General features: G+C 38.4%; 8 protein-coding genes across 11 annotated transcripts; 4 read left to right on the top strand and 4 right to left on the bottom strand.

Moving 5' to 3' along the window:
• Nucleotides 1–10,039: 10,039 nt before the first annotated feature.
• drd2l (dopamine receptor D2 like) lies at nucleotides 10,040–22,012 on the top strand. Its single transcript, XM_072393239.1, has 7 exons — nucleotides 10,040–10,452; nucleotides 11,517–11,626; nucleotides 15,327–15,463; nucleotides 17,517–17,731; nucleotides 18,192–18,275; nucleotides 18,530–18,884; nucleotides 20,954–22,012. Exons 1-7 carry the CDS (start codon nucleotides 10,081–10,083, stop codon nucleotides 21,148–21,150), a joined length of 1,470 nt encoding a protein of 489 aa, XP_072249340.1. The 5' UTR covers nucleotides 10,040–10,080; the 3' UTR covers nucleotides 21,151–22,012.
• Nucleotides 22,013–39,015: 17,003 nt separating this feature from the next.
• On the top strand, nucleotides 39,016–43,394 carry ethe1 (ETHE1 persulfide dioxygenase). 2 transcript variants are annotated; one of them, XM_072393797.1, is made up of 7 exons: nucleotides 39,016–39,507; nucleotides 40,232–40,376; nucleotides 41,055–41,203; nucleotides 41,319–41,448; nucleotides 41,712–41,801; nucleotides 42,186–42,302; nucleotides 42,458–43,394. In XM_072393797.1, the coding sequence occupies exons 1-7, from the start codon at nucleotides 39,295–39,297 to the stop codon at nucleotides 42,502–42,504; spliced, it is 891 nt and encodes a 296-aa protein (XP_072249898.1). In that variant the 5' UTR covers nucleotides 39,016–39,294; the 3' UTR covers nucleotides 42,505–43,394. The 2 variants fall into 2 exon arrangements, with proteins under 2 accessions (XP_072249898.1, XP_072249899.1); XM_072393798.1 differs by lacking the exon at nucleotides 39,016–39,507 and adding an exon at nucleotides 40,088–40,151.
• A 2,399-nt stretch (nucleotides 43,395–45,793) lies between these two features.
• phldb3 (pleckstrin homology-like domain, family B, member 3) lies at nucleotides 45,794–74,430 on the top strand. 3 transcript variants are annotated; one of them, XM_072393793.1, is made up of 15 exons: nucleotides 45,794–45,885; nucleotides 55,831–55,986; nucleotides 56,196–56,306; nucleotides 56,676–56,813; nucleotides 57,262–57,390; nucleotides 60,102–60,287; nucleotides 63,947–64,057; nucleotides 67,354–67,455; nucleotides 68,125–68,212; nucleotides 68,736–68,901; nucleotides 70,867–70,948; nucleotides 71,239–71,383; nucleotides 72,098–72,325; nucleotides 72,635–72,720; nucleotides 73,603–74,430. In XM_072393793.1, exons 2-15 carry the CDS (start codon nucleotides 55,840–55,842, stop codon nucleotides 73,735–73,737), a joined length of 1,854 nt encoding a protein of 617 aa, XP_072249894.1. In that variant the 5' UTR covers nucleotides 45,794–45,885; nucleotides 55,831–55,839; the 3' UTR covers nucleotides 73,738–74,430. The 3 variants fall into 3 exon arrangements, with proteins under 3 accessions (XP_072249894.1, XP_072249895.1, XP_072249896.1); XM_072393794.1 differs by having other exon boundaries at nucleotides 71,239–71,394; nucleotides 72,115–72,325; XM_072393795.1 differs by lacking the exon at nucleotides 67,354–67,455.
• A 1,919-nt stretch (nucleotides 74,431–76,349) lies between these two features.
• On the top strand, nucleotides 76,350–82,873 carry LOC140316099 (myelin-associated glycoprotein-like). Its single transcript, XM_072393799.1, has 10 exons — nucleotides 76,350–76,429; nucleotides 76,645–77,013; nucleotides 77,107–77,403; nucleotides 78,771–79,028; nucleotides 79,114–79,374; nucleotides 80,298–80,564; nucleotides 80,668–80,964; nucleotides 81,052–81,142; nucleotides 82,089–82,158; nucleotides 82,451–82,873. Exons 1-10 carry the CDS (start codon nucleotides 76,384–76,386, stop codon nucleotides 82,766–82,768), a joined length of 2,274 nt encoding a protein of 757 aa, XP_072249900.1. The 5' UTR covers nucleotides 76,350–76,383; the 3' UTR covers nucleotides 82,769–82,873.
• A 201-nt stretch (nucleotides 82,874–83,074) lies between these two features.
• Nucleotides 83,075–92,712, bottom strand: LOC140316090 (B-cell receptor CD22). The gene is made up of 17 exons (XM_072393784.1): nucleotides 92,622–92,712; nucleotides 91,805–92,024; nucleotides 91,310–91,729; nucleotides 90,593–90,904; nucleotides 89,799–90,056; nucleotides 89,265–89,540; nucleotides 88,855–89,139; nucleotides 88,148–88,426; nucleotides 87,142–87,417; nucleotides 86,710–86,961; nucleotides 86,507–86,588; nucleotides 86,361–86,424; nucleotides 86,126–86,265; nucleotides 85,876–85,933; nucleotides 84,113–84,207; nucleotides 83,967–84,024; nucleotides 83,075–83,768 (listed from the first exon to the last, which is right to left on the bottom strand). Exons 2-17 carry the CDS (start codon nucleotides 91,857–91,859, stop codon nucleotides 83,541–83,543), a joined length of 3,138 nt encoding a protein of 1,045 aa, XP_072249885.1. The 5' UTR covers nucleotides 91,860–92,024; nucleotides 92,622–92,712; the 3' UTR covers nucleotides 83,075–83,540.
• A 380-nt stretch (nucleotides 92,713–93,092) lies between these two features.
• On the bottom strand, nucleotides 93,093–94,232 carry irgq2 (immunity-related GTPase family, q2). The gene has a single exon (XM_072393238.1). It carries the CDS (start codon nucleotides 94,230–94,232, stop codon nucleotides 93,093–93,095), a length of 1,140 nt encoding a protein of 379 aa, XP_072249339.1.
• Nucleotides 94,233–107,642: 13,410 nt separating this feature from the next.
• Nucleotides 107,643–110,548, bottom strand: LOC140316085 (uncharacterized). Its single transcript, XM_072393777.1, has 3 exons — nucleotides 110,349–110,548; nucleotides 109,630–109,693; nucleotides 107,643–109,008 (listed from the first exon to the last, which is right to left on the bottom strand). The coding sequence occupies exons 1-3, from the start codon at nucleotides 110,510–110,512 to the stop codon at nucleotides 108,499–108,501; spliced, it is 738 nt and encodes a 245-aa protein (XP_072249878.1). The 5' UTR covers nucleotides 110,513–110,548; the 3' UTR covers nucleotides 107,643–108,498.
• Nucleotides 110,549–114,845: 4,297 nt separating this feature from the next.
• LOC140315828 (uncharacterized) lies at nucleotides 114,846–130,814 on the bottom strand. Its single transcript, XM_072393402.1, has 14 exons — nucleotides 130,733–130,814; nucleotides 129,296–129,706; nucleotides 128,192–128,509; nucleotides 127,827–128,084; nucleotides 124,589–124,757; nucleotides 121,662–121,744; nucleotides 120,504–120,914; nucleotides 118,687–119,004; nucleotides 118,254–118,553; nucleotides 117,732–118,031; nucleotides 116,858–117,142; nucleotides 116,594–116,708; nucleotides 116,423–116,492; nucleotides 114,846–115,346 (listed from the first exon to the last, which is right to left on the bottom strand). The coding sequence occupies exons 1-14, from the start codon at nucleotides 130,791–130,793 to the stop codon at nucleotides 114,960–114,962; spliced, it is 3,486 nt and encodes a 1,161-aa protein (XP_072249503.1). The 5' UTR covers nucleotides 130,794–130,814; the 3' UTR covers nucleotides 114,846–114,959.
• Nucleotides 130,815–139,917: the final 9,103 nt, after the last annotated feature.

Raw genomic sequence — 139,917 nt, 5'->3', positions numbered from 1 at the left:
AACAGTAAATTAATTTATGAAATTTCAAAACCAAGTGGACAGACTGAGCCACCATCTGTTTAATGTCTCACCCCAACCTCAGATAAGCCGAAGATCATAGCTGGATGGACTTTGTGGAAAGGACAAGTCCTAATCATGCAGCTGTCATTCATGTTTTGTTTGGAATTTCAGTCGGTAACAGTACATATTTATTTCATAAATGAATATTTTGTGTTCTTATTTTTCAGGGTAACTACAAACACCACCTACTTGTGATTTAATGTTTAACTAAAATACAGTTTTACCGCCATTCCCTGGATTTGTTGATAAGAGTCGCTTCTTGGCTTTGACGTCTCTGCTATTGACACACCAGATTAATTTGAGCACATTTCATTACTTTTATGGTCATGGTGACTGACTACAGGTTTAACTGGGTGTTTGAAGATGGATCTCGGTCAGGAAAACATTCATCAGATGGTGAACACTTGGGAAAGAGAAATTGATCTGAATATCCAGAAAGCATTTGCCTTGCTGATTGCCAAAAGTTAAATCTATACCTTTGAAATAGTTTGACTACATAAATCCTACCCTGTTGTCATGACAACTGTGTGTCTGGAGATGAAGACTATGGGATGCACTTGCATGCTCAATAAAAGAACAGACAGCTGAGTTGACAGTGGAGTTATTTTTTTCTAATTATATTTTTCTTCAAAGCAATTTGAAAGTGTTTGTCAAAGGGTTTTGTGTTTACTGTGCTGACAACATAGTTCCTATGAAAGCCCCCCCTTGTGTGATATTCAAAACTTTGTGTGTCGAATTTTTGTATTTGGTTTCTCATGTCATGAGCATGAATACATTTATGGGTATAGAAGGAAAACAAAGCGAGGGACATTTCAAAAGGAATGTTCTTTTGGTTACTTTTTAAAGAGTTGAACATACAAAATGTAAAAAGAACTGATAAGATTTTATGTGGTTCTGTTTTAATCTAAACAAAAAAGGCGAGGTTAAATGCTATGAAAATAACGATAATATTATTAAATGTGAAAATTTGCTGCTTCACTTCTCAAAAATGTTGGTAATTGGTAAAAAAGGTATGAGTTTTTTGCATTAAATCTAAAAGTTCAGAGGCCTATTATGATATTTGCAGAGGTCTATCCTGTCTATCAGAATGAGGTCTAGCACCGTCAGTTTTATTTCACATTGCTAAAATTAATGTGTTGCACTGCAGCTTTGATATATCATTAAAAATCATATTGGTTTACCATTTTAAGCCAATACCTGCCTCAGAGAGAACTTAAAGGACTACTGAAACGATATTAAACAAAGCTGCAGCAGCCAGCTGCCTGTTTAGAGTTGAGTGATTTAGTAGAGCTATAAACTGAAGGCTTCCCAATACAAACAGCAGTTCAGTTAGAACTGAAGTGTTTAATGTGTCAAATTTCCTCCAAATCAAATGAAGTGGGCTGGACTTGGAAATGAACCTCCCGGGCTGAAATAAGTCCCACTCCACTCTGTTAACTCTGTAAACATCAGCTTTAGACTCGACCTGCTCATTACTTTAACTTAGCTGTAGGCTGTACATCTCTCAGGAAGTTACTGCTCCCAGTTGTTTGCAGTCTGTGTGCGAATTAAATTTAATAAAAACAACGCAGGCTTAGGTCTCCTTATTTCACCTTTCAACAGCAAACATGCAAACACATATTCAACAAAATTGAAATGACTTAAAATATAAACCGAACCACATTTGGCTCCGCCCCCTACTATTTACTTCAACCAACTGTGTGCCTGCAACTCCAGCATTTCGTCCTATTTTTTTTAAAAGAAACACTAACAACCTGAACTCACAGCATCGGTTCCTCTTTTCGCTCCTCTTCGTCCCTCTCCTCCGTCTGTCTGCAAGCTGTCTCTACCCTCTGTCACACTCCCGTCGCGCTGACCCACCTGCGACACAGCTGAGGGTGAGGAAGGGGGGCATCATTATCAGTAAGAGGCGCGCGATCACTGTTTTTACGGACTGACCGGGGTCAATGTGAGAGGGTCAGCCGTAACCACAGACGGGATGCTGCATCATTTCAGCCAGCTTTTCGCTCGGTGTTCGTGAGAGGAGAGCGGACCTGAATGTGAGCTGGAGAAGGCGGTAAGTTACGCTTTGAAGAGCCATTGAAATAATTACTTTTACTGTATATATGTTAGAAAAAAAAATGGTGAACTTAATAAATAAGACTGACAGCATGTATTGCTTTAGTTAAGGAAGTCGTTGCTCTCTTTTGTTCTTAATATTTCAGTTAAGTCCATCTATCTATCTATCTATCTATCTATCTATCTATCTATCCTATATGATAAATATTTATATATATCTATAAATGTATGTATGTAAGAGGAATGCACATAACAATGTTATATATGTATGTATGTAAGAGGAATGCACGTAACAATGTTATATATATATAAATATATATATATATTTATTTATGTGTATGTATGTATGTATGTATGTAAGAGGAATGCACGTAACATTCTTATGCTGTCAGGCCTTGTGAAAATGAAACCTGAAATGAAATTACTCTTTTTTTTCTCTTCTATTTATGTGGCTCTCATATTGTGGCTCTCACCCTCAGGTGGCGAACATGCTCCAAAGTGCTGGTATGTTGACTAAGGTGATTCTCTTAATAATATGGTTCAGGTAAAGGCCACCGTACTGTTTGAATCATAGTGCAATTCCCTGAACAGACTGAAAGGTCTGATTTAAGAGGGTAATTGTTTTTGACTGTGGGGCATATGGTTAGGTTTGTTAATGGCAGGTAAACTTGTTGTATTGACACCCCAAGTGTACCATCTGCGTACCATCTGTGCCTTGTGACAAATCATTATTCTTTTTCTCTCTTATTTGAATTCACAGGGAGCTTTACTGTTATCAGTATGTTATCGTTCCACACTTTTTTTGTCTCCTGCTGCTGAAGTGGGATTTTTGTGTTTGGTCCATTTTTAAATCTGGGCTCAGCAGGCATACATGACATGGAAGTAACTCCCAAATACTGTAACTGTGTCTCATTTGGAATGAAATATGGAGTAGATGCTAAATCACTCCCTGAATAATAGATGGCTATGGCTGGTGTGGAGCATTGCCTCAGGGTTGAGACCCCCTGGTGTGACTCAGTTTTAAAAGGATTTCTCGCTTTCTTGTTGATCAATTTATTGAAATTTACGTTCAGAAGTGAGGTCTTTTAAGAAAGTATTCATTACCTGTTGTTGAGCTGATTTTGTCCTCTGCACACCTGTCTTGAACCTTTATTGAGTGACTTAGAGTGCATTACCAAGGGGATGTGCATTATGTATTCATAGCAGTGTAAGGAAAATAAGGCATAATTAATGCAGTTTTACTGATTGACTGCTGTTACTTCATACTTAAAGGAGAAATGAGCGTTCCTGCAAGAGGATATCTGCTGTCTTTCCTTGCTTGATTAATTCCTCACATAAGCAGAAATACCCCCAGCATCTTATGACTCAGTGCAACGTCTTGTAATTTCACTTGTTTTCAATTGCACAAGAAGTCCTGGGAATAGTTGACAGTCAAAGTGCGGTTTTGACAATCAGTATTTTTGACCCTGATCTCAGCAGAGAGCTGATTATGCTGCAGCTGAACATCCACATCGTTCCCGCTGGCTGAGACTTATTCCTGCCTCTCAGTGAAAGAAATGAAAGATTTATTGCAGGGCAGCTTTTTGCCTTAGCTGAGAGGGAGAAATGAAGGAGTGTATTTTTGAAAACTTCTCTCTCTTCTTTTATCTGTCGTACGTTTTCTTTTGTTCCTGTAGGGTTGGGGGCAGACTAGGGCGAGAATGTAATAGACCTGTCGAGTGCGTCTGGAGAGGAGCAGAGCAACAGAGGAGGAGAAACGGGATTTCACAGGAGGATAGGGTGATAAGAGAACAGGCTGGTGGATGCTGCTAAAGGCAGAGTTGAATTGAAAAGGGCAGCAGACAGCACAGGGATGAAGAAGCGAGGAGTCAGTCCAAAAGAACTATAATTACTTAGCCCAGAAAGGAATTAAAGTCTTGACAATAGTGGAGGAAATATGGCATCATTAGGTTTCAGAAAAAAAAAACAAGATATCAAGATCAAACCCAGAGCTTAGTTTTTGCAGATAGTATGAGTCTGAAAAGGACATTGTGCAAGGGACTATTTTAATTTACTGGTGTTTTTCACATCCATACAGATCACTACTTTCTTTTATGTCCAGAAGAGCACAAAATCAATCAATCAATCAATCTTTATTTATGTCACTTTTTAACAAAACTTCTAACTCAGGATGCTTTACAAAGTAAAAGTTCAATTCTGTGAACTGCAGTGGTAAACATTAAATGGTCACATAACAAGAGCATGATTGATGATTGAAGAATCACGCATTTGTGTAAGTGCTGCAGAAGAAAAGAAAAAAAAAGCTTTAAGAGAAAAGTAAATCTAGATGAGTAGTTTAGGCACCTCAAGAGATTCAAGTTCCCTGCTAACTTTTATGAAGGTCCTAAATAATAATGAGCTATAGCTTGTTCAAGATCACCCTGAGCAAAGGCCAGGAAATGTAAATATCAAAAACTATCATATCACCTTCAAAATTCAGCAGACTTGTAGTCATCCTCTAATACAATAATGGATGCCCATACAAAGCAGGAGAAGTTTAAAAGAAGATAGGAATGTGTTTTCAGATAACTATGATGTTACTTTGTGATTGAAGTAAGCAATGACCATCAACAGGAATGGTGGTCAAGCTAAGCTAAATTTCTTAGAGTGAACTGCCTGCCTAACTGAAAGTAGTGTTGTACTGTGCAGCTACACCGGTACCAGTATGACCTTCCTGTAAGAGTCATCAGAGGGAAATATTTTATGTCTTCACCTCAAAATTCTGTTTCAGAAGTTTACAGATGAACATCTTAACTAACCATTTTGGAAAGAAGTAATCACAGGATAGAGAAGGAAATGTAAGTATTTTGCTTTAATGAGCAAAGGTATGTTTGGAGAAAAAGAATACAGAACTTCATGTAAAGAGCGCAGATATGAAGAGAGAATGGCTTTTACAGCAAAATGATAATCGTTAAGACATTTCACAATCCAGAATGGAGCGCATCAAGGTGCAAGCGGAATGTATAGTTTTGAAAAGTGTAATCTTTCACTCGGTTAGCTAGTTGTAGTAATATCATTTATGGTCAGGTGCCGCTGTTTAATTTCATCACAAAATGTTATTTTGTTACAGTTACAGATGTCAAGGTTGAAGAGTGTGAGAATAAGTTGTGGAGACAAAAAAAAGGGAAATTAAAGCTTCAGTTTCCAGCAAAGCATATACTGTAAAACCTCCTAAAATCTGGTGTCAGAAACTCAGATGAAAATTGTAGCCATGATCTCAGAGAATCTGGCTGCTATACTTGTGCATTCATGCTTAGATTGAGTAAAGAATTATGTACCTTTGCTTTGGTGACAATGAGTTGATGTCAGCAAGATTCACTGCACTCAGTTCTGAAAGGAATTAAACTGATGAAAAAAACAAAAAGATTTACAAAAAACAGCCTATTGTGTTATAATATGGCAGGAAATAGAGCAAGAGCTAAACTTATCCGGAACACTGTCACATACTCATAATCTTCACATCATAATTCTTGAAATGCTGTTTGTTCTGCCTTTTTAGTACTTTTCAATTGAAGTCAGATGTTTGAATGGCAATAAATATTGAGTGTAGAAATTTAAAGTTGTTTTTTAAGTTCCTGATTGTGGCTATGCAAAGGATTGAAACTGGTTTGAGTTGCTGATATAATCAAAGATAACTTTCAATATAATTGTAGATTATTAACCTAAAAAATCTGTTAAGAAGCATGAGAATGCTTTCATTGCTCACATCTTGTATTTTCCTCATGCTTAGACATCAAAATGGGTTATTTCCAGAGTTATGTAAAACACTCTATTTAAGACCATGTAGGCTACACAAATATTTTCTTAAAATGGAATGTTTTGTCTTTGCTGTCAGAAAATAAATAGAAATTTAGGTCAACCAACTCTTTAAAAGATAATGAAAGATTTAACTGCCTATCCTCTCTTTAACCATGTTTTAAATCCTTTAGCTGTTTGATTTCTGGCAAGGTTCCATTGTTTATTCGGAAGCGAATGTAGTGATGTGGCATATGATATGGGAGTCTGCAGAGAGTGAAAATGACTTTCTCCGAAAATAGACCGTCGAAAATAGCGGAAATTTGTGTGTAGTTTAATGAACTGAGAGTACCATAAAGGCAGAAATGTGCCAGATGTAGAAAGCCCTGGGTATGTATGGATCTCTTTCATTGTGAAACTACACAGTTATGCACAAACCTAATCTTCTGTTAAGTACAAGTATATTTTAAGAATTGACTATAAGAGAGTGGAAATCACTACGATACCGATCAAGCTCTGTGACAGTGTTTCTTGTTAAATTATGTCAGCCCATTTTTTGTTTGTTTGTTTCCATTTCATATGAGGTGTAAACTGGTCCAAACACACGTGTAGGCATGTGTGCGGAATGCGTGAAGTGTGTACATTTTCACTCAACATTCCTTTTTAATTAGCAGTCTGTGTGACAGAAAAAGTGTTTTTATGTGTATACATCATTTATGCATCCAGGTCCAGGTGTGTACTTTGGAGTGCAAAGGTGAGCCACTTCTGAAATGGTCCACATCAGGTGGGGTCAGAAGTGTGTTGGTTGCCATTGGAGCACAACGTAAATGGGTCGTGTCAAAAGAGAATTACAGATGTTACGTTTACGATTGAAAACTAGCTCATGTACATTCTGACAAAATGATTGAGAGGCATACAAAAAGTAACTTAAAAGGAGTTATCCATTTTAAACGGCCTCTGTACAAGGGCACAGCTCATTTCATATGTTGCATCATGTCTTGTTTGCCGTGGAAACACGACTTTGTCTTCGAAATTGTAATGGATGATTTGCTTCTTCAGAACATAGAAACTGATTTTCCTGAAAATCCATTCTCAGTTGCACTTTTCATCACAATCTTTCAAGCTCGACATTGGACCATACATCATTCCACAAAGTGAAGATCAAACAAGCAAAGTGACAATAGGTATATTACATTTTTGTTTGAAACAAAATTCTAAAAGATCACAGTCGTGAAATTAAAAAGCCAGATTTGACAGATGAAAGCAGAGAAGATGCTGACTGCATGTGAAAGTGAGTATAATTCACAGAGAGGAGCTTGGCTTGACTTGTTCTGTTAAGTAGATTTGCCATTTTCTCTTTCTAATGTATCTGTTCACTCCTCACTTATCACCTCAGATCTTGGGACTAAGGTCATGGTTTTGACAGCGACACAGTTCAGACACAGCTCCAGTCGGAGCTGCAATGCGGCACTTTAAACCTTGATCTTAGTCACTGGCATCTAAATGTGTTGCCTCTCTCGGTAGCAAACAAAACAAAACACAGCTGGTGGTCCAATGTTGTTCTACTTCTTCAGCTTTTGAGCTTTTTAGTATTTGTCTTGCATTTGGCTCCACTTGTGATGCAAGAAAATATACCTTTGTTCACACAACAGTGAGGAGATTGTTTGTTAATCTGATTTTTGTTGTGATCATATCATTAGTAATAGAGTATTAAGTTGTAAATAGATGTTTGAGTTTCAGATAGAGCTGCTCTAGTTTGAGCCAGTATTGTTTGAAGACCCCATCTTCTCCTTTGATTATTACTGACTGCCACAGCTTTACTGAAGCATCGCACTGTTACCAGCTAATAGCCTTTTCCTGGTCAGGTCGACTGTCTTTGAGACATTGCACTCTTTGATGTCTTTGGACTCATTTATGGAGGAAATTGAAGTGAATTTTCAGGATTTAGTTTAAGTCAACGAATGTGACAGGAGGAAAGTTTTCATTATAAATATCTTTACTTTTCTTCTACATAGAGGATTATATCTTTGGTATTTGTAGGTGAGCACAAATTTTATCCAATGAACTTTGGTTGAAAGTGTTTTCAGTTCCATCTAATCATTGTTTCAGTAATCTGTTCACCTGTTAGCAGTGTTGTTTGGTTTTCAAGATGCATGTTGAGCTTTAGAGAATGACCACAGTGATTAAATGATAACTTAAGATATAGACGAGTGCAATGAAAATTCCCAAAACATTTCAAGTAACGTTTGAGCTTTGATTTTTATTTATTTTTTTCTTGTTGCATATCCAATGTGACACATTTTCTTTTATAATTTGAGTTATCAGCAATTGGCACTATGTAACTAATCTGTTCTGCCCACAAATACTTCATTAAAGGCTGAAACGGACAGGTGAATACCATCCCTGCCATGCTCTCTTATGCTGCTGCCCCCCTGTAATAATCATGCTGCTCTCTTCCATAATAATAATAATAATAATGTCTGTACAGATTCCCACATCAAGTCCACCTCTGAGCCAATTGACTATCTAACCGTATTAAATCAGAACAAGAGCCACCAACAATGATATCCTCTTCAAGTGCTATAGCCACTTGTACAAGGTCAACTGGTGGGAGAGCATGTTGATTTGTTAAGCTAAAGTCATATTGGAATGTGTAGATTATCATTGCAATTCACTGGTCAGCATCAGAAAAAACAGGGTAGATGTGTTTCAGCGTTGTAAGCTGTAAGACTATATGAGGCACTGGATTAATCCATGACCTTTGGAGATTTCATGTAGAGTTGCTGTAGGTTAGTGGTCTGTTTCAACTTCTTGTTGGTGATAAATATTTCATGCTGCTTTTAGCATGCGGATATATGTCATGATCTTTGAGTGTATCAGAGGATAGATGGATAGATAGATTCAGGGGTACCATGCAGAGCTAGTGGAGTTGAATACTTCACAAAAACCTACGTTTTCTCCACCAAAGTGTTGGTCTTTTAAGCCTAACTTTGCATTAAAGGTTAATTTTAAGAACTTTATGGCTAATAAAGTGGGAATGATGTCCTCCACACTATTTGAGCAACAGGCTAGCTGACTAATCCTCTGTTCTTTAGAGGTGTTTTCCAGTTGAAACCTACACTGAAACAGCTTCAGGTACCTTGTTATTTGTGGTTCCACAGCTGTTGGAACTTACATATTTTTTGATTACAGAGCTCACAAATTTAAGGAAAAGTTATGATTAGTCAATTCAAATGTCACGTCTATTAGATAAATAAAGTACAAAATAAAACAAAAAAACTGCAAATACAATCGAAGGAAATAGAAAAGCTCCCAAAAAACAAAACTCCCCCTTTTAGACAGAGTTGAAAACGTTTGTGTAGCTTTAAAAATCAAAATTTCGAATTTGTCAAAAAACACAAACTTTTGCTCATTGTTTGCAAGATAATTCTAAAGCACATTCTGCACGCATTACAATAGCAGGGCTCTATATTAACAGAGAGTGGTTTCTGAACAGGCTTCATACCTTTGGCATATTATGAAATTAGAAATGTATCAGTGGAGGCCAGAACTGTTGGCGTAACTATGGCTTGGTGGTCTGTGGTTTTGTGCACAGCTTCCCCAATCCACATTCAAAAGGAGTGAGTAAATTCCAAGCAACTATTAGAAACATAATAGAGGGAATTAATCTCTGCATGAAACCAACCTTATCGGGATGTGTCTGTTTTAATTAATTTTAGCTTTACCAGCTAAATTGCCTTTTTTTCTGTTCAAAATGTGTGATGAGGTTTTCCCTCCATGAAATTGAGTTTCTTTCCTCCAGTTAATCTTACTTGGCACCAGTGGCCAAAAAGAGCCCATATCTTAGAAATAATTAATCTCTGTTCAGTCTGTTCAGACAAAATTAGGTGACCTAAAATGTGAACCAGTTGCACAAGTGTGGTATTGTTGGTATCCATGTCCTCTGGATGACTTCCTGTCAAGTTGTCTCTCAGAGATTAGGGAAAAAAGCTTTAGCTCTGGTTGGACAATAACCTTTTTTTTCATTGCCCTCCATTATCAGAGGAAGAGGCCAGCCTTTGTTGGATCTATTGAGAAAGGCTGACTTGTGTGTACACTGGTTCATATGGGGCCTCTTGGTAATTATTTTTCTCTTCCTCTCTTTGTGTCATAAATTTTCAGCCTGACCATGGTCACTGGAGCGAGAACATGACTTTCTTAAATGAGTCGGACGAGACCTCCTCTCCCTCCTTCCTTCTCTCCTCCCTTAAGAAAAATTTCTCTGCTTTCATCACCCATGACCCCTCATATTCCCTCATATCCATCCCCACCTCCTCCTCCTCCCTTCTGACACCCTCCAACTGCACCAGCGCTGCATCTACCTCCTCTCCTCCGTACAACTTCTACGCCGTGCTTTTAGTCCTCCTGATTTTCTGCGTTGTTTTCGGCAACGTGCTGGTCTGTGTGGCGGTTTCTCGGGAGCGTGCTTTGCAGACCACCACCAACTACCTCATAGTCTCCCTGGCTGTCTCCGACCTGCTGCTGGCAACACTGGTCATGCCCTGGGGCGTCTACCTGGAGGTGTGTGTTATGGTGTTTTGAGGCATCAGGATTGTGACTATTTTATGTTCATAAGCAGATGCCAAGGGATTAAAAGTTTATGACACTATCCACTGCAGTGGATGCAAAACAAACCCAAGAACATTTGGGAATTGCAGACACATTAAGTTTAGTGGTTGAATAATAAACAGAAAGGTAAGTGAGTTGATTCTTGATAGTAAAGTTAAAAAAAAAAAAAAAAGCTCAAGTCACCAGTTTCAGCTTATCAAATAAACACTTTCCTTTTTTTTTTTTTTTTTGACTGAGCTGTTTGTCTAAAACAAGCAAGACTGAATTAATTATATACATTGTTAATCAGTTATGTAGAAACTTATTCAGCACAAGAATTCAAAATGAAAATGATTATTCCAGATCAAATATTCTTCAGAATTTTTAGTGAGAAAACACCAGAAGTTTACTTTTCATAATTCAGAGAGTTTCATGGTTTCAAAGATCAAGGTAGCTTTCCATCGGCTTATGTTGTCTGACTGGAAGCACAAAACCAAAAGATAAATAGTTCAGAGTCTCTTATGACAAAAGAAACAAGCAAATCTTCAGCTTTGGGAAGATGGGACAGATGATTTTGTGCCAATTAATAGTGACTGTTTAATAACTGCTAAAGCAAAACTAAATGACTTACTCGGTTGAATAAATACATTAAAAATAATCAGATCAATCATGAGATGACGTACAATTATGGAAAATGTCTCCATGACACTGAGCAATTAATTTTAGTCTGAAAAACACATTTTGCATTCTTGATTTGTTGTGTAAACCACTATCTTTTGATACTTAAAATCCCTTCTGCGTAATGTCAAAAGAAAATCACGATGGTCTCCTTTTAACAAAAAGCCAAACTGTATACTAAGATTACTTTTCTTAATAAAGAACATTTGTACTTGCCTTGGTTGTATTGATCCATTTGCACCAGAGTTTGAATATAAATTGGCCAAACTGCACAAAAGGAGCAAAAATTTAAGATTTAATGAGACGTTAGAAAGGAAGTGTGTGCGCCATAACATCAGATTGTGTTTGTTTTGTTGAAGGTGGTCGGAGAGTGGCGCTTCAGTCTGATCCACTGTGACATCCTGCTCACCCTGGACGTCATGATGTGCACCGCCAGCATCCTTAATCTCTGTGCTATCAGCATTGACAGGTGGATTTACTCTTTACTCTCACTGTGTCATTGTGATTGCTGGAGTTTTATCTCTTTTTATTGTGTGTCTCCTTTTATTAATTAAACTTCAACCTACACCTTTAATCCTTTTTATTCCAGTTTTTGCCATTTATCATTCTCCCCAGAATGGCCTTTCAGCAAGTTTCATAACAATTTCACTGTTTTCAAAGACCAAATAAAAAGGATGACAGTAAATCGATATGTGATTCTTCACTCTCTACCCTAGCCTTAAGCTTGATAGATGTAGGTTGGGATAAATTAGAGATTTGCAAAGTAAAAGGTGGGCTTTCTCGGGGCAAGTACAACATGTTTTGGAAGACACTCATTAAAGAGAAGCAAAACATTATTAAACTGATTACAACATCAAAGCAGCTCAGGTAGTGTAGCCTACACGTGATTTTTAATAGCTGATAATTGGATACAATGGCTCAATTGATGAGTGCAGGTACATTGCTCGGCATAAAGCTCTATTGTGGCACATGCCTCCCATCAATCAGACTCCATTTTTTTATTCATAATCCTTGCTGTATGTATAAGATATGCAATACAATGTAAGCTTACAAACTGAAGATCTCTAGATATTATATCCATCTTTCTGTCCACATGCTGACCTGGTTCCTCTGTCTCCTCTCTATCCTAAAAAAATCTAACAGAATTCAAAGTCTAAAATGAGGTATGACTAGATCAATATCTATTTATATTACTATTCTGATTAAATGTAACCTTGTTGTAGGAAATGCTGTCAGGTAGCACTACTCTGACCACTTTCACCTGAACTTGTATGTCCATCTAAAAACAAACATTTCCAAAGAGTGTTTGTTTTAATGCTTCAATTTACTGTCTATTTTGTACTTTACGTATATGATACAGCCCACATATATAAATATAAGAAAATACATTTTAGAAACTGATAGGAATAATAAAGTACATAAGTGAGATTGGCAGAATTAAAGCAGCAAAGGAAGTTAGACAAGGGAGAGCTGGAGAGACGGCTGTAGCTCAGGAGGAAGAGCAGTCGCCCACCAATCGGACCCTAACCCAACTCTGGCTTCCCCGGGCTACATGTCGAAGCGTCCTTGGGCAAGACACTGAACCCCACGTTGCCTCCTGATGTATCCATCAGGGTATGAATGTGTGTATGAATGATTAGAAAGCACGTAGTTATGTGTATGTTAAGACGTGCTGTATGAGTGTGTGTGAATGTTGCATGTAGTGTTAGAAGCGCTTTGAGTGGTCAGTTAGACTAGAAAAGCGCTATACAAGTACAGTCCATTTACCATTTACAACATTAACCATCCATCACCATTATCTCTGAGTTCAGTTGTTGCTGTTGACTTCAGTCATTGTGTAATGTTATCATGCTTCAATTTAAAGTGCTCTAACACAAACTGCATCTGAGTTTTGTCTCTCTATTACACTCCTATATGTTTCAATATGCACAGCGTGCACCGACACACTTTAAATTATATTTTGAGTAAAGAACTCCCTTGGAATGTACTGTGTGTCCATACCAACAAGTCCTCCAATCAAAACAACCAAATACATAATTGTGCATACCTTGAAATGCAACCTATAGCAGCGCTCCGTAAAGTACCAACCATACAAGCAGCAGGAGGGGAAATGCTTTTTATGTGCAGCTCTCTCAAATATGATCACTGTTTCTTTTTCTCTTCTGACTTATGTTCACTTAATAACACAACCATTTTGTCACGTCCTGGTTAGGTTGCGGCAGTTACACTAATTAGTTAAGGTTAGAAATGAACACTACTTGGTCTTGGTTATAAATTATTATTATAAAAATATCATGGTTAGGGATAAAATACATTCTTTTACATAATTTTTACAACTCACATGGAATTCCTCTCACAATCGCTAAAGGCTGCTTATTATTCTAATGTAAAGGTCCTCTTGGAATTATGCTCGAATTGAGAAGGCAAGTAAGGGCAAAAAATTGTCCAAGTTATTTCTCAAACTCAAAAAAAAAACTAAAGGAAAGGACTTCCAGTAAAAAAGACTTTTAAGCTGTATCCATGATCCAGCTGTCACTGAGCTGTAAGATGGGAGCCCCATTTACTGTTGTCATTATTTTTTTTTTACCAGCAGCACAAAAAGGTTTCTATATGTCCTTGCTGTGCTTTATGGTCATTAGTGTTAACTTATTATTTTTTTGGAGAACAAGGAACAAGGAGACCATGTTTGAACATTTTGTCCTCCCCCTCATTGCCCTCCTCGTGGTGTCCAGAGGGAGGTGACCAGACACCCAGGGGGAAGGTCTTCTGCAGCTGTGTCCTAATTCCTCTAAAAAAGAGACACATTGAGGCCGTTTTAGTTTAGAACAATGCAATTTGGTCCAATGACCTATGACTGAGTTGTTATCGATTTGTTGAGGCTATAGATTGAGCAGTTCGAAGAGAAAAACAACACATTGGTCAGATTGGTGAAAATAAAAAGGCCTCATTGTCCATAGAAGATAGAGTGCTAGATGATTTCAAGATAATTTTTATGGTAGGTAAAACCCTTTAAAAACACCTGACCAAGTCAAGAACAGGAAAATGGCATATCGTTATTCAAGTCTACCAGGAGTTCACTTCACAAGGATTCATCACAAGGTTCAAATCTCAATATTCTTTAGAATAGAAAGGCCAGCTCAGAAGAATAGAAAATAAGCCTTGAAACCATCATCTGTTTAGACCAGACAAGTGTAAAACACACAGAGAAGGCAGTATGATGACATAAGCATGCACAGCCAGTGTTAATTGATCATGTGATGTTAGAGAGAGGCCAAGTAAATTCTGCGTTGTAAATAGATCTAATGTTTACTCAGATTCAACTGAATCCAGCAAATATCATTGTGGCCCTGAGAGTAAAAATGGTCAATAACCTCAAACAATCCAGCAGTTCAATAAATGCATGAAGTAGAACACTCTGCAAGGACTAAAGCAACTGCAAACAGCTGCAGAAGAAGACCTGGTAAATCCCTACAAAAAATAAATCAATTTTTTGGTGAAGTCAGAGGGTTCCAGAAGATTCTCAACAAAGTAATTTAAATGTCAATATAGTCCATGTCCTTTACATGTGGTGAAGTACCTATAGGAATTATCAAGATACATGTTTTAATTGTAGAGCAAAGAAAGGTCTGCATCTGTTGTGCTCAATATCTCCATCATTCCTGTGTGACTCCTTCACAACTCACACATATACTGTTTATACTGAGATGCTTTAGGCTCGACATCTCTCGATTGTATTCAGCTGATATGACAACTGAAATGACAAAGACATCTGTGCAGTAGTACGCACTGAAGACAGATTCTCCTTCAGCAAATCTATGGGGTTTTTTTTGTCCATGACTTTCTGCCTAACTTCAGGATTTCAGCAGCTCACTTGAGACTACTCATACCTGCATTTACGGCAGACAAATGCAAGTGATTTTGACAGTTGTGTCGTTGTGACTGTGAAACAAGGAGTGGCAGCTTTTATCTGTTTGAGAAGAAACTGGGAATTTGTGTCAAACTTATTCTAAAATATGTGAGAACATTGCTGTGGGATAAACAACCGAAGATGCATTCAGTTATGTTTACTCTGTATGGGCACGTGTGTTCAGATATGTGGACTATAAGAGTGAGAGGCTTGCTAAGGTTACATCTGTGTTTTATATATCTGTGCTTATGTGTTATTGCAGATACACAGCGGTGGCCATGCCTTTGCTTTACAACACCAGATACAGCTCCAGGAGAAGGGTGGCAGTGATGATTGCTGTGGTGTGGTTCCTCTCCTTTGCCATCTCTTGCCCTTTATTGTTTGGACTGAACAATACTGGTAACCACACAATTTGATGCTTCCTCTTATGTTACAGCTATTAGTCAAGGTGTTGTTTGCTCGATCCAGAAGTGCATAGTTTATAAAGTAGCACACTGAAATTCAGTCATTCCCATTCTTGGAAAGTAGGTGAAACCTAAAGCTTGAATTTACACTGAAGGGTTGTCCAATGCCTACAATGTCACACAGTGTTGAAATCATCTCATGTCCTTTAAGGAAATGTACTGTGGTTGTGCCATACACTACTGAGGCATGACTGACTGCTCTACTTTCTTGTGATAAAAATGTCCTGTCCAAGTCCAACTCCTGAGGACAGTTTGCAGCTGGTGCAGAGATTTAGTTTGCTTTGGCAAGTCAACAGCAAGTTAAAAGGCTTTGAGTCGATTCTGTGTTTCTTTAATCGGATTACATTCAGAGTGAATAAAGGATAAAAAAAACATTCAGTATGTGCTGTCATAACATTTGTCTGCCCCAGTATGGATTCCAACAAAAATATGGAGATTATGGTTATTCCAGCCAGTTTTGACATCACATGACAGTAATTAGATTCGTAGGTGCTATCCTAATAACAACTAAACAGATTCTGCTTTAAAAAATCTACTTGTGAATGTCAGAAGATGTGACATAAGAACTAAATTACTATGAATACATTTCAAACTAAACTTATGCAACATCTACAAGCTGCCTTACTTGTATGTACAGCTGGAAGCACCAGTCCGACTTGATACACTTATTCCAGTTGCAGGTGTCGGCCGATGTTATGCTCGTATAGATGGCTTGTGTTTCACCTTCATTAAGGAGTTCTTTTGTAGAGCCAACATCTATAGTAGATGTCACTATGAGAAAAATATCTAAAGCCTCAGCGTTATGGGCTGTTTGATCCTACATGAGATACATAATCTGTTCTACACTCGTGCATGTTCTGGATAAGCGTGTGGACTGGAATTGGAAGATTTGGACTCTTGTGACTTATTAAAACCGCGTTAGTGAATTGATTTTTTTTTTTTTTTTCAACCTGACAGTTTCTTTTCCAGTCCTCACTTATATTTAAGTTTGATAGGGAATGAGTCCACAGACAGACAGATCATCTTACACAGTTTCTTATGCGCTTTCTTGAGCCTCTGTAATACTTGTGAGCATCTATCTTAGAATTTGATGATTAACCTTTGATGGAATTGTAAACAAATTTCGGCATGCAGTTAATCTGATGAGATGCCGAGCCTTAAGTAAGACTTAAAAAATGCGATCTTATCAAAGAAGTAGCACATTATGTCTTTCGAAACAACTGAACGCAGCTAATCCTCGATGAGGTTGTTACTTCACAGCAGGAGTGCTGGTAGCTCAGCAGCCAACCTCTGATTTAATTGAGGCATCTGAGATGTGGAACTGAAGCTTCGAAAGTACTCGCACTCAATTCAAAGGGAACTACTTGAGAATAAGGACGAAACAAAACGTAATGTGACGGCTTACATAATAGCTTCAGCTATCGCTCCAAACACAGCAGGACACTGAATCGTGTAAGTCAGACTGTGAAATATTTTTTCCCCAGTTTTGGGTTACTCATAGCTCACAGTTTGTAAGATTTTATACATACACATACGGATAGCCATCGTGATCTCTGGACAGACAAAACCAATAAAAAATACCACCACATTCTTGTAAGACGTGAATGAGAGAGATTTATTTTTTTTTTGAGTCTATATGTTTTTCTTTTTTAGGCACAGTAAGTTATTTATTTTTTGCTTATAGTTTTTGCTTATAGTTAACTTATTATATTTTGGACCCAGTTTTTCTTGCTGCTTCGGAGTTTTGAAAAAAAAACGTGAATAATGCAAAAAACAAGTATTGTATCGTATCTTATATATTAGTGTCTGACTTCACATTTTTACACATTGTCATTAGATTGGCAACAATCTTCTCATCTATGTCATATCAGTACAATAAAAAAAAAAGCTATTCCTCAAAATGTAAATCAATAATTTCAATTAATCCAAGACAAATCTCTAGCTACACTAATTTTGTGGTATTTTCCTTTCTGTGTTCCTTTCATCAGCAAGTCGGGAAGGAACTACATGCAGCTTTGCAGACCCAGCCTTCGTTGTGTACTCGTCTGTGGCCTCCTTCTATGTTCCTTTCATCGTAACATTACTGGTGTACGCCCAGATCTGTGTGGTATTGCGCAAGCGGGGCAGACGAACCGCCCCACCACGCAGACACGGCCTGCTTACACAGAGTGGGACTGAGATTGGAGAGGGTCGACACCGAAAGGTACAGTTCATGGGTACATTTTATTGGTGAAATTTCTCAGAACACCATCAAGCTAAATTTGATCATTCTCTTGAAGCCTTCCCAATTGCTTATTTTACTTTCGATTGATCTGAAACTGTCACTGAGCGCCCAAAAAACCCCCCAAAAAACTGAAGGATTATTTGAGTCCATTTTGTTGCATGTATAATATCTTATCAATACATTGCTGACTCTAGATATCCCAGATTAGTCCTTTTTGGCACATATTGTGGTAGATATGTAGTAAGAAACTTAACCAAAATGTCAGTGATCTTTATGTTTTGTGCTTGGGCTGCAATTAGATAATTAAAAAATAATAATAATTAATAAAATAATGAATAAATAAATGTTAGACATTGTCATTTTTTTATCCATAAATAAATATTATTATTGAGCATTGCAATACGTCCTTTTTAGTGTGAGCTGCTTCCATCCTTTTCAGAATAAGTGTACACAACCGGAAGATGTGAAGTTGTGTACCTTGATCCTGAGACCAGCCACTGCAGGCCCTCAACGCAAGAAAGTGGTGAGTATTATGACCAAAGTAATTGCTCAATATGCATAAACTCCCTCTTCACTGTCACTTTTATATATTTCTTATGCAGCCTCCTGGCTATTCTGCCATTCTTGGCGTGCAACTTATTATCATCCGCCTTTCTATATTCATGAACACCCCGCTGTTCTTCTTTCATCTTTGTGTTTTCTAAGCATCCAAACCTTTGTTTGTCCCCAAAAGCTTGCCTCCCTCACCATGCTCCTTCCTCCCTCTCTGTGCATCAGACTCTGGTGAAGGAGGCGGTGGTTCACCCCCTTGAAGTGGAGCCAGGTCAGTTCCTGCCACAGACTGAGCAGAGCCTGGCTCCTCCCCCTGCTCCCCAGACCTCGTCCCACTCAGGACGGGCCCGGATCTCCCTGTCCATCTCAGTCGGACCTGCCCCTGTTCTTCCCTCCACTGTGACACGATCAGCTCTGACACCCCGTCCTCCAACACTCGAGGACGGCATGAGGAGTCGTGAGGGATGGAGGGAGCGCAGCGGAGGCAGAGAGAAATGGGGCACAACCAAGGAGAGGGTGAGAGGGAGGCTGTCTCAGCAGAAGGAGCGGAAGGCAACGCAGATGCTCGCAATTGTGCTCGGTGAGCAGGGGAAAGTGTAGGCTAATTAATGAGATGTTCACATTGGGATTATGTACACATGTGTACACGCGTGTAGCCTGTCTCACTCTTTCGAGGTGTATGGACAAAGCTGCTTCTGTGTATGTATACAAATCAACTAGCGTACACAAATATCAATGCATACTAAAATAAGCTCAAAGCAAGAGTTTCGCACTTTGAAAACATTTTTATTTGCTTTCTGCAAATGTGCTGAAGGAAAAGACGTTTACCACCATCATCATCACTGTCCCCCAAAGTTAGTGGATGATTACTCTTGCTGTTAATCTTGTTTGCTGTTTTGGTTTTAAACCTTCCACAGGCCTGTTCTTCATTCCAGAAGGCTTTTGCTGCCATTGTTGAATCTTGACACCCACACAAGCACTTTTGTTTTTGCAATTGTTAATTACATTTAGCTAAAACATCATTAACAGAACAACGTTAACTCTTCAAATTCAACAAGGCTCTGGGAACATTCCTTCAACTGCTAGTCCATGACAGCATCACACATTTGCTGCAGATTTATGGCCAGTACTGTCATGTTTCACCATGTCCCAAAGGTGAAATATTGGACTGGGATCAGGTTACGAAGAAGGCACAAGAGTGTGGTAAACTCACAGTCTTGATCAAGGAGCCAGTCAGAGATCATTGGCTTTGAGACATTAGCTTTATTCTTCTGAAAGTAGCCATTAGAAGATGGACATATATGGTCACAGAGCTAGGAATGGTCAGGAACAGCACTCAGGTTGGCTGTGATGTTTCCTTGTGTTTTCTTGATTTTTTTTGATAATTTACAACGTGTGCAAAGTTTTAAAGTCTGAGGTCATACAAAGTTATACAGTCTGTGAGTTTTTCAGTGTGTTTCAGACATAAGATGGCAAAATATGTGGGAGTAATGTTCATTATCACAAATACACAACACAGCAACAAATAAGTGTTATTGTAACACTGTAACAGTGTTAGGTTTTCCCAGAGAGTGCAGTCACTTTCCCTCTGTGCGTGTCATAATCCAAGATAAAGTATTCTTTGCTGTGGGAGACCCTCTGGCTGTGCACGCTCATGCACATTGGCCTCTTCACTTCATTCTTAAACTAAAATGATTTTCACAATCAACTTTGCATTACATTTTTTTCCAAGATATAGAAAAGGGCTTTGGGGTAGGGTGAAGTATATAGAAAGGAATTACAATCTACTGTCCTTTCTGATATATAAAGGAAAGACAAAGGTGTAAGATATTGCAGTTGCAGGCTGTTCACACTCACCCTCGTATTTATCCACACAAATCACACTTGGTATGACTGCATGAAAAAATTAGTTAGAAACGCTTTGAATATTGTGACTGCAAGGATTTGTGGGACAGAGAGCATCTTTTCAGGAGGATGCTCCAGTGTCTCTGTTTAAGGAGATAATAAAGAAAGCATTGGAGCTCTTTTTCTTAGTATTTAGATAATTCAAACAACTCTTATCATGGCTGCTTCACTAGCAAAAGAAGATGATTTGACTGATCCTAAGTATCCAGTGATTTTCAGCATGCAAACCTGTTAAAGTAGATTCCAAGAATAAAGTATTGAATTTGTTAGTGAGCATAATATAGGCTGTTTAAATGGTGGTGGTTTAGTATTAAGTGCTGCAAAGTAGAAAGATTCTCCAATTCATTACAACACTACTCAAATAACTGTTTATACATGACAGAATAATAATAAATATAACAGTAATAGAATTCTCATACATCTAAATGTTTCTGCAAAAATCTGTATTTATCAGAGTAGGCGATGTTTTTTCCAACCCTTTAATGTCCAATGTAGTTGAGACAATGCATACCGTGGCTTCTCAGCAGTGGCCCCCAGAGTGGCCTTCTGTTGCTATAGCCCATCTACTTCAAGGTTTGACATGCTGTGCACTCATACTTAATCCTCTGTTCAGATTAAGTGGTTATTTGAGTAATTGTAGCCTTTTTTATCAGCTGAAACCACTCTGGCTACTCAGAACCCATAAACAAGCCACTTTCAGCCAGAGAACGGCGGCTCATGGCTGTTTCTCTTCTCTTTTCCAAGGTGTCTTCATTATCTGCTGGCTGCCTTTTTTCCTGACCCACGTACTAAAGGCGCACTGCAGGAGCTGCTGCATCTCGCCTACACTGTACAGTGCTGTCACCTGGCTGGGATACCTCAATAGTGCTGTCAACCCTGTCATCTACACCACTTTCAACATTGAATTTCGCAAAGCTTTCATCAAGATCCTCCACTGCTAGGCCAGCCAACCAAGAGTCATCAGCTGTCAAAAGGAATAAATAAGTAAAGACCTGACACTGGGATCTGAGTTGTGAACACGTATAGGAGAGAGTAAATAACTCTTAGCCAGTTTGATACACAGTAAAAGGGACTTTACCAATAAACTATCTGGACAACTTATAGGTAAAAGATGTTCTGGCTTTTACCCATTTTATGATAAAAAAAATTAAACTAGCAGTCAGACAAGATTGAACAAAAACAACGTAATATACAGAAAGAATGACAACAGGCACAAAATAAGAATATGTGACAAGTAGAAGGCAGCTACAAGAAAAGCAAACAAGCTGGATGTATATATATATATATATATATATATATATATAAAAAAGAGAAGACGTGCATTGTGTTTTGTAAATATATCTTGCAAAGCAAATATGTGAGAACAGGGGCTCTGAGCCATCGGGGACTCACATATGTGCGATTCACTGAGACAGGACTGTTTTTCCAGTTGGCTGAAACACTTCACTTGTGTCAGACTTTTGCATCATCTTGTAATGGTGACAAACCATCTTGTTATCTGCTTGCATGCGCATCTATCTTGTCGGACAGAAACAGAATCCAAGAAAAGACAGAAAAAAAACTTTAACGTCAATGTCCAACACCATTTTCCTTTTTTTTTTTCGACAGGCTGCTAAATTTCTGCCAAGCTAGGATTATTGCTTTGAGCATTGATGTAAAGTGTACTGTTGTAAATAAGAATTTTGGTGATTTAGAGCATGGATTGTACACAGAAATTAAAAAAATCTTCTTTTACTGCTTATTTTGTTACTAAATAATCCGAAAGGGACATTGTTTAACCCAGGATCCACAGTATCCATTATATTCTTAACTTAATTGATATACATATAGTAAGTTAGAACAAAATAAAGAAACATCTGCCAAATATAAAGACAGTTCAGCGAGAGCAGCAACCAAACACAAGCAAGTTGCAAGTCTTTTATTTATAGGGTTTCCAATCCCATTTTACACACTGTGTCAGAGGTATTTAAATAAACTGCTGTGTGCTGCCTGTGTAAAATTACGCTGGGATTGCTCACATTTGAGTTGAGGATTTTCAGACAGAGTTCCACAGGCACAGAAAGGATTGTGGTTGAAACATTTTATTTAACTTTTTCCATCCTTCATATCAGCATGGTGCAAAATCTCACCATGGGTGTTTTACTCTTTCACTAATACTCAGAATCCTAGATCATGTGCATGTGTGTGTTTTAACCATTTTTTCTCCAATGATTTTGGTAAGTCCAATATTTAAATGATTCCTTCGGACCAGCCCATCTGAAATGATTTCCTTCAACATCATACCAAAATACACATACAGCCTGTCTACACTGATACCATATAGATTTAATTTAGTCACATTAATCTTTTTGCTATTATTTTACTGTAATGACTTTCGATATCACTCAACAATTTCCATTAATTTTTTTTTTTTTTTTTTTTGGGGAGGAACTGTGCTGATGTGAGCGTCATTATTAGAGAGAGTGCACAAGGTTCTCCGTGGACAACTATCTACTTATTAATTTGTTGTGACTGTGTAAATTTGTTGACTGGCTTGATTTGCAGGACACGTGTGCAACAGAGTTTTTGATACTCGGATACTAATTAATTAATATTCAATCAGAGACCTATTTGGAGCAACAGTGAAGGCCAGCAAAAAAAGTGTGGTTGCTGTTGAATGGCCTTCATCACCAGTTTTAGTGAAAAATGCTAAAAGCAAAACTGCTGTTTGAAAGTATTCTGAGTACAAAACAGACAATCTTGAAAAGTCTAAGATAAAGTAGTGGCGATGTGGTTGAACAGCAAACATGGCAAAGTATCTAAAACCAACAATCCAGCCTTTAGGAGGAATTTCAAAAGATCAGTAAAGCTCCTGTTTTAACTACACTGAAGAATTGAAAAAAATATCAAAAATGGCATCAAGTGTCTCTCGTATTTAGTATATCTGCATTAGGTTTTATATTCTACAATTGTGACAACCCTAAATAGCAGAATTTCTCATTCTGTAGAAGATCGCTGCTCATATATAAAACACAGCCCTCTTAGAAGACAATCAGTATAACCGCTGACTATTCATTCACACAGTTATCCATATGTGTGTCCATAAATGGGTAGAAACGGGAACCTTACAGGGCTCAACGTGACTATGATGTAACATGACTCATATTAGGCTGTGCATGTATGTGGCTTTTTGATGGAAATCCATCTAATTATATTCAGTCAATTAAGCTTTAATCCTGTTGTCTTTTGTGATAATGCAAGTTTTCATTAAGTGCCACGTAAAGTTGATGCATGTTGTTTTTCAAGTGAAACACTGGATGTATAAACAGTTTTTATGTATATAGTATGGATTAATCAAATAGAACACAGATGTGATATTGGGACTGCAGCTGTTTTTCACAGAGATGTGGCAGCAGGAACATATTTCAGACCCTAATGCCTCTACACAACTCTCAGACGTGATGGGCAGACAGACTGCAGACAGAGCAGCTAAAGTAAATGAGGAGAGATTGCAGTGCTTGTTAAAAACACATGGCACAATCCATGACATGTTACTGAGAAGGAACATTTCTGCATCCATGATATTTAAGCGTTTGTGTGAGTTTCCATCTTTGTTGTCTACCAAGAGTTCACCTTTGTTACCTGCTACGCTACAGGTGAAGTCATCAATTTAGTTGTTGACAGCTGCAAACAATCCAATGCAATCGTGACCATTTCTGGAAATATTTTCTCTTTCTGCTACAATTTGTCTTTTTATTCATACATTGCTTATCATTTCCTTACTTACATACTTAAATATAAATTTTTAATAAAAAAATATTTAACAGGGATGAATTAAGTATTATTCAATTCAATATATCAACTGTTGGCTACAATCAAATCAAGAGTGAAAATCAATGTCCCCCTAATTGAAAGTTGAGAAAACTTTATTGATCCTTAAATATTTAGTCATCAGGTTAAAAAAAAAATCAAAATTGTTCAAATTTTATGGTTTTAGGTCAGATATTTTCTCTGCAATTGTCTGTGGTTGTTTCGCATTCTGCCCATGGTCATTTCCCAATGTTGTGATTTTGTGCCGTACACCAGTTTTCCCTTTGCCTCTTTATGCTAATGTTTCTCTTTGGTTACCCCACTCCTTCCATATAGTTTCTCACAGCCAGGATGTAAATGTTAAACTGTTTTAACACATATACAGTGCCCTTTTAACCTTACCTAGACTCTACAAAGTGCTTTTCCTGTGTTTCTAATTCACTCATTAACACATGCAGACAGCCTCTTTTTTATTACATATGTATATACTGTATATGTGTTTGTGTATGTATATACGCACCCTATATATAGTATGCAGCTTTTTATGCGCTTTTTCCCTACAGTAACATACCGATAGACATATCAAGGGCAATGTGTGGGGTTGAGTATTTTGCCCAAGGACACTTTGATATGTGGACTCACTGACTTGCCAACCTTCAAGATGAAAACTGACTCTAAAATTCTCAGTCCCAGTCCATCTGTTTCAAAGGGGGGGGCCTATGATGAAAAAGTTGCGTTTGGTCCTGAGGTCAGTTTTTTTTTCTTTTTTGAAAGAAGGTGTCGGAAAGTATGAAAATGATACTTCTCTTTTTGATAAAAAAAAAAACAAAACAAAATAAAACCTGCATAAGACTGGAAATGTATGTATTGGCCTATCCAAAATCCCTAAATTCAGACCAGTATTACTGTTGTAAAATAAGGAAAATAGCTCAATATTTGTATTCTTTAAGATCTATGATGACCTCTATAGATGGGCAAAGGTAATCTCATGATTGCATCAGGACAGATTTATGCACAGTTTACAGGTGATTTTTTTTTGTCACAGCAGAACATTGTTACCTTGAAGACAAGAAGGAATTACCTTGAAAATTTGACCGAAAACAAGTCCTTCCCCCTCATCCCTCTTTCCCTACTATGAGAACATAGAGATAGTACCTGCAAATATAACAAAAAGTTATTTTTCTATAACCCAGTATTTTATGTCTTTTGCTGGGTGAACTAGTCATTTCATAAAGATGTATTTGTTCTGTTTGTGACGTAAAAAAAATGTCACAAATGTGCCTTTATTTTTTTAAATTATTTGTTAATTGATTAATTAATTAATTTTAATTTTAATTAATAAATCAATTAAGGTGTGACATGCTGTAGTTGAGAGATACTGACCAGCTGTGTCTGTCCACTTGAGATGCTCCGATGTCTCTTCTTCAATGATGATCTCTGAAATGCAACCTACAGTAGCTCTGCGGTCACATGACAGAATGAAAAAAAATACTCTTGAGAAAACTGAACACAAAAAGACTCAGACAAACAGTTATTGTATGACTGTCTCGATTCATAATGGGAGCATGATCATCGGATACTTATCTAAATTATACGAGATCTGATTCTGTTTACATGAGTCTGTGCTGCGCCTAATGTTCCTATGTGCTTGTGAGTGGGAGTGACTCTTTGGTGTGGTGTACATTACCCTCTGTTGTTAAACTCTGACCCAGGCTCACAATAATCCCCATGCATATTTCATAGACTCCCAGTGACAGCGAGGGCACATATCCGTTACTGACCTGGCTGCTGCTACCTCCACTGCTGTGACCGGGGGAGAACGATTACGAAAAGTGGACTGGAAAGAGCAGGAGCTAAGGGGTTGATGAGTGTGATACAAAGACAGAATTAAGTGGTAACTGAGAGGAGGAGGAGGAGAGCAGCAGAGGTGACAAACTGCTGAAACCTGTGCTAGCTCAAGATGATGGATTCATAGCATCGGAACAGATATATTTGGGTTTAACATATTCAACAGCAAGCGAGCCCTGTCAGAGTCTTGTCACTGAAGGTGCACCAGTGATCTATTTATTTTCCTCTCAGGATGCTTTAACAAGTGCAAGAAGACACAAGTGGATGAATAATCTTATGCATACAAATGAAGCAGCAAAGTTATTTGGCTGATTTTTAAGGTGAGTACACGAATAACATTTTACGTATAACATTTTGTTTTATTGTAAATAGTCCTAACAGGGCACGACACAGATCATGTTTGATGGTTTTCAAGTAAATTTTTGGATGCTTTTTGTTCTAAGTTCAATACAGTCGCCATTTTTATTTCCTTTGCAGGATTTGTCGTTTCCATGTCCATGTCGCACCTCTCAGCACAGCCAAGCACATCTACTGAGCTTGTTGCAGTCCACGGGCCACACAGTATCACTCATCCATGTAAATATACGCCACCTTCCATAACTGCTCTTTGTGAGTTTAAAAGTATGGATTTGCAGGCCCAAACAAATACCTCAAGCTCATCTCACGCACAGCTACCAGTGGATACCTCAAACAAATCCCTTGAACAAAGGTCATCAACATCTTTTCAGAGTCCAGCCAAACATCAAATATTGAGCATATCATCTCTGGTCCCTTCTACAGTCCTCACACTGATACCTTTCTGTAAACCCACACCTACTGGAAACTTGTATCCAGAATTTCCATCTTCTTCTGATATAACATCAGAGCCTCCTGGAACAGTATCTTCTCACTCTGCATCCCCAGAGACCCAAGATCAGACAACTGTGCCTTCACCACTTTCTTGTAGTGGTAATCCTACAGAACTTCAGCAGAGAAAGCCATCAGATGAATACCCAGTGGAGGAGAGATCAGTAGGTCTAATGTTACCCAAGGAGCTCCATAATGAAGAGCCAGGTATGGTAATAATTAAAGGTGGTACTTTGATGTAGAGTTTTGATAAGGTTCCTCAAAGCCATTCCTTTTATTTAAACCAACACAGACCCAAGCGATTTGAAAGCACCCAGTTAACCCAAATCTTTACCAATCTTTCAGGGTAGTCTATACATGGCTAAAGGTTTTCAAATGTCGAACCAATGATACATAGGAAACCTTGGCCCCAAATGGCTGCTATCACAGTTTAACCTCTTACTGATCAAATCGATTGAGACATGGACTCTGTGCCTGTAGAGTCAGTTATCCCACACCATTACAGGAAAAGTGTGTTTACAGTGAATGAAGAACTTTCTTTTTGAAACTAAGTGCCACCATACCATCTCCCCGCTATTGAATATATCCCCCTTTTTTCCACTAAAACATTCCTGACCCAGTGAGATGTGTATTCAGCTAGATATCTGAAGGTATACTCTGGTATCTGACACAAAGGTGCCAGTTGTAGTCTAAAAGTTATGAATGTGGTCTCTGTGAATCAGTGTTGTTTGTCCAACACATCCCACAGATGCTTGATTGGATGTAAATCTTGAGAATTTAAAGAGCAAGTGAACGCCTCAAAGTTGTTGTGTTCTTCAGACTTTCCCTTTGCCTGTCTTATTGTGTGACAGAGAGCATTATTCTGTTGAAAAAGGGCAACTGCCATCAGGGAACCTAATTTCCATCAAGTGGTCAACCTGGTCAGCAACAATGTTTAGGGAGATGGCACATGTCTAAAGTAACATCCACATATTAAGGAGGACCCAAAGTTTCCTTGCAGGACATCGCTGAAAGCATCACATTGCCTCTCCTAGCTTGCCTTTTCCCCACAGTGAATCCTGGTACGATTCCCTCCCTCGCTAAGAGATGTGCACAGACCCACCCTTCCAAATGGCGTACAAGGAGTCATGATTCATCAGATCAAGCCACCTTCTTCCATTACTCCTTGATCTAATTTTGATGTTCATAATCCCCATTCATGGTGCTTTTGGTGGTGAACAAATATCAGCATCTGCACCTTGACCGCTCTGTGGTTATGCAGCACCATGTATAAAAACTATAATGCAGTGTTTGCAATGTAAAATTTCTATCAGAACTTTTAGCAATTTATTCAATTTGAGCTACAGTAGCTCTTCTATTCTATTGGACAAGCTTCCCCTTCGCACATGCATTGGTGAGCCTGTCTGCTGCAGATAGGAGCCACAAAGGCTGCAGTTGTGGAGCTACTGACCCAGCCACCCATCCATCAAAATTAGTCCTCTGTCAAGTTACTTAAATTATTTTGTCTCCCCCTTATTTCCTGTTCAAATGCATCATCTTCAAATAAATGTTTCATTCTTAGTATTATACCATAGCATTGCAAACTGACAAGCTGTTAAATGATATAAATTATTGGTATGCTCAGCAGGGAAGATGTACAGATGTGAGTGCAATGCTTGGTAGCATAGCTCTCCAGCTAAGCTGAGCAACCGTTTCCAACCCTTCAAAGCTTGTGAGTTTTCAATATTGCCAAATAACATATTGAGCTCTCATCAGAGTTTAATAATGCAATATTATGAACACAGGCAGCAAACAATTAGTTTCTTTGTGAATATATAGTATTCTACTGGCAGTTGAGTGCAGTCAGTTCCTGTTTGTGTTGTGGCAGTTGCTCTGGTCATTTGTGCGTGATAGTGCATGTGAATCAGTGCCAAGCAGTGTCAAAGTCAAACTTTTCTAATTATTTTCTGTGCTGCATGTTTTAACAACTCCGGCCTGTTTTACATATGACTCACAACAAGATTGTGCCAAAAAGAGGGATCAGTGGCCTACCAGCTGTTTGTGATTGAAGATGATTAGAATGTAAGCATTAGAAAATTAAACTACCATTGAAGTATTTTTCTATCAATTTGATGTTTGATCTGAGCTTTAAGGCTGTTTACTTTATGCTCTCTCATACCATAATAACATGTAAGTGAATTAAATTAAGGGAGCTATATGTTGCCTCCCTATTTTGACCTAAGCCTGTGAAAAAGGGGCAGGATATGTATCCTTTAATAATGCCAATAAGAAGTTGGCCATGTCAGACATCACACCTTTAAATAATAAGACAAGCACAGGTGTGTTAATGAGTTCTGCTTTTGCACAAGTTCCACAGAAAAATAAGATGCACAATTGAAGAAGTAGAATACAACCCGAGCTAATACACCCAAGCTTATCCTCGCCTGTATTGACTAAAGGCAGCTTTATTAAAGATCTCCTCTCATCAGCCTTACAATGTGACAGACCATAGTCCTTGGATGATTCCCTGCAGCCTAAATGTTAGAAATTGAATATGATCTTGAGCATAGGATGTCATGAGATTATTTTCCTTTGATTATTAGTGTCAAAAAGACCTGGTCTCTCACAACAGAGGCAGAACATCCTGTTCCCCTGATCTTTTGAAGCAATGACATACCAAGCTTTTGTCATTTTTTTCTGCTATGCTTGTGTAAATTTTTTTCATCTGTATTTCCAGAAACTAACGGTGGTGTGGTGGTTAGCACTGTCACTTCACACTTCACTGTCACTTTGTTTGCATGTTCTTTTTGCGTGTGCGCATGAATTCACTCCAGGTAGACTGACTCTCTCCCACAGTCAAAAAAAACATGCATCTTAGGCTAACTGGTGATTCTAAATTGACAATAAGAGTGGGTTTTGGGTTGGTTGTTTCTGCGTTGACCCTGTGATGGACTGGCAACCTGATGCCCAGTGGCACCCCCCCACCACAACCCTGAATTAGATAGGGCAGGTATGGAAGATGAATGGATGGACTAACCTAATTATTACACACTTTATAAGATAGGTTCCACAATGCACCACTCTCTAACTTCTAGATATGTGTGTGATTCTTCATCGATGCTGTTTTATTAGAAAGCAGTATGATGCATTCTTTGTATAACATAATTACCATCCAAGAAATACATCTCTAAATCCAACCCAGCTCTCCCTCTATCTTGGACAAAGCGATGCCAGCTCTGAGATTGCATAGATGCAATAGCATTTGTTACAGTTTCTTTAAGTATATCTTTAGAACACAGTTTCGAGGCAACTGCATACAGTGTCAATAATGATATCTTGATGTGGAATAGTTCTGATATGTATCCTTTTTTATTGACGTTGGACCTCAAAGTGACCCCTGTCTGTTGGCTATGACATCATTTGAAGATCATGGATGTGACAGATAGAATTTTTCTCATCACATCAAATAGATGTAATAAACAGAAATCAGCTAATGCTGAAAAGATTTCATCACTCTGCAGGGGTGCCTCATTTGTCATTGAAAACTGTATATATTGACAATGCCATATTCGAGTAGGCTGTTCAATCTATGAAATTATTATTCATCAGGCATTAGCTTAAGTCATTTGTTTCATTTAACTGAAAATTGGCCTAAAACCATTGAGTAAACTCGAGTACCATGTACCATACTAAGCAGTTCCCTGCCTTATTTTCTCTTTAAATTATTCTCTAATCAGTTTATCAGGATTTGGGACGGAAAGATTAAAAAATTATTTTGATTCATTGTCAGCCCGTTGCATCTCAACTTCATGTAAATAGAGGAGGATACTCATCTTATCCTCCATTTACAGTTGAGGAAAAGCTTTTTTAATCAGAGTTCATGACTAACTCACCTTTACTCCTCTCAAAACATGACAGTCAGACTCAGGTTTTCATCAGCAGCTGATGAGGCGTTCCACATTACACTGGCATTCATCTGCCTCAGGTACCCATCGCTCAAGCAAAAGATTGACTTCAAAATGTTTTACCCTTAAGGCATTTCATGCCACTCAAGCTTTGCCTCTCAGAAAGGATCAACCCTGTATTCAGTCCACAAAGGCTTTTTGATTATCAGTCCTTAAACACTGCTGGCCAAAGGCAGCTTAACTCTAAAGAGCACACTGGCACGCTCGTTCACTTTTTATAACTTTTTTTTGTCTTCTCTTCTTCTTAATTTTTGTTATGAATAAAATATGTACTGTGAATGAATGTAAGTGTGCTTTAAAATGTTATGCGTATCTTATAAACAATTTTCTAGCATTTACTTACCTTAACCCATCATAAACAAGTTATGTTTCATCTGTTTTGCTGGTGTAAGTGTAGTGCTAGTTTTGAAGTTTTGCATCTGGATCTTGTGACACAAACATTTTGTATGTTCAGATCTCTTTATATAAATGTGTATAATACTGTAGAGAGATGTAAAGACCATTGACATAAGTTACCTTTAACTTTTTTTATTTTACACAGTTACACAGATCGTTTTTCAAATGAAACATTTATAACTGCTTTATTCAATTGCTATTTATGAAGCTTAGAGTTGGCCATAATAAGAATAAGAATTATATAAAAACATGTTTTACGACATGAATTGGACAAAATACCGGTGCATGTGCACAAAATACATTTAATTCAGAAGTCTGAATTAATTTGATCTCTGGTTTTGATTCACATGCACAAAATAATAATCTCCCAGAATGACAAAGTTCTTCCTCTTGTTTTTTCATTTGTTGATTTCCATGCTTGAGTTAATTTGTGGCCCCAAGAGAGAAAACGTTCCATCACTTTGGTCAAATAATGTGCATGATGTGTGCTGCAAGTCTCATAGCAACTGATTTTTTCATTTTTGTTTTCAGTGACACACAGTACAATTTTATTTTAATCTGTGTCACTTTAAAATGTATTTTGTGTCTCAGCACATTTGTGTCCTTTGCAGATGCTTAAGGACTCATTACTTTGTGAGCTACAAAATAAGGAAATCTCTAAAATTTGATGGATGTTGTAAAATGATATATTATAAAAAGACAGGCTGTTTTCTTAACTCTAACTAAATAGTTTTCAATGCTTAGTACTGAACTAAAAAGGTGGTTATCCAAAACTAAACAAACAGCAAACTGAAACAGATGTGAAGTTGAAAATTAAATATTTTAAAGCTCTAAACTGAACAATAGACAAATCCCAGTCTGTTTTCTAAATTCTAAATGATATATTGAAAAATAAAGTCAAAATACAGTCCCAAAAAATTGCACCGCAGCAATGTTTTTTTTCCAGCTTATCTGATGCCAACCCTGCCCTCTCTGCAAATTTTTCTGTCCCCCTTCTTCACCCATTTTGTCTTACTGATGGAGCTAAATCAGCTGATGTTGTGTGAAAGTGTCACATACACTTTAAAGTATTCACCAGGAGATGCTCACACTCTCACCTACAACCAGCTCAGAATCAACAATTAACCTAATCTAACATGCGTTATTTATCACATAGTGATAACTCATGCAGGCTGAGGGTGTCACAAAGTCCGAGGAGATTGGTTTGGAGGACCCAAATGTAGAAAAGAGCAGTCCAGATTCAGCAAATAAATAATCAAAATATTAATTGAAAAAACTAACAAAAAGCAAGGCTGATCTGGGAAAACCAAGAAACTACACTTACAATACAAAAGACTAAATGAATAAAATAACAATATAATGGGGGAAAAAATTAGCAACAGAGAATTGAAGAAGACCACGTAATGGCAGTAACTCAAAGGATCTGACAAGGTTAAAACAAAACCAAATAGCTTAAATACAGGGACGACTGATCAGAAAAGCGAGTGCAGCTGTGACTGATTAACAGGTGAGAGTGGAAGGAAGCTTGAGACAGATTCAGACTGAGACAACTGAGGAAAACTATGGGTAATGACGAGACCTAAACACAGTAAAAAAAAAAAAAAAAAGTACCAACTGGCACAAAACGGAGTAAACCAAAGAACTAAGATCTAAATAAACCATAGAAAAGACTTGAAAACTAAAGAACAGGAAAAAAACAGATCACCATCTTCCACACAGGAAGGCCAGCAGGCAGGTTCAAACTCACAACTTCAGTTTTTCAGGCGACAGTGCTAACCACTGCTCAACTGTTCCGCCCAAGTATGAGAGACAGTATGATGAAACACGTATGCAATGGCAACAATAACAGTGTTTGGGTCATAATATCTGATGGGTCACAGACTCTGTGTTACATTAGAAGACTGTTTTGTTGATTTTATTCTCTGTAATACAGTTCTCTTGCAAAAGCAAATTAACCACAACAAGAGGACAAAAACAAGAGAAAAACTGAACCAAAACATAGGAACAAATTGTACCTTCTGAACACACAATAGCATCTTGTGTGTTGATTATAGCAAAATGTCAGAGTTTCTGGAAACCAGTTGTCACCTTAATGTTTCTGTGCTAAGGCCATGTGTAATGTTGACATCTCTCTGTCCGTGTCTCTTCTGTCTTTGTTGCTTTGAAAGGCTGATTTTTAAACAATCATTTTCTAACATCAGCCAAGCAGCTTTGGTGCCTAAAACCTACTCCATTAAAAAAAGAAAAAGGCGAATAAAAACACCAGTTTTGTCCTGTGACAAATTCTTTGCAGGAGCTTCAAGAAATTTAATTTTAGTGTGTTTGTTTCATTTTTCATGTATGGATGGGTGGATTTTTGCCAGTTATGAATAGAAAGGAAAGGACAGAAAGAGCTGGCACATCCTAATCCTGGACCTGGAGTCGGGTTATCTTGAACCTTAAGTCTTAACGCACTGTTAAATGATCTGTTTGTTTGTCTGTAGGTGCAGAGAGTCAAGCTTGTACATCTCGTGAGCTGCTTGCAATAGTGGGAATCCTAGTCATTATCAAACTGGTCATCACCTCTGCTCTTTTGGGTATGTGGCATCATCTACTCTATCTAATGTTGATGTCATTATTTTGCCATAATAACATGAGCAATAGCATAACATAGCAATAATAACAACATGTTACAAGTTACATTTGTAACATGAATTCTGCAGATAAGATTAAAGGTGTTTTTCAAACTGCATACACTAATACGCACTTGCAAACTAATTAGTATATAGATGAACTAGCTGCAAATTAGAAGGCATGTATTAGAGAAAACTGCTTTAGAGTAATAATTTGAAATCAAACCCAATCATATAATTTAACCTTAGTCATTTCTGTTGCACATTGGGAAGCATGCATATTTAATTGTTGGGTCTGTGTTATCAGGATGGAATTCAAATTATATGAAAAGACACACATGTAGCTTTTTCTTGAAATTAGATCTTTTTCACAAGCGAGCAAAGAAATGGAATTTTTTATATTCTGCTGTTAATGTTATTTCGACAAAGTTATTTGCCAAGAATCCAGTTTAACAAGCTGTGATGATTCTGTACATAACAAAATTAATTCTGGATTTTGTTTTAATATTTTTGGTCTGCTAAAGGTGACTTAGAGCATCATTGTTTTTCTTTTCTCTTCAATTTAGTTAAGTTCCTGGTATTCCCTTCTGAGTCAGGTGAATCAGCCCCTCTCTGTGATGTGGAAGGGAGCTGCAGTAAACCAAGTCAGTGGCCTTTTCTGTCTAAGAATCCAGTGAACCAGACCGGAAACATCACTGCAGGTAATGAATGTGAAAATCACTCAATGCTTAATGGGTGCAGAGCTTTGGGAATTTTAATACTGATTCCAAGTCTCTGCTTATCTCTCTTACTGTAATGACATTTCCATCAAGTGTCTGAAAGTTATAGCTCTAAGTTTCAAAGCTTTGTCACTGAAGAGGTTTTACTGGAATATTACCAGAATCATTCATCATAACTAAGTGTTGTGAGTCCCATAACGTTGTGGACAGGATTGCTTATGTGAATCTGTATTTTCTGTCTTTGGTTCTTGCATGCTTCCTTTCTAAATTGTTATATCAAATCCAGATTGCCCAGTTCTGGTCAGTGATGGCCGCCGTATTGTTGGAGGGACCTTGGCAGAAGAGAACAAATGGGGCTGGCAAGTCAGCATGCACTGGAGGGGGAATCATGTCTGCGGGGGTGCAATCATCTCTCCTCACTGGGTTATCACAGCAGCGCACTGCTTTGTTGAGTAAGAGGTGGAAATATGGGATGACAGTAAAGGATAAAGGGTTAACGGATCAGGCTGAGAAAATGATGTAGTTCAGTCAGCCATCTCTTATCAGCGTCTCCATATATGATTGTGATTTTATGTTCAAATGAAGAATAGGACACAGCATTTTTTTTTTAAACAAGGTGAAGCAATAGTGTTTGAGCATGACAGATGGGGCTCTCTGAGCCCGCTGAATGTTTAATTAGGATTCTAAACACTTGCTGCAGACATTTTGAGCTCAGCCTCAAGTGAAAAGCTATTTATTAACCTACCTTTGTACAGCTGAAATAAAACTAAATTATTGTTAATCAGAAAATGAGAACAATATCAAATGAGTCTGAGCGGGATATATGCAAATTGTAATAATACTCAATTACATACAGTAAAACAGTACTAGACATATTTAAAAAGTAGTATCATGCATTATATTAGAGATCATTTTAGTTTATTACTGCCTATCTGCAATTCTCATGTGCTAATCTGGATTATAGACATTAAAACATATAGTCTAAATCATACAGTCTTCAGTGCAGGAAAAAAACATTGTAGCAGGGGACTTAAAATAAAATATAATTTGATATAGTTTGATTAGCAAGTCCACCCTACTGCCAGAACTGAACTAAAACCACCATTTTATGTCACATTCCCACAGGAACAAAATGCTTCAAGTGGCCGACTGGCTGGTGGTGGTGGGCACAGCAAGCATTGCACACAACTCCCCGGGGAAGCGCTACAGAGCCCTGCAGATCCTCTACCACCCGCAGTTCAATAACCACAATAATGACTATGATGTGGGGCTGCTGCGCACCATCGCTGACATGGACATGACCGGTATGAAAGAGTTGGCTCCATCTGTTGACAGAGCTGAGAAGAACACATCATGTACATTTTATTTTCAACTGAACAAATAACATGATTTATGGCTAGTAATAAGGAGCTAATATAAGGTATAAGACACAAAACAATTTCACAGATTAGTTCTAAACACACTATAATGACAGAGATCAAAGGTGACAGTGTGAGCTTTCATATCCCTCACCCATTGCGTTAATCTTTATCACTTTACTGCGTTGTTTGTACGTGCAAGTTTAGATTTCAGTGTGATTGTTGTGCTCAATTTATAGATGGAGTGCGTCCGGTTTGTTTACCCAGAGCAATTGAATCTTTTCCTCCTGGAGCAGCCTGTTGGATCACAGGGTGGGGATTCACTCATGAAGGAGGTAACCACAACAGGTTTTAACATTACCTATCTGGTAATCAAATGTGATTCCAATCTGAAAATTATAATCAATAGTTTTCCAGGATGGAAACAAGAGCAGGAAAAGGAAACACTGGCATAAATGTTCAAACATTATACAGTGTCCTCAGTGCATGAGAAATTTGGGTTTAAAAACATGATAGCATGAAAACTTAACTTTATACTGTATGTTGTGGATGAGAGAAAATGAAAAGACAATGTCATCTTTGTAAAAACTGTCAGGATTCATGATGGAGCTGGAGGTGGAGGACCCAAATGCTGAACTATTGCAGGTGAAGACAGGCAGGTAGTCTCGGAGACTTTATTAAAAAGAAACCAAAGAAACTGCCAAGGCAGGAATAAACCTCAAACAGAGCTAAAGAGGGACGAACTGGGTAACTTACTGACCAATAAAGATATCACTGACTATATCAACAACAAACAACAGTTATCTGACAACAGACTGAGGTACAAGAGAGCTATAAATGCTGGGAGGGTTGATGAGTAGAGTTACAACAGGTGAGACCAGGGGAAAAGACAGAGGCAACTGAGGACATCTGGGGGTAAAGACAAGAATTTAACACTGAGGAATGCAAAGTAAAACAGAACACAAGGAATTAAGCTGTAAAAAAATACCAACTAAGAAGACAGAGACTAAGTCAAGCTACTAAGAAAAAACTAAACCAAAGCAAAGACTAAGAAACCCACAGACAGAAAACCAATACACTAAAACCCATGAAAACCACGTCATTAAGAGTTTCTAAAACCCACACGAACTGTATTCTTTAAAATGAACTAAATTAATTTTATTTTGCTTCTTAACATTCCTTTTCTCTTTTATGTTTCCAGGCTTCGTGTCAGATCAGCTAAGACAGGCTCAGGTGAAGGTAATAGCTCAATCTATCTGCTCCAGCATGAGTGTCTATGGCGGCTTCATAACTCCTCGGATGATCTGTGCTGGCAGCATATCTGGGGGGGTGGACTCCTGCCAGGTATACACCCAGTGACATAAATGTCTCCTGTAAACCCAACAAGGAAGAATGATGTTCAACTTTACACTCGATCTCCAGGTCGGACTTGTGGTACTGGCTATGAAGTATTTACCCATTTTGTTCTATAATGCTTGGTTGTGTTTAAAGGGAGACAGTGGTGGACCACTGGTGTGTGAGACACCTAATGGGGACTGGAGGCTGGCAGGGTTAGTGAGTTGGGGCGAGGGCTGTGCACGGCCCAATAAGCCAGGCGTCTACAGCAGAGTAACTCACCTGCTCAAATGGGTTGAAGGACACACAGAGGTACAGTTAAAGCCACTCAGTATCAGCCATGTTATTTTCTATACCCAATAGTCTTTGTCCCTCTTGATTACAGTTGAGTTTTATCAAAACTTGTGGTTTAGTTATTGCAGCAGTTATTTTTGCAGGTGTTTGCTTCAATAAAGGGATTCATAAGGGAAAACCTTAATGGATCACTTCATTATTCTTAAAGATGTACAAGAAAATACTTTCTATGGGATGAAGTTTAAAACCTACCCATGGTTGTGGAAACCTGTGTGTTGAATCATATTTAAGTGAGCTCATGAAATAGATGCCTCAGTTAAAAAGTAATGGGGATGCAAATCAATACAAGCACATTCACTTTGTGCTTGATGAGAGCATTTAATACCATGTGCAGACACAGAGCTTCATTTTTACACCACACTTTTCATTATCATATTTGCATTATACATTTAGGTGTAGATCAATTCAGTTTGTGCAAATGTATGAAAATATTTTCCATGTTGATATCAGGTTGCTCATTTTTGTCACAGGGTAAACCAGGGGAAATGGAGGAGACTGCGGCAGTTGTGGCTGACACCTCACATGCAGCTGACTCCACCCTCAGATAACGAAAAATAAATATTGATACGTATCTGTCTTGTCAATGTTGTTGTTATCGGAGAGCAAAATTAGGCTAGGCTGATATATCTGATTATATTACTTCATAGTGGATTCAGTACTGACAAGACTATGCAACAGAGGGCGCAGACACCATAAAAGTGTTCTTTAATGATTGACTACAATTTCTACTTTATAATATCCATTTCTTGTCCAATAAAACAACAAGCAAAATAAGTTTTTTAAAAAAAGTTAACTAAATCAATGGTAATGGCCACACTCTTGCATGTAGTGTGTCCTGATAGCCCATGTTGTATTATGCTGAGTCACAAACCTTAACTGGTTTACTGAAAGCACTCATACATCAGATTTAGCGATTCTCAAGACAACTACATGATAAAGACTAAAGGTTGGGCAAATAAAAGAGCAGTTTTGTATAATAGCTATGAAATTATTTCACTCATTATGATGCAAAAAGGCTTTCAGTAGGATTATTGCTTTGATTCCTATTCAGGTTATGTGGCTACAAACACCAAACTATAAACTTAAATCAAAATAATAAACAAGGCTGACACAGCTTGACAAAAATGCAAGAAATGGAATTTTGTTTAAAAACTATTAGATGAGATAGAATAAATACAACCAAACTACCATGAAATGTGCAAATAAGTCACAATGATATAAAAACATAAAGCTCAAACTACGTTCTATCTTAGTTTCCTAACTTTTTGTTTAAACTTGATCATTCAGAAAAAAATGGCTAAAAGTTCACGAGCAGGAAATGGAGTATTTTGGAGAAGAGTCATCGAGATATAAAAGTCATAGGTAAGTCTGAAAAAGATCACTCAGAATGTTTCTTGTTAATTCAAAACAAACATGTTTTATTTTCCGTGTATTTATGCTCAGTGATTTTACGCAACAGAATAAGGTTAAGTTTGGGTGGTATGAACGTATGCGTGAGCAACAGTCACGTAGACAACAGCTGTTGTGTCTGCTTGCTCAGTGAGCGTGCGCGGGAGGAAGCGCGCGACCGCAGACAATTGTGAACCTCAGACTCGTTTGTGAAAGACGTTGACCGAGTCATACAGACAACCCCGAATTTTGTTGCTTTGTTACCTAAAACACGGGTCATAGGGATAGTTATAACCGCAGTAAAAGTTTCTTGGGTAATATAATTCACAGAGGGTGGCAGCTGAGCTTCCAAAAGAAAGTCAGCGCTGAGCTATTTTATAAGGAATTTAAGTTTATCTGCTGTAATCCGCACGTAACGACGAGTGCATACCGTTACGATACGCAGCCGTGGAGGCGTAGTTTCAGCAGCTATAGATCACCGAGACATTACTCGCCATGATGTGCTCGGTAATAAGCGGGTTGAATCCGGTCCAGCGGCTTGTGGCTCTAACGCTTCGTGTCAGTTCAAAAACAGAGGGTTTGAGTTACGCTGCAGCCCAGAGCAGGCGCTTCAGCCCCGGCCTAGATCTTAACGTTGACCCGCTGCGAGTTCAAAGCAGGTCGTACTGCACCAAGATGGCAATGACCCCAGGACTCCTCTTCAGACAGGTAGGTCCATGTAATTTTTACTGCTTTATTCCTTAAATTGTCACGATGTTAAGGCAACTGTGTTTAGAAATGCTGTGTCTCTTTGCTTACAGGAATTTACGTTATGAGGAAGTGGCGGAATTAGCCACTAGCTTACTGTACAATGTTTTGTTTGTTTACATTTACATTACATCAGTTATCAGGTTACTCTGTAGGGTTTCGTGAACATTCAAACTAACCACATTCATAACTTTACTCAGTCTCTTCGGGGTTTTTGTAGAAGCTTTGGAAGCTTGATGACTGAGACAATTGTAATTGTTATTTCTTCATGCTGACATTGCGGTGGACACATGTTTTTGTATGTGAAATGGCTGTGTAACAGTTTAAAACAGTTATTTTATCTATATCAACATACATTTTCTGGACTTTTTAATTGTTCCTCTGCCCGTGGGGCCTGTGTGATGCGTTCAAAAGCTACATTACAAGTCAGTGCATAGTTTTTTTTCCAGCAAGATTTCTCTTTAGGTAGGTGCTAAACACTAAAATAATGCTAATCCTGGAAACTTAAGGTGAAAAGCACACATTCTGCCTACATCCTAATCTGTCTTTGTTTATTTCTGTTACACACATATAAGCAAGCATGGGCTATCTAAGGACAAGGTGAAGTACGTGACCCACCTACCTGTTGTTAACGGTTAGTATTTATTGCAGAGTCACTCCTCACTCACTTGTATATCCTGTTAAGCTGTTCGAGTTGGAGAGCTGCACCTACACCTACCTGCTAGCAGACACAGACACCAAGGAGGCGGTCATCATTGACCCTGTGCTAGAGACCCTTGACAGGGACCTGAAGCTCATCAAGGAACTGGGACTCAAACTAACTATGGCAGGTACCTATGTTTTTGTGGCAGGGCTAAAAGATGCGGTTTTTGTCCAGAAGTTCAGACAATGTTAGGAAGTCTGTGTCATCTGTCCCGTGACTTTGAATATATTTACATCACCGTATTAATGGTTGTTTCACTTAATAGAAACCCCCCACACTGCAACAATTGCTGTTTGGAAAAGTTGCCAGATCTTGTCAAAGCAAGTTTATAGTCCTGGAATAAAATCTCATGTATATTATGTTTGCCACAATGAAGCTGACTTTGTTTCAAGACTGTTGATCTACATGAGAAATGATTGTGCCGTGCAGACACAGGTAGTGTTATGAAGATGCCAGATTAATTAGGGCTGTGGGTTATGACTAAAGATAAATATGAAAGCACAAATGTACTTCTTTTCCTGCATTGAAAATATATTTTCTTGCTCTTTCTAAGCAGAAACAAAAGGCACATGTGAAATATTTAAACTGGTGTTGACTGCAGTAATCTTGGTACCACAATAGCTCATAACAAGATGGCAAACTTCATGCATCTAAAACAAATATCCTCAAGTAGAAAAGCTTGAGTTTCACAATAAAACAGTATAATTGTGTTGTTAGGATGTGATTCCCCTTAAACCCATACATAAGCGAACAGAATAACTTGCCACTCTGTACTGATTCGTGCTGTATTTCCTTTTTCTGACAGTAAACACCCACTGCCATGCGGACCACATAACAAGCACAGGGCTGATGAAGAAAAGACTGCCTGGATTGAAGAGTGCCATCTCCAAATTCAGTGGTGCCTCTGCAGATGTCCTCTTGTCAGAGGGGGATAAGATCTCCTTTGGAAGACATGTAAGAAGACAATCTTTTTCATTCCATGAAGTTGGATGATTAAAAAAAAAGATTAAAAAAAAACCCAAAATGTTTATAATTTCTTGGAGTGACAGTTGTGTTTTATGTTCTGTAGTCTTTGGTAGTGAGAGAAACACCAGGACACACCGATGGGTGTTCAACACTGGTGTCAGGGGATCAGAGCATGGCTTTCACTGGGGACGCTCTGCTCATTAGAGGCTGTGGCAGGACAGACTTCCAGCAGGGTAGGCAAATATTTCTCCTTTGTCCTTGTGTTTTTTGTGAAAAAGTGAAAGCCTTTTTTAATGTAATACTGTTGAATGAACACAAGGGGTCACTGTTGTTTTTTTAAAAGAGCTCTATGATGTGTCTGCTGTATTTTCTGCAAGACTTATTTCTTTTCACCTTTACAATGATTTATTAGTGAACAGTATTTGAATCCATTAATTTTGACATTGGTGTCAAATTTTGTTTTGCAATAATTTTCTACACTTTGTCTCTTCTTCAGGTTGTGCTACAAGGCTATACGAGTCAGTCCATCAGAAGATCTTCACACTGCCTGACGAGTGCCTCGTCTATCCAGCACATGACTACTTAGGTTGACTGAAAACCCACACACCTAAATTAGAAAGATTATGTTTTATCCCATAGTCATGGATGTGACAACTGTTGAAACATATTTAGGCTTCAGTATTAGAATTGTAAAATGTATAGCCACTATAGATATTATACATATATTTAGTGTTGTATATACAAACAAATGAACAATGAAAAAAGCCCTAACAAATAGTCAGATTTGAAGTCCTTCACTAGAAAATACCTATTAGTATTCTAACATATCAAGTTTTTTTACTCTGTATCACTTGTGTGTCAACACCATGTGATTTCTCAGTATGTTTTATTTGATCAGTTAAGTTCTTGGAAAAATCCATCCCACAAAGTCTAGATGTCACACTGGCCTATGTGTGTTTGTCTTTATCAGGTCAGACGGTTTCAACGGTTGGTGAGGAGCGCAGGTTTAACCATCGCTTGACAAAGAGCAAGGAGGAGTTTGTGGAGATCATGAACAACCTGAACCTCCCCAAGCCAACGAAAATTGGTATCAGAACAATTATTTATACCTGTCCAGCTACCACCCATCTGTTAACCAACATAATATAAATTGCCAATGCCGATAAAATGTCATGGTTGTGACACTTCACAGATTTATAAACCATGTGTTCTGAAAACAGATTTTATCTCCTTCTTTTTCAGATATTTCAGTACCTGCTAATCTGGCTTGTGGGCTACATGGAGTTTGATTGCAGAGTGAAAGTGAGCATTCTATCAAAATCAATTATATGATGGCAAAATCATTCACATTCATGGCTGTTTTAGCAAGATTAACCAAAGCTGCTTCCTGTAAAGTGCTTTATTGTGCTTTGTAAATGTTGAAATGAATATTTGAATAGCTATTTTTTTATTTTATTTGGTGTTCAGCTACTGAGGTCATTGTAGTTGTAATTAATGTAAAAATGCAATGATGTTAACTTGAAATATAGAAAATGAGTAATATTAGTTTTGTATATAAGAAAAATCACTACAAATATATATATTTGTGATGTGAAACTACAAATGAATATTCTTTACTTTGATTGTGTTATTATGAACTGTAAAATTTAGGAGAAAATTGATGAGAGGGGAAACTTGAATAGGAATGTTCTATTTAAGGTTTGGTTTAGTATTCATGAGGGCTTTACCGGGACAGCTGACTACTTCCACATGGCCTTTTCACTGATTCCGGCCTCCCCCTAGCCAAGAACACACTTACAATCACCACCCACAGTGCTACCGGCCACAGCCTTTTTGCATCGCAGGAAAATATATCTACACAATTTGCATCAATAAATACACATTTCTATCGCAGTATCTGAAAACATGTCATGCTTATGCATCTTTATTGAATTATTGGAATTTGTATCATGTCAGAAATGAAAAGGGCCCAAGTTGAATAACAAACCTGCTTCGAGATCTCTAAATGTCCTGAATGTGCTGCTGTCATCTTGTTTTTAACAGCTCATCGGCCAGCAAAACAGGTTTTTTGGGGAGTGGAGTCTTCTGACTCAGCCAGAGAAACCTGAACATGTGATTGTAAGCTGTTTTGGGGGCTACTATCAAAATAAAACAGTAAAAACAAGCTTCTTAATTGTGCTGCGATTTGAAAGGAGCACTCTGCTGGTGACACCGTTCAGCACATGAAAATAGAAGAATAATGGCTTCTGTTGCTTTAGAAGAAGCGCTTTTGCTACAGCATGTGTAATATTTTACTTACAGTAAAACCTGTCAGTGCTTTTAATTCAAACATAGCAGTTGAAGAACAAATGAAAGTATGACTTTGAGAAGACACTATCTGTAGGTGGGTGTTTCCTGTTCTCATGCAAGTTGATACTTTTAGCCCACACACACACACACACACAAACCATCCACCAGCTGTCTCTGTTTTCTCTCATTGTAGAGGAACAACATCATTTAACAGCCCTTCTTTCCCACCTAATACACTAGCAGGCAGACACCTGTATTGGTTTTCTTCAAAGCAGGAGATGTTTGTGTGTCCGTTTTCACCTCAAATTGAAGATGTGTTCCTTTCCGTTTGAATTGGTCCCATTTTGCTGTTGGGATGCGATGTGCCAGCTGTCCTTTCATCCAGCCTGTGTCACCCATCTGCCAGGCCTCTTTCAATCTCTCTCAGCCCACTTTCTCTATGCCACTGTGAACCTGCTGCACATTCTCTCTCTCACGCCAGCCACATGTCACTGGAAAGAATCTATTACACTATCAGCTCATTCAGAAAGTGCTATAAAGAGGCCAGGCAGGGCGATAAAGTCCTCAGAGTGAGGAGTGCAGATTTTGTGTTAATCCCCCAAAGAAGTAAAGTAAGGCTGCAACCGACGATTAACAAACATCTAATTTGTTTTCTTCAATGATTTATTGATTGTATTTTGTGTGTAGAAATGGCCAGAAAATATTGAAAACTGACCAATAATCCAATTTGTATTCTCTGACACGCAAGATAAACATACCTAACCTATTTTATTCAACTTTTTATTTAGAAAAGTAAAGTTTACTCTAATCTTAAAAAGCAAACAAACAGGAATCTAGGAAATATTCACCCATTCAAAAAGTTTTTGCTTTAGAAAACAAACCAAAAGACATACTAATTAACCAGTCAACCATTCATTTCAGTTATGGAGTTCTGCATCAAGTGTGGGTGCCTGTTAAAGTAAAATCGACTCTTTGTTTTTTTCACACCTGAACTCTGAAGATGAAAATTCTCAAGAATCGGGTCTGGGCACTCTCTGAAATGTTCTTTGCACAAAAAATAACAGGAATGATTCTTTGAGATGCATTGTCACTTAGAAATGTATGGGCTTCTTTGTTTAGTTTACTGGAGGTGTGGTGCTTGGGTAGAACATACAGGACTCAATGCAAAAATAATGTCAAGGTCAGACAGTCTGCTTGTAATTTGATCATTAATTACAATTCTGTTGTTGTTTCTTGAATTTGGCTGAAATTCTTCCCGCTGAAGACCTAAATCTTGAAATTCTTAATCTGGTTTAAAAGTTTAATTGTCCTATTTGTGTAAGTGATCTTTCCTCTTCAGCCTTGTTTATGTGTTCTTCTCCAGTCACTCGGTAGAAACAACATCAACACGCTTGCCAGCTTGCCGTAGTTTATCTGCACAGTTTGCTCAGTTCACACGTGCTCAGTTGGCCTTTACACAGACTTTGCACCAAGAAACCCACAGGGTAAAGTAAGCACAATTTCTGGTTGGGCTGATTCAGATACTTGGGTTTTGACACAGCTCCTCTGGGCAATGTCTAAAATAAGTCCAGGGCTGCAGTGCATATCTGAAAACATTCACTGAGCTCTTTATTGGGAACAGAAGTGCATAACAAAAAACAAACAGCTCTTTTTTTACATTTGCTTTTTCAAAGATTGTACAGAGGAGCTTGATAAAAATGTTTTTGCCCTAAGGCCCTTTAAGAGATTATTCCAGCCATGCTACTCAAGTGTGTTTCAATGACTTTACAAGTTCACCGACCTATCTGTCACTTTAATATCAAACTATTCCCATGGGAGTTTTCCGCCGGTAGTACTGAACAGCCTTAACTTCAGAGAATATTGGCAGTATGCCCGGATGACTCCACAATGAGAATCCCGCTCCAGTTCCCAGAATAGAAATCCCATTTCAGAGCAGGACTTCAACGAAACCCTCTCTGTTGTCCGCACAGCACAGAAACTGACTGTGTGAAGTTGATCAGCTGCAAACTATGGGCGCAAAGTGTCACATGAGTTGTTGGTTTGCACATACAAGCCCTCACGCTGCTGAGAGTCGGTACCCGCCTCCGTCGGAACCCTCCTCCGTGTGATTTCAGCTCGACCTCACCTGTTGACGGCGACACGCAGCAAGAGCTGATCTGTCATTTCTCCCCAAGAAGGATTCAATCGAGCCAGGGCAGAGAAAGTCACTTCTCGGCTTCACACCAAACAGCTGAGGTGGAGGTGCTGTGGCTGTGAGTGCGAAAGTGAAACAGCTTTAAAAGTTCGCTGAAGTGGCCCGTGGTTTTTGTCCGGCTTCGCCTGTTTATTATGAACACAAGGAGCCACATCTCTCGTCGTTTGAGCTGGAACACGTTTTCCAGGTAAGAGGTGGTTTGTTTGCTTTTAAACATGTATTATGTATTTTTGTCACAGGCTCAGCAGACCTTTACACATCACACTTTAACAGTTAGAAAACACGAAGCAGACCGGACATACTATGATCAGACTATGACAATAATCTGTTGTTACTCACCTGAAAAATAAGGAAGCACCCTGTTGCTGATAGAATCTGCTCTTTTGTCTTTGATATTGTGACAAAACGGTAACTGACATACAGCTTCCTGATGTTTGATGATTTTATAGAGCAAGGCTACCTTATTGTAAAACTGATCTGATGATAAATTAGACACGAGCCTTTAATTTGTGCTTCTTAATGTTTCACCCCCCTTTGTCCCGAGGACAGACCTGCATAGCTAAGATTATGTCTTATCTCTTATAACACTCACAGAAAACTTCTCTGGGACAGATTTCTGTTAGTCAAACCTTGTCCCATGACAATAACCTAAGTGTTCATAAATGCCCCTCTTTGTTTACAGAGACCTTCATATCAGGTCTTTTATCCCTCCATCAGCACTCGGTGGGTAAACAGAGTGGGTGGGAGAGCAGGCTGAGGTGGGGTTGATAGAAATTGGGGGATTTGCTGTCTGGGGACTTCTGCCTTTAGCTTTTCCATTTCTCACAGACAGACATACACACCTTGTGTGGACCGCCATTGGACAAATCTGTGTCTGAGCCCTGTGTTCTAGACCGTCATTAATGGATCACTCCTTATTGCATCACAGTTCCCAGAGATATACTCAGGCCAAAGGAATCTCTATTACAGCTGACAACCAGAGGCAGGCTGGGAATTGATAAGATCCCAGAGAGATCATAGCTTCATTTCTGCTTTCGGTATTCCCGTCCATACTTTATAGATAATGTGTAATTCTTGTTTAAGCCCACAGGTAGATGCATGTGCAGCCCAAAGATAGAGAATATTAACATCTCTAACACTTCTCTGTTACATTTAAAGCATTCATGTAGAGTTCCCACTATGCACTTACAGGAAAGCACTGGCTTCGTGTTATTTGTAATGTATTTATAACTGGTCTTTGTTGTAACTGTCCCAGTAAACCATGTGACAGTGATCACGTACACACAAAACCAGGAATCCAGCGAGCAATAATTTGACTTCTAAACCTGTTGTTTTCAGGTTTAAATTAAACTGAGTTTCTAAGAAAGTAGGGCAAAACTATTTCATCATCTGCAATCTATTTTTCTGAATGCCTCCTTAGTCTTAACAACTGGCCAATTAGATAAATCGATGAGAATAAAAAAATAACAGGAGATGAACAGCAAATCTTCAATTTGGACAACAAGGGCCAATCCCTTTCACTCGTTGCCCAACCACAGCTCCATCCCTCCGTTTTCATGCCGTGGGCTAGGGTTCTCCCATTCTGGGAATAAGGGGATAGGCAAGAGTTTCAGAGCTTTAAAACCTTTCAAACCTTTTGTTATGAGGCCTTTCCACACAGCTCATCACATGATTAGCATTCGGTTCAATAAAATTAAATCAAACATAAATAGAAGTCACTAACATTATTGCACGCTATTACTTACTAGCATGTGGTTAATGATAGCAAAAACTGTTGCATGCCATGCTCTTCTACCATTATTGCCAGGTATTGAAGCAATTTTCTTGCATTTCTCCAATATGCTGCAGAAAACTGCCAAAGAATCTTTATAGTCCACACAGCCTGTAGGATATAGTGTAATGCCATCAATTTCCTGTTTCAGTAGTTCAGTGTTGCCTGCCAGGTGGAAATAGTAGTTACTGGATGTAACTCCGCTTCTGTGACGACATGCGAAGGACACATTATAACTGGAAATGGGAAAAGACTCATTGTCGTTTATTAGTGGGTGCTCTCACATTGGAGAAAAAAAAACACATGTACACATTAATTATGGTGTAAATACGGTATATAAAAGACAACAATACTGCATGATTATGTTGTCTTCTGACAAAAGGAATCAGCAACAACTGATGCATACATCTTGAAGAGGTGTCCCATTTTGTACAGTAATTGTTTTAAGTGGCAAGGGGATGCTCAAGGTTAAGGAGTAGGGGTAACACTAAGAAATGGAATTGGGGCCCAGATGTGGGTTGTTTTTCCTATTGATTGCTCTTGATAAGTCTTAAGCTGAGAACTGTATCTGTTCTACCTTTGTGGAAGTTATTTTCAGAGTTTATTTGTGTACTCTTTTCTTGAACTGGTTTCTCATATGTCCCAGGATGCCTTTCAGTATCACTGAGAGAATGCACCTGAAATTGTTGCAGGGAGTTATAAGTATAGCTTTAAGTTTAAGTTGAGGAGTATTGTTGACAGGTGAAGGTGATGATTTGCACCCTTCAGTATGACATGTATTTAGGCTGCATTGCAGTCTGTTCAGTTGGAGCTACATATAGAGCAAAAACCTCAACTTACTTTTAGTGATGTTCAATAAATGTTGTTCAGAAAACTGAAAAATCTGGGCTCAGACATTTTCTTTTTTTTTATTAGAGAAGTTATAATTGTGAAAATTAGAGTTCTTGAGATTTTATTGAAGTAAAATGTTTTTAAAGGACTCGTGCTTGGACAGCCTTTAACATTAGGGAACATCATCATTAGTTTTTAAAAGGAAAAATTGTTATAACCCTTAAAACCTGGCCCCAGTATTGGCACAGGATTAGAATGTTTCAAACAGCGGTTGCATGCTTATTTCTGCTTTTGCAACTCTGGCTTTCTCCTTAACTTTAAGTCAGCCTCTGAAGAAGTGTCTGATATTTGATTCAGTGAGATATTTGCCAGAGTCCGACATTTTCAAGGGATGACTGAAACTGCTGAAAGATTTCATACTCGGAAAGCTTCCATTGAAGTGATGACTAAAGATTTGAAACTAGATAATTTTCCACTGAAATGGAGAGAATTACACCTTGAGTAAACCCTTTTTATTCCATTTTACAGTGCTTCAGTGTGTTTGCTTTCCGTTTATTACTCATTTTCAGTAAGTTTCTTACCTCATTCAGACTGCTGTGAATACTTTTTTTTAGTAGCATCAGTTGTTCTGTCTTATGTATCACCACTCAGGTGTTGGGCAGGATTTGTCACGTTTTTACACAGTCTCACAGTAGCAGCTTGATGATAGTCAGGTCTTCCTCTTGTCACCTGCCTTTCCTGCTCACAATCTTGTACTGTGATGACAGTTTCCTGGTACTGGGCACCGAGCCAGCAGGAGACACTTGCAGCAGGTCCAGAGGTCACTGCAGGGTAGTCCACCATGTTTATTATGTCAGATGACTGTGCACTTTGTCTGAATGTTCATAGACGGTTTAATTTAAATCTGCTGTAAGGAGGCAGAACTACTGTAAGTAAACATTAATGATTGTTCATTGGACATGTATTAGGGGGAACCCTCTTTGTCTTTTTTTCTTTTGAGGGTAGGAGTAGAGCAGATCCAGAGCAAGGAAAATGGTATTTTATGGACTTTGTCTCCATTTTGACAGTTGAAAGCAGAAATATTTCTTCTTCTTTCAGCAAACAGTGTATGCATCAGATAGAGCTGTGATGATGCCGGGTCTGTTATTGAACAGAAATGTTTGAAAGTCAGCAGATTTGGTCTGTTTGATTGAAGTCACATCCTTTAATTGTGGCTCTTAAATATGTGAATAGTACTATTATAGTTATGTGTAATAGCTTGTCTTGGTTTTATGCCTTTTGCACATGAGAGGCAGCCAGTTAGAATAACTAAAGAGGTATTTTGTCATACGGGTCGTTGATGCCCCTGTGGTGTGTGTTATTCCACTCTGCATTAAAGTTCAATGCACCGCACATTCCTGGCAGTTAATATAAAGTCCTCTCACTTTCACATTTTGGACCATGTTTTGGTGCTTTTAATACCAACTTAAACTTATAAAAAAGGATGTTGCATTGGTTTAAATGTTTTTTATCTTCATTTGTGGCAAATAGACAACATCTTGTAATTTCATTCTACAATCTTCTGATGTGTACTGATAAATTGAACGTGTGTCCTGTTATGAAAATCTAGACTGATTTCATAACTGACAAATCATCTGAAAGTAATCTAATATAACAGTCATGGTCAACCGTTTCAAACAGGTCTTAGTTGAAAAACCAGGTGTCCTCTTGTTGAGGCGATATGCAAATTCTGCTTCAAACCAGAGCTAACCCATCCAGTCATATGAAAAAAATAGTATACCTTCTTTCAGTTTGTAGGTTTGAAGAATCAGGAAGAAGTTGGAAAAAAATACAAATCTGGTTCTCACCAGGCTGTAAAATTAGGAAAATACAGCCTCAGATAAACAACATACAGCAAATATTACACAGTGTTAACATTTGTTTGTCAAAAACTGAGCCAAAATGTTTGAGCACTGTGCAACAAAACTACCGTAATTACACCGCAAATACCCCATATCAATTCAAACAAGGTGGTGGAGGGCTTATTTGGGTTGTTTTGCAACCACAGGACCTGGGCACCTTACAGTCATTGAATGAATATATATATATATATATATATATATATATATGCTATTCTAGTGTTAGTTATGAGTCTATCTGTCCAATAGCTAAGGCCTGGCCAAAAATGGGTCATGCAACAGGTCAATGACCACAAGCACTGTAGCAAATTAACAGCAAAATGGTTGAATGAGAAAGGAATCAAGGTGTTGCAATCCAGTCCAGTCGAAGCTCAGACATCAATCTGATTGAAATGCTGTTGTGTGTGTGTGTGCGTGTCCGTGCGCGCATATTTTTTAGAACTGAAAGGGTGGACTTTCTTTTTCATTTGATCACACATCCTGTCTGCTGTGTGCATTTGAAGTTTACAGTAATCCAGAGATAAGTTCCCAGCAGTTCTCAGCCAACTCTCTCTGTTTCAAGTTTTCCTTTTTCAGTCAGTTATTTGAAGGGATCATACACACTTTTATGCTGTAGTTTTAATGCTTTGTTAGAAACTGCTGTCTTTGTGATATTTATTCAAACTGTATCATAACAGTAATTAGTTGTTAAGAAACTGGTTGTACCGGTATCGTTTGGGCTTGACTTACTTTATTTTTCTTGACCTGTAAGCCTCTGTGGATTAATGCGTCATTGTACACTGCCACCCCTCTTTACAGGGCAGTTATGCTCACATGTTCTACTTGTGACATGTTTTCCTATAGCTCTCTCACACTGAATGCTTGGTGACAGGCTGTAATCAGCATTCACACCCACACAGGACATGCCATCGTTTGAGCTCTTTTGTCCTGAACATAGGTGGTGGAATATAGCTGTTGTCAGTGTTGAGTTTATGGTTTTGGGTACACAATGCTTTGCCACTCATCAATGAGGGGTCCAGACAGGGGCAAGGTCATTTCAGAGTGTTGTTGTGAGGTTTTGCTGCAATCTGGGAACTACAGTGTAGAACATTATGCAGTTTACAAGCCACAGAAACATATTAATTAAAGATTGAATATGATTTGTCAAGTTTAACATCACTTGGTCAGAGATATGCTGATAATATACTAAGATGCTGTAAAAACTGTAGCACAGTTGTATGCAGAGTGTGCACACACAAGGAGTTTCATTGATTCAGTGTTGACGTTCAAAAGTTGTTTTTGGGGGGGGTGTAATGATGACATTGACTTCATGACTTGGCTTTAGAGCTTTTGTGACTTGAGTGCGGAGTTAGAAAGAAGTAATCTTGCCGAAACCATGTTACCTGCTGCTTTATCTTTAGTGAAGACTTGTGGCTAAAAGCCATATTAGCTTCTAATAACAAACATGGATGACCTTGGCAGGGGAGTTGACTTGTGTGTAATGTAGGCCTTGGATTCAGGTCATTGGTGTGGGTCATTTGGTGGGGTTTTTTTCCAGGTTGCTTGATAAAATCATAATCGCAAAGATTTTAAACAGTCTGGAGATCCTGATTATTTTACGTGATAACTCATTGATTTGGAGAATTAGTAGCATTTGACGATCTTTAACCCTTTCTGAAACCTTTCTGAAAGTAAAAACAAAACCTGACAAAATTGCTAATGTCCACTAAAACCCTTGTTTCTTAACCTGGAAAAACTATAATCATGAAAATGATGACAAGCCCTGACAGGGAGAAGCATGCAGACACTACAGTTATATTCAGATTTATTGATAATGGGTTAAAAGAGGCTCACATTTGTTGTTCCTCATCAGGCACATTTAATTTCAAGTGGCACACAACACAGCAGCTAATGAAATGTTCCAGATGAAATTCAATTTGTCAGACTGAGTCACCTCTCTCATGCAGCAGGAATATTGACTGACTTGTGTGTATGGATTAGTTGAGATCAAACACAGTCAATAGAAATGGAGATGTCTGAAAGTTCAGTGGAGCCTCACACTGAAAGAATGAGTGATAAGACTTTGCTGATGTAAGCACATGGTGAGATTATCTGACATGAGAAGCATTCCTCTCCTCCCTGCTTGTTGTTTTGTTGACTCTACCAAACTCCCTCACACTGCTCTGACTGTGAACTTCTGTTTGTGAATCCGTTCTTGCTGTTTTTTAAATTGGCACAGATACGGTGTGTTTTAATTCAGTTTGAGAGCTGAGGGTTATGCGTTGAGTTCCTTTAGAGTTGTTCTTACATAATTCACACACAGAGAAATGTGCGCTGGATGCAGAACTACATCTCCGTTCACTTTCTTTCTCCTATTTTATTCTCCAGAGGCGCTCCCCTCCCTGCAATCAAGTCCAATTATTTTCGGCACAAAACTATGTTTTGTTCTTTGATCTGGCTCCAAGGCTGAACTTTACCCTATTTTTTTGCATCTGCTGATTTTTTTATTTTTTTTTTTAGTTCATAATTATTTTACTGTCTTACTCTTTCTTGTGTCATCAGTGCATCATATCAGCATTTGTTTTGCCTGTTGTTTGCTGCATTTGAAGAAACTACTGGTTTAACATGAAGGCATGGACTTCTCCTGAATTCCTCTTGTTCGACTCGGGTGTTGAAAAGGTATCTGACTGGACTTTAGTTGGAGGTCAAACATTCGTACTGATGTTTGAATAATGATGTTGACTCCACATGAAGCTCTCTTTGCCTTGTTTTCAACAGAAGTCAACAGCTTTAAATGAACACTGGAAGGTCAGAGAAAAAAGTGGAAAATACCGGTGATAGGCCAAATTTCAGTCCAGATGTTGAGACAAGATTATCATCAAGAAATCATAAAGTTTCTCTTGAATAATCCTGACAGTGAAACTGGTTTCATGGGGCTTTCAGAGATGTTTTCAATAATGATTCAGAGGGTACTTGAAATAGTACAATACACCACCACATGTTGTAACACAGCGTAGAAATCCAAGACCCAACCTGTGTGATGATAATCTGTGTGAACTTTCAAAACATTGCATTTTCTGTTTCATTCTGTAGCCATCTGGTTTTTTTGTCCAAACTTTGTTTTTTTTCACAGAACAGTCAGGATCTCAGTTCTTACAAAGGACAGTGCTTCCAGAACAGGTTAAAGATCCAGTTCTTATTTAACCATATCGATCTGTTTTTTTAACATGATTGACATACACTTGCAATCAAAAAATGTAAAAATAATATATATATATATATATTATATAATATATAATAATAATTTTTTTGGCAGAACAACTTCACCTTATGAATCCTATTTTTAGTTGCTAGCATAGTTTCTAAGCTGGTAGGGGAGGACGACATGAAGTGTATTCTCTTTCACGTATAGATACCTATATTTAGGTATTCAGGTCCTGCAAGTACTGATATAAAATTTAGAATTATTTTTGCATTGAAGGTATTAATAACAGGCAAAAAACTAAGCTTTGTCTTTAACTTTGTGATGGTTTTGTTCACCTGACAGGCTGTTATATTGCATTCGATGTGCCTTGAAAGTGGGAAATAAATATTGCGTCATCTTCAATATACAAAGGGGGGAAGATTACACGACAGCTTAGAGCCTTGTTGCTTTGCTATTAACAACAAATGCACATCAGCGGTTATATAGTACTTTTTGGGTTTAGTTATGGTCACGGTTATTTTTATTCATAGTTAAACTAATAGAAATTAACTCTTTTTTTCTGATACTGTATTACTTAAAAAGTGATCAGCATACACCTTATAGAAAAGATTAACGGAAAATACATGTCTACAAATATTGCCTTAGTTTTATTAGATAACCTGGGTTATGATCTATATAGTTTTCTGTATCACCTTTCTGTCATTTCAGTAGCTGAAAGTATTTTCTGAGCTTTTGATGTCACTGAGCCATCATCCATCCATTTTTCTCCACTTATTTGAAGTCAGATTGTGGAGGCAACAGGTCCAAAAAGGAAGCACAGGCATCCACGTCCCTTGCGACACTCCAGCTCTTTTGGGGAATCCCCAGGCAATTCCAAACCAAAAGGGGTATATAATCCCTTCAGCAATTTCTGGGTCTGCCCCAGGTTCTCCTCACATTTTTTTTCTTTTGAAATCAGAACAATAAATCCCACACACACTACATTATCACTTACAGTACAGTCTGTATGCACTTGTTGCTCCAGAATATAAATAGAAGGTACAAAAAAAATCCTTCATAAGAAGAAGATAAATAAAAAGAAGTGACGACTGTGTGCATATTTAGATATGATCTACACATTATAAGGTTGTTCATTTGGATTGGATATCTGTGCTGTTTCTATTAACCAATATTTCTGTGAAACTGTTATTTTTTTTCTGGCTTCCATGTAATGGGACCCTTTGTATCAGTATTGAACACTTAATATTCTAACTGGAACCATCCAAAATTGCATACCTTGTGGTCCATTCTTGCACTTTTACCCTTTTGTCCTCAATTAGGTGATAACTGTGTTAGAGACGGGGCTAAAGTACAATTTCAGTACATAAATACATAGAAAAACATTTGTCACAGGTCATAATCTAGAGCTCATTTGTTCAGATTTTACTTCTTATCATAATGATAGACGTGTATGCTCTGGAAACATCATTGTTTTCTTCATCCGTGTGCAGGTCAGAAAAGCTGTACTTTACGCGATTATTACATAGAACAAGACTTTTCACTTCTTGATATGCTCTGCTCCCTCTGTCTGTTCATGCTTTCTCATCCCCTGTCTCCCTGAATGCCAGTGTGCTGGTTGATGTTTGGAAGCCGTTGCTCATATCTCAGCTGTATATTTATCTCTGTTCTTCCACTCAACCTTCAATCCCTGCGGCCTAATAAGGTATGGATATAGAGAAGTAGAGCACAGAGGGCTGGGGAAAATGGTGGGAAAATGTTTCAACAAGAAAAAGTATTTTCCCACAAATTAGTTCTGGTTTGTGTACATCTAAATTTCTACTGGTGTGCCTCTTTTTGTGTGTAGAGAAACCACATAGATGACAGCGAAAGGGCAACATGGAATAAAGACTTCAGGATAATACGCCTGTAGGTGGACGTATTCCCAATTGTTGGGGAACACTTTGATATAGAACTTAGTAAACACTACACATAATGATATTTGCCTTGGTAAATCCACATGAATGTGAGAAACAAAAAGTACAATATAGCAGTACTTCAAAGCATATTCTGACCTGCCATCTTTTGTATATTGTCTTTCTTCTGTTGAACATGAAAGCCTCCAAAACACTGCTGTATCCCATGCCTTTGTCCTCACACTGAGACCCTGAAACACAACCACAAACCACCACCCACATCCTGAATTGTCTCGCGTCTTTTGCTGTTGCTTCCTCTTCAAAGCGAGGTGTTTTCTCCGTCACAAACTTCTGGAAACCTGAGGGGATTTCTGTGCTTTAAAGTGCTTATGTTGTATCTCTCACATGTTGTATCCCTCAGTGAAATGTCACCTGATCTCCCATACGCTTTCAGCCATGCAGCAGATTAAATTACCACAATATTCACTAAAGTCAGCCAGAACCCCCACCCCACCCCACCCCCCAATGCTCCTATTAACTGCCTCCTCTGGTTTAGCCTTTAGAAATGCCCCAGCATAACATGGAAAACTCCAGGAGCCAGTGGCAGCAGGATCTGCGGCAGCCTTGGATCACCAGAGTGGCTGAAGGTCAGAGTCCCACCTCCTCAGGGGCAGAGTCAGACACAGAGAGCAGCAGCACGGAGAGCGAGAAGGTAAAAGAGTGAGACGAAGCCGCTGATGATGGTGATGTCAAAGTTTTTTTTCATGCCAAACAATACTCACTATCGCTTTCATTTCATGAATTCAAGAATTTATTTTCTTGAATGTTGAAACAGTTAATCATCCGTCCTGCACTAAACAAGTTTATTGCTTCTCCTCTTGCAAGTGACAATTTTGTCTGCTTTTTTTCAATATCTGTTAGTCTTGCATCAAAAAGTTGGAGGTGGGCTCACTGAGGGTCCTGTCATCACCCTCAATGCTCCAAAAACGCATAGCAGAGATCAACCAACAAAAAGAGGAACTGAAGATTGAGGTAAGAGCCCTCGGGGGTTGTTGTCCAGTTGGACAAAATGCATATTATTGTCATATAACATTGGGCAATTGATTTAGGATGGTTTTGCTCAAAACGTAGCATTTTGAGACAATAAACTGTAAATTAAACTAGTTTTTTTTTTTCAAGAACAAAATACTAAACATTTGCAGGTTCAGCAAACTACGTCCAAGACAAAGTGTTTAAAGAAACATTTGAATAATTAGACAGTGTTTCTGCTGAAGCCTGTCTGTTTAAAACACCGTGCAGCTTCCTAACACCAGCACAGTCATAGTGAAAGAATGCATCCCTCTGACTTGCTAAGGGTCTGGTTGATATGATTCAGCTTGGTCACATCTTCTGTCCCTTCAGCTGCAGTTGGAGATCGCGTTGCTGCAAGGAGAGCTACAGACAGAGAAAAACCAGCTGCACAGACACACACAGAAGCTGCAGGCTCTGCAGCAAGAGGCCAGACACAGAGAACAGCACAAGCACGCAGACAGACTCAAGGTAAACCTTATTTTTTGCTTTATATTTTTCAGTTTACTAGCAATTTCTTTTGTCATGTCTTCATAATTTCTACCTGCATTTCTTGTTGGAGACCAAACAAACTAATTTGTGTTGACATAACATTTAAAAGGTTTAGTCTAGGGATAAAAAAAAAAAAAAATCATTCCAGAAAATTTTACTTGTAGGTTTCTGTTGAAACGTGTTGGCTCAGCAGTGATCCAATAACATCAACACAAGATCATGGCAATGATAAGTCAGCTCCCATGTAATAATTGTTTGATGTTATACATTTCGGTATGCAGCTGCTTGGAACATAAGTTTGTGGAACTTGTGAAATAGACCTTTGAGTGTGTTGCCAGATTCCTTGTAAATGCTTCTTGTTTTTCTAGAGTGAGGTGATGACTCGTTTCACTTATTCTTATTTGTCTTATTGTGTCTGTAACTGCAGGAGCGAGAGAGTCTGGAGGAGGAGAGGAGCAGGGTGGAGGAGCTGAAGAGGAGGTGTAAGGATAAAGAGAAACTGATTCCCAGTCAGCCAGAAAGTCAGAGAGAACAGCTAACTCTGCAGCTGCGGCAGGTGGGAAGATTTAACATTTTCAGTTTGAATGGGAACAAAACTTCTGACATTGATGAAAGTTTTTAAAATTATTCATGTGGGTTATTTAGATTGGTCAGTTCCTCTTTGTGTTTGTCAAAGCATCCACAAAACTAGCAGAAGTAAGTATATTATCATTAGGTCTTGAACAACTGACTCTCCTCTAGTGAAAACACAAACTTAAAAGAATGTTCACTTCTGCTATGAATTTTGTAGATTGTCCAGAGGGCAGTTCTTTATCAAATTTGCTCTGGATTTCTTGCTTAGGTTATCCTGCCACTTCTGTAGTCACAACTTCTGAAAATGACTGACTGAGACAATGTGTTAATTTACAGTGAGTGAGTTTGCATGCTAATAACAGCTGGCGCTTCCTTTTCTTTTCTCCTGACCTATATGATGCTTCCCTCTCACACGTTTGTATGGTGGATACACCCAGATATGTCATATTTATCTAAAAACAGAAAGTAGCATAATTACGGAGAAGTAGGAAACCTCATCCCATCCCATACTGCGCTTCACCTGTGTAGCACTCCAGAGTATTTTCAATTTTGTCAGTGTATCTCCCGCAGAGAATATCCTGCTGTGAAGTGCATGTGTGAACAGCAGCTGCAGTCAGAGTCCTACCAGTTTGGGTTATCAAAATAGTGAGGTCAACAAGCTGATCCATGATCGGCTGAAGCTGGCTACACTTAACAGGATTGTTTAGTACTTTAGATCCACTTAAGAATTTCATTAGTGTAACTGGATTGAGTCACTTGAGATTATGGCATTCCCCTGTGGTCATTTGACTAGGTTATATGTAGATAATTGAAAGCATGATGAAGTCGAGCAACATTTTATGGAAATCATAGATAAGCAAGAGAAATAAAATGGGATTAAAAAAAAAAACAAGTAGATACTAGAATCTACTTTTTTCTGTTGTTGCAGCCTTTATTTGGATGATCTTAGCATGCAAAATATCTTATAATTTATTGATCATCATTCAGAGCAAGAGCCCTCACACAAAGGACCTGGGAAGGTGTTAAAGCTACAACGGTATACTTCAAATGGTCGTGTAGACAATTTTCAGTGGTGTAGTTCCTTAGAAAAAAACTAATTGCAAATGGGCGGAATAACAGTAATTGGGAGAGAACCAGTTGGACCAGACTTCATCACTACTAAGACCTGCTTATCCACTAAAACATTCAGTGCTAACGTTCAGAGAGGAGAGAGGGAGGGAGCTCCACTGATCTACTGAGAGTCTCTTTTTTTGTTGTTTGCAGTACATTAATTGTGTGTTGGCATAGCCATGGTTGGCTTGATTTCTTATTATGAAGGCTGTGAAGTCAATCATCTCATCTTGTTTTGACTGAATAAATAAAGAGGTAAAAAAGCAGAATCATGCCAAATTTAATCCAGATAAAACATCAATCCACACAATGAGAACAGGTCCCGGAGCATTTTTTCATTCAAGATATGTGGGCAGCTCTCCAAATGAAACATAAAACTGCAAATGATACTCAGTTTGCTGTTTTGACACATAACAGCTGTCGAACTCAAAGGGTGTGTTGAAGTCAGTGCTGGCTCCTGTTTTTTTTTTAAACAATGTGTAATTGTTCAATACCTGCTCAACCTGATGTGTCAATGGTTTGAGTTTTACTCACCCGAAACATTTCTGTTTTCTGTTCTTTCTGTGAATGTGACCCAACAAGATGAGACCAAACCATTTCAAAAGTAGTTGTTAATGACAGGTTTGGTGCAGTCATGCAGCAGGTTGTTACCTACTGTTGTAACATGTCCGATTTGTTTAAAAAGCTTTTAGAATAGGGTTTGGCACAAGTTGCTTTGAAAGAAGCCAAATGTGTGCATGCAAATAGAGGACTGAAGTGTATGCTCTTCAATAGTAAGAGTACAATGATTGTATTTTAATTATAATTATATATTACAATGAGACAGTCTTAATTTGTACTTTCACTTGTACTTTAAAATACTAAAGAGGTCCTAATTATTTTATTTAAGAAATTTTATAGTGAATGATAGAAAGAATCTAAGGTTTAATTTTACATCAATCAGCTAAAACATATTGACGTCTTGATATTGATTAGGTTCCGCTTTCATGGTCAAACAGCCCTAACCTGTCAAAGCATGGCCCACTAGACTTCTGAAGGTGTGCTTTGGTATCTAGCTCAAAGCAGTTAATACCTTGAAGTCTTGTAAGTTGCAAAGTGCAGCCTCCATGGGTCTGAGTTGTTTGTCTCACTGATGCTTAATTGGATTGAGATCTGGAGAATTTGGAGGCCGAGCCAACATCATCCTGAACTCGTTGTGTTCCTCAAACCTCTCTTAAACCATTTGTTTTTCTACAGTGTGGTTAGGCATATTCTACTGATGAAAGAGGCCACTGCCATGTGGGAAATCCGTTTCTATGAAGGGTTGTTGATATGCTTAAATGATGCCTTGTTTTTGAGCTGCTGTTCACCTTTGGTACTTCAGACACACCAGACATGGGTGGCTGAGAGTCATATCAGCGTGTGCTTACACATAGCACAATAGCATTTTATAATCGGAACGATTGACAACATGCTTGTAAGAGTGACTGACTCGTCCATACACAAATGCACCATTTTGGCTCTGTAACCACCTTTTCTGCATGTCAGCTTTCCACCACACACCCACCTTTGTACCTTTTTTCATTGTTGTTGTTTTTATTGCAGGAGAAGGAGGTGATGGAAGCTGCAGTTCGTGCTTTCGAGGACTGGGAATTTCGCGTTTTGGAGCGAGAGAGTGGCATTGATGAGGAGGATGAGAATGAGAGCACAGCGGAAAAAAAGGAGAGAGAGAGTGAGAGAGAGATGGAGGAGGAGATCTCATGTCAGCAGCATGTGGTCAAAACAGCACAGGTAAACAATGTGCCTCAGAAAGAATTCTTCAGAGAATTTCACAGCTGCTCCCTGACGCGTTGCAGGGTTTTCTGTTTATCAGAATGTCATGTGCTCCGTATCTGTGTTTACCCTCGTATAAATTCTCTCTCAGTGTAGGCTGGTGATGTTAGACTTGTGCATAGTGCATATGGACAAAACAACATCAATAGCTATCTCAACACTGCAGTCCAATATAGCAACAAAATCTATATAAACATTTCCACCTTTTCAATTGCATACATACCGTATTAAGTGAAATTATTGAAAGAATTACTATCTATTTGAATGTGAAGATGTAGCTTTGTGCTTCTCTAGATTAAATGTTTTGCTTCAGCATTAATTCTTTGAAAGTTAAAATAAGGAGAGGTAAGACCAGAAAGTGAACTTTAAAGTCACAAAATTGTGCCTCACTTACGATATTTACAGAGTTGCTGGCATTGATCATAACAAGTAATAAATCTCATTTAGACTGTATTTTTGCATTATAGCCAAGTAAAACGTGTTCTTTTTTACTTACTGCCTACAACATATTAAACCCCAGATGAGATGTCTTATTTGAATGCAATTTGGATAGATTTCATCTCATCATTGCAGTACAGTTGATGGTTGTCATTGCTGGTTAAGACTTTCCCCCTGTCCCTCATATGGTGACAGAAGCATGAACTCTTTACCTCAGAGTGTGACCCTGATTCTGTCATGAGTCTATACAAAGAGCTTGATTACATCAGAGGCTACCATGAGTGAAAAGTCTGACCAAGATAGAAGGAAAACATAGTAGGAGAGATTATGGTGAGAAAGATGGGAAGCGAAAACATGTGAGGAGATTTGGAAAGTTTTTTTAAAGGCTTCAGAACTGTGACTAAAAAAATTAATTATGTTATATTTGGAGTATAATAGTCAAACTGCACTTCAGAAATGCTACAATGAAAAAAAAAAATTATTGTGATGATACAGCTCAAAGCCTGATCTTGAGAGCAAAATCAGGATTCCCATTGGCATTTCAAGAGGACTGGAACATGTTAACACTTTTATTTCCCACCCTAGGTCTACTGTGTAAAGCTCAGCCTTTAATGCGTATTGTGTTTGATTTACTGACTCTGATATGAGTTATTAAGAAAAGGAAATCACCAGGTGATGGTTTAAATTCAAATTTTTACAATACAAACTTTGTGCAACATTTTCTGTGTTGTTAAATAAGGTGTCAAGAGGGTGACTGACTTTTTGGCTAGATCACCATGGTAGTTTAGGCTGAACTCATAACCCGCTCTATAGTTCGAGGTTTGGATTCTGTGATTCTTCTCTTGGTGATGTCCCGGACAGCAAAGCCGGACATCAACATTGAATCAATAGTTTATAATATTGCAAATACTGCAAATAATAGACATTTTTAAAGAAATTCAGAGCACTTGACTGATGCTGAATAACAGAAAATCATCAGGCTTTTTTATTTATTCTGTTAAATAGTTTGGCATTATGTGCTCGGTGTTTGATAATCATGATTTTCAGCTAAGGAAATACATTATACATGAAATATTTTAAGCTGTACGTCATGCCACTAAAGCAGCTTTGCAATTCTAGTCTAATCTGTAGTTTGTGAGGTACATTACCATGGAAACCATGCCTACAGTAGATGATGATTTCTTCCTGATTTTTAACAAGATGGTTTTTCACTGTTTATAATGAGCCTAACGCAGATTTGAAAACATTTTTGTGTATATATCAAATGATATTTAATCTATAAAATACATTTAATTGAGATAATTTCCCCAGTTTATGACATACTGTCAGAGTTAAATGCATTTCTTGAGTATCAAGTTAAAATGTTGGGGTTTTTATTTGCAGCTGTCCTGATTTAAGAACTGCTGACATATATTAACTCACAAATTTTCTCTATCAGTCTTCTTCCAGCATTTCTTTCTTGTCCTAATTCCAGCAACTGTGTTGTGCTGTAATGATTTTATATTTTTCCCACATTCCTATTCAAACTGCTTGCTCTTCTTATGGATCAAATATCAGGAGACCAGTATAAAGGAGCATCAAATGACACATAAAATGCACATTTTTATGAGTTCACCTAGAAACTGAACAGAAATGGTAGCTTTACAAAGACGGATGGAAAACTCCCACTTTTATTTCTGATTCAAGTTGTAGGTTTTGTTAAACCTGCTGGCACAAAGAAAGCCTTACTGTGTTTGTGTGAACTTTGTGGTACATCCTTCTGGTCAGGTGCTACTTAATCTGAGCTTTATGCTTACATATGCATTCATGCAGACACTTTCACAATCACAAAGTCTTTCAGCATAACACTAATTTACACTGTGTGTTCCATTCCTAAAGTTATTGTTAGTTTCAAGTGCACTCCAAATATGTCATGCTTCACCTCAAAATACCACACAGATCATTCACCCTGCACTGCATACCACAATCCTTTTCAGCGTCTGTAGCTTTAAATGAAAAGAGCTTCTTCTGCTGATGATCCAACATAGCAGGTGGCATCTTAAAAGAGTTCAATCTGTTGACTGTGAATAAAAGATGATTGTAATAATCAATGCAGTGTTAGACATGAAGGAAACATGGTAGTGCAATACCACTGATGACCAGTAGGCGCTAGCTGCAAAAGTTTATACTTTTTTCCCCCTAAAACTCAATAAGTCATAAGCTAAATTGACAGCTTCTGATCATTGCTCCCCAGAAAATCTTATAATACAATCGATACACTGATTCAAATATATCTATTTTCATCCACTCAGGCTTCAAATATCACTGCAGCGCCACCTTTTTGTCCAAATGTGGTTGCAATGTTTTCATGTATTTCAAGAATTAATTTCATCATCATTTACTCTTCACATGTACTGTTACATTCGTTACATCTCACTTAGACATGAACAAATATTAAAGGAAGCTGAGCATAAACTTTAAATTGTTTAATTTTTTTACTCTTTCAGTGCTTAGAAAATTTGTTAGAATGGATCTTCTATTCAGTGTTAATACTGATACTATTTCAGCATTGGCGCTGCACTGTGGTGTGTAATGTGCTAAACACACCCAAAACGACTGACTAAGAACAGTTAGAAACAAGTCTCTACATGTCTCCTTACAATAGATATCTGCTTTTCTGCTGCAGTGTAGAATCCCATCCAGAGACATAGATGGCGACGATAATGTCGAATTGTTCCTCAATTAGCTTGAGTATGTAGTGGGAGGAGGAGAGAAGAAGATGGGGATTGTGTGACAGGGATGCTAGTTGACTCAGCTGCACTGTGGCCTCGTTGCAATGATAGCTCATCTGTCTCTCTCTTATAGTGTCATATTTTCTGATTTATTATCAGTCCAAACTTTGAGTCCTTCAGCCATATGACTTTTTTTCTGATGCATCTCATAACTTGCAACATGAACATCTGATTTGCATTTAATCTCAGTTTAAATGGTCTGCTTTGCTCGGGGCAGAGCGTTTGCTCACCCCAACACACACAGCATCACATCTGGGATATTTTCGCTATATTACATCACAGCATAATGAAGAGATTAAGAAATCTCATGCCAGCCAGATGAATCAGCAACATCACAAAGCATCTCTTCCCAGGAAAGGAAGCCATGTGGCAGACCACGCTGATGGAAATCATTGTCTGAATTTCTAGGACCAAGTCCAGCAGTTGGAGAGTCAGCTGAGGGAGATGGAGAAAGAGAAGGAGAGGGAGCTGAACGCATTGAGGAAAGAGAGGAGAGAGCTCATCCACACGGCTCAAACGGTATGAAAGATTCAGGATAATGTCAGTTTTACAAATGTATTAATCCTCATTGATTTAATGTGATTAAGAGAATCTGTTGATTATTGACGTACAACAGCAGCGAGTTTGAGTTACATATTCTCAAGATGAAAATTCACTCAGATTTAGTCTCGATGCAAAGGCTGTTTCGCATTAATTGGTGGGATATTTGTGTTGCTGGTCCACAAACTACTGACATACAACAAGTTAGAAGCAACATGAATTCTGGTTTTCACTGAAATTCTGCTGTCATTTGGTTATGGAGTCTATGGGGCAGTTGGTGGTATTTCCTGTCATTTAGAGAATTCCAGCTCAAAAAATGGAGCTCTGTTGGCCTGGAGATTTTATATTGTGAGATAGGAGACAAAGTTTCCGACATTAATGAAAAAAACTAATCCAACAGGAGTGAAAATTATACACATAAATACATAAAGGGCAGGCTAAAGAGAACTCCGATAAACTACATCAGTTGCTTTCAAGCTCTCAACGTTTTGTGAATTCTTCTTTCTTCCCTTTTTTGCAGTAACTTTTATTTAACTTTTATTATTTTTGAAAAGATACAAAGCATGTTTGAGAAAGGTCAAAGCAGTCAGCATGTTTTTGGTGTTTGAACTTTGATTGTTTGAACAATCCCACCAAATGTATTACTGCTACTACTGACATTACTTAATATTGGGCTGCTTTTCTCTTGATTTGTTCATTACTTGGTCTTTGATAAATGGAATTTGACTTGCTAAATGACAGTTCCAATATTTTTAGTTTAGGTGTTCTTAGTCTAACCTTATTAACTATACACTACTCTCATAGAAGTTCAAATTATATCATATTTCAGTTTCCATGAAAAATGAGTGCACCTTTACTTGAATATCCCAGGTTTTGGGGTTATTTTTTTTGTTTTTAGATTTTCATTTCTGAATCAGTCCTTGATAACTCTAACATTCAAGTTCAGTATTGTGCTTATATGTTGGACTGTGTGCCAGAAGAAACCATCTACTGAGTGTCTGTTATGTAAGGAGTAGTGAATGAGTGAACAGGGGTGTGATTTCAGGCATGGCTAAAGATTTTCTAAAAGCAGAGCTGAAGATATCTTCGTGCTTGAGCTGTAAAAGGGTTTAAATTTTTTCAGCTTACTAGTTTGGTTTTACATCCTGCAACTTAACTGGGTTGGTTCACTCTAACTATTCTCTTCAGCTTCATTTTGGACCACAGCAGGCTGCTGTTTTCAGCAAAGACAGTTGTAAAAAATTTCAATTTTCTCCGCCTAAAACGACAGACAGACAAAGTTGGTAACCAACAGTTAAAAACAGAAATGTCAGAAACTAGTGAGAACTTGAATGTAGCAAAGTATTAATATGTCACCATTTGTTATGTGGTAGAAAGACGAGCCAGAATGAATGCAGTGTCTTCTGGATCTGTGAATAGGCAATTCATGCTAAATGTATTCAGGAGATCAACTCGAGAAGTTGAAGTTGCATCAGTTTTGTATTTCCATCTTCAAGTCCATTTCATAAGGGTCAGTTGTGAATTGCTCTTTGTCTGGTTCCTTATGTGGGACAAACATCTTTCGCACGTTCATTGAGACACACAAACCGATCTATGATGGTGAAGCTACTGAGCTACAATCCAATTCTCGTACCCATGCTTGAGAATATATGGACATAGATTATGATGTCAATTGAGAGCTCTGGATTGTGGCTCAGTAATCTCTATGCCATAGTCTGTGAAAAGGGGCCAGCGACACTGGAGTGGGCATCTTACCAGCATGCAGCATTTTTAAACCCACATTACATTGTAGATATTATATGTTACCTTTGACCCTGGAATGCCTTAACGTCATGCAGCTGAAAGTAGTTGAGGTTCAGGATGTCTGAGCTACTGTATGTTGACTGATGCCTTTGTGACCCATTTCTGAATAATCAGCAGCAGATAATGAGTATATTTTTATTTTTCCTGCTACCAAATTAGACTAATGACTGGATATTTTACAGATTTTTCCCTGCATTTGTTCAATCTTTACAACATAAGATGAGATTGTCCTTTTTATATCTATCTCTTATCCTTATATATATTATATATTATACTGTATCTCTGTAGTTTTATAAAACCTCCAATAACTATTACTTGGCTGCATGTGTTAGGAAAGCTTGCACTGTTATGTGCTTATTTTGAATACTCGCCATTCCAAAGTATGCAATTCACTCAGTAACTGAAAAACTGTGCTGTGACATTATCCCATTGGCATTGGTTTGCCTTTCATCAGTTTTGACTGCAACAGTTAAGCAGGAGACAAGATCTGGAAGAGGAAAAAACTAATCAGACATGAGGAGAGAGGGAGTAAGAGTGTGTTAGAGAGTGCAACCTAAGCTGGAGGGAGGGAATGGAGAGAAGGAGGAGTAAGCGATCGGAGGGAGGGTGCTGTGGCTGAGCATGTGTGTTGAAGTGAGTGTGTGTGACTGCGTGAGAGGGAGACGAGGCAAGCTGGGAGAAGTTTCACATCCTTCCAACGAGCGGTAAGCTAAAAGAAGATAAATGATCTGACTGTCTGGGGGCATTAAAACTGGACATTTAGTTTATATTTAGTTAATGAGTGGAGAGATCAGTGGAGAGAAGGCGGAAAGGGAGTGGCGGGATAGCAGAGGCGAAAGGGACAAGACAGTGTCAGAAAACATGACAATGTTTGTATGACTGCGGTATGTCTGCAGGCTGGATGTGGATCACGTCTGATCCACATCTCTCCTGCAGGTTTCTCTTAAATTTGGTTTGTCTGGTTGGCAAATCCTTTTTTTATGTTAGCTATTGTTGAAAAAAATGAACATCAATATAATGGAGGTATTTTAAGACAATTTACTCTTGGATATCTACAAAACTGAGAAAAAAAACACTGTCTGAAAATCAGTGATAACTGCTGAAAGAAACTTCACTGTCCACACTTTTCTTGTCAGCATGTGCTAGTGTGGAGTAGTGAGAGACCAATAGGGGTTAAACATTGGACTTAATGTGGTGACTGAATTGCTCATGTGTTTGTGAGTCAAGCAGAGAGGGAGGGTTCCTGGGAAAGATAGTGTGGCTGTGATAATTTTTTAACTCATTACAATCTGTCTTAGAAGTGTGGACGAGTTTTCATTTTCAGCCAGCTGTGGTATGTCTAACACTGCAGCTTTTTTAGGCTCACTTTTCCCACAGCCATAGTTAACAGTAAACTTTTAGTAGTAGCTCCTTATAGCCAGTGTTCTACACAGATCCGTTACTATATTTCAAGACTGAATCTGGTCCTACAGGTTCTCAAAGAGAAGAAGCCGCTCACTGATTGGTCGAACATCACCGGCTCAGCTCCCTGTATGATGTCATTCTCTCCTTTAACAGTTCACAAGCCTCCACAGGTATGAAGCTAGTCACCATGAATACAGTTTGCTATTTCAGCTGCAGCTAATAATTATAGATGTATTGTTAGCTAATGTGCTTAGATCAGCTGATCAGCCTCAACATTAATACTACTGAATTGTAGTGGATGGGAGTGAATCGTGTTGATCATCTGGTCATAAATCAGTGTTCTGCCAGTGAACTTTAAATTGTGGAATACATGTCGGTATGCTGCCCTGATGGCAATGCCATCCCTTGGTAGAACAATAGACACAAAAAGACAGCTTAAGAAGAGACAACACAACCGTCCACAGTGTTGACCTGTTCTCAACACTCACCAAATCTTAATTTGAACAAGCATTAGCAAGATACGAACAAACCCATAGATCCCCCACTCTGCAGTCCACAAGATGCTCCAAGAGGTCCTGAGCCCATGTCTCAACGGGTTAGGGCTCTTTGGTGGCGCAGTTGGGACTTTGGAAGGTGGTTTTAATGCTGTGATGATTGGTGCGCATTTGAAAATAGTCAGACAGAAACCTTTTTTTTTGTATTTGTATCTTTTTGATTAAAAAGAACAAAACAATGGACTGTATCGTAAAAATACTTAAACATTGTTTAAAGTTGCTTACATTGATTCTGCCTAAATGTTCATTAAACAAACTTAATGTACACTGTTATTTAATTTTTAGGAATCATGCAAAGAAACCGCCAGCTTGCCCAGAAGACGGAGTTCACATCGCAACAACAGACTCAGTGACAGGCCAGTCTCTGTGCAGGGTGAGTTATTATCGGCCCTCTTTTTCTATCTTCCATTATGCTCTTCAGTGCTCAAGCTGAGACTTTTGTGATTTAGGACAGTAAACACGCTCATTGTGCCCTCATGTCCTCATTTTGTTTGTTTAGTTCCCTCCCTTTTAGTCAAATCAAAGGTGTGTCTGTGGAGTTGGAAGGTCGTTATTATGTTGGTAGAGAGCAGGATTTGCCTGCGCTGAGAGGTTGAGTTATAGAAGCACCTGTATACTTAAGCCTAAAATCCCGTCAGTAGTATCTGTTTTTTTTCTTCCAAATATCTGAGTAGCCTGATATACAAGGTCTTGTCAAGTCTTGCAAGGTCTCAGCACTTTCCCTACCTTTCACTTAGTCTCCCCCTGAATGCTGTAACTACAATTCTTGATGTAATATGAGTCAACTTCTTGATGCACAACCACCGCTTGCAAGATTTCTTGCCACATCTTATATTAAACTGTTTGTGCTGATTTGTTGTTCTCACCTGTCTTTCAATGTCTCTTTCCATCCACAGGGCTGGTAAGGATGCTTCCCGACAGCCAGACAACAGAGGCCTACACTTCCCCTGTTAACTCCCATAGACTCAGCAACGGGCACATCGACAGGCAAAGACCTGGGACCAGCAACGGTGGCGGAATCCTCACTCCATGCAACAGTGCAACAAGTTCTCGTGCTGCCAGGTCAGTTTCTTCACTGCCGGTGTCATGAACAGTTCAGTTCAGTTTTATTTATATAGTGCCAAATCACAACAAAATGTCATCTCAAGGCACTTCAATAACACAGTACAATTCAAGCCAATTAAAGTCCAATTCAGTGTAATCATAATCCAATCAAATCCAATTAATTAAATTCAAAATTAGTCCATTTCATACATATAGAGCCAATTCAAAAACTATTTCATAGCTAAGGAAACCAACAGATTGCACTGAAACTTCTCTTCAGTCCAATCTCCCATCCTGAATATGCCTGAGATGACTGTGGAACGAAACGACTCCCTTTTAACAGGAAGAAACCTCTGGCAGAACCAGACACATACAGGAAGGACAGCCATCCCTCTCGAACAGCTGGGGTTCTGGAGGACAGAAAAGAGGGGACAACAAACACTGTAACAACCATTCAAAGGATACGTGTTGAGACAGGGAAACACAAGTTAATGACCACAATAATGCCAAATATACATAATATCGTTTGAGAAATTACCGGGGGGGAAAAAGAGAGAATTTGTGGGACAGCCCAATAATAAATAATTACAGTAGTCCAATCTTAAAGTAACAAATGCATGGTCTAGTTTTTCTGCATCACTCTGAGACAGGATGTTCTTGATTTTGGCAATATTACAAAGGTGAGACAAGGTAGTCCTAGAAATCTGTTTAATATGTGCGTCAAATGATAAATTATGGTCAAAAAGTAACTACACGGTTCCAACACTTTCATAAAAGTGAAAAATAAGTTGAGTTGCTCATCTGTGATGTCACTGGTGAATATGATCTCTTCATGTAACATGTAATCTTCGTAAAAATCACAAGTCTTTGTGTCACCGTACCTCTGTAACTTTTTGTCTATCCATTTGTCTGAGGAGGGAAGAAATATTCAGTTTGATTGTACATAATCTCTGTAAATAGGTACTTGCTTATTAAATGCAAATTAGAATAGACTTTATTTTTTAAAAAGATTTCTGGTTTCTGTTTTTAGTCCATTTGTAGTCTGAGTACAGACTCAGACAATTGACCAATCATGTTTGTGTGCTATGGTTGCATGCAAGTACATAGCCATTTTTATTTTTTTTTTTCAAATGAACTGTATTCAGACAATGACTTGTACCCATAACAGGAAACCTTAGTCAGGATATCCATTATCTAGCTATCCTCTTGCTACTCATCAGCCAACATTCCCAGAGGCTAAGCCATCAGACAATAGCTGATGGGTCCTCAGATTGGGAACTTTTTGAAAAATTGTGGAAGAAAAAAAATCAACTTGTCTATTTATGTTTTACTTACCATAAAAGAGCTTGTAACAGCATTATTTTTATTGTTGAAAATAAAACTACTTAAATAAAAACTAATAATACTTTATGCTTTATACTTGACATTATGCCATAATTATGATTGAAGTTAATTGACCAATTATACCCCAATAACAGTCACTATCAACAACTCAACATGGCTAACGGTAACTGTTTATTTTTATAAAAGTAGCATACACTGATATATATTAATATTAGTAGCATTTGGATGTATATTAATGAGAACGTGAAATGTCATGTACTGTAAAATAGAAGATAAAGTGTGTTCGATTGTAGGCAGAGGTGTAGTGTTTTTTTGTTCAAGTTCACAGTTAAGTAGTGGTTTTTTTCCAAAGTCACAGAAAGTTTACACTTGTGTCAACTACAACTAGCACATCTTGAACTGAATTTATGAATATTCAGTAAATTGATTATGTTTTAACTTGTTTATTTAAGAAACAGTAGGGTAATACTCCTGTCTATCGGTTTCTATTTACACTGTAAAATTAGCTGTAATTTGGTAATTAAAAGCACCTAATAATAAATGCAGCTTATTGTCTCAATATTGCATTCCTCTGTAAATGACCATTGGCATTTTTGTTTGTATTAAAGAATATAAATGTTAATTTTCCTCTTCTCACAGCCCGTGCCTTTTGGATCTTGTAGAGATTGAGAAGAAACTGAGGGAAGCCAAAGCAGAGAGAGAAAGGCTACTCAGAGAAAGGGTGAGTCACCTGCTGTGGGAAATGCTCGCCAACATGTCTAATCATCAGCGACACACCACATTAGACATGGCTGTCTGATCACTGACACCCACTCAGCTCACACATGAATGTCCAGGAAAACACCAGCAGATATATGGGGTTTTCCATGTATGTTTGCAGCATTGATTTTCAGCTGTTTTGGAACGTCATCAACATTGTCTTTTTATTTCCAGTACCCTGAAAACAATGATCACATATTTTTTTATGCCCCAGATAGCTAACAGTTTACTTCAATATATGCATGCACCCAGGAAGAGCAGCGGCGGTTGTTGCTGGAGGAGAGAAGCCACAGAGAGCTGAACTCTGCCAGAGAAGAACCACCAGAACCAGAGAGCCAACAAAGGCCAGAGGCAGAAAAAAATGAGTTACCAAAGACCATCTCCCCTCCAACCTCCCCTGGGCCTGGGGTATGAATGAAATGCCAGCACAAAAGCCCTGAAAACACAATGTATTTATTCCTACATGGAGGAATAAACAGTTGAAAAATCATGAAACTGTTTTGCAGCAGAACCAGAAATGTTTTAATCTGTGTTACTCCTACTATTTAAATCCTTGTTTCTACAATATCTGTAATGCAACTCGTCCTGCAGTGCAGGCCACTAGACCTTTATGTGTAAAATTATTTTTTTAGGGAGTTTTGATATCAACACCTTATTTTATTTCATTAATGTATACACAGTTCATACTTACGTTCTCAGTTCTAACAAGTGGTTTACGTTTACATTATTTAATGAAAAATAATGCCATTATGTAGATTACATTGACAGTATAAAATAAGAAGGTTGCTGATTGCAATATAAATGCACAATAGATACAACAGAGGCTGAGGTTTTCTAACTTTAAGTTCTTCAGAAACATTTCCCATAATGCAGCTCTTTGCCATGTTTTACTAGACTTTCCTTCCCTTGTTAATACCAAATCTGCCCGTCAGTTTTTTCAGCAGTATAATTAACTTTTTTCCAATACCATTATCCCATACAATTCATTTTTATCATACGATCACAGAGAGCCCCTGTTGAGACTCAAAAACAAGTGTATCCATTATAGAATGCCACTAAATGCTAATAGTATTTTCCATGGAAAATTGACTATTCTGAGGCACATTTAAACTCCAGCTGTCTTTCCAGCAGCGTAGCCTGCCCCTCTTCCTCTCTCCGAACTTTGACCTGCGGGCCCACGTGGAGTCTATGGGTCACGGGGTTGCCGGCTGCACAGATCTGCGGCTGACACCTCGACGCTGTGCCGGCTTCCTGACCAAACGAGGGGGGAGGGTGAAGACGTGGAAGAAGAGATGGTTCTTGTTTGACACGGATCACAGACGACTAGCCTACTATACAGGTTGGACTGGCTGGAGGAACTATGTGTGCTATCAGACTATGCATGTTTGTCTGTGTGTTTGCATGAATAAAAGGCCTCTGTGTGTCACACAATTGAAGTTCAGTAAAGGGAGATCATTGTTTGAAGAAACACAAACATTGCATTGGAGCATCCATCCTTTACTTCACATGCTGTATTTGCTATACAACACTATGTGTTGTAGTTTACAGAGAGAAGTGTTTTATTTTCATTTTGAATTGCAGAAGTCTCATAGTGGATCAGATTTGTTGTAAACATATTTTTTTTTTCTTGGCTCTCCCTTTGCTGCAGACTGTGATGAGAGGAAACTAAAAGGAGTCATCTACTTCCAGGCAATAGAAGAAGTTTACTATGACCATTTAAGAACAGCTGCCTCTGTGAGTTCTAATGCTTCATACAAACTGACTTTGCCAATTCTAATTGGTTTATTTGTCTGGCTGAGAGAGGCTTAAATCCACTTTATCGCTGTAAAAAGAGTCTGAAATCTGAAGTCTTGTTTAAATTGTAGCTCAGTTATGAATCCTTCAGATCTCTAAATGTATTTAAATATCTCTCTGCAAACTGTGTTCTCGGGACTAAAATGAATGGCCATCTTTAAATCTATTATGAATCAACAAAAATCTCAGAGGGTCTAACTTCTTTGAGTTCCTCCAAATGGGCTAAAATAGACAGATTATAGGCCTGGCATCTTTAGCCATTAGAAATCAATTATTTGTCCTCTGTAACACAAGAACAATTTAAGTTTACAATTGCACTAAGTGAAGCCTTGTTATTTATATTTTGATTTTATTCAATTTCAATGTAAATCAGCAAAACTATTTCCCTTGAGAGAAAGTGTTTGTAGAGATGTTAGATTCTTCATGTTAATTTCATATTCTAACTCATCATGTCGGTTATATAAATGCAGCCAGTTGTACTCAACTATGCTGTGGTTTGTTTGTAATTTTCTTTTTCTTTTTTTGGGATATCCATTGCAAAAAAGAAAAAAAAAATCAAAAGAATTCTTTCACGCTCTTTCGAGAAGCAGAACAAGCCATTCTTGCTTCAGTTTTAAAGGACAGATATGTGGGAGCTGTGTTTATTAAAGTTCATGTCAACAGACATATTTCATCGTTCTAATTTATGTTTTTAAAAACCCCTGCGTTCAACTCAGATGACTTATAGAGACAAATTAAATCTTACAAACCCATAAGTCTCGTCAAAGAGCTGCTTGTTCCTCATGACTTATCACATTATCACCGTTTGTCTCTTCCCTTCAGTCTCCACGGCCCAGCCTGACATTCTGTGTGAAGACATATGACCGTCTTTTCTTTCTGGTGGCTTCCAATGCAGTGTCCATGCGGATCTGGATGGATGTCATTGTCACTGCAACAGATGAGCACAGCCGTTATTGACCTCTTCCATATGTGACTATGAAAGAGTAAAGCTACTGAGCGTAAAGTGCAGCAAGTGACCCCCCCCCACCCCAACTGTCTGAGGAGCAGGTTTGGTTGGAGATCTGCATCAGGGGCTCATTCTGCACCTGAACTCACGAACTTTTGAATAATGGTGCAGAGGTACAGCGGAACGGGGTCTCAAGCAGGCACGTGCAATTATTGAGGGGGAAGCTGTTTCATACGGCGTGATAGGAGCAGAAGTTCAGCAGCAGCAGACCAGAGAAGGAAACTTTACTCACCAGCCTGCACGGTGGGTGGCCGTTACAAGGAGGTTTTGTCTCTATGAGCAAGACCCCCCCTGCTGGTCATAGTCTAGAATTACAGGACTGATGAACGCTACACAAAAATAACTACAGCAAAAGTGGACACAATAATAGGAACACCTGCACATCTTGATAAATTGCAGTCTAACAGTCCAGCAACAAGTGCACTTTAGTTGGATTGTCAGTGAGGTACGTGGGGTTAAATTACTTTGTATTGTCAGCTGTTCCTATTAATGTGTCCACATCCTGGTTTTGATTTTGAAGATAAGACAGAATGTACATTACATTTTTGAGATTATTTATTGTTTGAAAATTTGTATGGGTTTAATTTGCAAATAAATGAAGATGTACTCTTGTCAGTGCACTATTAAATGTTTATTAATATAAACTTTGCTTTGCTTTTCTCTCCGTTTTATTCTTAAAATTTTATCAGCAAGACATCAAATTATAACTGTAGCAAAAGGTGTTAGAAATAACTGAAATAAAATATGTTAGTTTTATTAAAGTTTTCTAACTAGTTTTCAACAGTTAATCAGTTAGTGATTTTAATATGAGTACAATATTAAGTGAGGCTAGAGTCTCACTGTTAGGTTTGTTGTCCCTGTGACATCGAGGTCTTTTGTCGTGAGCTTCAGTTTCTTCAGTCCAAAGACATTTATGTTTTATTGTTCAAATAAACATCTTCTGATGGCTACTTCCAGCAGGATAATACACCATGTCACAAAGCGCATATCATCCCAAACTGTTTTTTTTTTTAATATGACAATGAGTTCACTGTACTCCACTAGCCTCCACAGTCACCGGATCTCAATCCAATAGAGCACCTTTGGGATGTGGTAGAACGGGAGATTCGCAGATGTGCAGCCGACACATCTGCAGCAACTGTGTGATGCTGTCATGTCAATATGAACCAAAATCTCTGAGGAATGTTTCCAACACCTTGTTGAAAGTATGCCACGAAGAATTAAGCAGTTCTGAAGGCAAAGGGGGTCCAACCTTTTACTAGCAAGGTTACCTAATAAAGTGGCTGGTGAGTGTATATACTACAGCAGAAGGAGACACTTCAAACTCTATCAGTAATTTAAGTGTTTTAATCAACATTACTCACAAAAATAATTTCACAGATCTTTGATCTGTTACACAATTCTGCTTTGGGTTGAATGTGATGTAATTCCCTTTGGAAAACAGCTGACGTGTAGAGAGAGTCTCAAAACCCTGCTGTTTTGCTGAACGCCACTCCCCAGGCACGCATCTTACTGCAGCTGTGCGTGTGGCATCCAGACACAGCACCAGTCTGATATGACTCACTTGTTGGATTAAGAGCACTGACCCTTCAATGCTGGTAAAACTCTCACTTGCTTCTTCATTAAATCATATCAAATATATTCTCAGTAGTAACTTTGGTTTTAAAAATAGGCTTAAGAGTTGTATGTTGAACCCTCAAAGATGTTTTTTTTTTTTTTTTTTGTTACTGCCAGAAAAGAAATACACTCTATGCTGAACATAACGGTTGGCTTTAAGGTAAGACTTAACCCATCAACTAAAATGACTGCTGGAAAACATGATCACAGCTCTGATGTAAAATCTAATTTAGAAATAAGTTGTACTTACTTTACATGGTAAAAATAATGTTATTTTTTATGTCTCAAACTTGGAAATGCCATAAGTTGCCATATATATATGTATTTGAAATACTTGTACTGCAGTGAATTTTCAGGAAATTCATTAGATTTTCATAACTTTCCAGATCTTACTCAAAGTAAATTTCCATTTCTGTTCTTTATGCAAAACCATATTTTTTTCAAAACTAATTTGGGACAAAGGACAAGGATACGTTGGGCTCATTAGAATATCTTAATTACATTATTAAAATGATAAACTCAGCATTCTAATGTATGTTGTTTTACTTCTCACCTTAGGTGTCACTTTTAGCTTTTGAAAGTACAACCTGAACTTTTTAGCATTTAGACTGCAGTTGTAATATTATTATATTTTCGGTTGATGCATTAATGCCAAAATAAGTGTCTGATTTTCCATTTGGTAGTTTGTTGAATTTAGGATGAATAATAATTCCACATAAATAAAACTTTTGCGGTTCTATTTTACTTTTAAAAGCATGTTACTTCAATTCATTTCAGATATTTTAAGCAGTAAACAATCAATATTCACTAAGAGAAAAAGTAACCTATTTCAAATAATTGTGCTTTTACTTTGTATGTCAGATTAAAAAAAAATAGAATATCACATAAGATGTAATAAATGTCATTTTTTTGTTAGAGGAATGTATGTCTTTCTTTGTGTGCAGTACTTCCCTCTACGACCAATAACGTGACAGAAAAGCATGACAGCTGCTGTAAAGGTTTTCTTAATATGCTGTTTACTTCGAGGTAAGCTACCTCACATTCAAATTTGTTTTTAATTATTCCGATGTGCACACAGTTAAGCCACATGTAATGTTGGCTTGCAGTTTTCATTTTAGTTTCTGTGGAGAGTCCATGAAATACATTTTCTCTCCAAGTTTGTTTTTATTACTTTGAATACAATTTGTGACACTGATAGTTGTTGGAATGTTTATTTTGTTGCTGCCATGGTTTCACCACAGGTAGTTTGTGCCAGCAGTGGGCAGCCTTCATGCCTCAGACAGTCGAGGGACTGAGTGGATCCTGCGTGGTCATCCCCTGCAGTTTCAGCCTGCCCTCAGAATGGGAACAACACCTGGATGATTCATGTAAAGCCATATGGAAGAGAGGCAGCTGGAGCCGAATGCAGGTGTTTGATTCCAGCCTCACTGGAGAGAGTGTGAACTTAAACATCATGCAGGGAAACTTGACTGGGGTCCTGCGTGATAAAGACTGCACCACCATCTTCCACAACCTGCCATCAAACCATTATGACAACTATTACTTCAGACTTCAGTGTGACAACTTGCTGAAGTTTAATTTCCAAACAAGTGTCCGGATCTCCACTCAAGGTTTCTTACGTCCTGTTACCTTTGAACATGGGACCCATGTCTTTAAGTATCTTTAACTTGCTTATACGTATTCATTTTTGTTTTACTTTTCAGATTCCCTTCCTCAACCTACTGTTACTCCATCCAGGCTGGAGGTAGCAGAAGGGACTCCAGTGACACTGAACTGCTCAGCTGTTGCTCCCTGTCCTATTCTTCTCCCAGTTTTGACATGGACACCCAGTATAGGTGACATAGAGGAGAACATGGAGGCAAAATCCATGACTTCTGTCATGAACTTCAACGCCTCTTACCTTGACAATGGGCACAAGTTCTCGTGCACCATTCTGTACAACCGACAAGCTGGGAACAGCGACCTTATTTATGAAAAAAGTTTGACTCTCCGTGTTCTCTGTGAGTATGTTTCTGGTGTTTCCATGTAATTTACTTATATTGCGTGTCAGGTAACATGTTGTCTATTTTTATATTTGTTAAAAAATAAAGAATCTCTCAGAAGTGACAAAGCTAGCTGCAGGCTGGCAGTGGAAAGCATATCAGCTCCTCTAAAGCTCTACAATTTCATTCTATTACAAAACTCTGAAGTGTACCCCCACTCACAGTAACCACAGTAACCTGGAAAATAGAAATAAAGAAAAATAAACTGCTTCTATTGAATGGCAGCACAACCACCCAGCTGAAACCCTAATTGAAAGTGTAACAGAAAAAATATTTATGATTTAAAAAATATATAATCTAGAAATAAGAAATATCTCTCAGTTAATATCAAATTGCTTTACTTAATGAATTGTTAACCTCTACATTATCGTTCTAAGGGTAATCAATAAGAAGAATTTAGGTTTGAGGGTACACATTTTAGAATCAGGTAATTGTATTTATTACATAATGCAACCATGCATGAATCAACCTTGACAAAGAAGCAACATGATGAGGCAAAAGCTATTTTGGGATGGGCAAAGGCAGAAGAGAAATTTTTTTCTTAATGGAAATGACTGATGAACAGCAAAGGTCTTTGGAGTGACACTAGAGTTGCTTGCTTTCTCCTCTACATGTAGCTTAACCTGTCAATATGGATGCATTGTGTTGCTTGTTTCTGGGTGAACAGCATTTAAGATGGTTGCTACCTCCAACTTGACTGCAAGACTTCTGTAATTGTTACACATTGTTCAATTCAGAAAGTTCCATAATCACAAAAAGCTCAAAAGATACTAGATAAGCCCCCATTTATGTTGCAAACAAGTTTGTGAGCCAAAATATTAAAAGTAAACTGAACACATAGTTTGGAAAAATAAAAGATGATTAAAATGGAATAAAGGGTGATTGGTAAAGTCCAGGGAATGCAACATGCAACCTGCAATGCAAGCTTGAACTTCCTGAAGAGCCCTTGAAGCAAAATAGTGGTGAAACCCCACCAGCCTCACCAGAAAACACATGTTTAGAATAATCATCTTTTGTTTGCTACTTCAAACATGTAAGCAATGGTTCTTGTGCTCCATGTCAATTAAGTAGCAGGTATGGCATTGACGTGTAACTGAGAAAGGCTCCAGCTTTAATCATAGATGACTTTATGGATATAATTCATTTGGCAGACTTACATAAAAGTTGGCTTCATTTTCAGCCTCAGAGGTTTCTACTTTGTTAATATGTCTGAAGAATGTAAAAATAAGCGTGTTTTCCAGGTCAACATAACAGTGTGTTTCTAAACATTCATGGCACTTACTCCTAATGGCCAAAAATCAGTCTTCTCACATTTTCTCTTTCAGATCCTCCAAACAACACATCAGTCAGTTACTCTGGTCCTGTGAAAGAGGACGGCGTAGTGACTTTGACCTGCAACACTAATGCAAATCCAGCTGTGGACAGCTACACCTGGTACAAAGTCAATGACGAACAAGTGGAAGCAGTGGGATCTAAGAGTACGCTATCAACTACAGTCACAGAAGTCGACAGCCAGTTTTTCTGCAAAGTCAGTAATAAATATGGAGGCCAGAACTCCTCCATTGCTGATATAGATGTACAGTGTAAGTCCAAGTGAAATACAAACACAGATAATACGTGGCCCAGAACATGAACTGTACATGGACTTACATTTGTTTGTATCTCCAGTTTCTCCAAAGGAAACAATTGTAATTACTGACCCCGCTGGTCCAGTCTTGGAAGGAAGCTCAGTTTCTCTGCTCTGTAAGAGCCGTTCAAACCCACCAGTGACCAACTATACCTGGTACAGAGACGGTGAAGTAGATCAGGAGACTGGACCGGTCTTGAGTATTGATGGTGTTGACCTCAGCCACAGTGGTGACTATCAGTGTGCAACAAAAAATGGCCTGGGAGAGGAAATGTCCGCAAAGCTTCAGCTGGACGTTCAGTGTAAGTTAACACAGAAAAGACGCTGATTTACACTGACAACAAAAAACAGAGCAGTAAGTTGTGCTGAATATGGCTTTACTGTATATCCAGCTGGGCAAACTCAAACACGATCTGCAGCCAAGAGTCATTCACAGGCTAACAGTAGTGTCTAGACCAGGGACAGTAAAGCATTGTCATCTTGCATGACAGCCTCAAAATCTTCTCTGTGTTAGTGGCCCATCATGATGGATGTCTGCTGTGCTCATGTATGTGCCAGTGTATTAACTGGTGTGTAGATGTTTTGTTTGGTATGCCCTCATTAAAATATCACTTCAGAATACAAAGGTGCCCTAGTTTAATGAAAGGACAACGACAAATTTCATTTTGATTATGGAGGCATTTGCAGTCAACCCATTGCAACTGAGACATTAACTTTGTCACTGGTAGTATGTAATATTATCATGTTTTTCATTCATGTGTTTTATCTATAGTAACATATCACATGATCTTCATCACTACATGGAATTTCCAAGCAGTTATACTTGTTTAATTCCATTTCAATTCAATTCCAGTTCAGTACAGTTCAGTACAGTTCAGTTCAGTTCAGTTCTGTTGTAAGAGACAAAGTCTGACAGTTCAGTGTTTCAGATGCTGAAAGAGATCTACAATATTTAGTTCCATATTAGTTTTTTGTGTCTGCTTTTGTGCTGCCAAAACCCTGTCAGAAATTAACAAAACGCAAACACATTTCTTTCATTTCAAAGGATACCAAAAAAACACTATAATAACTTTTTAAAAAAGTAATTTTATACCAAGTATATGTGATTCACTACATCCAAAAACAATACTCCAATTGAATCTTTTCTTAAGACATTAAATGTTCACTCGCCACAGTCACATTGATTTTTGTATAATTTAAGATATGGACTAATCATGTTTTCCAGTTCCTCCCAAGAACACCTCAGTGTCAGCTGACCCGTCTGGTTCAGTTCTGGATGGCAGCTCTGTAACTCTGACCTGCTCAAGCATCGCCAATCCAGCAGCAGTTAACTTCACCTGGTTTCGAGCCGCTGGAAGAGTCAAAGAGCTGGTCGGCTCTGAGCGAGACTTCACCTTCAATGCAACCAAACTCTCAGAAGATCAATATTACTGTGAAGCTCTGAATGTCAACGGAGCTGAATACTCAGAACCTGCAGTTGTTGATGTCATATGTAAGATTTTATTTTCAGACTTTATTTATTTATTTATGACAGATGTCTCTATTGTAACACTGTGTTACAAAGTACAAATGACCCATGTCGTTCTGTTACTCAGTTCCTCCAGAGATCCTGTCCTCTTCCCGCTGCGTCAAAATTTTATCCCAATTTCGATGTTCATGCAACAGCCAAGGGAATCCGCTTCCTTCACTGGTTTGGGAAGTGGCTGGGGAACATGTCAATCACTCTGCAGATATCCCGATCCGAGAAATAAGTCTGGGAAGTGGGATTATTAGGAGCATCATCACCCTTTATCGCCTGGACGAAGACGTTCCCTCTCTGGTGTGTCTCAGTAGCAACTCACTGGGCTCTGACAGGCTGGCTTTCAATGTGTCCTCCAGTGAAACTCAGCTAGGTAAATGATTCTGCAGGAAGCTGCATTCATGTTTTTGCTTTTCATCGTTAGTCTCTTGACTGAAAATGGTTTGTGGGGACCTTTCAGGCCTACATGCTTTGTCTCTGCTGATCGGCTCTGCAGTAGGAGCGCTTGGGATGTTGGTGATGTGCGTCCCACTGCTGATATTCTTTTGCAGGTGAGGAACACAGAAACACAGCTCAAAAGCCACCCAACTCCACTGCTAGCAAACACACTGGAAATGGTAGAGAAACATTCTGAGGCTGTCATAAGAGGTTTGACTCAAACATCAGCGACCTAGTTAATGTTCTTCACAATGATTTGTATGAGGAAGAAAGTTTATCTGTCTTCTACTTTGATCAAATTTTGGTATGTGTATTATACATGAATTTCTGACATAACAACTAATACAGAATCCTGTCATGATCTGAAATGCGTACATGTGTGGTGTGGAAGCTTAAACGCATCAGCTTACAGTGTAAGGGCAAAAGTGGTTAAAGTATAGGTAGTCAGATATGAGGTTTATCCACTAATTGAGAGGTTTGAATATCAATCGTAGCACCATGCCTGGAAACACAAGTGTAATGTGTGTGTGGATGGATGAATGAGAATACACTGTAAAATTGTTCTGAGGTTTGCTGAAGTAGAAGAGCGAACAGACATCCAGGGTTGTGTCAGATGACTTTGAATTTTGCATAATGTTTTGGTAAAGTTGCATTTTTATATTCAAGACAACTGAATACAGTTGAATTACTTCAGATTCAAACATTTACAGTATTACACCTCATGCCAAAATATTGCCCTCACCCACATTTTTTTCCACCAAACCTTTTTTCTTCTCTAACATTTTAGTAATTTTGTGTGCTCTGCATAAACGTTAATTTAACACAAATGGACTATATTCTGTATGTGAAATGTGTTTTATTTTAATGCTGATGTTTGTTCACCAAAAGTGCAAGAACAAAAAGTTGCCTATTTTCAAAATGTAATAAAGTAAACCATAAACTGTCAGTTAATGCCATATATGTTCAAACGTAATTTGGTTAAATCTGGTTTAGTCATTTCAATCACAAACAGCCCTTTACAACCATGTAGGTAAACAAAACTTTCTGTGTTGATTTTAGGAAAAGAAAAGGGAGCTTTTCATTTGACAAAGACCTGATGGAGACTTCACAATATATAGTCACCAATGAGGTGAGTTTGCATCATTTCGGGTATATCTTGCACTTATGTGGGAAGTCAGTTACAGGTGTAAAAACTGGAAGTTCTTCCAGTCGAGGTTTCAGTGTGTTGTTGTGGTGACCAGGTTGATATAACTGAACCAAGTGAGAGTAATCATCGATGACAAGGACTTACTGGCGCTGTGGTACAGCTGCATATTTTGTCATGTTTGAAAACTGCCTACTTTCATTTTCTGTTAACAAATATAACCGAAGTTGCCCTCTCTTCGGTCTTACTGAAGCACACTACTCCGGTGTCTTTGTAGACCAACTCTACACCCGTAGGTGTGACTTTCGCCAATAAAACCGTTGTGGGAGAGGAAGAAGGAATCAAGGAAGATCATCTCAACTCTGTCAATGTGGAATTTGCTAATCTCCAGGCTAGATCAGAGAGTGAGCTTGGGGAAGGTGGAATCAGAGGACTGGCCTCCAAGACAGCTGGGTATGCTGAGATCCAGCTGCACTGCAGAGAACGTAATGGAGTAGAAACAGAGGGCGAAGAAAAACTTGCAGACACTTATTTGGGACAAGGGAAAGATGCTGATGCTCTTACAGGACAGATCACCGAGAGGTTGATTGCTTAAATGAAGGTAAACACACTGCAGAAATATAGAATTCTGGACTTCTGTCTCACTTCATTGTAGAACTGTCAGCAGCTGGCAGCACAGAGCAGTAAAACATCTTTAAACCTGCAGCTCTTGACTTGTGTTTCAGATACTGTAATCCCTTTTTAATGTCTTTCCTTTAAACTATGTTTGTTTCACTGCTATAAATACTTCCATGTTTGTAATGGTACTGTTTAATTTTTTTATGCCAAGGTTCGTCTAACACTTCTGGCTCTTTATTAACAGCCTTTGTGATGAAATAAATTAGCAAAGTGAAATTTGATAAAAAAACATTTTATTCATAACTTTGTATGTGCTTTTGCTAAAGTTATTCCTGCAGTTAAGTTGGCAAACAAAGGCTAAAGACAAAGTGGTTTATGACATACGTTGTTTCAATGTGCATTCATCAGAAAAAAAGCCTCATCATGTTCATGGCTTAAAAACCTTAACAGCAGCCTAGGCTTGCTTATAAGCTTTTTGTGTGCAGTCTTTACTCTTTGTTAAATTGAGTTAACCATATTGCAGATGTTATTAGTTTACAATGGACCAGTTTCTCCCCTCCAGCTGAGTGTTGTTACTGCACACAAATAAAAGCAGAGATGCATTAAGATTATATTTTACAAGTGGGAAAAAAAAACAATAACAATACAATAAGTGTGTTAATCCATATTTACTATAATAAACATGATAGTTGTTCATTCTCATATTTTAACAAAATAAGGTGGCTGAGAAATCTGAGAAAGATCTGAAGTTAGATTTTGACCTGAGAGTACTGAGTAGCATCCTCAGAGCTGCTGGAGCCGCTGTTAGCTCTCCGGTGTTCAGACTTCGACTTAAAGTTCACCTGAGTATAACTGACCTCCACTTCATCTTCACTGGTGTCTGAGGTTTCACTGGTGTCATAATCATAAGAATTTGGAACTTTTGCTACATGTACATTGATGATATTCTCGTAGTCCGGCACCCTTTCTTGTTCATTCTGGAGGAAAGTAGAGAGAAGTAACATGGTAAAACTCATCACACTGTTGAATTCATGCACAAAAGAATCCATTTACTTTATAACTTAAAGTTGTCATTAATTTTTTTTTCTTGTTACACAAAATAAATTTTGCACCTGCTGAACAAGGTCACAACTGAGTTTGAAGCATGAGAAGCATGTGGTTTTAAGGTTTCTGACCTTTTTACAGGGATTTGGCTTGCACACTTTAGAGTACACAGCATTCTCCTCTGGTTTCCTGGAAAAACACACCATCATAAAATGAGCCATCTACAGTGATAAACCGTTTTCTCCTTTCCTAATAAATGCAAATCAGGAATTCTCACTTCTGCTTATTTTCAAAGTGCAGAGATGCATAGTTGAGAGAATCATTCTCCATGTGTCCAAACTGCTGTCTTGCTGGGTTTTGTGAAGAGGGAGCCTGAACAGATGTAGACGGAAGACGTCAGTGAATGCATAGTAACTGAATCAGTTCATTCATGGTTTAAAATGAAGGCTTTACGTTGACCATTGATTCACTGTTCCACAATGGAAAAGCTAAATAATTACAGCACTGAGAAACATTTATTGAAAGAACAAACATTGAATACACAGTTACAGCACACATAGGGAAAAGCAACAGCTTGATCAGTCAAAGACTCATCCGTTTGTCTATAATGGGGATCTACAATTAAAGTTTTTAGGACACGGTGGCCATATGCAAATAAGTCGCGCTTATAATCTCTGCATGCAATACATTGTGTACTGATCCTGAAGGCCTGAAATATCTTGATTCTGCTATTAGAGTAATTGACTTGTTTTAGAAACGTTTTAGCACTTTTTCTGCTAAAGATAAAAGGAAAATATAATTGGGGATGTAAGGGAGTTTACAATCTTTTGAAAATCATACGAATCACATTTTTCATTTGAGAGACCATCAAAAATAGTATGGAGTAAAATGTCACAGTGATTAATGAAAGTTTTGTCTATCAATCTTATGAATCATTTTTTCATAGTTCAAGAACTGTAATTTAGACATTTGATACTAATTTAATATCTTAGTTTTAGTTTATCAAATTTTATTCTCACAAATGCTTAAAAATGATAATATTCAAGATGGGATTTTGTACACTATGCATTAGCGAAATCTATAAAAAATATTTTAGATGTTTCATATAGTTGAGCAGTGGCTGTTTTTAAAGAAGTTGTTCCATCAGTAAAGTTGGACAAATAAGAATTAGTGACTCTCTCAGAGTTGCAATTCAGTCAATGTGAGTGTGCACGTGTGGCCAGTAAACATACAGTCAGAGAGTTTAAACTACTTTGTTCTTGGAGTTGTCTGTAATCCCTTTTGCAGAGTTAAAATTTAAGTTAAAACTCATTTGGTGTTACAGTTCAAATCAAACTTCAGTGTCAATCTAAAGTGAGCTTATTTCAAAATGAATATTCAAGCCCAAACATTTTTATGTTCACAGCTTTTGCCATTTCACCAACAGCAAGTGACAATAAACCTTCACTGAACTAATCTGCATGAACATATAGAATCTGATCCATAATGTATATCTCAATCATAATACACCAAAAAAGTCACTAATCCTAGACCTAGCCATTTAACTCACAGGTTCACAAGTTTATTTTCCTTCTTGACCACTGTCTTTCTCTAAAAGGATAATTAAAATGATTGTTTGTATTCTTCAACTGCAAAACAATCTTGTTCCTTACACTTTTTCTAACTTCAGATTCCTCAACCAGAAATTTGTTGAGCTGTTTTAGGGAATTTGTATGAACCTGTTTGAAAAAATAATGCCCAGAAGCACCACAGCAGGCTCCTTTGTCTGCTCACTGCAAACATCTTTCACATAAACATGTTTCCATCTCAGTTTTTTGTAATAAATCAGACATTTTCAAGCCCTTGCTGAACACTGAAAATGTTACTAGTGATTGTTGGGAAGCTAGTGATTTTTTTTTAACCTTTTCAGAACCCTTAATAAAACCACAGATAACATTATACAATAGCCTCTATAGAGTATGTGGTTGGTATGACAGCATTGGTCTAATTTTGACAATTCATTTATGTGTTGTGCAGCTTGCTTTGAGTGGCCTGACTAACCTCTTTTCTCTGGGGCAGATTCACAGTGGAGTAAACACTGTTGATGTTGGATGCAGACCTGTGGAACAACAGTAACGATAAAAAGAAAAAAGTGTTCCATGACACTTTTAAATAAATAACTGGGCAGATTCTCATCTTTCTATTCATAAATGGATTCTTTGTCAAAAGAATGAGAGGCAGCATCCAGCTCCCTGTCCAACAGAGTGTTTATTGTCCTGTGTAAGGACAATGTGTGTGTATGCTGTCTTACGTGGCGTCTGGACGAGGCTGGCAATGTTGGGCATTTGGACGGAACGGCTGACCCGGCAAGAGATCATCTCTACTCCTGAAAGGCTCTGCGAAACCAGTCTCATTCATTGTATTCCTCCTACTGGCTCCACTCCTCCAAGTCTGAATTAGTGTACACACACAAACACAAAAAGATTTTTTTTTCTGTAAATTACTTCAAAGCAGACATAGAAATGCTTGCATAAAAAAGCCATCACCAGAAAACCCTGACGGGGCCATGTATTCATGGTCCCTTGTCGAACTGATTTCCTCCACCTCTGTCTGAAAACAAAAAGATAGGATATCAAAATCTAGTGTAAAATGTTTTTTTTTTCATCAAAAGGAGTTCTTACTCATACTTTACCTGTAAAAAATTAAAATTAGAAGTATGAGGATTAAAATGAGGCAAAACAAGAAGAAGTACTTGACTATCTTCATTATACTGCCTGTGGGTAAAAGAGACAAAATCAGAATCAGTATACAGACGATTGTGTTTCTGACATCCGTTTCTCATCTGAATACGTCATGCAGCACACACACAGACTTGTGCCTTTCAAATTTACTCACTATCAAAGAGCTTGATTGGGTCGGACACATTTTGACCCATCTCATTTATTGCAACGCAGTAGTACTGTCCTGGCTGGTGTGAGTACACTGTGAAGTTCTGTTTCTCTGAGACTTTTTTACCCTCTGTTGTGGTCTTCCAGAAATATTTGGCTGGAGGATACGAGTAACTGCTGCAGGTCAGCATCACAGCAGTCCTCCCGTCAGCCTGCTGTTGCTCTTTTCCTTTTATGATAGTTGTGTGTTTTGGAGCGTCTAAGCATGACGGAGAAATAAGGAACACAGAGCAACACATGCATATATAGATTTATATTGAGTTGATAAAAAGAAAACAATCAAATCAAGAAGCCAATATACTTGATATTTTCTCTTATTTATAAAATGTTGATATAAAAGCAGTTTTACATACTACAACAAGTGCATCATTATACTCACACTTGACTTTAATGTCTACTTGTTCTGATACACCAGTTCCAATCTCGTTTTGGGCCATGCAGCTGTACAGTCCGCTGTGATAGGGACTGGCAGATTTTACTGAGTACCTCTTCTGAGTGGATGTCCTAAGTAGTTCTTTGTTACCGTTAGTCATCTTCATCCAGGTGTATGAGCTCACTGTTGGGTAAGCATGGGCACTGCAGTTCAATGAGAAAGAATCATTTTCTTTCACATCACAAACAGAAGGGGCCTCTACTCTGACGTCTTTGGGGGAAACTGGATTTGGAAATAAAAAGACAGAATTTGTTACTTTATATTATCATAAGATGTTATAAGCATCATAAGAAACATAAGTACTCCTCAACTTTTGCTGTATCATTGAACAGGAGTGAAAAATTGTGATTTAGATAAATGAGGCAATGTAACATCAGAACATAGATGCATTACAAGCAGGAATTTAGCAATTTAGGATTTTACGCTGACAAAAACATATTTATGTATGTGTTCCAAGAGTCACACCTGAGCTTTAAGAATACAGTACAGTACTTAAAACGCTGTAGTAACAAAGTCATCAGTCAATTTCTGCTTCAAAGTTCAAAGAATTTCACATTTAATTTCATTTCACTCATTTTCATTTCACATGAAATGAAAAGATTTACTTGTGAAATCAAGTTTTCTTTTCTCAGCAAAGTTAAATGAAAACTTGGAATGAAAAATTTTGGTTGGTTTTGCTAACAAGTGTTTGGTTTGTCTCTGGTGTGTGGGTGCGTAGAGAAACCTGCAGCTTATTTAAAAAGAAATTGCTTATTAAACAAATGAATTCTTGTTCTCACAGGACTCTACATGGATGGTAAATTAATTGTGCTGTTTTTGGCCCTAAAGGTCACACTGAGATTACAAGAACACTTAAATGAAAAGTTAAACAAGGTAAATAAACACGTAATGGAAAGTTTTAGTTTTGTTGAAAACTTATTGCCAAAAAAACATGGACCACTGACTTACTCACATTCAACCACCAATTTCCTCTCTTCGCTTTGCACACTTCCTTCACTGTTATTAGCGATGCAGCTATAAGAATCTGCGTGGGCTGAAGTTGCATTAAAGGAGAGGCTGAAAATATTATTGTCGTTAGAAGGCAAACTCCATTCTGGAGGACAACAATTTGATGTTTGTCTTTTCAGTGTAAAAGCTGATGTTGGGAAGCTATCAGCAGTACAAGTGATTGTGATGAATTGGCCCTCTCTGACCTTTGGATCCATCGACAGCCTGATATTGGTGGGAGGAACTGTGGAGAGAAAGTGATGAACTTTCAGGAGGATTCATTCATTTTCTAGATTAGTTCAGTTTGTTTCGAGTCATTTTGTTATATCAAACTTTAGGAAACCAAGTATCATCTCCAAAGTTTACTAATTCACATTTACATCTTTAACCTGTGTAGAAGCTAATGTATAAAATATTCTGTGTCCATGAGATCTAGTGCTCTAGTATTTGCCATAAAATAGCTTGTTTTTTATACAGTTGTTAATGTATAGATGAGTCAAGTGAGTTACATGTACAACATATTGGTTCCAAACATTTAGAGCTGTTTGCATGTGAATTTGACAACCAGTGATTCCAGTTTTCCAGCCTCCTCTAACTCTCTGCCATAATGAGAAAAATCATTACCTTCAGCCTTGAATAAAAACACAAAAAAGACTTGTAGCAGTTACTTACACAGAACTTTTATGCACTCTGGCACACTTATATTCCCTGAGCCAACACTGTTAGTTGCGTTGCATATGTAACAGGCTTCATCTTCTCTTTGAACTTGCTCCAAATATAGACCATTTTGCGCTCTTTGTATGGGTGTCCAGTGCGAGGGTTCAGACTGTTTGACGCGGTACCAAGAAAACAATGACGCAGCAGGATGTGCTTTAGTTTCACAGGTAAATCTAAGGTAGCTGCCAACTTTCACTTGGTTATTATGACCATCAATGACGATTGTGCTTCTTGGCCTGTCTGGAAACACAAATGATTTTCAGTTGGTTTAGCTCTCTTTGTATAGTACAGTATCAGTTCTGATTTCTTCTTTTTTTTCTATGATAATCACTGACTTCTGCAACACAAGAAGGCGTGAAACTTACAATGAACCATTAGATTATAAGGTTTTGAGTCTCCAGAACCCACAGAGTTTATGGCTTTGCATGTGTAGACACCACTGTCCTCTGGTGTGATACTGATGAAATCATACTTCGGTGTTTTACTTAAATGTCGTCCATTTTTTTGCCAAGCAAAGCTTGACTCTTGTGGTTTGCTTCTCTTCACTTTACATGCAAGAGAAATGCTGTCTCCTTCTTCAATAATTGGATGTCCTTCTTTATACGGCTTCTGTGTTACCTGTACATCAACTTCAGGTTTATCTGCAGCAAAAAGATATTCTTTATGGTGATTTTTAAAACATTGCACAGAGAGAACAGCTCTGACCAATTGAATATGAAATAAAAGGGTACAACATTCTCATTCAAATAGCCTACTTAACTTTTTTTAACAAATACAGCCGCAGTGGTTTAACAGCAACAACGTATGTGGTTCCATGGTAAGACAAAATGAGGTGATATCTTGGTAGATATAACAGCAGTGATTTCTTACATGATTTAGGTGAAAAAGGAAGTACTCACATAACACACTAACTTCTACCGTTTTAGATTTTTGAATCCCGTATTCATTCTCAGCTTGACAGTAGTATGATCCACTGTCTCTATCCTTAATTGGTATGATTTTCCACTCAGCTCCTGTGTAAGCTTTCTCTTCTCGGTCTGTTTTGAACCAGCTAAAAGTAACATTGGGTTTCCCTTTGGCAGAGCAAGTGAGGCTCAGAGATTCTCCCTCCTCCACAGTTGAAGAGCTCATCTTTGCCAGAACGTCTTTAGGAGCATCTGTGTAAAAAAATAAAAACAAAATAAAAAACCTGCGTAAGTGAAGAAGAATTGTTCACACAAATTAAACATGCAAAACAGAGCCTGGAGTTATTTTTATTCTATGCAAAGAAGCACTAAATATCTCTAAACTCAATAAGCAGATATTCTATTTCATGTGTGAGTTTTGTGCAGATAAACAATCTGCGTGTGTGACAAACATTCCATCATTAAGCATGGAACCCTCCCCACTAATTCTGATTTTAAATGCATTGTGCTGATTTATATCATGTTCATATCATAGTACTTATTTATATACTGCAGCACTTGATAGTTTAGAAAACATAATTGATGTTAGTTTATAAGAAGGCTACTCTTCACAGATTTTGTCATTCAGTTTTCATTTCTGTGTTGAAATACATAATTAAGACACAATGAAATCATTCATTAAAATTTGGTGGAATTTTGACCCCTGAATTAAATTTGGATCAAAGACCGTTCATATCAGTGGATATCATCAACAGCAGACATGACGTATAACAAATTAATTGACTTACATTTTACCGTTAAGCTGATATTCCGGATCAAATATGTATCTGTGTTATCTGGCATTTGGCATGAAAACACAGCACCATCATCCTTCCAGCTGGCCATAAAGGTATACGTGAAGTTTTTAGATGTCTCCATTGTGCTGACTGTATGACTCTGAGGGACACAAGCAGACCAAGGGAGCTGTGTAGAGGACAGTTGCCCCAAAATGCTGATATTTGGGCATGAAGGACATGAATTTAACGTGGAGCACGTGAGCGTCACCAAATCATTCTCCATCACTGCTCGTGGGCTGTTAAAAGTGATTAGACATGGATTTTCTGAAAATGTTAAGAGAAACAAAATGATCAAAAAAGTATTAGTGAATATGATATGAAGTGTACAGTCTAAAGGTTTGTTATTTAATATATGAATTGATCATTTTATATCTGACTGCAGAGTTTTGGCAGAACTGTGCTGGGGTCGTTATTGACTTTGTCTGAAAATATTTTCTGAGATCCTAAAATCTTTTAACTTGGGTAAGAATTTGAACCACTTAGTGATGGAAAATCTGTTAACCCGTGAGATGGATTTTATTTTTTTTGATTTGCTATTGTATGTGCATATTGTAACCACAGCATCAATATCAGATCTGTTTACACAGCACCTCATCTTTTAGTGTGTAACTACCCTTTCCTTTCTGTATTTTCAGAACAATTTTTTTGTTTTCTGATCTTTGTACTCACCCTTAATTGTTAGGTTTGCTGCAGGATTTGTCACCCATGTGTAAGCATTAGATGTTCCTTCAAATCTGAATGAATAGTTTCCACTGTCACTTTTATTCAGGTCACAGATCAAAATACCGCACGGTATCTTTGATTGGAATGAAGCACGATTTCCATTTGTGAGTGAAGAATCAAAACGGTGCGCTCTGTTTTTATAGAGAGGACTGACAGGTCGTTCTGACTCATTTGTGCTGTCAATGATAGTGGCAACAAATCGTTTCTCCTCAGTCCAGTTTGCATCCTTCATCCAAAACGAGAATCCTTCAGCAGGTGTACGAGTACCTACTGACTGTTTACATTTGATTTCTACACAGGACCCTTCCATGGCTGTCAGTGCCTTTTCCTCCAAAACGAAGGGGTTGCTCAAGTCACAAGAATAATCTGTAGGGGTGAGTAATTAAGTGGAAAAGTCAAATAATAAACTTTTATATCATTGTAGAACAAAGAAATACCTACATTTTATTAGGGTCAGAAATATCAACCGGCAGACTGTGTGTCTCCTCATTTTCATGCAGGTATAAAGCCTATTTGTCAAGTGGCTTTCAGTTCAAATCTGCTCCTCGTAGGATTTTTCTTCTTCCTCTTTGTTGTTTTTTTTCTAACATTTATTAGAGCGGCCTGCTTTTTCTTCCTCGTTTTAAGACGGTTGTGACAGGGTTGTGAATATTCTGAAGCCCTGTAAACAAAAGCAAAAGACATTTTATTTTCATCATTTCAACAACCAGCCCTCCTCTGTGTTCAGTCCGTGTAATTATTACGTGTTGATGCAGCAGAGTGCATAACAAAAAAAGTGCTATTTAAATTGGTGACAATTCAGGTTCAATTTCTTTTACAATTTAATACCAGTACAATTTAATACTATATGCACTTAGAATGCCGTGTAGAACAGTGACTATATTTCACACCGTGGACTGTGTAATGGTAAAGTTGAAAAGAGACATTGCACAAGCATTAAATTCAGTAACTCTGAAAGGCTCCTATGTGATATACAATGTATATATCTTAAAATTACTACCAATATTTTGTGGTAATAGGATGATTTATTGCAAATAATAACTTAATCCAAATCACAAATAATTTCAAACATTTACAATTCCACCAAAATAATTTTTCAGAAACCAAAACTCAACGTGTAATATATACATTGTAGCCCTGTGATACTCAAGATGTACATGTACAGGCAGAGGTAACATTTTCAGTTACATAAGGCAATCAAATTCAAATCTATTTTAGACAAAAAAAGATGTCTCTTCTTAAAAAAGCCTTTTCTTACCTCAGAGGACCCACTTAGAGCACTATGTACAGAAAACTCTCTTCTATAAGCTAAAAAAAAAATATAGGAAGTTTGCATAGATGACTCTTAAAGAATTTGCATGCGCCCAGAGAACACTGATCTTTTATAGTTGCAGGTTTTTTTCTTTCAGCTTGCCTGCTGCAGTGTGTATATAGCTGAACTTCCTCTCACTTCCTCTATTTGATGCTTTGTTGATAGTCAACGCTTTTGATCAGAGTATGGGGCGAGACCATTTATAAAGCAACACAGAAGCTTGAAACACTTTTTTACAGAATCATACTCAGACAGTGCTATAAGTATTATGTTTGTAGGACTACTGGTTGAAAGCATACATTATCAAAAAATAAATCGTGCATTATATGGATTTAACATTCAAAAATTAAAAACTGATTTGAAACCACATATTAACAGGAAACATTGCATACACACAAAAGAAAAACAACTTTGTCCTTATTTCCTCTCTGCTAGAGCAGCAGTCACTATCTTCTCGGCATCATCCGCCATTTCATCAATAGCAGCATTCAAGGCTTGCAGCATAGCAGTGAAGGAGCGGCTGGCTGAACGGGCATGTTTAGGCATTGCCATTTCCAGGAACTTTGATGAAACAGTAGCCAAGTCCTTATCTGCTGCTGCCAGCCGTTTTTTTACTTCCACTTTAGTGATCTCAACTGACAACACACAAGTCCGAAGCTCTTTAAGTCTTGTTGGATCCATGTTTCGTTGTCGGGCCAGTCGCTCAACTGAGTCATCATCCAGGCACAGAGATAACTGTGATTTTGTCAGAATTCGAACTGCTATACTTGAGTCCACCATGGATGCCACGAGGGGAACAGGAATAGTTGACACCCCACCAGATAGTGAGGCAGCTGCCCATATAAGTGCTTTGAATGCATCCTTTTTCTGGGTGACCAGGGTTGAGGTGAATGTTGGTAGAGCCAGGAGAAAGGCTTGAGCTCGGATCTCTGGGAGGTCTTTACTCATGTCTACCAAGAGGGCCGGGAAGTCCAACTTCTCCAGTGTGGAAGGTCTGACAAGGTAGACTTTAGGCTGTTTCAAACCCTGTGATTTCAGCACTTCCATACTAGCTTTCTTCTTTTCTTCCAGGCTCTTATCTGTATCTTTTATAGAAGCTAAGAGGAGAAAGTACACAGTTTGTCGCTGTAGTGAAAGAGCCTCCAAGAAAACCTCCACACTGTTGGGTTGGAGTGTCTGTGTAAATGTCATATAGACGGCATTGTAGCGGAGGAACTTAAACTTATTCATGTACCCCTCTGGTTCAAATGAAGATGTGGTAGGGACAGGAGGCAGATCCCAAATGCGAAAATCAGGGTGTTTGGGGTTAGGGTAGCCAGCCACCTCTTCAGGGGCAACAGGAGACGGAGAAGGAGCTGCACCCTCATCGTCAGGTCCGAGGCCCCGGAGGGAGTTCATGAACAAGGTTTTTTCATCCCCACGGTCGCCTACCACAGCTAAGTTGATCCTGCTGATGAGGAGATCTTCCACTGCGTCCCTCACATCTGATAACTTATTGTTCTCCATAGACTCTTTGAGGGTCTCAAGGAGGTTTAGACCTCTGAAGACATCAGCCATTCCTATGGAAAGATGAAGATGGTAATTATATACAAAGATCTGATAACATAGAATTGTCCATAATTATTGTATGAGTTTAAGGAAGACATTTTCAGGGGTATTCTTAAACCTGGTGTACAGTGGTGGAATGGCCGATTGCTCAAGAACTGTACTAAAGTTAATGTATGGGTTTCATTTGGATCTTTTTTTTTCATTACTAATGGATACCTTTTGCAGTACTGAATCCACCAGTGACATATTTAAAATTGTTCCTATCATGTATATTATTCTATGGCAAAATTAGTATTTTCTATTTTATTCATTCTTTGCTGATAACACTGATTACAGGTGTAGTTTTGATCAAGCATCTTGAATGTGAGCTATTACATTGTTGTATTTTCACTCATGCCAACTCACTTAACTGTAAAGTTAGGAAAAATGTATTAACTTTCATCAACTTCATGAGACCTTAAAAAATCCTCAACCTCTGCTTGCAGGTCACCCCCAATATACAAGAGTGATTTTTCAGTGTTAACTCTTTATGATATTAATATTACACAAAGTCATGGTCAGTTGGAATGAAATGACACTTTCATGAAATATTTCATTCTTCCTTCTCTATGCTGACATATAATCTATTTACACCTGGATTGAATGTTTCTATGTAGAAATAGAATAACCTGAAGCAAATAATAGTCCTACTCTAAAAACTGTATCACTTTAGTTTCCATTCAGCCAAACTGCACAAACTCACCTGCGTGTCTAGCAGAAGTAGCCCTCTGGTTAAAATATTTTGCAGTCAAATGCTTGCGCAGCTCTGAAGCATCTGGTGGATCTATTTAAAGAGTTTGTTCAGCTAGTGGAACATTCTAATCCTATCAGCTCAACCTTAATCCAATATCAGATTAAGCACATACAAATACAACCCTACTGTGTGTACATAAACCTACCTGCTTCCACGTGTTTACCCGATTGAATGTAGACACATTAATAAACAACACATTCAGTATATACAACTGGATTTTTAATAAAGCATCTTCTATTGAGCAGATACATTTTTCATAACAGTTTACATTATTTCCAAAAGATTGTCATGCTGTCATGCAAGGTATCATACAGGTATCATGCAAATCCTCTCCAATAAGCAGTAAGTATCCTAAAGATCCTAAAAATGTTTAATTGTCCGTATCCAACATCTTTTTCTAGTATGCAGTTTCTAATTTGTGTCTTACTCACATAATATTATTAAGAGATTGTTACAAAGCTATTGCGTATTGAAATCTAAAGAATGACAAATTTTCCCTTACTGTGCACAATGTTGATGCGAACTGAAATGAGATGAAAATTAGGCCTTAAATAAGTAGTTATCATTGTTTAAACCAACAGCACTGCTTAGCACTAATGGAGTATACTTATGGGTAATGCTGGTTATATAACATCTGTTTATCTATCTGTGTTAACACACAAAACCACAATCAGAACACTTTTTTTAAATTTCCATTTACCATAAAAGCTCTTGTATACATGTTTGGGGGGTTGCAAATGAAGAGGAACAAAGTTACAGAGATATGCACTGCTGCCTGTAAAAACCCTTTGAACAGCCTATAGAGTTTCACTTTCTTATCTTAAGAAGAACCTTCCATGTAAAACATTTGACACCTGCATGGTGTCTCAGATGCTATTTTTGCCTCACAATCACAGTGATTTCTTGTTTATTCGATGGAAAACCTTTGTGAACAATTGCACTCCCCCCACCACCAATAGAAGAGATACAAAGCATTTTTTCTTAATTTCAGAAAGTCATATTTGACTGAAATTACATTGATAACACAATGTCAAAGGTCTACAGTTTCTCTGAAATGTAACAGGTTAAATAGTCATGTGAGTTGGAAACAGTTTGAACTCTTCCTGTCCTCTTAGAATACATTATATACATTCTAAAGAAGTTGCATAAAATGTTATCAACAACCACTGGGCAGCACATAAATAGCCATGTGGTGCTCTTAATCTAATCTTATTCATCTCTCAAATAAAATACACAAAATGCATTCACAATTAAATCAACTGAAAAACAACAACAACAAAAATATATATATATACAAAATTTACATTGTGTGTTGGTATTGTACGTTTTTTGCCACTCATGCACACAAAGTTTGCACGTCATTGTTTGCACTTTTTTATATTTTTGGGTCACATGCACGAGTGACTTCGGGGTCACACCTGAAAGTTATCAACCAACAAAATTAATATTCATTCCCTCATTAAGGAGTAGGTTGGGATGTCTCACGACCAAAGGTGAAGTAGTCGTGGAAACACATTCATAAAAGGGTTTTTTGTGCTGCTGCTCTCTCTCACACACACAAAAGCAAATCTCATAGACCCCACACACTGACAAACACAATCACATACAGTAGTCACAAACTGACGATAGTTCGGCTTTTCTCAAGTGGGGTTGTGTGAAGTATCCATGGTATTTCCGTATTTTACCGCTGCAGGACGCAGCAGGCAGGACACTGGCTGTTTGAAGAAGCAGTGAAAAATGACAGTCGCAGAAATCACTGACAAAATAACTCATATTTTTACATCTAAAACAACTTGAACCTATTTTTTTTCACCGCTTCAGTAAACGCAACGTTTTAGCTTCATTTTTTAAATAATGTAACCCTGTTGCATCCTATCCTCATTTACTTTGTCATTATTCTCAACCTAACAACGGTCAACATTATGTGTATTGCGGCTGTCTATAATATCAACTAAGAATGCCAATTGTATCAGACTTGTTGAATATCTTCCACATTGTTATCACTGTTCTGCCAAGATTTGTGAGATTTACATTTCTACCGTCTTGTAATTGTAAATTACAAAAAAATACAGACAATTTTCAGACGGTGTTCGCCTGAATAATATTCAGAAAGTAAACAACAGTCTGACGCGATAGAGACGTAAAGAAATATCCAATGAATTGCTGGCTTAACAGCTAAAAACGTTTAGGTTTGAGTTGTTTGGCAAACAAATCTCCAAACAGAGAATGTTCAGAACCATAGGCGTCGTCAGACCTCTTTCACTGGGGCGAGTTTCTACCAGCTGGTTGTCAGGGATAATGTAACAATGATACTAACGGGACACAGCACAGCTATCTTTCAGTAATGTGTAATTTCTAACAATGCTCTTTAATCAAAATACAAGCAAGTTGTCTAGTTCAGTACTGTACAGACTTGCGCATCATGTGCATTTGAAAAGTGCACGACGTAGTTGATGCGCAACAGGCGCGCAGCAGAGCAAACGAGCTGTAGATCTGTGGACGGCGCGCTGCGCAGCACGATTTACAAGCAGGAGGAGTGTAGAGACAGTTCACAAGCGGTTTGTGATGGAAGCAGCAAAGTGCCCGGTCAGAGATGTAGATGGTGGATAGAATAACATATCTGGCTCTGGCTGCGCTGCGTGCACACTCCTTAGCTAAACAGCACTGTATTATTTTAGAAAACTGTCACTCTGTGTTATTTTGCTTTTATTGATTGTCTGAATTAAGGGAAATCATAGTTCAGTAATTTATGATTTCGAGGTGTGGCAGAGAAAGACGAGGAGAAGGAGAGATAGAGAGGGAGCAAGTGGAACTGGCAGAGAAAAGCAAAACAGAGGACAGACAGACAAGAAGGATTTGAATTCGGTTTTGTTTGTTTTGAGCATTCTATGCTAAAAATGTTTATCCCTGTTATTACTGTGTGTATTTTTAAATGTTAAATTCTAACCACTGGTGAGATACTTACTCAGAAGAACGTCACACAACTCAAGTTTATAGCTCAACTGGTTTACTCTCGAATCCAAGGTAATCCAAACATAAGCATGTCATGTTTAGATGCTCAAACACAAACACTATGATACACCAAAGCCACATTCATGATATTACTTTCCATATAGAGGATCCCTCAGTGTACAGTGTATCCATGACCATAAAACATCCTAATTTTTAATTTAGTGTTTTTCTCTGAGTAGATTTTTATTAGTTTGTTCTGTAACTTTTAAGGTTTTTTTGTTTAGTTTTGTTTGGAATGTAAGGAATAATGTGGGTTACATGTTTTGCACATTATACAGTAATATCATAGTGGCTGGTTTCTGTTGTTGGGTCTTGAGCCCATTTCTTTCTGAACTCAAATGTAATCTTTTCTGAAGTAATCCAACCCTCTATAAACTGCTGCACAGTGGTCTTTGGAGCATGGCCACAGATACGTTTATGTAGTTTCACAAGTTTCTTGATCAATTGTGGCTGACTTCAGGCTCAGTTCACCATTTACAAATAATAGAAGTCTTGATAGAAGACTTACACAGTGGTATTACATATTAAGCTTATTATCAAACTTAATCTTCTAGCTAATAAACTGCATGATCATTAAATCTCAGCCATGAGGTCTGTCACATTGGAGTACACTGCTACATCCTCACTTTCCCTCTCCTCCAGAACACAGTTTTTTAGCTCCTCTTCCTCTTTGTTTTCTCCATCCTGCCTTTTATTGTCTTTTTTGCCTTTCTTAATTTCAGCATACTCTGCACCTGAACTCTTGCTTTTCTGGCTTGCTTTTGCTGGAATTTCTCTTTTCAATACCAAGAAATCAATATCAGAGTAGTCTACATCTGCTGTTGCAGCTTCGGCTCCTCCAGCTGTCCCTTTGGCCGTGACCTGAGCATATTCCACTGATTGACCATTATTCATCTGTCAGGTGTAACACACAAATTGTACAAGTTAACGACGCTACAACAACAAGTTAAGTTGTACAAGTTAAGTTGAGGATGCTACAACAACTCAAAGCATTAATATTCTGATAATTAGCACAAACAAACTCTTGTGGCTCATTTATGGCTTCTGATTACCACATCTTCTGATTGTGCTGTGTTTACACAGTACAACCACTTTATGTCACTAAAGTTCCACTACAGTGTATAGTGCATTGCCTTGTGCCTTGATAGGTCCTTCTGCAAATTCAATATAAATACCAGTGAATGGATTTGACTCACCATCTCAAGAGTTTCACCCAGATTTCCGGAGGACTTAATTTTTTTCCTGTTGAGAAATGTATTTCATCAGCAATAAATGCTTAATATACAGATTAGATCAACCAGTGATTACACTAACATCACATCTGAACTGACATAAATAGATCTTCCATCTGGTTTTGTATGTAATGCCTTACTAAAGGCATGGTTTTTAGCTTAATACCGTACCTGTAGCACAGGCTCACCAAATAGAAAATAACAAATGAAAACAGTATGCCGACCAAAAAGGAGAGGATCATTCCAAGCAGTGTAGCATCTCTTATTATGTTTATGACCTGATCTGAAGTCAAGAACAAAATGGTTAGGAAAAAATCTTAACAATGGCTCATTTCATGACAACACATTTATTTATTTCATGTCCATATTTTAACAGCTTGTCCAAGGGATGTTGAAAGGGCAGTTACCTTTTTTTTCAACTTTGTTTATGCTGAGGTTCCTTTCTGTTTTCCCATTTTCATTGCTGCTGACACACATAGCTGAAGAGCTGCTCTGGTTTTTTACAGTCAGGATTATGGTGCTTTTGACTGTGTGGTTTGACACAGCAGCATTTAGCAAGTACTCGTTATGGTTTTCCAGCAGTGGCCATTTGATGGTGGGTAAAGGAGACCCCTGACTAATACACACACAGGTCAGGATGTCTGACTGAGCTTCACACTCTGAGTTATTTAGGATCTTAGGCAGCACTGCAAGGAGGTAGAATCATGACATCAAAGACAACATACAATATGGCCAAAGTGATATACAGTTACAGTCCTGGTGATTTTAGCTTTGTTTATGTTAGGACAGTGTTTGGCATTCTACAGAAGCAATCATTAACACAACAAACTTTCTTCCGTGAAAATATTGCTTTAATCTAAAGCTCTGAAAAACTTTGGAAACCTTGGTTTCAGTACATTTTTAACAAATTATGAGGTAAACTTACTCTGCACTCTGATGTCAGCTGTTGCTTTGTGGGTGTAACTCTGGTGTTTAGCCGTACAGACGTACTGTCCTGAGTGCTCTGCTGTCACATTAAAAATGATTAGTCTGGCTGCTCCAGTGCCATTGTTGAAGGTTGTGTTAATGCCAAGTTTGTTCCAGGTGACGACTGATGGAGGCCAGCTCTCAGTATTACAAGTCAGATTCAGAACATGGCCCTCCACAACAGCGCCCTCTCCAGTAATTTCATGGCTCCTCCAATCTTTGAGAGAAAGATTAAGACAAATTATATAAAATAACCCATTTAGACATTAGAATGTATTTTCTCATTCAAAAGAAAAGGGTTGGCCTGTCCAAACGTTTGTAACAGGTCCACCCTTATATAATAGCTTTTGTCTATGTTATACAAAGCGCTTCGCACATCTTTCTCATTCACACTGACACTCCTACAGCCCTTATTATTTAATTTGTTATTGGGCTTTCACTTTTATCTAACATGTATGGTATATTTTAGTCTACCCTACAAAACTGTTACTTATAACACAAGCTGATGCTGGTCTACACACATGATCTTAAAGAATACTCTAAAACAGAGTAATACAGCACAACCTATTAAAGAATACGATCACTTCCGAATTCATGTTCGTTTAACGTGCCTTATCGTGAATCAAACGACGGATATACCGCCTACTTACATAACACAGTTATGTTAACATCTTGTGTGAGGATGCTCAGACATTTTGCTGTACAGAAATACTGTCCAGAGTGTTCAGCTGTCACGTTATGAATGACAAGAGTGGATGATCTATTATCCGGTCCAGTTTCACTGATCAGGGTTCTGTTCTTGCCATGTTTAGTCCACATGATTACAGATGGAAAGAAACAATCTACAGTGCAGGTCAGATTCAGAGCATCGCCCTCTGTGACAGTTGTCTTCCCAGTGATCTCAGGTTTCTTTGCATCTTTTAAAACATATATTTGACAGGTTTGAATTAGTCAGGACAAACTATCAGTTGAAACAAACATCTACATATTTTGTATCCAAAACCACAGTAAGTACTTACATTTCACTGTTATGCTCACTTTCTCTGTAATGTTGTCATTCAAAAGTTTTGCTGTACAGATGTACTGTCCCGAGTGCTCTGCTGTTACATTAAAAATGACAAGTCTGACAGCCCCAGTGCCGTTAATCATGGTTGTGTTGAATCCAAGTTTGTTCCAGGTGACTGCAAATGGAAGGAATCGATCAACAGTGCAAGTCAGACGCAGAGCATCACCCCCTGTGACAGCTGTCTCTCCAGTGATCTCCTGTTTCTCTGCATCTTTTAAAACAAATATGTGACGTACGTGAATCGGTTGGGAAAAAATACGAAATGAGAAAGACATGAGCATTATGTAAACTTACGCTTCACCACTACGTCCACCGTCTCTGTCCGGTTGTTATTCAGATGTATTTCTGTACAGAGAAATAGTTCAGTGTTTTCTGCTGTCAGAATGGCATGTCTGGAGGTTCCAGTGCCATTAACCATGGTTGTATTGAATCCTTCTTTTTTCCAGGACATAAGAGAAAGTGGCCGACTGTCAACAATGCAGGTTAGATCCAGAACATGACCCTTCTTAACAGTTGCCTCTTTGGTGATTCCAAGTCCCTTTGGATCTTAAAGACAAGATTTGAGGCAAATTATTGAAAATCTTTACTAATATACATACATACTCTATCAAATAAAACTGTTTCTAAGTAATCTAAACTCAAAGCATACAATATAAAAACAACAGAGTAAAAGATAAGGTTGTGTACATGAATGTAAATAAATATATAAAATATTAGCACTTTCTGATTACGTTGTACATTTATATGTTGTGTGTAAAGCTTTAATACACTTCAGCTGCCGCAGCAGTGAAATAGAGTAAAGCGCTAGAGAATGACATGTGTTTTACTCACAAGTTACATTCAGAGTCATTGTCTCCACAGTCATAGTTACACCCGCGGGACTGGATGTTGGAGTGGAGTATTGCCCCTGATTCTTTCTGATATTTTCAGTGATGTTCAAGTTGTTCCTTTCTGGCCTTACCCATGTGGGGGTTAACTCAGGATCAGATACCAGATGAGTGGTTGGCTGTTCTTTGATCAGTGGAGGAAGAGTCATTGTGGAGTTTTCACTCTGATCTATGCAGGGTGTAAATATACAGCAGTGAGAAATCTGTAGAAGGCTGATTAAGGTCACTTTAATTTGTTATATATGTTATATGTTAATATGTTATATTTTGATTGTGTCATCATAAGAGAGCATAGCTGGATGTTTTGTACAGATCCTAGTTTTCATATACAGAGGTCACTAAGTGCCTGAATGATTTTATTGTTCCCTTTAAGTTTCAAAAGTTTCAGAGAGGTGCTGATTGGATGTTGTTTGTGTTAATGTTGACTTGTAATGCATTAAACCTAATTGTTCCTTATAGACTGTACATATATGTTATATATGTACACACGTGGATAAAATTGTTGGTACCCCTAAAGAAGGAAAAACCCACAATTCTCACTGAAAGCACTTGAAACCTACAAAAGTAACATTAAATAAAAATTCATTGAAAATTACATGATCAAAATCAGCCATTACTTTTGAAATGTTGATTAACATAATTATTAAAAAAAAAAAAACTAATGGTTTTTGTCCAGCCCTATTTCATTAGTTTTTTTCCTTGAATTCCTTGAATATTGTTGTTTCATCCTGGATAGTGGCTCTGACACTCACAGGTCTCAGGCCTTCCTCCTTCCTCATAGTGTACAAGTGTACAATATAAGGATGCTGGATGCTCCTGAATTGTGAGGAGCTTTCTTGTCTTGATATCAGTGCCTTCCATCCCCTGCTTTGGCCAGATTTTTATGCCATCGGGGTATCTGATGACTGGCAGAGTGTATGCATTGATGGCTCTGACTTTGTTCTAATGGGTCAGCTGACTTCTCAGGACCTGCCTTACAGTTTGTAGGTACTTGGTTGTGGCTGGCTTCCTCATGGCATTTGCCTGTATGATCCCAAGGTGTTTGTAACTGTGCTCAACGTCTGTGATGGTGCCCTCTGGTAGTTCAACCCTTCAGTCGGGATCACCTTGCTTCTCTTTCATATCATTCTAGTTTGAATGACATCCCAGTGTCTTTGCTGTATATCCTAGTGAGGTATATCAGTGAGTAAATGTCTCGCTCAGTCTTGGCGTACGGCTTGACGTCATCCATGCAGAGGAGGTGGCTGATGGCTCCACTTTGGAGCCAGTATTTATAGACACTCTTTGTAATGATGTGGCTTAGGGGGTTCAGGCCTATGCAGAACAGAGCATCTCCTTGGTAGATACTGCACTTGATGTTCACTTGTGGAATTGGCTTAAAGCAGTCCCATTGAGTCTTTGATTAAGGCTGTTAGTGTCCAGTTGATGTTGCAGAGCTCCAAGCATTACAGTATCCATATGTGCAGCAATGAGTCGCAGTTCCCCTCTGTGCCCCGCTCAATACATGAGCCATGTGCCATACACATATATATATGTATACATGACTCATGTATATGTGTGTATATATATATATATATATATATATATATATATTTATGTTTATGATAATGCATTTGGCAGATGCTTTTATCCAAAGCGACTTATATATCAGGCTGTGTTAGAGACGACAGGGATGACAGTACAGAAATCAGTAGTAGCAGGCTTCTACCACAAAAGTAGCAACATGGCAAAGAGAGATGCAACTGACCAAAATGTGATACCATCAAACCAAGAGGCAAACAACCAGAACCATCCTCAAATTTGAATTATTTTTTTGTTAAATAAATATGAAATATAAAACACCAAATTCGGATAAAAAAGAGCCTTTATGAAATGCTGTCTGCAAGTTGACAACATGAGACACAAAAGAATGATTAAATAATGCACAATATCTACACAGCTGTATAGAATTTCTAAATAGTCTCAATTCAGCATAGTCATCACCTCCACTTCCTTCACCTGTGTTCACTTATCCTCAACTGCACTCATTCAACAATCACCCTCCTCTGTATTTAAACTCCCGGTTTCCTTCACTCTTTGCCAGATCCTCACCGTTACTCCCTCTTATGCTCTTCCCAGTTCCTCGTGTCTATTTTTGTCAGTTTAATTTATTCAAGTTTTCACAACATTTTGATTTTGTTTTCCCTTGTTGTAGTTTCATGCATTTCTGGCTTTGCTGCGCCTTCGTTCAAAATAAATAGTTTTGTTTCATTTTTGCCTCCTGGCTCTTGGTCAGTGTCTGCACCTGGGTCGTCCTTCCTTGCCTCTACCATCGACATGTGACAACCAGAAATGACAAGGAAGAGTTGCAAACTAGCTATAACGTAGCCTCAAACTGATGTAAAATAACACAAAGATTTTGCATAAAACATGGTTCGGGGATCATAAAACAACCACAAATAGTTTTTTTCTGTCTTTCAGTTTGGGTGTGTTGCTCCTCAACATGGTGATGGAAGTATTTGACATATCTGTGCCCAGTTACCCATTGTTTCATAATCCTTCCATGTAATATAGTAAACATTCTCAATGTGTGACAAGTTCAAAATTAAGCCAGGATGTTTTAGAACCTGTTTCAGTATGGAGCCATGATGCTATAATGTGTGGTTTAACATCGTCTTCCTGTAATAAATTTTAAAAAAGTCTCTCCCTGAAGAAGACATTTGGATGGCAACGTATGTGGCTCTTTAAACTTAATATACCCTGCAGCATTCATCATGATTTCACAAATGTGCAAGTTACCATGCCTTGTGCACAAATGCACTATCATGACACAACAGATACTGAATTTTAAACTTTAGTCTTCTCTAGTCTTATGGGTGTAGCGTACATGAGTTCCACAGAGAAGGCTGTTAAGTTTTCATTTAACCTCAGTTCATCTTAGAAGATGCAGATGGTTTTGGGTATTCTTTATACATGTGTATGTTTTTTTCTTTCTATGGTAGAGTTTTAAATAGCACAGCATCCTGTTAAGAGTGCAGTGCTGCCAAAGCGCTGAAAGATCAAGGCCTCTCAATGTTCTCATATATCAATTACAAAAGGTTTTTTTTTCTAAATTATTTTCAGCATCTCGGAATCTTTTTATGGTCTTATGTAGTGTAGATGATGAAAGCCCTGAACACTTTCAAAATTCATATTGCCCTGTAGCCTGTCCAGTCTTTTGTTGCCCTGTCTGAACTTTGTTTTATTGCAGCACTGACTACAAGTTTTCAATTTTAGAGCGTTAATTATTCATAATTGAGGTTTTAGGCTTTAGGACAAATGGAAAAAAAGACAATAAACCGAAAAAATATTCAGTTCCAGCAAGAAACATACAATAGGGCTGCACACTACCTGAGTTGGCACTGATGTTCCTCATTTTGAAGAGCAGAGTCAGTAAAATGACAATAAACATTCTGATTCAGTGAATAGGAGATCTGGCCACTCTCTTGTTAGGACACAGTGTTTTTCCTTTGTAAGAGAACAAACATTTGCCAGTTAGTAACTGAAATAAACATATAGGAAGCTTGGTTGATCAAATTGGACCACCACCGCTGTCAGCACAGATGTTAACACAGGATGTTGCAGGCTCACATACTTCATACTGATGTTGACGTATTTGACTGCAGTTCCCAAGAGATCCACTTTGGACCCTTGAGAATCACTCAGCAAAAGAATTACATCTATGAGGGCAATGTTGATTTTTTTTTTTTGCCCAACACTTGTTAGAAAATGTCTTAAACTGGCATTAGCTTAAATAATTTAATTTACAATAGAAATTAAATTTAAAAGAAACTCCAGTGAATGCTGGGTTTTACCTGTTTCTCTTGTACCTGTCTTTACTCTTCTCTCCGGGGATCTTTGCTGTGAAGAACAAACTCTTCCTCTTGTCACTTTTTTGCTTCTTCCGTTTTTGTGTGCTTCTTTTTTTTATTTTAGAGTGCTGCTACTTCTCATACCTAACTGCCTTAATGCCATGCAGATCAAAACTCACGAAAATCATATTATACATGTAAAAAACGGGGTGTCATTTTGTTGTGAGACAAATGTGAGACATTTAAGACAAATGTGAGACATTTAAGACACAAATTATCTACAACGTTAAGCATTGAAAGGAAAATACTATTTGTTGATGGTGTTTCAAGAAAAGGGAAGTTTGTGGTAATTACACACACAAACAAAAACTAGTCATCTTAAGAAACCAGTAGAACTGCCTCCTGTCTTCATGCTGATTTAAACAGGACTACAGAACTTGAGTTGTGAATTTGTTACACATACAACCTTTAGCTCCATTTCCTTTGGTCAGAGTACATTTTACATTCTACAAAAGTATTTTGTGCATAGATGTAACGCTTTTATCTGTAGTGACTGATGATTAGTAATGGTCAAAATCATTGAAAGTACCTGTAAATTGAAACAAAAAGCATCTACATTCCTCGTATTTGAAAATGTTCCCTTTCATGCAGCTCCTTTGAGTATGTTCAGTGAAACAATCTGTAGTTACTTTTCTCAGCAAAGTATTTTTGTACTTCCTCAGAGTACCACATTTTAGTGTTTCTACACTTCCTGTTCTCACTGTCTGCCACAGGACTATTGTTATCATTTAAGAAGTCATATCTTTGTTCTCAAAACACAAGATGCATAGCATTAAGCTTAGAAATGCACATGGCAGAACTTGTAAGATCAAAGTGCAGACTTAACTCAACCAAGAGGCATTGGGAGTTGAACATTTTTACATAACAATAACACCTTTTTTCTCAAATTTGATTTTACATCTAGTGCATGCTGAAGGAAGTATGACGGTCTTACAAAATGACATCATGTGGTCATCCGCACTTAACAGCTTCAAATAAATGTTTTAGGTTTTCTCAGTGTAACATGGTTAGCGTTTCACACGAACATAACTTAAGCAGGAAGAATATTCATCATAATGATACGTTCATTCTCAGTTTATTTAAAAGTAATAATAGCTGCATTCATTTACTAAATTATTCTCTAAAAGTAATGACAAGCATCACTACTGCAAAAAGGTGTTCATTTCACTTGATACATCATACATATGGACTGTAAAATACATAAAAATGCGTTTGCATACAAAAATTAATTGGCAAACAACTGCATTTTGGATTATTAACATGATTATTTGTGTCTTCACTTTTCTGGTGTATATATTGAAAACAACAACAAAAAAAGTTTCTTGATTCTTTACAAGTCATGTGAAGCTGCAGTTCTATTAATACATCAATAAGCCATCAAAATATACATTAATATAGCCATTAAAAACACTTTAAATCCCTAGCTCTACCTATTATATAGGTATATGTGCACACATATATATATATATATGTCTCTCCCTGAAGAAGACATTTGGATGGCAACGTATGTGGCTCTTTAAACTTAATATACCCTGCAGCATTCATCATGATTTATATAAATGATTTATATATATGATTTATATATATATATATATATAATAGGTGTCACCTGATATGTGGTGAAAATGTACTTGCTGATAAATGAACAGAGTTGCAGAGTCACCGACATGACAGGCCTTTATCATTTCAGCTAATCTCAGGTCAATATTACAACGCTGTAGTAAAAAAAAGGCAGGTGTGCCATGTACATATCAAAGGATAATCTCAGAAAAACATAATACATGAGAAACCTATCTTTATAATCTCTATACCTATTTGTCATCTCACCACTTTTCTGTCTAAGCCCATCTGCCGACTGCTTGCCATTCTTCAATTTTGTAAGAGCCAGAAACATTTCATCCATCCATCAATTTTCTATACCCGCTTAATTCGTCAGTCGGGTCGCAGGGGGGGCTGGAGCCTATCCCAGCAGTCATCAAGCAAGAGGCAGGGTACACCCTGGACAGGTCGCCAGTCCATCACAGGGCCACACAGAGACAAACGACCACACACAAGCTCACACTCACTCCTAAGGACAATTTTAGAGTCACCAGTTGACCTAACATGCCTGTTTTTGGATGGTGGGAGGAAGCCGGAGGACCCAGAGAGAACCCACGCATACATGGGGAGAACATACAAACTCCACACAGAAAGGCCCGAGTCAGGAGTTGAACCTGGAACCCTCTCGCTGTGAGACGACAGTGTTAACCACAACTTTGCTCAGACCCATCTTTATTATTTGTAGCTGCAAGCTACATGTTTTTCTATTTATAAAAATCTGCAACACCCAAGCATGCAAAAAAATGTCCTATCTAACCCTAACCTCCCTTTAAAAAAGAACGCTTTGTCAACACTAAATGAAAAAGAATGGACTTTAACTTCATTTGGCGTTACTCATCTACACTCTCATCCAGAATATCCTTCACACTGGAATACCGATGAAAATCCTCACCTACTGCGTCCTCAGCCAGTTTGTTCTCTTTTGCCTCGTCATCCTCATTTATCATGACCTGGTCCGCATCTTCGCCCACTAACATTTCACTGTCCTCTTCACCATCCTTCTGTCTATTCTCTACGTCCTCAGCCAGTTTGTTCTCTTTTGCCTCGTCATCCTCATTTATCATGACTTGGTCCGCATTTTCGCCCACTAACATTTCACTGTCCTCTTCACCATCCTTTTGTCTATTCTCTGTTCCCCCTGTATTAATCTCTGCATACTCAGTCTCTGTGGTCTTCTGTTTCTCCTCTGCTTCTGTAGAATCCCTTTTTTTCAATGCAAAGAAGTCAATGTTGGAGTATTCTATCTCTTCTGGCACCATGTCATCATCAGGTACCAACAGGTCCGCAAACTCAGCTTCGCCTTCTGCTGCTTCTACATCATGAATCCCGTCATTCTCCACCTGTCAGAGATAATGTCAAAATGGCATTTCTGACGTGATAAAAGTGGGGTCGTTGTTGGACAAATTTTGTCAGACATTGGTAAAAAAAAAAAAACAGACAGGCCAATAAAAAAAATTGGATTTTCCTGCTTAAATTTAAAATATCATAATTTAACACACAAAGTGGAGTACCTCAACAGGGGCATGTTAAAGGAATTTCCAATTGAATTTATGTGATAATCAGGATTACTTTCATCAGCCTTGCAGAATAACTGCAATTTCGCTTTTAGTGTTTTTCTGATCTTCCAGCCTGCGGCCAGCTTTAACGTCTCTAAAGTTTGAAAAGCAATTTCACAATAGTAGAAAAGTAGCTGTGATATTATTGGGAGTTTCTTGAACTAACGACATCGGGTTTCATTTCACTTGCATCATGGGAAAATTTCAAATCAATTCAAACTTACACTGGCATAAAGGCTCAATGCAATAAACTAACATGTTCATTGTGATTTGTCAAATACTTTAGCCCCCAGCAAAGTGATAACTATGATGTACTTAATGAAAGAAAAAATAATCAACTATTAACTCAACATTTAACTGATATTAGAAAAGCTTTGTTCATATAACCAGCAGTAATATAACTACCTTTGGGACAGTTTGTGTGGTCACCATCTCCAGGTCTTCAACCAAGTTTCTTGATTTCTTCTTCCTATTTGTGGGGAGGGATAAATACATGAGAATAAGTTTAAATTCAAAACGAAGCGATCAAATAGCAAGCATTAAAGAATGACAACCGTGTTGTTTTACATCATATAATTGACTTCTGATCATTCCTCTGTAATCTTTGAATCAAACAGGTGATTTACAATAGTTGGGCAGCTTAATTTTTTTTTTTTGTGGTCACTCCAGTTGCTCTCCATTGTCATAAGGAGGAAAGTATGAAAGTAACTCTGACTGGAAACTTATTGTTACATGTCAGAATGTAGCATGTATGACTGTGTGTTGGCCATCTTTTAATCAGCTGATATCACAAACTAGCTGTGCAATGATGTCCGAGTTTCTAATCCCTACAGGTTGATAATATATGAAGAGAACATACCATTACTCACAGAAGAAAAGGATCAACAGCTCTGTAGGCAGGGGTGGTCACAATGCTTGGACCGTGTTAATTTGACTCATGAAATACTGTGTGTATGAAAATTAACTGACTAAATCTTAGAAGATGAATGGTAAATAATGTACAGAGTATATTATATTATAAAACAGGACTGACCTCCAACTGTTTAAAGAAAAGAAAAGAAGAGAAAAACAGGAAAAGAGGAGGGGAAAAACTTTCAAACTTCGCAAAAGATTGTAAACTGTACCTGTGGCATTTTATCACCAAACAAGTAACGATTGTTGAAAAAAAAATCCCAATCAGAATCCCAGTTGTAAGCACAATTATTGGCTCTTGAAGGGTCGTTAGAAATTTTTTCAGTTGTTCCAGTAAATCTGGAGGAGGACAAAAAGAGAAAAGCCTTCTGGTCATTTATAGTTATTGTACAGATTAACTGCATTAAACAGAACATTTGATAAAAACATGAAGCACTCGCTTTATGAAGAGGAAATATTAAGTTGGAAACACTTACCGTCTTGCTGTTTTATGCTGACTGTTGCATTTTTCTTTACTTCCCCTTGATCATTTCTGCTGACACACCATACAGTGGTGCTGTTATGGCCTTTCACAGGAACAGTGAGCGTGCTGGTGACTGTGGGGTTCGACACAGTGGTCGTAACAAAGTAATCAGAGTGTCTGTCCAGTAACCAGCTGATGGTGGGTAAAGGAATCCCCTTACTCACACACACACACTTCAGGACCTCTGACTGATGGTCACATGTGGGGTTATCGAAGATCACTGGAGGAACTAAAAACATGGAAGAAGAACATCAAAACAAATTATAACTTTAACTATAATACAGATAAAACATCAGTAAAGTCTACTTGACACATTTATTTCAGCTTGTTTTGTCAGAACTGTGTTCTGCTACTTTGATGTACAGATGTAAAGTCCTGAATGTTCTGCTGAGTCTGACCCAATGATTTTTGTGTTTCTTTTCGATTTTCTTCATTCACTTTCATGTCAGAACCTGAATTAGCCCATTTGAGTACAGATGTAGGATGACTATCAACACTGCAGGTTAGATTCAGAGCATCACCCTCCTTCACAGCTGTATTTCAGGTCTTTCACATCTGAAAATAATGTGAGGGGAATGCACAAGCAGTAATGTATTTGATGTAAACTATTGTCATAATACAGATTAAGTCCTCTGAGATAGTAAGTGATCACTTTAAATGACATTTGAAACTGAATGAATAACTGGTTAAAGTATAGGTGTTATAGTATTATATAAAATATAAAAGGAAACAAGAAAATGTGCCCCAGTTCTTAACCGGTTGAAACATCTGAACTCCATCCAGACATGTGATGGTGAACATGGAGCACCTTCTATTTAGTTAAAATCTCAGAAGAAAATAAATATTTCCAAAACAGGACACTGGAGTTTCATGTTAGTTCAAGTTATGGAACATGAAACAATTTCTCAACTTTTGCAAAATGAAGCGTAATGTGAAATAGGAATGTACAGTAAATATTACTCACAGTTCACTTCCAGAGTTCTGGTCTCCTCTGTTGCTGTGCCACCTGTGAAGCTGACCTTACAGGTGACCTCAGTATTGTGATGTTCAGCTGAGACATTGAAGCTGAACACAGAGCGGTGTCTCTGTGTGACAGCAGTCAGATTCTCAGTCCCAGAATCTGTGATGTTTTCTCTTATTTGAGTGTCACTTGCTTGTGCTCCTCTCCACATCCATCTGAATTCAGGTTTAGATCCAAAGCAGAGATCCGGAGCAGTGCAGTTCAGTGTGGTTTGCTTTCCCTCTATCAGTGGAGGAATCGTCAATGTGGGCTTTTGATTTAGAACTAATGGCAAAATATAAAAAAGAGAATGTGACATTTAGTCAACAAATAGAATTGACTTGGATGTCTTTTTGTTGTGCAGTATTTGCTGTGGCTGTTGATACCTGTTAGAGTAACATTTCCTTTAGATGTGCAGTCATTGTTCTGTTTCCCAGTCACTCGGACTTGATATAATCCGGAGTCTGACAAGGTAAGGTTTATGATCATGATGCTGCAGCTCTTCTTGTTCTGGTCAAACTCCAGCAGCGACACCCGTCCGCTAAAGTTAGACTGCATTTCATTTTTACTGCAGTTGAATACTATTTCATTGCAGTTTTCTGGTGGATTACATTTGTACCAAGCTATACTTTTGAGAGTAGAAGGATTTTCAACAGAACACTTGAAAATAACACAGGCTCCAGCCTGTGCTGTTATGTGTCTTTCAGTCAGAGTGACAGAGCTTCTTGGCTCTGTACAGGCTTTGTTGGTTGAATTTGATGCACCTGAAAAAAAAAAAAAAAAAAAAGAAACAAACAGGACAGCAGATAGATAGATAGTTAGATAGATAGATCATGACAAAATATAACACCTGATCAAGAAAGTATGTCTGCCGGAAAGCGCCACTACTTTACTGCTGTTGTTGGTATCATTAGGAGAAACTGTTAGCAGGTTGATATATGAGGCTAATGTGGTGTTTTACTGCAGACAGCACATACATTCAACAATCTATAGACAACAATTTAGTCTTATTTTTCACTTCTAAACATGTTTTACGTTGATTTGTTGCTTCAAGATGACATGTTCTTTAAATTTGCATTATTATGTATATTCTAAATGCCATTTAATTCATTATTCATGAATATTTCAATAAAGATGACTCCTCTACCTGTTGTAGAACAAAGCAGAGTCATCCAGATCACAGCAAGCATGTTGATTTGATGACATGGAGTGTCGATCTGCTTCCTCACTGGACAAAGTCTTCTTGTGTGACACACATACAGAAGTGCAATAGACACACAGTAGATTCTGTGGATGAAACTGGTTCAGAAACACCTTCACGGTTAACGGCACAGATTTGAATACAGGATGCTGCATGTTCACTGACTCTGTAGTTACATCACTCAAATCTCTGTGCCATCTCAAAATGTCTTGCTATACAAGTTATGAATAACTAGTTTGCATCACTAATCTAAAAAAATTTAAACTAAATGAAAATAAAAAAAAATCATTGCAGTAGTAAAGAATTTTTTTTTTTAATAAATACATTTTCTCACCTTTACAATTTGAATATCCTGCTGTTGTTTCTACTCCCTGACCTCTCTCTGGTGTTTCTGCTCTGATCTGCTCCTCATTATGTAACCCTTCCGTCTTTACACTACAGCAAGTTTCCAGGAAGTGTCTCTACACACTACTGCCCTTTGACTCCTCTCTCAGAATGTTGCACTTAAATCTATATTCTCCTTCAATCACAACCTTTATGTTAAGTTTTTCATATGCAACTTTACCACCGATTAAGTGTGAAAAAAGATATTTTGACCGTTACATGTGAGAAACTTTTTATGACAGCAATTTTTTTTTTACCCCACTGATGAGTCTTAGTTTCAGTTAGTGTGTGGTACTGCTAAATAAAGATAGTTGTTTGTTAAAAATGTGTTTTATTACTTGTGTATGAAAAATTATTTCCAGTTTATAGTGCAAAACCTCTGTAATCTCTGTCATCAGTTTGGTTGCTGAGTAAATTATGCTCTTAACATAGCCTAATATGGAAACAGCATATTCTCTCTAACAACTTCCTGTTCACACTTTGAAGTAGCTATTTAAATTATTTATGAACACTCACTTTGAAGCAATCTTACCATGGATATTGTAACTCAGTAAAATACCCCGTCAAATTGGCAAACTATGATTACTTAAGTACAAGATCTGCAAGAATGGTTGTGAAATGTACTGTTTTTATTACATTTTTTTCTGTACACATGAGCATGTGAGCATTATTTTATGAAAGTCTGCTAAATGCTATCCCATACAGTTTGTCACTCCTAGAAGATTCTTCGGTGCATTCACTGTCAATATATCCATCCATCCATTTTCTATATCTGCTTAATCCAATTCAGGGTCGTGGTGGGGCCAGAACCTGCCCCAGTTGTCATTGAGCGAGTGGCATCGCAGGGCCACACGGAAAAAAAATGAGACACACGACCACGCACGCTCTCTCTCACTCCGAGGGACAATTTAGAAACACCAATTAACCTGACATGCATGTCACACATGCACAAGGAGAAAATTCAAACTCCACACATAAAAGGCCCAAGGATTCAAACCAGGAACCCTCTTGCTGTTTGGGGACAGTGCTAAACACCACACCATCAAAAATCTATATAATTAAGGCTGATGATAAAAAGGCAGAGATTGTTGGAGGCTATTGCTGCCAATGGAAGTTTTGCCACTTATTAAACACAACCGTTCACTTCCTCTTTCTGCAAACACCTGCATCTGCATATTTAATTGAGAATTGAGTCCGGCAAGGTTAGGCCTTTGCTCTGCATTGGGGCTTCAAAAACTAACATCAACTTGTTGTACTAGGTTAGTACCACTTGGAGGCAGTCTCTAAAATATTAGAGCAGCCTAAAGTGTGCGCTATTCTTGCTTGTGTTGATGCAGCTGCTGATTATTTAGATTTAATCTCCTGTGCTTGTGTTTGAGTGCAACAAAATGTAAGAGGGAAAGCAGACTGTTCAGTGCAGCTACTGGCTGTATTTTTCACTCGCTTCTTTGTTCTTTTTCACAATATGTCCTCTATGAGAGTGTCACAGATGTGATATGAACAGGCTACCATGAACCCTGCATTATTACTAAAGCATATTGTATTCAGATTTCTCACTTTTATCATTTACCTAATAAACTAGTTACACCAAACTAGTTTACAAAAAGCTGAATGTGCCAGAAAGTATTTACAGTGGTGTCATAAATAAATCTCAATCAGTTCATAACATCTGATGAGAGGAACTATCATCAGGCAACTGCACAATGCAACAGGCTTCAGATCTCATCCATTAACTCCTTTACAGTGGAGTATACAGCCTCCTCTGCCTCCTCTTCCTTTTCCTCTTCTGGGACACAATGGTGTGTCTCTTCATCCTCCTCTTCTTTGTCCATTAATATTCCATATTCCTCTCCGTCATCATCTTCTCTTTCATCTTTTACTTGTGTCTTAATTTCAGCATATTCTGTTTCTCTGTCCTCTTGCTCTCTTGCTGCCTCTGTGGGACTCTTACTTTTCAAGAGTGAGAAATCAATGTTAGCGTACACAACTTCCTTTGCCTCCAAATTCAGTTCAGGAACTGCTTTCTCTGTTACCACAGCTCCATTCTCAGCTCCCTCTTGGGCATGGGTGTCATGATCTTGTATTATTTGACCATCACATATCTGTCAAGTTTAAAGAAAAAAGATATGAGCCATGCAGCAGCTGCAGCAACCCAACACAAATAACTGCATTCATAAAATATCGGTGGGATATTCATTGACACGACTGCCAACTACTCTTTTGAGTTAGAACTATTGTCTGCTCTGTATGAATTTCTGTTGGTGAGTGTTTGTATGGCTTGAACATGAACTTGTAGCAAGGTTTGCACAATCTCAGTGAAATGATTTCATGCATGAAATGATTGGTGCAGAGAAGAAAATCACTAAAGTAGTGCTGTCATTTGCTGATTTCATCTCATACATCACCACCAGTGACAAATTCAACAGCTGCTTGGCAACAAGAAGCCCTACAATGGCTAATTACAGTAATGCAGGTGAACTAAGCACCCTTCAAAACTTGACTCTCCTCAGCTGGTGCTGCAGTTCTCCCTGCTATTCAAACTCATCCATGTTTACCACCTCCCCGGTGTTGTGTATTTAACTTCTATTAGGTTGAGTTAGGAATATTTTACTATTTACTAATCTATCCTGAATGGGCAATTCAGTTGGATGGCTTTCCTAGTACATTTAATATCTTTGATTTTTTTAAATTTTTTTTTTTTTTTTTTTAGAAATCAGCAGCACTTTTGAGCACAGCAACAACATGTCAGTGATAGAAGGTTATATCTAATTTCCATGTGCGGCATTATGGTTTGTGATGAGAGAGAATTTGTTGTCCTTACAGATTTCTCGCTGTTGTTTAGACTCAATGAGAAACCTCTGCAAGGGCTAATCCTTCTTTGCCATTTCATTATATGATCATTTGCTGATTATGGCAGGTTCCTTGTTTATGACAAAGCTAAGCAGTTAAACCAGATTGACACATCTAATAAATCTAGTGATTTCCAAAATATGCAAAAGTGCAGCAGTGTACAATTACGAAGTAGTAGTGATCAAAAACAATGACTAAACACACATACATTAAACATTTAATCCATGAGACCTGAAGTATAATCTGCAAAGGAGTATCATTAATACTAAAGATATTTAGGCATGAAACAAATTTCTATAAATATGTCAAATAATAGATGAATAACTACCACTGGATCGTCTTGACTGGTCACCATCTCCAGGGTCTCATCCAAAATACCATGGTTCCTCTGTTTTTTTCTGCAGAGAAATTTTTCATATAGCAACAATTTTAAATCTACTATTTGTTTATATATTATATACAACTATTTTTATTTTTTTTTTAAAGAAAAATGGTGCACCTGTAGCATTTCATGGCCAAACAACAAATGATAGTTGTAAGGACTACGCCAACTAAAAAGGCAATGATGATTTCCAACCAGGAAAGGGTTCCTAAAAGATTTTTGGATCGATCACCTACCAGTAGAACCAAAAGAAAAAATTTAAATATCGTAAATGCAACTGCTTTTTTGCCTGAAGACAATGATCACAGTAAGAAATGAGCCAATTAACATGTCAAAGCAGCAGCTAAAAGAAGCGGAAGTTTTCTAGCCAAGAACATGTACCTTCTTTTTCAAGTAAGACTTTCTGGATGATGAGATTTTCTTTTGCTTCCCCATTTTCATTGCTGCTGATACATTCCACAGTAATGTTGTCATGGTGCTTTACATTTAGGGTGACACTGCTGTTGACAGTGTGATATGAAACCGTGGTAATGGCAGAGTACTCCGTGTAATCCTTCAGCAGTGGCCATTTGATGGTGGGTAAAGGAGACCCCTGGCTGATGCACACACAGGTCAGGATCTCTGCCTTAAGCACACATCCTGAAGCCTTTAAGATCTCTGAAAACCCTACGAACACACAACAGTCACAACAAACATGAGATAAATTTGGTGTGAGTATGAATGTAAGTATGAATACATTCAAAATGTCTTCTCCAAGCTTTAAACAAAAAATTATATTATTAGATATTGACACAGATACATGAAAACACATAAATGATTACAGCTTTTTATGTATATATCATAGTTATATAATGAGAAAAAGATATATGATAAAAAACACAATGTAAGAAAAAGTATTAAATAAATGTGCTGAATGCTTTCTTCTGTTAAAACAGGAACTCTGAACTCATACTGCTCCATACAATGATGCGAGTTCCTCCTTTAACAGTCTATTTTTGGCCCACGTCTGCTTAAAAAGAAGAACACGAGCTACAGTTTGGTGCACTGCTTGCCACAGTGTTTCTGAAGTACTGCCATTCAAGCACATAAAAGTATGAAAGCCTAAGCTAAAAAATGTAAACGAGAACTGACAAATACTTTAATGGCATGACAAATATTTGTAAAGTGTTACAATGGGTCTTAAGCGGGATGAAATTTAATGCTCTGGAAAAAGACAATCTTACAGCAGTGAAAGTATCAAGTACAATGTACTTACATATCACTGTTACGTTGATTCCTTCTGTCATGGTGTTGTTCAGATGTTCTGCTGTACAGACATAAAGTCCAGAATCCTCAGCTGTCACATTGGAGATGAAAAAAGAGCCTCTCTCTTCCTGCAGGTAGGTGGCGGTGTTGTTGCGTGTGTCAGTTAAATTAACACCCTCTGGATAAGTTACTGTTTGAAATTTACTCCAGCTAATTTTTGATGGAGGGAAGCTGTCAACACTGCAGGTCAGATTCAGGACATCTCCCTTCTTTACAGTTGTGTTGCCAGTAATCTGAGGTTTTCTTGTATCTGTGGAACACATTTTAAACAAAAGAAATATTTGAACTCAAGTAAAGGATTATTAAAATCACACATTGAGATTTCACAATGTATATTTGAAGGTGTAGAAAGTTTCCCTTGTTATTCAGCATGAACTAAGAGTGCTTATTCAGGCTGTTTTCTGCTGTGAACTTAGACTCAGCAACCTGATTAAACATTGGAAATTTTATGTCTGAGAACAAATGTACTTACATATCACTGTTACGTTGATTCCTTCTGTCATGGTGTTGTTCAGATGTTCTGCTGTACAGACATAAAGTCCAGAATCCTCAGCTGTCACATTGGAGATGAAAAAAGAGCCTCTCTCTTCCTGCAGGTAGGTGGCGGTGTTGTTGCGTGTGTCAGTTAAATTAACACCCTCTGGATAAGTTACTGTTTGAAATTTACTCAAGCTGATTTTTGATGGAGGGAAGCTGTCAACACTGCAGGTAAGATTTAGAACATCTCCCTCCTCCACAGTTCTATTCCCAGTGATTTTAACTTCCCTCATATCTTGAAGAGAAAAAGAACAATCATATGACTGCAAAGCTTCAAAGAAAATTCTGCCAACTCTGCAGAAGTTTCTTAAAGTGGTAAAATTCAATAGAATTAGAAAAATCAATCTTATTGACAGTAAAGCACTCACAGTTCACAATCAGAGTCACAGTCTCCTCTGTAGTTGTGTCACCAGCAAAGTTAATCTTACAGGTGACATTGGTCTTGTGGTGTTCAGCTGAAGGGTTAAAGGTCAAAGATGAGCTGTGTCTGCGTGTGAAAGCAGTCAGATTACTGGTCTCAGCAGTGATATTGTGTGTGATGGCAGAGTCCTTGTCTCCTGCTCCTCTCCACATCCATGTGATTGCAGGTTTAGATCCAGAGCAGAGACCAGGAGCAGTGCAGGTTAATGTGGCCTGCTGTCCCTCTGTCAGTGGAGGAATCATCACAGTGGGTTTCTGATTTAGACCTGATAGAAACACAATGCTTTGGTGAGATCATATGCACAACCTGAAAGTCATAACTCACATTAATTTGGGGTCAAATTATACAATATTCAATTTCATATACCAATGCAGGAATAGATAAACAGTTATCATCAAATAACTAAAAAAAAGCGTACTTCATCATATAATAGATAATAGAGGTAATCTTAAAGTCTCAAAAGAGAAATAAATCTAAGCATGTGTTTAAAACCTCTAAACCAAACATGACTGATTAAAACAATCACAAAGGGAATAAAATTAGGATTCTAAATCATAGGAAAATTAGCATTGTTCTCTGCTTTCAAAGGCTGGAGCGTATCAGTTCAAATGAACTCAGGCAGAAGTCGTTTAAACCAAAGTAAACTGCTTACATATAAAATCACAAACACACACTGCAAATATGAAATATTTCTTTCACCCTTCAGCTTCAGAATAAGGTAGCAGCATTATTAAATTGTACATATAATGGCAGGATACACCTGCCATGGATCAGTTGAGATTAGCAGGGGAGGGAAGACTCACAGTCACAGTGATTCATCAGTGTATCTGTTGATCCAAGCTGTCGACTGTAAAAGTTTGTAAAACTACTAGATGAAAAATTAGATGGGTATTGGTTGTGATTCTCATCACTATCACACAGTCACAAGTTCAGAAACCCAATTATTGAACTAGTCTAAACTTTCCATCGCGAGCTACGCTAATCAAACGAGCCAACTGTGCCAGAAATGTATTTCTCAACGTAAGATATCCCCCAGATTCAAAGTGAATGAAAAGTGAGACCATTAATGCCTGAGAAGTGTACAGGTGAATCTTAGGACTTAGTAAAGGACTTAGTAAAGCTTTGTAATTCTTAACAATGAAAAAAGGTTCAAAAGTGAAATATGTTGCTGCCACACACCTGCTCATGATCAGCCATATTTGTAGGACTGTTTGAGAATAGTCAGGTGTTTAGGGTGTTGCGTACCAAAAGAACTATGAAACTGCATAATATTTTTTTCATAATAGATGAAAACAATAGAGTTCCCTATCTTAGCATTTAGAGATTCGACCACATCCCATCATGGAAGCAACTTCGAAATTTCACACTGGAATATTCTCAAGCAAAAATGACAAAATGACCAGACCCAGGATTTTATCAAGAGCTTCTGTATTTAACGTCTGCCTTAAAGGTCAGCACCAATTATGTCATCCCATTCATCTAAGATCACAAAATATGTTTCAGATCTATATTGTAGTTTTCCATAAGTTTGAGAGATGCAGTTGTTCTTGGAGTGAAAGTGAAACCGTCTGATATTCAAATCGTTTTGCTTCCAAGTCCAGTCATTACCTCTGAGCTGATCCGATCCAGAATCCCACTCCTTGAGATTACTAATAGGGAACTGCCCACAGAGGTCAACAAAGGGTCTCTTTATTGAGACTCTCAAAACAGAAACAGACAATATTGAAGAGCAATGTGGCACATTTTACTTTAGTTTTGTCCTACCTTTAACTGAGAGAGTTGCTTTTGGAGAAAATGTAAATCCATCTGCCGTTCCATGAAGGAGACCATTAACTCTGAGTTGATATACTCCAGAGTCAGACTGCTTGAGATCAGTGATCATGATGCTGCAGTTATTCTGACTCACATCAGGCTCCACAAGTGACACCCGTCCTTTGAACTCAGACTGAACTTTTTTGTTTTTCTTGTTGGTGTGAAAAATTACGTCAGAATCGCCACATCTCCATTTAAAAGGTTCACATTTGTACCAGACTAAATGTTCAGGTTTGAAACCATAACGAGTTGTGAAAGAACACGGTATCACAACACAGAGTCCAGCCTCTGCTGTTATTTTTCTTTCATTGAGAGTGATACAGAATCCATTGGAACATTGTTGTTTTCCCCAGATTTCTGAACCTGTTAAAGAAAAGGAGAGACACGAATAAAAATAAAAGGATTGTTAAGAATAAAAGGTAATATAAACTAAAACTCAACCAATTCAATATAAACGCTTCAGAGATGTATATTTTGAATTTGTCTTAAAAAATTACTCCAACGGGGAGTTTGTTCAACTGGAAAGGGGCTGGAAAATTAGTTTAAAAGGTTCTTGGTACTACTTTGGCAGAGCCGCATTTCTGGAAGAAAGAGCTTTTAAGGGCTGAAAGGGAACAATAAAATCTTTCAAAAAAAGTGGACATTTGCCATTAAGGGCTTTGTACATCATTAGGATTTTAAATTCTATTCTAACTTGCGCAGGGAAGTAGTGCAGAGAAGCTAACATAGGAGAGATGTGATTTTTACTGGCAGCACCAGTCAATATTCTGGCAGCAGAATTTTGTATCTACTGAAGAATTTTAAGGGAGCTGTTTAGGCATCCTGTAAATATGGCATTACAGTGGTCCGGCCTAGATGTGAATAATGTGACAACTTCTGCCTTAAAGGTGCTACTTCATAGCGTTAGACTACACAGCATGTATTCAGAACATCTATCAAACAACAGTAAAAGGTGGCAGACAAGCTTGTATCTGATTTTAAATTCAGGGTGAGAACAAATGCATGTCATCTGAAAATATGAATGGAAAATACAGTCTCAAATATAAACACGTATAGTATGTCTAATTTAAAAAAAACATTTCTAATTAACAAAGAAAATGCATACAGTACCTGAGTAGGCATTGCTGCCTCTTACAGAGAAAAACACAGCAGCCCAGATGAGAACGAGCATCTTGATGTGAAGCTGGGACAAACTTTAGTGCAGCAGATGCAATGAAAAGGGAAAAAAAGAAAAAGATTAATTGGAAAGTCCAAACTTAACATCACACTTACAAAACAGGATGTTGCACATTTACGCAGTCCGCTGTTACATTTCTGAGCACACCTTACATAAATGTGTGAGTGTGCTCACTTTTTGACATATCTGTTGAATCAAAATGAATACAATTCCTTTGCCTGCACAATCTTTACAACTCAACAACACCACCAAGATAATAACTATAATAGAAAAATATCTGTCATATTCCAAGCCTTCTTGATAATTTAATGAACATACCAACAACGACAAATACAAATCTCAACATATCAGCTCACCCCTCTTCATCCACCCAGTCGACAGTGTGGTAAATAAAAGTTTTCAGTTCAAATTAGGATGTTAAACCAAGTTAAATGTTGTTTACCTCTTGTAGCCTGCCCTCCTTCTCTCCTTCACAGATTTACTTGTATGAAGTTTCTCTTCCTCTGCTCTCTTTTCTATTTTTTCCCTCTTTATGCAACTTCAAGGTTTCAGGAAGCTTGTCAGCACACTGCAGAGAAAACTGCCGTTCTGTTGAGACAGACTGAAGTTATGATCCCTAAATATCACACTAGTGTGTTCATTATATGTTCAATTTAGTAACATTACCCTTTGTTGTGTTTTTTTTTTCTTCTAATTGTCCCATGACTGGGACTGGTGCAACTATCTAATGATCCCATACTGACATGTCAGTCTCTGCACTGTTCATGTGATTTTTATGGGATCTTCTTCAATGTGACTGTGAGTTATAGGCCTATCCAGTGTATCCTTTTTTTTTTGTAAATCACAGTGCACATAACATACAATATTTCTCTATTGCTGGTAATGGACAGTGTTGACCTTAGCATGTTTAAAATTCATTAATAGAAACATTAACTAGATGACTCAAAATGGATGAAGTGCTTTAAATTGGTTAAGATTCTAACAGAAACCATTTAGTTTCACCATTTCCTTATTTCCACAGAATGCGGCTTCTTGTGAGCCACTTCTGCATATTTGCTATTTAACGATTTACATGTGCTATGACAGTCTCTAACCCCCCCCATACTGTTGAGACATTTCTTAAATATGTTTCTATAAAGTTGTAATTATTTATAATTATTTGTCTTTAACAGCTATGTTTCAGGCACAAAATCTTCAGTATTATCACATTTGCAAGACTGTTAGTGGTGTGGACAAGGTACTCTGCCTGTGTATTAACAAATGACATAGAAATGACACTTTATTATGTAGTTTCTACTGACCTTGCTACAAATAGACACATGCACATGAGCAACAAAGGAAATAAAACATTCATTATATACAGTGGCAGCAGAACCCTTCTTAACTGAGGTAATACTAACAAATTAGGTCAATATCTAAAACCCAAAAACATTATAAAACCAACCAAAAAAGTGTCTAATATATATATATATATCTAATATCTAAGTAACCCTGGAGAATTCCTCTCGTTGGTGTTGCCTATACATGTGTTATATAACAGCACTTTCGTAAAAATAAATCTCCGCTTTAGCCCTACCCATGTACAACAAGACACATGAATTTGATTCCATGTCAAAGAGGCCACAAAGACACCATCATACACCTATAAAAACTTAAAGTGCCTGTAAAGTAAAACGGTGGCTGGAAATCAAAGTTGTGAACTGCAGTATCTCAGCTGTATTGGCACTGCAGGACAGTTTTAGGCCCAGGGAAGTGCATAACAAAGGTTAATCTTCCTTAAAAACAAGTCAGAGGCACATTGCTTTAACTTTTCTAGAGTTATTTAAAGTTAGGGTTTCTTCTGATTATGCCTATTTCATCAATTAGATCTTTACTTAAATTGCAAAATTACAGAATGGGTTTATGCTTATGTTTGAAATTTCATGTCATGTTTGCCACAGTATAATGTTCTTTTGAGTAAAACTCGTAAAAAAGCAAAGAATGCTGTGAGAGTATTCGGTTTTCTGTCAAGACTACGGGATCCACCCCTTCCTTTGTAACTAAGGAGATCCTACTGTTCAAAACTCACGATCTTTAAATGGGAATCCACAAAATGAAGAACGACGTTACAGTGGAGATATCCGTGTTTTACATGCAGTCTGTTTGCAAAACACAAAGCTAGCTAGCTGTTAGCAGTTGACGAGCTGCTATAGCTGTTAAAGCAGTGGTATTAGTGTAAGACGGTTGTTTTTGTTGAGAACCTTTTCATACAACTGAAGTCCGTTTCACACAGCAGGTTTAGTGAAAACTCTGAGTTTATTAACCTTGAAATGAGGGAAACTCTGAATTCCCAATTTCACAAAGGGAGGTAACTCAAACCAGAGAAAGAGGGGTAACTCTAGCCTGTTTCAGAAAGAGAGGTAACTTAAGCTCTCGGTCAGTTACCGTAGAAACAGACTCTATGAACCTAACCTGGTCTGGACCAGGTTTTTCTCAGTAAACCCCGAGTTTCTCTCTGTCTCCGCCCTCTTTCAGCCACACGCGCCATTTGAATTTCCTCATTCATTCAGTCAGCAGACGAGTTTTGGCGTAGGCTCATTCTTCTACTTCTAGAACTCGATTAGGCACAGTAGGAGGCGACTTTTTTCACGAACATGGCATGTCCTTTTGACAACGATCCAGTGGATGACGGTGCAGCATTACTGCGCAGAGAATTAAATATTCGTCGGGAGATGCTTATTAGACCGCGCATAGATGTTTTAGCATTTCCAGACAGTTATCTTTTTGAGCGGCACCATCAGAATCTGTTGGGACAAAAGAGAAAAAAGACAAATAAATGTTTGTATGAATAGGCGTAAGAATATATCTATAAGCCTGTTACGTTTTATAAATGCACTTGTGTCTTGTGGACTCAGAGGATGAGCTCCCTCCAGGGATTCCCTGAGCCACAGGCCGTCCAATATTCTGGTTTAGTGCCAGCTCCTCTGCCTCCGTTAGAGGTGGTGCTGGGCCACCACCCGTTTTACGGGCATCTGTCTTCTTTCTGTTGGCTGAGTTGAAGTCTGTGTTAGTTTAAATATTTAAATTATTTAACAGAATATGATATAGATGAGAAGACATTTGTGTGTGAAAACAGCATTATGTTGGGATGAAACAACTTCACAGTCAATTAGCCACTTAATATTTACTTTTACAGTGTAAAACATGATCAAAATGAGGTACCTCCATGCCGAGGTTTTACCTGTTTGAACAATATTTTTATATTTCACCTTAAACTGCTGCCAAGTGCGCTTCTCCCCTGTGGGATTACAACTAAATGAAATAAATGAATAGGCTACCATTCAAGCAATTTTCCCCTGTAATATTATTGTGATTGCGAAGGACTACATTTAAACGTACGCATTGACCCGGGCAGCAATGTTCTCCCACGCCGTCTCCCTCTCTTTTGCAGCTGCAGCGGTGTTGCACGTCTTTCTAAAAACGTGATGAAACTCGCCGTATGAGCGCATTAAGATTTCCAATTCGAGGTTGGTGAAAAAACGGTGATTCGTTGAATCGGGGATCCACTGATGCTGGCTTTTTATTGTGGCGCACGCCTTTAACTCAAGGTGAAACTACTCAGAGTTGACTAAACTAATTAAAATCAGCGTACCTGGAACCGGAAACTCAGAGTTTTCTATCTCAGGGTAGATCAACTCAGAGTTTGATTAACCTGCTTTGTGAAACGGACCCCTGGGCCTCTATAGTACTGTTGCTATGATTATTGACAGACAACAATGGTGCCTTCAGTGTGAAGTGACTTCAACTAAGGTCATTTGATGGTGGGTAAAGAAAACCCCTCCCTGACTCAAGTCAGCATCTCTGACTGAGTCCCATATGCAGACCTAATTAAGATCTTTGGAAAAACTATGCAAACGTAAAGCAAAGTCATCATGATAGTTTTCTCTGACATTAGGCAACTTGCCTTTTCTATGCATTATTTCCTCATGTTTGGTCAGACTTGTGATCTGGTGTTTAATTTCCATTTATTTAATGGACAATTTTGTTTGAACCACATTTATTACATTTGAAAAAAGGAAGCAGGGAAATAACAAAAAGTACAAGTTAGATTCGAGCAGGACCTTCCCTCACAGCTGTTATGTCATGATCCGTGTTGTTTTGATATTTGTTTTCCATTTTGTTTCTTCTTTGGGTTCTGTCACTTCCTCACTCGTTTCTTCGTCTCTCCTCAGCATACTCATCAGCTCCACTCCCTTCACCTGTGTTCACTTATCCTCAGCTGCACTCATTCACCAATCACCCTCTTCTGTATTTCTTCTGTATTCTTCACTCTTTGCCAGTTCCTCACCTCACCTGGGTCCTCCTTCCTCGCCACCAACCACATGTGACAGTATTTTTGCTAATTTTCTTTACAAAATGCAAAAAAGCTTAAAAAAAAAAGGTTTAGTCAATTGCTTAAAAAAAAGTTGTAACTTAAAGTGAAATTTAAGACAGCACATCTCCAGTTAGTCCAAAATGCTGCCACTCGCCTCCTAACTGGAACACGTAAGAGGGAGCACATTACTCCCATTTTAGCCTCCCTCCACTTGCTGCCTGTGCATTGTAGAGTCCATTTTAAGATTATTTTATTTGTTTTTAAATCTTTAAATGGGCTCGCCCCGCTGTTTCATCCTTACACTCCTGCCCAGTGCCTTAGGTCAGCTGACCGGCTGCTCCTGGAGGTACCGAGAGCTAAACGGAACAGCCTTTTCCGCTGTCGGTACTATGGAACTATGGAAAGTTAACTTATATGAATACCATTTATCCACAAAAGGAATCAGTTCTCATAACAGAGTGGTAGACTCTCCTTTAGTCCAAATCAATTTTGGGACCAGATACAGCTGGATCGCACAGAGCAGACTTGAATTCTCCGTTTACAGGACATCATTCAGCAGTGTGGACCCTCATTATCATTACACAACACCTGTCAAAGATTATGGAATCACCACTCTTGGAGGATGTTAATTCATTCAGTTGTTTTATATTGTGAAAAAAATCAAAGTAAACAAAGCACAGAAATGACTCAAAACTCTTATTGATAGAAATATTCAAGTCTATATTCAGATTCAGCATATCATATCTAGTGATATCAAGTCAGATTAGCTTGAATAACTCTTTCTGGAAAACTCATGGATATCCTGGTGGCCGATAAAGTTTAAGTATAAGCACTCATATGTCTACTTTGAGTTTAAGAGCTAGGTATTCAAATTGTGTAAATTCACCCAGGTAAATGCTGGTGATGGTTGATGCCCTCCACAGAAGAGTGTGGAAGTGTCTGAGACTGGGGCCAGGAGGAGGGCAAACAATCAGTGGGATTTCAAGAGAAGCCTGCTTACATGAGATATGCCTGGACTGAGCTGCTGTTATGGACCTAAAGCTGCCCATCAGTTCATCCTTCTCCCAGAATTTAATGTTCAGTTGATGAATGGTCAGATCATTTTGTTTTGTTTTTAACATTTTTTTTAACAAATAAAAACATGTATATCTCACAGCAGCTTGTTCTGTTTATCTTTACCTGTTTTCTATTTCAAATATGCGTTTATACATTTAACATCCTGTGATGGGGTGGTTTCTATGAGAGATCTCTTTCATTTAAATGAATTTAAACTATCACCGGTGTGAGAAATACTGCTGATAGACAGCTGACTTATCAGTGCCGATGTTGGCCAATAACATCATACTCTGTTGACGTATCTCTTTTTTTCAGGGACATGTAAGTTCTGTCCTCTTCATTTGGTTTCACCTTTTGTCTTGTGTTCCTTCGAAAAGAGAAAAAAAAATCAGCTCATTATCTGTTGTCTTCAAAAGTTCAGCAATTTAAAGAGCTTTGAAAAAGATGGAGTAGCATACCAGAGGTACCATATGTAGATTAGAAAGCAAACATTTACACCGAGAGACACACCAGCAATGGCCCAGGGAAGAATTCCACTATGTGATCCACAATGTTTCCCAAGATCAACTGTGGAAATGACCAAACTATGGTTAAATATCACATACTACACTTAGTGTGAGCTATACAGAGCTATATAGATTGTGTCACGACAAAAGGTAATGACTGAAGATCAGTATACCATACTTACACCTCACAGTAACGTCTGCATTTTTAATTACAGTCTTGTTCAGGTATTTTGCTGTGCAGACGTAGAGTCCAGAATGTTCTGCTGTCACATTTGGGATTACAAATGTGGCTGATCCAGTGTTGCTGGACAGGGCTGAGCAGGAATTGAGTTTGGTCCACATGAGGAATGATGGAGGGAAACTGTTAACACTGCAGGTCAGATTTAGAGTCACACCCTCCATCACACTCCTGGCCCCTGTGACTTTGACTTCCTTCATATCTACCAGCAGAAAGAATAAATCACAGAACAAAATTTCATAAATTAAACATTTTTACTAGAACACAGTTTAGAGAAACATCAAGCAAATGCTTTAGAAAATTACTCACAGTTAACGTTTAGAGTCACAGTCTTCTCTGTAGTTGCTCCACCTACAAAGTTAATCTTACAGGTGACATTGGTGTTGTGGTGTTCAGCTGAAGGGTTAAAGGTCAGAGATGAGCTGTGTCTGCATTTTAAAGCAGTCAGATTACTGGTCTCAGCACTGATATTTTGTGTAATGGCAGAGTCCTTCTCTCCTGCTCCTCTCCACAACCAGGAGATTTTAGGATGAGACCTAGAGCAGAGACCAGGAGCAGTGCAGGTTAGTGTGGTCTGTTGCCCCTCTGTTAGTGGAGGAATCATCACAGTGGGTTTCTGATTTAGACCTGATAGAAACACAGAGTAGGAACAGTCTGAATATCACCATTATGTTAAATTTATGAATGAAGCGATACACAGCACATTTTACAGTTTGTCCTACCTTTAACTGAGACAGTTGCCCTCGGAGAATATGTAAATCCATCTGTCTTTCCATTCAAGAGACCATTAACTCTGAGCTGAAATGATCCAGAATCAGACTGCATGACATCATTGATCACGATGCTGCAGTTTGTCTGACTCACATCAGGCTCCACAAGTGACACCCGTCCTATGAACCCAGTCTGAACTCTCTTGTTTGTTTCGTCTGAGTCAAATATTATGTCAGAAGTATCACATCTCTCTCTAGAATGTTCACATTTGTACCAGACGATATGTTGAGGTGTGAAGCCATGAGCAGTTGTGAAAGAACATGGTATCACGACACAGAGTCCAGCCTCTGCTGTTATTTCTCGCTCTTTGAGGGTGATACAGTATTCATGTTGACAGTATTGTTTTCCCCAGACTGAGGAACCTGATGGTGAAAGGAGAAACAAAATTATCTTATTTTACTCTTTTTTTTACCTTGATGTTGAATTATTGTTGGCAAAAGGCTACTGCACTGGCAATGTCTGTTTCACAGACGCTGCTTTTTAGTTTTAGTCTGTACAACAGATGTTCAGAATACCAAACGTTTCATGAAAAAAAAAAGTGGTAATTAAAATGAATGATTATTTATCTACATCACTTAAGTGTGTTGAAAGTTTCCATGAAGGATCACAGGGCTTTATGCTACACTTTGCAACTTAAATTACCTTCAACTGAAACAGTTGCCCTCGGAGAATATGTAAATCCATCTGTCTTTCCATTGAAGAGACCATTAACTCTGAGCTGAAATGATCCAGAATCAGACTGCATGACATCATTGATCACGATGCTGCAGTTTGTCTGACTCACATCAGGCTCCACAAGTGACACCCGTCCTATGAACCCAGTCTGAACTCTCTTGTTTGTTTCATCTGAGTCAAATATTATGTCAGAAGTATCACATCTCTCTCTAGAATGTTCACATTTGTACCAGACGATATGTTGAGGTGTGAAGCCATGAGCAGTTGTGAAAGAACATGGTATCACGACACAGAGTCCAGCCTCTGCTGTTATTTCTCGCTCATTGAGGGTGATACAGTATCCATGTTGACAGTATTGTTTTCCCCAGACTGAGGAACCTGATGGTGAAATGAGAAAAACAAAAACACTTATTTTTCGTTTTGTAACCATAATGAATAAATGTGCTAAAAGTCATGTTTTTCTGTATGTTTTATAGAAGCTCCTTTGTAGTTTCAGGCTTCACAACATAATACATACATATATAACATAATATGTATACACATATATGCAGGGGGTAATTTTGAGAAACATTTTATTCAGAAAAATTACCACACAACAGTGCGAAAAACATGAAAACTGTTGATTCTTGTGTAGATAAACCTTACACTTAGGCTACATAACCTTAAGGCGGTAGGCCTATTTTTTAACTTAACCACTGTATTTGCAGAAATATTTTCTAAAATATTGTTAAATTTGCCAAATAAAAATAAATTTAATCCCAATATAAATTCAACAGAAAACATGAGATACCACAATGTACTGTCAAGATGTTTCTTTTTTAAAATTATTATTATTATTAATGATTAATAGGGTAGATTAAGCCACACTCTCGACCCTCTCGCCATTTGGCGAAGCGACTCGGCTCAATGCAGCCCCCAACCATAGTTTCGGGGGACGAGGGATTAGAAAGGGACCCCTCAACCTGGGAGCTCCCATCAGCCAGGAAAATGCTGCTGTCCACCATCCGATCAGCAATGTCAGATTGTTTCATCTTTTGAAAAATTTTTTTCTCTGAATTTGTTGTTGTGGTCCTGTAAAATATGACGATATGCTGCTCTGGATTCTTTAATTTTTTTTTCTCCATTTGAGTTAAGCTTTTGTTTTGGCGCGGACGACGCAGACAGGAAGTTAGACTTGTGAAACGCAAGAAAATCCGGTAGGGTTTCAAAATAAAACGGCTTTCTGCGAGTGCGACGACTCTGAGTTGCTCCCGGTAGATCAAAATCACAACACAATCAAAATGAACACGGACCCTTTGTATTTTGGTTGCTAATAATTACGATGTAATGGTGAAAATACTTTAGGTGGGGGTGAGTGAGAAAATAAAAAAATATCTTAAATCTTAGAAAAAATTAATTAAATACCTGTGTCTGCATTGCTGCCTCTCACAGAGAAAAACACAGTTGCCCAGATGAGAACAAACATCCTGACATAAAGCTGGAAACTGTCCGGATGTCCCCAATACAGGACAAACATTCGTGCAGCAGATTAAGTAAATTGCAGAAATAGAAACAATGGAATATCCCCACTTGACATCACACATGTAACACAGGATATTGCATGTTTTGGTGCTTCACGCCTTCAGTATTAGCACATCTTATCAAGGGGTGTGACAACACTTTTTGACATATCTCCTTTTTTAAAATAATCAAATTGACTTTATTTATCTGATCATAAATATCCATATCTTGTGCTATATTCTATGGCTTATGTCCACTTTTTCAAATTCAGTTAAATACTTTTTCACCTTCGTTGCCTTGTTCGACCTTTTCTTTCACAAACGTTTTTTTAAAAATCTTCTATTCATGTCTTCTCTTTTCTGTGTCTTCTTTTATGAAACATGAACATCTCAAGAAGTCTGTTGTTGCATCACTAAACAATATCACATCTCCTCTGTGACAGATTGAATTCATGATTTTGTAATCACACTATGTTTCTTATTCATTGAATTCCAGAATAATAGAACACAATGTTGTCAGCTTGTTTACATTGATTGTCTGCATCACTTTAGTGCCGTGAAAAACCTCTGCAAAGGGACAGATTTTTTCAAATTTTTTTTCAATCATATTTTCCCTATGTGTGATACACAGTGTAATTATATGCAGATCATTTCAACAGAACACAAAACATACAACATTGCTCCACTGTAGTTACTGGCTAACATCTTCACATATCAAACTGGTGAATTATTTTGTTAAAATGATTTCTTTCAGGGCCGATTAAGTGCTTTGAATACTTTCTAATCTGCCTTCATGAATGCATGAATGAGCAAGGTGACAGAAAGTAAACAAAATCTCCAACAGGTCTGTGTTCTAATAAGATATGGAGCTTTTCTAAGGTTTGTATCTCAAAAACGTTAAATTAACCGTCTTTGACGTGCCTGTGACTTTCACCTTCTTTCATTATGAGACCCTACAAGTAAGTGAGTTTTAGAAAATTAAAATAACATCTCCCTCCTGAGCTGTCACCTTATCGTGGTGGGGGAGTTTGCGTGCCCCAATGAGTCTGGGAGCTATGTTGCCCGGGGCTTTAAGCCCCTGGTAGGGTCACCCAAGGCAAACAGATCCTAGATGAGGGACCAGACAAAGAACAGCTCAAAAGACCCCTTATGATGAACAAAAAATTTGGACCTCGTGATCCCTTGCCCGGATATGGGACACCGGGGCCTCCCCCCGGAGCCAGGCCCGGGGGTGGGGCCCGGCAGCGGGCGCCTGGTGGCCGGGTCTGTGCCCATGGGGCTCGGTCGGGCATAGCCCGAAATGATGACGTGGGTCCCCCTTCCGATGGGCTCACCACCCGTGGGAGGGGCCAAGGGGGTCGGGTGCGATGTGAGCTGGGTAGCGGCCGAAGGCAGAGGCCTTGGCGGTCTGATCCTCGGCTGCTGAAGCTAGCTCTTGGGACGTGGAATGTCACCTCTCTGTTGGGGAAGGAGCCGGAGCTGGTGCGCGAGGCTGAGCGGTTCCGGCTAGATATAGTCGGACTCACCTCGACGCACGGCTTGGGCTCTGGAACCAGTCCTCTTGAGAGGGGTTGGACTCTCTTCCACTCTGGAGTTGCCCGTGGTGAGAGGTGCAGAGCAGGTGTGGGCATACTTATTGCCCCCCGGCTGTGTGCCAGTACATTGGGGTTTACCCCAGTGAACGAGAGGGTAGCCTCCCTCCGCCTTCGGGTGGGGGGACGAGTCCTGACTGTTGTTTGTGCCTATGCGCCAAACAGCAGTTCAGAGTACCCACCCTTTTTGGAGTCTCTGGGGGAGGCACTGGAGAATGCTCCTACCGGAGACTCCCTTGTTCTGCTGGGGGACTTCAATGCTCACGTGGGCAATGACAGTGAGACCTGGAGGGGTGTGATTGGGAGGAACGGCCCCCCCGATCTGAACCAGAGTGGTGTTATGTTGTTGGACTTCTGTGCTGGTCATGGACTGTCCATAACGAACACCATGTTCAGACATAAGGGTGTCCATATGTGCACTTGGCACCAGGACACCCTTGGCCGCAGTTCGATGATCGACTTTGTGGTTGTATCATCGGACTTGCGGCCGTATGTCCTGGACACTCGGGTGAAGAGAGGGGCGGAGCTGTCAACTGATCACCACCTGGTGGTGAGTTGGCTCCGTTGGTGGGGGAGGATGCCGATCAGACCTGGCAGGCCCAAACGTATTGTGAGGGTCTGCTGGGAGCGTTTGTCAGAATCCCCCGTCAGAAGGAGCTTTAACTCCCACCTCCGGCAGAGCTTCAACCATATCCCGGGGGAGGTGGGGGACATTGAGTCCGAATGGGCCATGTTCCGTGACTCCATTGCCGAGGCAGCTGATCGGAGTTGTGGCCGTAAGGTGGTCGGTGCCTGTCGTGGCGGCAACCCTCGAACCTGCTGGTGGACACCAGTGGTGAGGGAAGCCGTCAAGCTGAAGAAGGAGTCCTATCGGGCCTTTTTGGCCAGTGGGACCCTGGAAGCAGCTGATAGGTACCGACAGGCCAGACGGGCTGCGGCTTCGGCGGTTGCTGAGGCAAAAACTCGGGCCTGGGAGGAGTTCGGTGAGACCATGGAGAACGATTTCCGGACGGCCTCGAAGAGATTCTGGTCCACCATCCGGCGTCTCAGGGGGGGGAAGCGGCTCACAGTCAACACTGTTTACAGTGGGGACGGGGCTTTGCTGACCTCAACTAGGGATGTTGTGAGTCGGTGGGGGGAGTACTTCGAGGAACTCCTCAATCCTACCAACACGTGCTCGGAAGAGGCAGAGTCGGAGAGCTCGGAGACGGGGCCTCCCATTTCTGGGGCTGAGGTTGCCGAGGTGGTCAAAAAGCTCCTCGGTGGCAAGGCCCCGGGGGTGGATGAGGTCCGTCCTGAGTTTCTCAAGGCTCTGGATGTTGTAGGGATGTCTTGGCTGACACGCCTCTGCAGCATCGCGTGGACATCGGGGACAGTGCCTCTGGACTGGCAGATTGGGGTGGTGGTCCCCCTCTTTAAAAAGGGGGACCGGAGGGTGTGTTCCAACTATAGGGGTATCACACTCCTCAGCCTCCCTGGTAAGGTCTATTCGGGGGTATTGGAGAGGAGGATCCGTCAGATAATCGAGCCTCGGATTCAGGAGATGCAGTGTGGCTTTCGTCCTGGCCGTGGAACAGTGGACCAGCTCTATACCCTCGGCAGGATCCTGGAGGGTGCATGGGAGTTCGCCCAACCAGTCTACATGTGTTTTGTGGACTTGGAGAAAGCGTTCGACCGTGTCCCTCGTGGAGTCCTGTGGGGGGTGCTCCGGGAATATGGAGTGCCGGACCCCTTGATAGGGTCCGTTCGGTCTCTGTATGACCGGTGCCAGAGTTTGGTCCGCATTGCCGGCAGTAAGTCGGATACGTTTCCGGTGAGAGTTGGACTCCGTCAGGGCTGCCCTTTGTCACCGATTCTGTTCCTAACTTTTATGGACAGAATTTCTAGGCGCAGCCAGGGCGTTGAGGGTGTCCGATTTGGCGACCTCAGAATCGGGTCTCTGCTTTTTGCAGATGATGTGGTTCTGTTAGCGTCGTCAGGCCGTGACCTTCAGCTCTCACTGGAGCGATTCGCAGCCGAGTGTGAAGCGGCTGGGATGAGAATCAGCACCTCCAAATCCGAGACTATGGTTCTCAGCCGGAAAAGGGTGGAATGCTCTCTCCGGGTCGGGAATGAGATCCTTCCCCAAGTGGAGGAGTTCAAGTATCTCGGGGTCTTGTTCACGAGTGAGGGACGAATGGAGCGGGAGATTGACGGGCGGATCGGTGCGGCGTCTGCAGTGTTGCGGGCTCTGCACCGACCCGTCGTTGTGAAGAGGGAGCTGAGCCAGAAGGCGAAGCTCTCTACTTACTGGTCAATCTACGTTCCCATCCTCACCTATGGTCACGAGTTGTGGGTAGTGACCGAAAGAACAAGATCGCGAATACAAGCGGCCGAAATGGGTTTCCTCCGCAGGGTGTCTGGGCTCTCCCTTAGAGATAGGGTGAGAAGCTCAGTCATCCGGGAGGGGCTCGGAGTAGAACCGCTGCTCCTCCGCATTGAGAGGAGTCAGATGAGGTGGCTCGGGCATCTGGTTAGGATGCCCCCTGGGCGCCTCCCTGGGGAGGTGTTCCGGGCACGTCCCACTGGGAGGAGACCCCGGGGAAGACCCAGGACACGCTGGAGAGACTATGTCTCTCGGCTGGCCTGGGAACGCCTCGGGGTCCCCCCGGAAGAGCTGGAGGAAGTGGCCGGGGACAGAGACGTCTGGGTTTCTCTGCTCAAGCTGCTGCCCCCGCGACCCGACCCCCGGATAAGCGGCAGATGATGGATGGATGGAAAACTTAACATAGAAAATAATTAAAGTGATAAACATACAAATTGTTAAATAATGTCCTCAGGAACTAAAAAAGAAAAATTAATCTGCATTAGCATCTGAATTTCATTAAACTTAGAACTAAAGGTCTATGCAAGGTCTACATCAGATAGTCATCTTCATAGTCTTTTCCAGCTTATCTTCTCAGAGGTTATAACAAAAGGAAAGAAAAACTCCTCCAGTGCCAAGACTGATGTTTGTTGAACACAAGCCAAAATGATGAGTGGAAAATGAAACTATCTATAATGTCCACGTGGGGGCAGTGATGTCAACTAAAAAGAGCCAACAACACCAGATTTAAACAAAAATGTTTCCAGCATTTCATCTTTCTGGGGCTTTTAAGCTACTTCTGCATATTTTTGTTATTCTTTTTTTTTCAAACTAATCAAACTCTTTACTCAAACACTGCTCGTCCTCTTCCTGTTAGCCAGGGTGCAATTTATTTTTGATTGGTTTATTTATGCAAAATTACAACCTTTTCTGATAACCAGCACTCAGTCTATATCTTATGAACAATAAAGAGTCTGAAAAATTGATTGGGTAACTAACACCGTCTGATTTTTATTTTTTTAGTATTGGATTCAAAATGCTTGAAAAATGGTAAAAGGTCTGTTTTAACTCCTAACACATGAAGGGGAGACCTCCAGTTATCTTGTGAAAATATTTAATTTGTTATTTAAAAAAAATAATATGATGTCAGAAACAGCAAACAAACCATTATTGCCTAATATTATCTACATCAGTAACTTCATTATCATTGAAGCAAAATACTTTCAGCAGCTTTTAGCAGCCTACAGTTAACAGCACTGACTGTTTACAGATGTACTGTTTGTACTGGAAATACATACTTTTAGACGGAAACACCCGTTAGTCTTACATATTATACATAAACTTATACATTTGTTAATGACAAGGGTTATAATATGTTACAACTTCATAATAACCACACAGTTTACTTTTTTATTACCTCAGTAACACACAGAACACACTGTGACAGTGTGCTTACAGAGTGATGTTTGTCTATCAGCAACATGAGGCAAAAGCTTTTTCAGGAAACTAACTTGAGAACAAAGGTGCAATTGCTTAGGTAGATCATAACCACCGTTATTATTTGTCATATGAGATTGCGGTAGTCTTAGCAACTTACAAGGAACAAAAAATAGTAAACATGTCCAAATTACATTTATAGTCAGAATAAAAAATACATATGAAACAGACCGTACAATCTGCATACTTAAGTTATTCAAAGATAAGATTAGTTCATTTAAAAAATTTAATTGTCACCAGCACATTTATATCACTCTGACAGCACTATAATTATTAAAGGTGTGCCTGTGAGAATGGGGTGCAAGGTGTTGTAAAATCACACATGCTGTAATGACCTTATCTGAACAATAAAGAGTAATGAGATTAAAGCTTTAAGAGTACTATATACTGCAAAAAAAGGAATTAAAAAATTGTAGCTTTACAAAATGACTAACAGTTTCATAAAATACAACACAAGATGAATATATGACTATAAACGAGAATGTATCGCTGAAGCTAGTGAAGAAATATCACAATCTATCATACTCACTGACAACTGCTAGTTCAGGCACTGGCCTATAACATCATACTGATATGTCTGTTCTCCTCAGTGACATGTATGTTCTCTCGTCTTGATTTGGGTTCACCTTTTTTCTTGAAATCCTTTGGAAGAAAGAAAAGAAATGAGGGGTGGAAATGACTCACCAGAGCCTTCAAAACATAAAAAGGGAAATGTAATAACTCACCAAAGGATGACAAAGTAGATTATGAAGAAGACATTGAAAAAAAGAGATACAACAGCGATGCTCATGAGTAGTGTTGTGATTGAAAAATGATGAACTGTAAGGAGAAGAAGTGCAGATTATAACTGAAAAAGCTGTCGAGCAAACTCTTAGTTGTTTGTGTTAACCACTAAAGGCAGGGGGAAGGAAACTGAAGTTCCACAAACTTCTATATATTTTGCACAACTACCATGTTGCTACTAACCACGCCAAGGTGGTCAAAGTGATTTAAAATATCAAAAGTTAATTTCTTGTTGTGTCTTTATCTCCATTAAATCTATCTAAAGACAGTTAGTGCCATCTCAGAGAATGGTAAAACTGTTGAACAGATAGATGGAAAAGTGTTTGAAAGGCTAAGCCAAAATCTAACGAGCATTTGTTTCTTTTATCTTGAACAATAATGTTGCACTTAAAGTAGCAGTACAAGTCAAAAGGTTGGATGCTAATACTCAAACAAGATTCAAACCTTCAGCTTACTATAAGAATATTATAGACTCAACTGTTCATGTCAACCCTCCATCAACCCACCATTACAAGACACACGACCATTCATATATAGGGAAGACGTTTTAGTGCGAAGCAACAAAGATTAGGCGGTTGTTTTCAAACAATGCTTAGTTTTTGGTAATATTTTTTAATGTGTCTTGAGTCAGAATGTGGCAGTTGTGTAGCGTAGGAAGATTGTTTTGATCATTACACTTACCGTCTTGCTGTTTTATGCTGACTGTTGCATTTTTCTTTACTTCCCCTTGATCATTTCTGCTGACACACCGTACAGTGGTGCTGTTATGGCCTTTCACAGGAACAGTGAGTGCGCTGGTGACTGTGGGGTTCGACACAGTGGTCGTAACAAAGTAATCAGAGTGTCTGTCCAGTAACCAGCTGATGGTGGGTAAAGGAATCCCCTTACTCACACACACACACTTCAGGACCTCTGACTGATGGTCACATGTGGGGTTATCGAAGATCACTGGAGGAACTGAAAACATGGAAGAAGAACATCAAAACATATAACATATAACTTTAACTATAATACAGATAAAACATCAGTAAAGTCTACTTGACACATTTATTTCAGCTTGTTTTGTCAGAACTGTGTTCTGCTACTTTGATGTAAAGGTGTAAAGTCCTGAATGTTCTGCTGAGTCTGACCCAATGATTTTTGTGTTTCTTTTCGATTTTCTTCATTCACTTTCATGTCAGAACCTGAATTAGCCCATTTGAGTACAGATGTAGGATGACTATCAACACTGCAGGTTAGATTCAGAGCATCACCCTCCTTCACAGCTGTATTTCAGGTCTTTCACATCTGAAAATAATGTGAGGGGAATGCACAAGCAGTAATGTATTTGATGTAAACTATTGTCATAATACAGATTAAGTCCTCTGAGATAGTAAGTGATCACTTTAAATGACATTTGAAACTGAATGAATAACTGGTTAAAGTATAGGTGTTATAGTATTATATAAAATATAAAAGGAAACAAGAAAATGTGCCCCAGTTCTTAACCGGTTGAAACATCTGAACTCCATCCAGACATGTGATGGTGAACATGGAGCACCTTCTATTTAGTTAAAATCTCAGAAGAAAATAAATATTTCCAAAACAGGACACTGGAGTTTCATGTTAGTTCAAGTTATGGAACATGAAACAATTTCTCAACTTTTGCAAAATGAAGCGTAATGTGAAATAGGAATGTACAGTAAATATTACTCACAGTTCACTTCCAGAGTTCTGGTCTCCTCTGTTGCTGTGCCACCTGTGAAGCTGACCTTACAGGTGACCTCAGTATTGTGATGTTCAGCTGAGACATTGAAGCTCAGAGTTGAGCGGTGTCTCTGTGTGACAGCAGTCAGATTCTCAGTCCCAGAATCTGTGATGTTTTCTCTTATTTGAGTGTCACTTGCTTGTGCTCCTCTCCACATCCATCTGAATTCAGGTTTAGATCCAAAGCAGAGATCCGGAGCAGTGCAGTTCAGTGTGGTTTGCTTTCCCTCTATCAGTGGAGGAATCGTCAATGTGGGCTTTTGATTTAGAACTAATGGCAAAATATAAAAAAGAGAATGTGACATTTAGTCAACAAATAGAATTGACTTGGATGTCTTTTTGTTGTGCAGTATTTGCTGTGGCTGTTGATACCTGTTAGAGTAACATTTCCTTTAGATGTGCAGTCATTGTTCTGTTTCCCAGTCACTCGGACTTGATATAATCCGGAGTCTGACAAGGTAAGGTTTATAATCATGATGCTGCAGCTCTTCTTGTTCTGGTCAAACTCCAGCAGCGACACCCGTCTGCTAAAGTTAGACTGCATTTCATTTTTACTGCAGTTGAATACTATTTCATTGCAGTTTTCTGGTGGATTACATTTGTACCAAGCTATACTTTTGAGAGTAGAAGGATTTTCAACAGAACACTTGAAAATAACACAGGCTCCAGCCTGTGCTGTTATGTGTCTTTCAGTCAGAGTGACAGAGCTTCTTGGCTCTGTACAGGCTTTGTTGGTTGAATTTGATGCACCTGAAAAAAAACAAAAACAAAAGAAACAAACAGGACAGCAGATATTTAGATCATGACAAAATATAACACCTGATCAAGAAAGTATGTCTGCCGGAAAGCGCCACTACTTTACTGCTGTTGTTGGTATCATTAGGAGAAACTGTTAGCAGGTTGATATATGAGGCTAATGTGGCGTTTTACTTAAGACAGGACATACATTCAACAATCTGTAGACAACAATTTAGTCTTATTTTTCACTTCTAAACATGTTTTAAGTTGATTCGTTGCTTCAAGATGACATGTTCTTTAAATTTGCATTATTATGTATATTCTAAATGCCATTTAATTCATTATTCATGAATATTTCAATAAAGATGCCTCCTCAACCTCTTGTAGTAC

Source organism: Leuresthes tenuis, unplaced genomic scaffold, assembly GCF_036924035.1.
Source record: "Leuresthes tenuis unplaced genomic scaffold, fLeuTen1.0.hap1 SCAF_10, whole genome shotgun sequence".
NCBI lineage: Eukaryota > Metazoa > Chordata > Actinopteri > Atheriniformes > Atherinopsidae > Leuresthes > Leuresthes tenuis.
This window is presented reverse-complemented; position numbering and strand designations above follow the sequence as displayed.

Bases quoted from the DNA above. Each gene is read 5' to 3' on its own strand.
- drd2l (XM_072393239.1), top strand. From the start codon at position 10,081: ATGACTTTCTTAAATGAGTCGGACGAGACCTCCTCTCCCTCCTTCCTT. The intron at 11,627-15,326 runs GTGGATTTACTC...GTGTTATTGCAG, and splicing joins TGTGCTATCAGCATTGACAG to ATACACAGCGGTGGCCATGC. The intron at 15,464-17,516 runs GTAACCACACAA...TCCTTTCATCAG, and splicing joins GTTTGGACTGAACAATACTG to CAAGTCGGGAAGGAACTACA.
- ethe1 (XM_072393797.1), top strand. From the start codon at position 39,295: ATGATGTGCTCGGTAATAAGCGGGTTGAATCCGGTCCAGCGGCTTGTG. The intron at 41,802-42,185 runs GTTGACTGAAAA...TGTCTTTATCAG, and splicing joins TCCAGCACATGACTACTTAG to GTCAGACGGTTTCAACGGTT. The intron at 42,303-42,457 runs GTATCAGAACAA...CTTCTTTTTCAG, and splicing joins CCCCAAGCCAACGAAAATTG to ATATTTCAGTACCTGCTAAT.
- phldb3 (XM_072393793.1), top strand. From the start codon at position 55,840: ATGCCCCAGCATAACATGGAAAACTCCAGGAGCCAGTGGCAGCAGGAT. The intron at 56,814-57,261 runs GTAAACCTTATT...CTGTAACTGCAG, and splicing joins AGCACGCAGACAGACTCAAG to GAGCGAGAGAGTCTGGAGGA. The intron at 67,456-68,124 runs GTATGAAGCTAG...TTTAATTTTTAG, and splicing joins CAGTTCACAAGCCTCCACAG to GAATCATGCAAAGAAACCGC.
- LOC140316099 (XM_072393799.1), top strand. From the start codon at position 76,384: ATGACAGCTGCTGTAAAGGTTTTCTTAATATGCTGTTTACTTCGAG. The intron at 77,404-78,770 runs GTGAGTATGTTT...TTTCTCTTTCAG, and splicing joins TTTGACTCTCCGTGTTCTCT to ATCCTCCAAACAACACATCA. The intron at 79,375-80,297 runs GTAAGTTAACAC...CATGTTTTCCAG, and splicing joins GCTTCAGCTGGACGTTCAGT to TTCCTCCCAAGAACACCTCA.
- LOC140316090 (XM_072393784.1), bottom strand. From the start codon at position 91,859: ATGAAAATGAGGAGACACACAGTCTGCCGGTTGATATTTCTGACCCTA. The intron at 86,589-86,709 runs GTGAGTAAATTT...TTTTACCCACAG, and splicing joins CCCAATCAAGCTCTTTGATA to GCAGTATAATGAAGATAGTC. The intron at 86,425-86,506 runs GTAAAGTATGAG...TTTTGTTTTCAG, and splicing joins CTAATTTTAATTTTTTACAG to ACAGAGGTGGAGGAAATCAG.
- irgq2 (XM_072393238.1), bottom strand. From the start codon at position 94,232: ATGGCTGATGTCTTCAGAGGTCTAAACCTCCTTGAGACCCTCAAAGAG.
- LOC140316085 (XM_072393777.1), bottom strand. From the start codon at position 110,512: ATGACCAGAAGGCTTTTCTCTTTTTGTCCTCCTCCAGATTTACTGGAA. The intron at 109,694-110,348 runs GTACAGTTTACA...CCCCACAAATAG, and splicing joins TTGGTGATAAAATGCCACAG to GAAGAAGAAATCAAGAAACT. The intron at 109,009-109,629 runs GTAGTTATATTA...TATCTCTGACAG, and splicing joins CCACACAAACTGTCCCAAAG to GTGGAGAATGACGGGATTCA.
- LOC140315828 (XM_072393402.1), bottom strand. From the start codon at position 130,793: ATGTTTGTTCTCATCTGGGCAACTGTGTTTTTCTCTGTGAGAGGCAGC. The intron at 124,758-127,826 runs GTAAGTATGGTA...ACTTCAACTCAG, and splicing joins TGCAGACGTTACTGTGAGGT to CCAACAGAAAGAAGACAGAT. The intron at 119,005-120,503 runs GTAGGACAAAAC...TGTTTCTATCAG, and splicing joins AGCAACTCTCTCAGTTAAAG to GTCTAAATCAGAAACCCACT.